The sequence below is a fragment of the Zeus faber genome (assembly GCF_960531495.2).
Source record: "Zeus faber genome assembly, chromosome: 14".
Taxonomy (NCBI): Eukaryota; Metazoa; Chordata; class Actinopteri; order Zeiformes; family Zeidae; genus Zeus; species Zeus faber.
The window spans coordinates 26,566,308-26,697,661 of NC_137200.1; the positions used below are offsets into that span (position 1 = coordinate 26,566,308).

General features: G+C 46.8%; 4 protein-coding genes across 8 annotated transcripts; 2 read left to right on the forward strand and 2 right to left on the reverse strand.

Annotated features, from left to right (window-relative positions):
• Positions 1–3,253: 3,253 nt before the first annotated feature.
• sipa1 (signal-induced proliferation-associated 1) lies at positions 3,254–18,868 on the forward strand (the record flags this gene model as incomplete). Its single annotated transcript, XM_080013573.1, has 15 exons — positions 3,254–4,364; positions 4,485–4,609; positions 4,775–4,963; positions 5,132–5,306; positions 5,577–5,680; positions 7,511–7,668; positions 8,526–9,132; positions 10,348–10,622; positions 11,347–11,763; positions 13,264–13,390; positions 13,563–13,695; positions 15,008–15,106; positions 15,198–15,258; positions 17,065–17,143; positions 18,719–18,868. The coding sequence occupies 15 exons, from the start codon at positions 3,254–3,256 to the stop codon at positions 18,860–18,862; spliced, it is 3,804 nt and encodes a 1,267-aa protein (XP_079869699.1). The 3' UTR covers positions 18,863–18,868.
• An 8,618-nt stretch (positions 18,869–27,486) lies between these two features.
• On the forward strand, positions 27,487–54,627 carry LOC307239998 (sodium/potassium/calcium exchanger 3; the record flags this gene model as incomplete). The annotated part of the gene is made up of 17 exons (XM_080013574.1): positions 27,487–27,592; positions 32,917–33,021; positions 38,164–38,240; positions 39,715–39,789; positions 39,878–39,962; positions 40,646–40,749; positions 41,330–41,404; positions 41,532–41,557; positions 46,535–46,588; positions 46,674–46,813; positions 47,693–47,853; positions 49,284–49,581; positions 50,649–50,815; positions 51,128–51,242; positions 51,710–51,822; positions 52,288–52,353; positions 52,503–54,627. 17 exons carry the CDS (start codon positions 27,487–27,489, stop codon positions 52,611–52,613), a joined length of 1,878 nt encoding a protein of 625 aa, XP_079869700.1. The 3' UTR covers positions 52,614–54,627.
• A 1,586-nt stretch (positions 54,628–56,213) lies between these two features.
• Positions 56,214–69,871, reverse strand: dpf2 (double PHD fingers 2). Of its 2 annotated transcripts, XM_080013878.1 has the most exons (12): positions 69,819–69,871; positions 68,121–68,281; positions 65,637–65,744; positions 64,905–65,083; positions 64,548–64,643; positions 64,374–64,452; positions 62,655–62,696; positions 60,615–60,752; positions 60,154–60,285; positions 59,922–60,034; positions 59,749–59,830; positions 56,214–59,108 (listed from the first exon to the last, which is right to left on the reverse strand). In XM_080013878.1, the coding sequence occupies exons 1-12, from the start codon at positions 69,848–69,850 to the stop codon at positions 59,026–59,028; spliced, it is 1,245 nt and encodes a 414-aa protein (XP_079870004.1). In that variant the 5' UTR covers positions 69,851–69,871; the 3' UTR covers positions 56,214–59,025. The 2 variants fall into 2 exon arrangements, with proteins under 2 accessions (XP_079870004.1, XP_079870005.1); XM_080013879.1 differs by lacking the exon at positions 62,655–62,696.
• Positions 69,872–74,919: 5,048 nt separating this feature from the next.
• sptbn2 (spectrin, beta, non-erythrocytic 2) lies at positions 74,920–116,382 on the reverse strand (the record flags this gene model as incomplete). 4 transcript variants are annotated; one of them, XM_080013092.1, is made up of 39 exons in its annotated part: positions 74,920–75,138; positions 75,239–75,281; positions 75,384–75,557; positions 76,037–76,215; positions 77,951–78,025; positions 78,643–78,718; positions 78,821–78,948; positions 79,054–79,250; positions 79,347–79,431; positions 79,533–79,671; positions 80,158–80,402; positions 81,624–81,998; positions 82,210–82,414; positions 84,038–84,168; positions 84,523–84,801; positions 85,003–85,092; positions 85,313–85,537; positions 85,864–86,127; positions 86,236–86,382; positions 86,849–86,939; positions 87,025–87,227; positions 87,556–88,092; positions 88,250–88,469; positions 88,561–88,698; positions 89,171–89,382; positions 89,470–89,733; positions 89,820–90,214; positions 90,302–90,455; positions 91,074–91,376; positions 91,871–92,029; positions 92,549–92,666; positions 92,817–93,004; positions 93,333–93,445; positions 93,756–93,871; positions 95,186–95,266; positions 95,691–95,782; positions 96,097–96,270; positions 97,051–97,202; positions 116,226–116,382. In XM_080013092.1, 39 exons carry the CDS (start codon positions 116,380–116,382, stop codon positions 74,920–74,922), a joined length of 7,143 nt encoding a protein of 2,380 aa, XP_079869218.1. The 4 variants fall into 4 exon arrangements, with proteins under 4 accessions (XP_079869218.1, XP_079869217.1, XP_079869216.1 ...); XM_080013091.1 differs by having other exon boundaries at positions 77,951–78,028; XM_080013090.1 differs by lacking the exon at positions 77,951–78,025 and adding an exon at positions 110,137–110,253.
• Between the last annotated feature and the right edge of the window lie 14,972 nt (positions 116,383–131,354).

Consider the following 131,354-nt stretch of genomic DNA (forward strand, 5'->3'; position numbering starts at 1 on the left):
ATGGTGGATGGATGGATGGATGGATGGGTGGGTGGATGGATGGGTGGATGGATGGATGGTGGATGGATGGGTGGGTGAATAGGTGGATGGATGGGTGGGGGGATGGGTGGATGGATGGGCAAAAAAGAGAAACCAACCAACCAATGAATGAGCGGGTCAGCTGACTTAAATCCCTGAATATATAAAATATCTGATGAAACAGTTTTGGGTGTCGATGGTGTGGAGTCCATCAGGAGGGTTAGGGGAGAACCCTTTGACGCAGCGGTTCCCCTCCACCTCATAACGTTCTCCCCTGTGCCGTGCCGCGTACTGTGTTACGCCGGGGCTCGAGAGAACCGAAAAAACAGGCAGGTGAGCGTCAAACCACCTCCACGTCGACGACCGTCAGCGGATCTGCGATCACCTCGTTCCTAAAGGGCGAGAACCCCCTCTCGGGTTGGTTCTGGGGTTTTTGGAAGTCGTCCGATTATTGACATATTTAAAAACGTATATGAATGCGGTAATTATATTTGTGGACAGATTTTTGACAGGATGTGCCTGCTTTAAATACTTCAAAATGTCACCACATGCGAGGAGGACGAACGTCCTCCGGTTATTAACATTTAACGCGCAAAGGACCTGAAAACGTGCGCTCCTGCAAACATGGATTGCTCATTGGCGTCGGATAAACGGATGTACCACAGCGTGATTTAAAAGTCCGCCGCGATTTCAGGGACACAAGAGTCGCGCTCCCTCCGCCGCGGTTGGGGGCCAATCGTGAACGTGTCCGTCAAAGGGAGGAGTTCCAAACGAGTGCGGAGCCGCGAGGCTCGGCCGGACCCGAATAAGGGAAGTGAAGCCGCAGCACCTGCCGTGTTCTGGTGGACTGGAGACCGCACCGTGAAAGGGTAGCGCGAAGCAAGTTGCCATGGCAACAGGGAATAGCTCCCCGGATGGGGGGGGTTCAAGGCTGTTCCAAGAGGCTCGTCTGCATCCCGGGCCCCCGGGGGCCGACGCGGCCAAAATGGACGCCAAGTGCGTTTCTTAAAGGATCTCGCTTCCTTTGATAAGCGCCGGGCCGATGAGGGGGATTTAACGCGGGCGGTTTGAGGGCCCCCCCCCGTCGGCGCTGAGCTACAGGAGAGAAGCGGCGCGGACATGTGCGGCGCGAGGAGCATGATGACTCGTGGCGGCGGGTACGCTACCCCCAAAGCCTGGCAGGGAGCACAGAGTGCATTACACAACACGTTTCATTTATTCATTCCACGCCGTTCGGAGGCAACGCGTGTCCCGTCCCAGAGCGAGGAGAGAGGCTGCTTCCCAGGTGCTTTTTAAATTTTTTTTTTTTTTTTTTTGAGGTTTTTAGTTTTCCAGAGTATCTTAAAGGTGCAGTAAGGTTGTGTGCGTTGGGTGGAATACCCCACAGGCCTCGGAACATCCATTCAAAAATTTTATTTTTTCTCACTCCTTTTTGTCCAGAGACGGTCTTTTTCCTTTCCCGAAAGTTGGACGTCTTCTGAACTGATAAGAGCTTTTTTATTGGGGGGGGGGGGGGGTGTTCTTGGTCACTTGTTTTTCTCATCCGAGCGTACCGTTGATTTCTGTGAACGTTCCTCCGTATCGACGGGTCACTCAGCAGCTGCGCTGCTCTGTCGGATTCACAGTGGCTGCCTTTCCCTTTCCTTTTTTTGCGCGTGCCCGGCGTTTGCAGCCTCGCCTCGGATGGTGCGGCGGACCCCGCCACCAACCATGGAAAAGCCGTATAGGAGGAGCACATGCAGAACACAAATGCACCGAATGGCTGCTCCGTAAAACATGCCACCTGAAGAAACTCTTGAACGTGGCATTTTTTTTCAACAAAATAACCTCATGGATTACCACTTTAAGGGTATCACCAAGACGTTTCCCAAATAAGGGAGAGATCTTCAATTTGGTCCAATTTGTTGTTTTTTTTTTAGCATAAAATAGGCCTCGCGAACATGAAGTAAGGCGACAGGAAGCGCACGTCGCATATATGTTGAAGTCAGCAACACTGTCAGTCCACAGCGCTGCCACGCTGGCGTTCCTTTTTGTCGGGGGGCGGAGGGCAGTGCGAGCGCCGCCGCTGGGGACGGCGAGGTCCGGGGTTCAAACGTCATACGTGTCAGAAGCTACGTTGGCGTTTGGAGCGTCGTTGTGTTGAAGGCTGCCTGGGAGTCACATCTGACCTCCATGTATTTGTGGTCGACTGTAGCTGAACGGATTTCTATTTTGTTTTATTGTCGTATCGTAAAATGCAATACTTAATCACTCATATTATTATGTGTGTGTGTGTGTGCGTGCGTGCGCAGCACTACAGCACCTGCACTCGCTGCAACAAAAAGGAGAGAGGATGTGCATGAGAGCTAGCGAGACCCCTCACTTTCCTGGTGCCTTCCAGATGCCAACAAAGAGGCTTTGCCGTGGGTTTGTTCGCCTCAATTTGGCCCAAAAAGAACCGGCATAAACACTGCGGAGGAAACTGCACCTCGGCGAACTTATGAGTTCCCACATAAACCTGTGGGTTTTGCGCAAGACTTATTTTTTTTTTTTACTCCTTCTTTTGATGAAACCTCTACATTCAATATCCTGGTTTTACTCTTTTTTTTCCTTGAGAAACAGAGAGAAGAATTTGAAAGAGAGAGAGAGTTAAGATGCCCGTGTAATACCTGACGTGATGACGTCACAGAAACAGTAGGCAATGACAAAATAAAAGGAGACAAAATTGAAATTTGAACAACGCGTTATCCTCGCCACGTCGCGGGAATTTCGGCACCCACGACCTTTCGAACGTTTTCGCCGTCCGTGGCGTTTTGTTGTTTTTTTTTTTACCGCGCCCGCTCCTCATGTCGTCCGTGTCCTGCTCTTCTCTCCAGGTTTCCAGTGGATGAGACCGGGCAAGCGCACGCTGACGGACGGCAGGGCGGAGAGAATGGTGCCGGCGGATCCTCCACTACCCGGGCAGCAGCAATCCAAGCTTCGGTGATGACCCCGCCCCCTCCACCTTCACCCCACAGGACGGAGCACCCCACGACTGGAACGCCACCCCCACGCGCACGCACACACCCGGAGGGACTAGCGGCACCCTTCCCCGACCCCGATCCCTGACCCCCGTTCCGTTTCCTATGCCGGGACGCCTCGGGACTTGTTGACGCGTCGTACCTGCTGCGCTGGGGTCTTTCCTTACTTGGCGGGCCGAGCGGAGGTTTCGGATCCGGACAGAGCCTCTGGCGTTTGGTCCAGCATCTCAGGCACCATGCAATCTGATGACCTTTTCATCCGCAAATTTCGGCGTCAAAGCGTGCGGCCGCCCGTTGCCACCGTGAACTTTGACAGCAAGCGGGATGGAGGCGTAGTGGAGTGGCCCCCCAGGAGGGACAGCGAAGGGGCCGACAGAGAGAGCCTCACTCCGAGCCTCGTCGGGCTGAGCCTGCGGTCGGTGGGTCGGGGCCACATCATGCAGAGGAGCAACAGCGATGTGACCTTGGGGGACCTGGACTCCTCTGGGAAGGCCGGAGGGAAGGCGGCTCGGGCCAGCGGTGAGAAGGCAGGGCCGGGGGCGCAGGGGGACCTGGGTCTGCTGCTGCACAGGGAGTACGGGAGCCTCTCCTCGCTGGAGAGACAGACTCAAGCCCAGGAGGCAAACGCAGACAGGGGACCCCTGAGTCCCAATGCGCTCCGTTTCAAAGACCCTTTCCTGCTTTTAGGCCTGCAAGGCAACCCCCCGGAGCCCGATGGATTCTTCCGGGCTCTGTCTGTGCCCGCGGCTGACTCCCCAAAGCCTGCCAAGCCTCCGAAGCCCGAGGGCCTTAGTAAGAAGGCCAAAACCTTACCCCCTCAGATCCCCCAACCGGGGCCCTTCGACAACCTAGGGGGCGGAGCCTGGGTTAGGAACTTTGCCCACTACGACATTCAAAGCATCCTGTTTGACCTTACCGAGGCGGCCACAAACAGAGACAGCATCGGACGGAAAAAGAACATCACCTCAGGGGCGTCGGCCGCCTCGCAGCTGCGCCCCCTGTCCCAGGTCATGCCCTCGTCTCCCGCACAGGGCGGGGGAGGCAACGGGGGGAACGCCGACGACCCAGAGCAGTCGTTGCTCCTGGACGAGGGCGACGGCAACGATAACGAGCTCCTGCTCAGCTGCCCCCACTTCCGCAACGAGGTGGGCGGGGAGGAGCGGGTCGGCCTGGGCCGACCCCAAGGCCGACAGGGCCTCTGGCTGAGCCTGAGGAGCCCCAACGACGCCGTGTCGGTCCTGGAGGAGCCGAGGGAGAGTCATGTCCAACAGCAGGGCAAAAGCAACTACTTCATAGAGCATGCGGATCTGGGAGCCCACTACTACCGCAAGTATTTCTACATGAAAGGTGAGAGCGCAAAAAAGCCTTGTTTTTTTCTGACGCAGGCGGGCCTGTTCCTGCCTACTTTATTGTGAGCAAATCCGATTCAAAATTTTGTAACCAAATGTTCTCACGGTGTCGTTGCAGAACATCAGAACTTCTTCGGCATAGACGACCGTCTGGGTCCAGTCGCCATTAGTTTCCGTAGAGAGGAGAAGGAGGGATCCAGCGGCGCTCAGTATAATTACAGGATAATCTTCCGTACAACGGAGGTAAATTAGCCTTTTTATTTTTTTTTAATTTATTCGGCAACTGTCCTTTAGAGCCGGGAAGTCCGACGCTTTGGGTGCAGGGCTGCGAACATGGCGGGGCCCTCTCGCCAACTCTCTCTTATCTTTCCGATTCCGTGACACCCCCCCCCCCCCCCCCCCGTGCAGCTGAAGACGCTTCGGGGGTCCATCCTGGAGGAGTCGGTGCCCTCGGCGGCGCGCCACGCCACCCCCCGGGGGCTCTCACCGAAGAGGCTGCTGGAGTTCATCATCCCCGAGCTGAACCTGCACTGCCTGCGCCTGGCCTCCAACTCGCCCAAGGTCAGAGACACCCTGCTCAAGCTGGACGAACAAGGGGTGAGTAGGACACCGGCCTTTCCCTGAGTGGTTGACGGCGGAGAGCCGAGTGTCATATTTTGAAAATGTCCTCGGGCGCTGTTTTCCAAAAACGTAACGGTACATGCGCTACACTGTCGTGAAAATTATAAATATTAATTTCCCCGCTTCTCCGCCCTCCTTGTCCAGCTGAATTTCCAGCGTAAGGTCGGGGTGATGTACTGCCGGGCGGGCCAGAGCTCCGAGGAGGACATGTACAACAACGAAAGCTCTGGGCCGGCGTTTGAGAAGTTCTTGGATCTGCTGGGCGAGCGAGTGCGTCTGAAGGGCTGGGAGAAATACCGCGCTCAGCTGGACAACAAGAGTGAGCTCGAAAACACGCACTCCCACCGCCGCTCCCATCACAGGGCCGTTATCCAAAAGGGCATCAGCAGAGCGCTGAAAGCTTAAGATAAAAGCCCACCCGGAAAAGTGTGGCCTCAGTGTCGTCGCTTGCTCATTATCTCAGAGCTGTCAGTGTCGCAGCAGGGTAGCGGGAGATACCAAATGATGAAAACTGCTTTTCTGTTTGTGTATTTTGTGTTAAATGTTTTGTGTGTGAATGTGTTGTCTGTGTGTGTGTGTGTATTCACAGCCGACTCAACGGGGACGCACTCCCTTTACACACGCTACCAGGACTATGAGATCATGTTCCATGTATCCACCATGCTTCCCTACACGGCCAACAACACACAACAGGTAAAGAGAATATACACCGATCAGCCACAACATTAAAACCAGTGACCGGCGAAGTGAATAACATGCATCGTCTGGTTCCAATGGCACCTGTTCAAGTGGTGGGATGTATGAGGCAGCAAGTGAACAGTCAGTTGTTGAAGTTGATGTGTTGAAGCAGCGTAAGGATCTGAGCCACTTTGACAAGGAGCACATTGTGATACTGGACGACTGGGTCAGAGCATCTCCACAACCAAAGGTCTTGTGGGCTGTTCCCGCCATGCAGTGGTTACTACCTACCAAAAGTGCTCCAAGGAAGGACGACCGGTGAACCGGCGACAGGGTCATTGATGCCCATGGCTCATCGGTGCGCGTGGGGAGCGAAGGCTAGCCCGTCTGGTTTGATCCCACAGAAGAGCTACTGTAGCATAAATTGGTGAAAAAGTGAATGTTGCTATGATAGAAAGGTGTCAGAACACACAGTGCATAACAGCTTGCTGTGTATGGGGCTGTGTAGCTGCAGACCGTTCAAAGTGCCCATGCTGATGAATCATGTTTGTTCTACATCATGTGGAGTGATGGGTGCGTGTGCGTTGTTTACCTGGGGAAGAGATGGCACCAGGATGCACTATGGGAAGAAGTCAAGCCAGCGGAGGCAGTGTGATGCTCTGGACAATGTTCTGCTCGGAAACCTTGGATCCTGGCATTCATGTAGATGTTACTTTGACACGTACCACCTACCTGAACATTGTTGCATCTCTGTCGCAATGTAGCTTGAATGTTATTCTCCCTTGTAAGTCGCTTTGGATAAAAGCGTCTGCTAAATGACTAAATGTAATGTAATGTAATGTTGCAGACCAAGTCCACCCCTTCATGGCAACAGCATTCATGCTGCTCTTCATGGCCACTGCCTAATGGCAGTGGCCTCCTCAGCAGGATAATGCTCCCTGCCACACTGCAAACATTGTTCAGAAATGGTTTGAGGAACATGAAAAAGAGTTCAAGGCGTTGACTTGGCCTAAGAATTCCCCAGATCTCAATCCGATGGAGCATCTGTGGGATGTGATGGAACAACAAGCCTGATCCATGGGGGCCCCACCCTGCAACTTCCAGGACTTAGAGGATCTGCTGCTGACGCCTTGGTGCCAGATACCACAGGACACCTTCAGAGGTCTTGTGGCGTCCATGCCTCCACGGGTCACAGCTGTTTTGGCAGCACGAGGGGGAGCTCCACAGTATTAGACAGATGGTTTTAATGTTGTGGCTGGCTCGGTGTATGTGTTTCAGCCACGGACCTAACAAAGAGAATGTGAAATCCCATCTTCGAGAAATCAATTTCCCCCACCTTTGAAAGGCCCAGATGCTTGACAAAAGCTAAATCCAACCCTTCGGCTTCACAGGCTGAAACATTACATTTTTTGCACTACCCTTACATTCTCAGTCGAGACCACTCAGAACATTGCTGGTGAGACTGTCATGCTTTCGGTGAAAGCCTCTGTATCGCACATTGGGCGTGACGAAAGCAATCCTGCCCCCCAGTGTTCACTCCCACCGGGGAGATGTGGATGCCGTCTGCCTGGCTGTCCCAGAGCTCTTCCTCTTTTGGCAGCGAGGGAGACTGCAGCAGCCTGCGCGATTTGACTTTGTATCAAGATCAATAACTGTGCATTAAATATCAATCCCCAACATGGTCATCAGCTTGGCCAAAGATAGCGATCTCTCTGTCTCTACCCTGCCCACTTGTTTAAATGAATCATCTCTCTCTCTCTCTCTCTCTCTCTCTCTCTATCTTTCTCCCTCTCCCTCTCCCTCTCTCTCTCTCTCCCTCCCCCCCCCCCCCCCCCCTCTCTGCAGTTGCTGAGGAAGAGACACATTGGGAATGACATAGTGACGATAGTGTTCCAGGAGCCGGGTGCTTTGCCCTTCACTCCCAAGTCCATCCGCTCCCATTTCCAGCATGTCTTCATCATTGTCCAGGTCCACGAGCCCTGCACCGACAACACCTACTACAGGTCTGAGCGCCACGCGCATGCCAAGATGTCTTTTAAATACTACATCCGTAAGCGAAATACAAGGAATGTGGTGGAGCGGCGATATCGGATCGTCATCGCGCGATGTAAGAAGCGTGCCGGTTTCCGCGCCCCCCTCCCTCCCGGGGGTAGTTCTGCCAATCAGCGGAATCAGCTTGTGTTTGGTTTGATTAGGAGAGCCTCCACCGCACGCTCCCGGCTGCTGCGGCACAAGGATGATGAACACAAAGCTGCTCACGCGCCTCCACCTTATTTCCCCAGTGTATCGCTTTGCAAAAACAAAAGTCGTAATCAAACTCGATTGGAATGAAGATGTGTTTCCAATCTATTGCACACATTTTGGGGTTTTGCCGAACAGTGTATTTACCTTAATAATTTACTTATTGTCACATTAATATTTACATTTCCGTCATGAACTTATAAAACTGGTGTAAGTTGCACAGGAGTGGATATTTTATTATTTACAATCTACCACAAGAGGAGGATTCTGAGAATTTTGCCTCACAATTGACAATTCCTTTTGAAACAAACATGTTCGTGATGTGCATATACGCTAATAACTGTCGTGACGTTTACGATGATGATGCCAGTTTTATGTATATTCATATAAATGTGCATGGCTAGTATATCAGTAGGCCATTGCTGAAGAAACTGTCCCAGCAGTTTGTTCAATGCAAGTTAACCATTATTAACCATAACCATAACCATAACCATTACAATTTGTGCAACAGACGTAACAAAGGTCACGTGATCCAAGTTTGACTTAAATATCCATATCCTGCTCCTGGCACTGGCATCACTTGTACTCCTTTCGTGACCCGCTCCTCTCTCCCTCTCAGGGTGGCTGTGACGCGCTCTAAAGACATCCCATTATTTGGCCCGCTGTTCCCCAAGGGCGCCCGATTCCCTCGCTCCCCCGCCTTCCGAGACTTCCTGCTGGCAAAGGCCGTGAACGCGGAGAACGCCGCCGAGAAGTCGGAGAAGTTCCGCTCCATGGCCACGCGCACGCGGCAGGAGTACCTGAAGGACCTGGCCGAGAACTACGTGACCACCACCCCCATCGACTCCTCCACCAAGTTCCCGCTGCTCTCCCTGGGGGGGAAGCGCAAAGACAAGCTGAAGGGGGCGAAGGGGGCGGAGCTGCACAGCGCCGGCGCCCTGGTGTGGGCGGTGGCGGTCAACATCGGGGACGAGGGCGAGGCGGCGGAGCACAGGCTGCCCTGCCTGCTGGGCGTGTCGGCCGAGTCGGTGGTGCTCATCGAGAGGTACACGCGGAGGGTGGTGTTCAACTGCTCGTGCCGCGACGTCATCGGCTGGAAGGCGCTGACGGAGAGCAAGGAGGGCGGGCCGCGCCTGGACATCTTCTACGAGCGCGGGGAGTCGGTGTCCATCGGCATGGCGGAGAGCCAAGCCGACGACATACGCGAGGTGGTGCAGAGACTGGAGGTGAGGGGCTTTTTTCGGGGTTTGGCTTTTCTTTCCTGCCGTGACATCCTGCTGGCCGCTGAAGACGCCACAGAAACATCAGGTCTTACATGTAGAGCTGTGCTCATTTTTATGGCCGACTAAGACCCGCGCAGTTTTGACAGCTTCGTCGAGTTCTCTTTGATCAAATTGATTTTTTAAATGTGCGGGCGAATCTCGTCCATATGTGACGAACACCAACGCCAATAGAATCGCGAGGGGGGTCAGTGCACGGCAGCTGCGGGGCGGCGCTGCGAAAAAAAGCACTTTCGGTCAGCCGTCGCTTTCAGTGAAAGGGAAACCTTTTTGGAATGCCCCCGCCCACTGAAATCGAAACACGGACCGATCTGAAAACGTTTAATGAGACGGTGAAACACTGGCTGAAACAAAACCGAACCCCGCCGTCACTGATCACCGATCACATACACCTACGTAGCACATGTAAATGATTGTAATGTGATGTAATAGCTGCACGATCACGTAAAGAATGTCACGACTTACTCTGTGCTTATTTTGACTTAGGTATCTCTGGTAATGATGACGTTCTTTTGAGTAGAAAGGCCCAAACCGGGGAGAGGGGTCGCAAATTAGCCTCGCCTAGAAGTCCTACATGCAACGCACCTGTTTTATGTTTTTGTTACCCGTCACAATGTTTTTGTTGCGTTGTCCCCGACAAAAAAAATTTATGAATAAAGAAATTAAATAACAGTTAGTGATGCAAGACTCGCAAACTGTTTGTTTGCGGCGAACAAATCTATTGAACGAGTCAGGAGTCCCTGCAAAAGCGTGGACGGGCGAGTCAGCGTTCCACCCACAAACTGAAACAGTCGCTGAGGGACTGAACTTCAAGACCCAAAGGTCCAAGACAACAAAAGGTCCAGGGCATTCGGCTTAACTGGTACCGCATGTGAGCGATTTACATCAAAACGATGACGATATAGACAAAACGAAATTACTCTTGTAAGAATTCCCTTCATAACTCAACAGTCGGAAGAGTCGCCGGACTTGCTCTTTCTGACTCGTCTGGGGGAGTCCTCCCTGGCGTTTACGTTACGCCGGCCAAAGCTTGGTCAGACGCACACGGAGCCGCTTCTCCGGCTGGAGCCGACCGATGAGTGCGGCCTCGAGAGCCGGCTTTCCCTCGCCCCCTTCGGGCGGGATTTGACGTTTCCCCATGTCCCGTTTGTCCCCCCGCAGCTGGTGACGCGGGGCTGCGAGGCGCTGGAGGTGACGCCCCTGCGCGATGGGGTGGGCCAGCCGGGCTTCCTGATGAGCGAGGAGGGCTTCGTGACGGAGCTGCAGCGGTTCTGCTACGCCGAGAGCGGCGGGCTGCAGCTGTGGGCCCGCGTGGTCCGGCTGTGCGGGCACTCCCTGGTCCACCTGGGCCCCGAGGAGAGGACCCGGCTGCTGCGCATGGCCCACAAGATCCACATCACGGTCATCCCGCCGGACGAGAACGGCAAGCCTCGCAGGTGGGGCGGGGCGGCCGGAGGGGGGGGGGTGTGGGGTTTCGAGAGACAGCGTCTGCAGGGGAGAACGGCTGCTGCTGGGTGGGTGAGGGGGGAGCGGACTGAGAAAAAGGGGGAGGAGGGGGGTGGTGAGAGACGCGAAGAAAACAAGGGCTGTGCCGGGAAACAGGGGAGGGTCGCGGCTCAATCCATTGTTTATCAAATGCGACAATGCCACACCAGCTGGCTATCGGCCAATCAATCCCTCTAATAACCACTCACCAGACCCACTGGGCTCCCGGCTGTTGCCATGGCGGTTTCCTTTCTCCCGATGTCAGTGCGATGAAAAGGGAAGCGGGGTCCTTGTCGACAGTCGTAAAATGGTAAATGCGGAGCTACGGCACCCGCACAACACCCGCAATGCTTTTAGCGCCGGTTTTGGTGTCGGCGGCGTCCTCGGAGAGATCTTCCCTCGTTTATTGGGGTTTCGGTCTCGATCTGACAAATAGAGATGCGGTTACGGTCGCAAAGACGTCGTATCTCATGATGGGCCGCGATGGTTCCCAGCTTCACGACACATACGAAGCTTTTCTTTCCGTGCCGTCTTTGTTGTGCTGTTCCCTTTCACCGGAATTCTTGACTCAACGGCGTGATGATTCACCCGGAAGCCAACACCGCGGAGCGTCTCGGCATGACTGGTTTTGCCCTCCGCATTGATTTTTCCCTTTCCCGTTTTGCTCCCCTCCAGAAGCTTCTCGGAGCTGTACCAGAAAGCCATCAAGGACGCCGAGTGTAAGCCCGGCGAGGGTCAGTCCGGGGAGGCCTGGATCCTGGACGAGAAGGAGGAAGAGGAGGAGGAGGAGGAGGAGGAGGAGACCAAGGAGGCGGAGGAAGACGAGGCGGCGGCGGAGGAGGAGGAGGTCGTCGACTCGGGAGTCCCCGAGGCGCGGGGCGGCGGGGGAGAGGGCCCGGACCGGTCGGCGGACCCGGCGGCGCAGGGGGAGCGCGGCCCGGCCTCCCTCCTCTCGCCCCCCGGCCTGCGCCTGCTGCGGGCCACCTCCCTGCAGGAGCACCCGCACGGGCAGACCCGGGAGGGCGGCCCCTCGCAGCTCGCGCGCAGCCACTCCCTGGAGAGGCAGCTCCCCTTCCAGGAGCCCTGTGACGGGTACGCGGCCTCTCTTTCTTTAAGATCTCACTACCCCGCCCGTTTCAAAAGGGGGTAAAAAACGTGTTCCCCTTTTTTTAGTTATTTATTTGTTTATTTAAAAAAAATGTACATACACATCGACGACAGAAAAGAGGAAAGAAAAAAAAAAAAAACATAAAACCGAGCGACCCTGCCCGGAACCAACAACAGACGCTGCAGCATATAAAAATTTGATTACACGTACATAAATTGGACGGAATACAACAGGGAAAAAAAGTACGAGGCACACACAGATGAAGCAATCGGCCTTTGCCTTCCAGGGACAAGCGAGTCAGAGTCTGTTGTCGGAAAGAATGCGAGGGTTCCCAGAGTCCCCAGAATTTGTCCAAATCACGATCGAGATCGGAAGTCAGTTTCTCCGGCGGGAGAAGAGCCGACGTCCGTGACCGCTTTTTGCGCTTTTTAAAGGCGGAGATAAAAAGGCGTTTCTCAACGGCCGGTTTGGCGTCTCCGCATCGGCGAGATTTTCCCAACGGGAAAAACGCGGCGCGGTAACCGCCTGGATCACAGGATGCAGGTGGATCAGCGCGCCTCTGGGTGCTGTGCATTCGTAACGGAGGTCCGAGCTGTTTGGAGACCGTTCTCCGGAGGCGAATGGGCGTAAAATCTGAAAAAAAAAGGGAATTTTTTTTTTTTCGTGTCTAGAAATTGGAGAACGAACCGGAAAAGATCCCATTTGCCAATCTCGATCCAATCTGCAGAAACTAAGCGCTTTGGGAGATATTTTAGCTTTGTTTTAGATCTTTTTTTATCGTATTTTTGCTTTTCAGGGCCGCAAAAGAATACTTCAAAAGAAACACGACAAGAGAAGGAACGATCAGGACAGGAATCCATGGAAATGGAATTCCCTTCATAGAAACAGAGTAGGAATCTCCGTTAATGACTACCCCTTTTGAAAAGGTACACCGCAGAGCCTCAAAATAGCGTCCCGCATTAAAGTCCTTAAAAAGACTTGAACACCCACTTGCGCATGCCGTTCACTATCGGAGCCGACTTTTGATTTGGCCCTGGGGAAAAAAAAGTTAAAAAAAAAAAAAGGGGGAAGTGATTTCTGGTCGGCGAAGGGATGTAACGGAGCTGGAGGCGAACTGACGAGTGAAGACCCGAGTGGAAACGGAGCTTGAAGTTCATATTCAGTGAGCTCGATATTCAAACACCCCACACAAAGATGAGCTCGGCAGGGCTTCGTTTTGGGGTCAAGGCCAAGCGGGGCCTGATTTTCCACCATCCCCCCCCCCCCCCCCCCCAGCTGTGTCGGATCGGCTCCGACGGATATTTGGGTCCGCCGAGGCTATCAAACTTCAATCAGCTCAGCTGAGAAAAAAGCGGAGATTACTCCACTCGGTGCTCCAGTTCACGGTTGACCTCTTGAGGGGATATAAAAAAACTACCAAAAAAAAACAAAACGCCATTAAGCATAAACAGCAGGATTTGTGCATTCTGTCCCCCCGTCGGCAGCCACGTGTACGACAACGTGGGGGTGAAGGTGGAATGCCACATCTACGAGAACCCCGGGGAGCTGCGCGACGCCACGCCCGACCTCATCCTGGCCATGAAGCCCAAGGTCACCCTGGAGGACGAGCAGGTAACGCGCCTCCCACTGGGCTCGGCCTTCTTTCGGGCGCCGCGCCCTTGTTCTCTCTCTACCTCTCTCTATCTCTATCTCTCTCTCTCTCTCTCTCCCTCTCCCTCTCCCTCTCCCTCACCTGGCCGCATCCGCTCTTCCACCCCCTTTTTTTCTCCCTGTCCTCCGTCAGTTCGTGGGGGCCGGCTTTGGGGGGGACCGGGCCTCGGCGAGCGACGCGGTGCTGTCCGCCGCCAGGTTGTCGTGTCTGGACCGCGCCGAGAGGAATTCGAGGGCCCTCAGCCTCCACAACTCCATCACCAAGAGTGAGTATGTAAGCGGCACGGCAACAATTTTTTTATTTTTTGATCCAAAACAACGTATTTTTGGGGGGGGGGGGCAATTTGGCTCTCCCTGCCGGATGCAGCTGCTCAACCGCTGCTGAAACAATTACAAAACGTTTTCAAATTGTCCGCCATATTTGAGCCGTAAATCCCCTCTTGGCTCGGAGACCCTTTCTCCCCTAAACCCCCCTCTGCTCATTATCTTCTTTTGGGCCTCCCTCCCGACCCCTTTGTCCCTCTTCTTTCATCTGTTCTGCCCCCTATTCCGCTAATCTAATATCGGCGGACGCCCCCCGCCGGCGCCGGGATAAAGGGGGGACAGATGGGCGGTGGGAGGCGCCGAGGTTAGGCGGCCCCCCACCCCCCCCCCCAAATCGGAGACCTCTTTAGGGCCATCTGCTCGCTCCCTCCTCGCCGTCGGAGCGCGGAGCGGCTCATTGAATTCCACCTCTTCACGCCCGAGACCTCAAGCACGTCTCCCACGCCCGAAATGCGGTCGGTTGTCCCCTTAAACCCCCGGGCGCCGGCGTAAAAAAAAGGCGGATCCAACGGATCGGTCCATTTTAAGGTTGTTCGTGGGGGAAAAAAAAAAGGACAGGGCTCTTTTGTCATCGCCCGGGCCGGGTTTTTGAGAAATAGTCATTCGTGGTGTTCGTTCACGTCTCTCTCTCTAGTTGAACTCAAACCTGGAACAACTTGCTCATACGGCTACAGTCCCGAGGCTCTTTTTCCCCGGCCAGCGCATCAACGGCGCCATCTATTGACGGCGCTTTGCCATCGCTGAAGCAGAGTCTGTGTTGAGAGCAGTGGCCCCAAAACCTCCCTGTTGGACTTCAACTTTATTTTTGTTTTTGTTTTGTTTTGTTTTGTTTTGTTTTGTTTTGTTTCCCCCGCACATTCGTGAATTGCCTCGTAATGTGGTTAGAGATAGATCCTTTGTGAGCTGTTTAGTTCTGTTTTAATATTTTCAAAGACATGGAGTAAAGTTGTGATTTGAAAAAAATTATCGCGGGGCCAGATTTATTAATACGGGCCGGATGAGGCCCCCGGGCCTGCAGTTTGAGACCCCCGACTTGGAGTCAACGTGCCCGTCGCGTCCGCGCGGTCACAGCGTTGCCGATTCCCCACAAATCCTTTATTTATCTATTTATTTATTTATTTATCCATCTTTTTATTTATCTATTTATTTATTTATTTATTTATTTATCCATCTATTTATTTATTTATTTATTTATCTCCCGTCGCCGTAATACTAACTCTGCTGCGGCACCCGGCTCCCCCTCTTGTCTTCCAGTTCTCTCGGAGACGACGGACTCCTCCGAGGAGGAGTGGCAGTCCATCGCCGATCTGGCCGCCGCCTGCCGCAGTATTCTCGAGGCGCTGTCGCGAGAGGGTGAGACGTCGAAACCGAGCGCACACAGAACGCCGCGCGCGGCCGCTTTCGAAAAACGTCGCGATAACGAAGGAATTGTGTCTCGCTGCAGACCGCAAGGCCGGGGACCCTCCCGACCAGACGGACGGCAAGCTGAGGGACGTGAAGGACAGGTGGGTCGGGGGGACCGTGGACGCACGTTACGGCGGGGGTCTCGAACCCCAGGCTCGGGGGCCGCGTCCCGCCCGCGCGGCAACTGAACGCGGCCCGCCGCAGGTTTGTCGTCGCGTGCGTTTATAAGGTCGGTGGCCTTGTCTGCTGCTTTCTCGGCCGGGTCTCATGCATCTCAACAAGACCACCCTGGTGAAAGATTCATGATTCAAGAGGTTTATTCGTCACACGCATATACTGTACATACTTCCATACATATATGCAGTGAAATGTCATTGCAACGCACCCGGTGATTATGCACAATATGTTCTAGACGGAACACAATAGCTTCCTAATTCCTACTTGACTAACTAACTGAAACCCACTGATTCCTAAAACGTGATGCAGTAAAATAAAGGTTAAATGATAATAAAATGAAAATGTATAATATATACTGTACGTCCGCGTCTCCTTCCTACATCACTTGGAGACTCGTTAGAATTAGAACCGCCGCCCCATCTGAGTATCTCCACCCACGGCCGGAGAGATACCTTTGCGAAGGTGCGCCATTTTTTTTTTTTTCTCCTTATGTGCCGGAGCCATTATGTCGAAGCTCGTCATGGGAAGTGCTCTGTCGTTGGCTGCACGGACCAGCACAAATCTTTTAAAAGAAAGAGGAATCAGTGCCGACTGTCCGTGCCAAAACGGCAGACCAGGGAAAGTTAAGTATTTAGAAAGTAACTGTGCCCGTCGACCCTCCTGTTTTCCCCGTGATTCTCGCGTATTTTTACCCTTTAACCTTTATGGGAAAAAAAAAAAAAAAAAGTTGCCGGTGCACCGCGAGACCGGAGCGATCTCCGCTCTGCTGCACGATCCACTCCAAACAAAACCAGTAAAAACAGCGCGTTTTTATTGTAGATGTATTTACACTTGTAACACTACACTTGTAACTACATTGCACAGTGTTCATTTAAAGCGATACACAGAAACAGCCCGTTCAGCACAAAAAAAACAGAAAAAAAAATCCAAAGCCATGTTTTGGGGACCTCAGAGGCCTCCAGTATATTAACTTGTTCAAAAGGAGAATAATATGGGACCTTTAAAACTGGCCCCCCCCCAAAAAAAAATATTTAAAAATCACAATGCTCACAATCTCAATAAATCAAATATTGCTTAATGTTTTCAGAATACAATATAATAGAATTCTAATGTCATTATACATTTTGTTTTTTTTATGATTACGTGTCCCAACGTATTATTACGTATGCCTGGTTCCCGACTGTGGGGCCCGAGTCCGCTAGGGGGCGCCAAAGATTTTGAGGCGTAAAAATCGAAATAGTTCACACGTTAAAATATAGCAGCCTGACAGGGGGGCTTAAAATTGATTATAAGTTAGAGGATAAATTACGAAGCTTCACAAAAGCATTGGGAAAAAAAGGCTGATCACAGTTAAGGAGTCAAAACAAACATTAGTATGGTCAGAACTTGAAAATCAAGCATAATTGTCTGCATTTAAAAAAATGTGTGTTCATTGTTAATATTTATTCAGGAGTTAATTTCCCTACACACCACAATTTAATTAAAGACACATTTTAGTGTTTTACAAAATAACTTGTTATTTTGTCACTCAAGACTTTTCCATAATTCTACGGTTTGTTTCTAGGGTCCCTGTTTATTAATTATGTAAGATACGATAACAACATTTTATGAATGAATGTGATTGTTGATTGATAGTGTTATTGATTTATTAATAGCGTTTATCAATTCATATTCATATCAATTATTATCGTTGCTTATTATTGTTTAATCTGTGTTTTTCCCCGGTGCAGTGACTCCCCGGGACACCTGGAGGAGAAGGTGTGCCAGCTGGAAGCCATGCTCAAGAGGCTGCAGGACGACCTCCAGAAGGTACTTTACATTCATACATGGATTTACTCGTTTTTTTTTCTCCCTTAACATTGTTAGCACTTAAACGAATGAGTGAATCTGTCTATTAATCGGAGGCGCCGCCGCTGGAGTTTGACAGATGTTCGGGTGGATTCAGAAATGTTAAACGCCTCACATTGCTTTGCTCAGTTTGACTGTTGTTTATTCGCAGCTGAAACAAAACAATATTTAGTCTGGTGATTTTCTTCGCTGATTGTCACCCCAGGCCTTATCAAAAGTGTTGGTTCTCATCATTTAGAGCTGTTCATAGCGCCAACTCACAGAACAGAAAAAAAAAACAACAACCCCAAAACACTAAATCTCCTTTTTGAAAACGGGAAACTCACACCATAGTCACACGTGTCATAGTGTATGTTTTGAACGTGTTTTAAATATCAGTAATATCACATTTTATTTATAAATACATCCGAAGCTACAGCACGTTCTAGGTAGGAAGCGACGGAACTTTCTGTTTTTAGTCTCTTATCTTCGTGCGGATGTAGCCAAAAGAGCTGATTTGACTCGTGCAAAAAAAAAAATTTATTTTTTTATTCTCGGCATAAAGTATAAAAACTGTCTGACTATATTGTGAGCTTCTCGTTTTGGAAAAGGAGTTTTAACGCTTTTTTTTTACGGCTTCAGACGTTGCCCCGTTGGACTACGTTTAATCACAGTGAGAAGCTGCAGCAGAGTGGTAAGTTTTTCGATAGTAACACGCTCGGCGGGTTTGTGCGATGAACAGTTGTGAATGATGGGAACCAACATCTGAATCAGGCCTGTGCCGAAAAAAAAGAGCATTTGTGTTGTTTTACTGTTCATAGACCATGGTCCATGGAGGATTTATTGTGTGCTTTATTGAAGCAGATATGACGGATCAGTCTACACACCTTCAATTCAGTACAGTCATGTAACAGAGCGCAGTTCCAAAACATCAAGTGTGTCTTTAAAATACTAATATAGCTCAATGTATATCAATAAGACGAGGAAAAAAAAAAAAAGTATAAATCCCAGGAAATTCAGTTACAAACATTTTTCTTTAAACTAAAGTTCAAAATGACTGGAGATGGTGTGACGAGTGGGACTCTAGGACCCAGCCACAGCCCAGCGTCGAACGAGCTAGAGTCGTCTGCGATGTCACAACGACGCCAATCACGAGGTTGTGTTTTGTATTTCGTTTAAGCACAAACGAAACTGAAAAATCCTCCGAGGTAGAGCCAGAGGCCATGTTAGTTTCCCCATTTTGACGTGAGAAAGAAAACTTCTGTATGTTTCGGGCCAGAAACGTGGCGGCTCACCTGTTTTGCCTTCTCATCATGTCATGGATTGTGTCTTTTATTCTCCCTCAGTGCTGCGTGATGTACTGCTCTACAGTATGTGCGCCGCTTTATTTCCAACCCCCCGTCCCCCCCGTCCCCCGTCCCCCGTCCGTGTCACTTTGTGCCCGCCGGCTTGCCTCCTGAAATACCCCACTTTACCCCCTCACCCTCGCCAGCATTCCGCCGGCTCTCGCGCCGCGATCTCAGGGAACGCCCGTTGTCTTGTGCCTGTGTGTTGCAGGAGAAGGAGGACAAGGCCGTGCTGCAGGCCGAGGTGCAGAGCCTGAGGCAGAACAACCAGCGGCTGCAGGAGGAATCGCAGAGCACTGTGGCCCGCCTCATCAAAGTCACTGAGCTGCTGTGCAACGTCAACAAACCCTGCTAATAAACACGCGCGCGCACATGCGCACACGCACACACATTCTCATACACACACACAGACAATTTGCAGAAACTCGTTGTCTCGGTCCGCCCGCCCTGCAGTTTAATCGCGAGAGAGAACGGAAGGGAAAAAGATTCGGGAGTTCTTCCTCAGTTGCTATCGCCCTCGCATACAAGACGGCGAGACACGCGACTGCGCGCCACGTGTTTTCCCACGACCCGCGTGCGACGTGGAAACAACGATACTGTATCCTGGACCTGCCCTTCGTGGGGGAAGTAGTATGCAATTCAACGACACAAAGGGACAAAACCCAAACAGACTTTTTCGACGCCACATTTACCTGGTGTGACGCACCAACGTGGGGGCACAAGCTCCCGCGTTGGTGTGCGTTCGTATGCTTGTTTGTGTGTGTGCGTGCGCGCGTGTTTAAGAATGTGAAATGCACATGCTGGCGTGAATACGCGTGCATCTCTTACCTTGCTTCAAATACTTGACGAGCTGGGCTAAAAAGCACTTGCATTGAAAAAAAAAAAAAAGTGGCAATGAAGATTGAGAGACACTGTAGAGCATGTTTGGTGGCGTATGATTTGACATGCCCAAATCTGTAAATATTTCACCTATAATGTATGTGAATAGTAGTATTCTTATCCTCTCTAATTACTCCTTAGGTGCAACACAACTCTGTACGTGGTTCTGCCTCGGACCATGAAGCCCGCTTCACACCTAGTCCGTAGTCGCATCCAACGCTCGGATCCTCGCCCCCCCCCCCCCCTGGTGGCCGTCGGATCAACTGCGTCTGGGTTTTGCGTCCCAAAATATGTCAGGGAAAACAGATCAGCTGGACATTTAACCATTTTCCATCGATGACCGTTTAAAACTCCCTTCATATGCAAAGTGCAAAAAAATATTTAATAATAATAATACACACAATCCACTTGTACAAAAAGATTTATTGACAGTGACTATGGTGACATCCAAGGTCAACACCCATGACGTCGCTGCTTTGAAACACGAGACTTACTTACGCCGTTTTAAGCCCAAACCCTGACGGATGCAGCTTCCGACGCCGCCGTCGCACGGAGACCCGGCCCCGCGGGGGTCGCCCCGCCCCGCCCCGCCCCGCCCCGCCGCGGGGACCAGCGGGCGTCCGGGTTGGCCCGCGTCGTTTGTCGCCTTAGGTGTGAAGCGGGCTTTAGCTCGGGAGGCCGCGACGCGCCCGAGCAGGGGGGGGGATGCCCACCGAGCGGCGGCAGAGAGAGATTCGCCGCTCTCCCTTCTCCGCCCTCCCCCCACTTCTCGGCAAAAACAAACAAAACAAACAAAAAAAAAAAACGGACGTAGACGACCACTGGAGGAAAACGGAAACGACTGACAAATGATTTTTAACCGAGCGGGAAACCGAGTGTTTTCCCGCGAGTGTTTAAGGGTATTACCTCTCCTGGGGACCGCAGGCAATGGCGGGGGAAGGGGGCGACCGAGCTCCTTCCCACGATTTGCCTGTCGCCGTTCTTAACCTCACTACTGTAGCAGCCATACTGTAGACGCCCTCCCTCCCTCCCTCCCTCCCTCCCCCCGCCGCCGCCGCCGCCCGGCCGAACCACGCGTCGGCCGGAAAAACAAGCTTTTTAGGCACCTGGAAGCGCAACGCACAGGCTATAATGTATTTCCGTATGTTTTCTATGTGTCGGCTGGTGTTCAATGGCTGCTTGGAGTAACGTTATTATGGATGGCTTACGGGTGGTAGCTAGAGTCGGGGACGACGGGTGAGCGCTCATCCCTCCCTGTCGCGTGTTTTGTTTTGCCTACGTTCCCGTGTTCTTGCACTTTTTAAAATTTAATTTAACTTATTATTATTATTTTTTTTTTCCAATTTCTGTACAACCTTCCTCTCGGACGAGGCGCCGTACTTTACCACGGGGGAGTGGAGGGGCGGGTCGGAGCTCCTCACCTCTTATCTTTATCGTCACTTTAACTGTACCTCGCTCTCGTGTCCAGATAATAGGAGAAGGGGGAGGGGGTCGCTTTCCCTCCTCTGGTTCTGACGATGACAGTGCCAACCATGACCCCGCCCCCGCCCCGACACCGGCAGCTCGCCCCGCTTCGGGCTCCCGGCGACAAAAATAAGGGGGATTGCCAAACGCAGGCCTACGACCGCCGCGCCCGGCCGCTCGCTCACACTCCGAAAGCTCTCGTTTGCTCATAGTTTTATTTTTTATGTTATTATTATTTTTTTATTGTTATTATTTTAGAGTCACTGTGAATACCTGGTACCAGCATATTAAGATACAGTATATTCAGATTAAATTATAGAAAAAAAAAAAGAGGGAAAAAAAATAATTCTAAACTTTATCACGGTGTGGATATAATGTACAGCTGAATGGTCCCGTGTTACTTAGCGCACCGGGTCGCCGGACGGCGACGCGGATGAGCGGGGCGGCGGGCGACGGGCGTCGCGTCGCCGGAGCCGTTCGGGTCGTCGCGCCAGAGCCTCGGGAGACGCGCGACGGAGACGACCTGTTTGACCGTGTCTCGTATAATTATTTAGATTGTCGGGAGGTCGATCAAGCATGACAAACATGTGCCGGGCAACCTCCAAGCTCCCTTCTGTGTGTGTGTGTGTGTGTGTGTGTGCGTGTGTGTGTGTGTGTGTGCGTGAGTGTGTGTATGTGTGTTTATAAAGATGCAACTTATTAATCATGCAAAACATTGTGAACATTTCTTGTAGCTGTTTTAATTTTGAGGGGGGGGGGGGAACCGTATGGAAAAGAAAAAAACGTGAAATAGAAGAGGAAAAACAAAACAAAGCACCGTACGGTTGGGGTTTGGTTTGGGGGGGGTTTGGTTCTGCTTTTTTTTTCTTTTCTTCCCGGGCGGCGGGGCGGCCGCTCCACCCGCCGGAGGGAACACGAGATGACCGTTGGACGAACGCGGAATGGAAATAGATCTTTCTCGGGCGACGAAGTGACTGTGGCTGTCGCCGCCATCCCGAGTCACGCCGGATTATCCCGCCCGGAGCGGCGTTTGACGGCGTGTCCGTGACGACCGCCACCCCACCCCGCGACCCTGGCGACCGCGGCGTCCCCACGGAGGACGGCGGAGGCTGGCGGAGGCTGGCGGAGGCTAGCGGAGGCTGGCCGCGCCGGTGTGACGGTGTGCCCACCTGGACATGTCGCGTGCGTGCTGCCCAAATCTCCACCTGAGTGACCTCGTCCCACGTGTCTCCGTCCGCGCTGAGCGTGTTCTCTTTTCTATTTTGGGTTTTTATTTTATTTTTATTTTTTTTATTTTTTTTTAAATGCGTGGCAGTGACGGTGCTGGGGTTCGTGTGGGGCCCAAATGGGAATAATTATAGCCTTCCGTCCCAGTTGTGTGCGGAGCGACTGTTGCATGACCTACGACCCCGAAGAACCGTTCCGATGGGGTGCGTTTTTGGGGAAGGGGGGTCGCGACAATAATCAAGGTGAACAGCTGATAGCCGCCGTTAAAAGAAGAAAACAAATCATCCAGCAAAATTTTTTTTTTTTTTTTCTAATTAAAGGGAAAATGTATAAGATGACTTGAATTGAATGCACATGATTGATTGAATATGTATATATTAAAAAAAAGATGAAATGAAGCAGTCGAATGGGATAAGATCTCACATCAGACATTTTGGTATTTCGGGGGTTTAAAGATGAAGGTATTTAAAAAAATGTCACAATATGAAAATGAGTTGATTGAGCGATTGATTTTGGCAACACAATTTCCAAAGCAGGGGTATTCAAACTTTTTTTTTTTTTTGTCGAGCCCCCTATATATGGCAAGCCTTTAAAAAAATATTTATTTTTATTATTTTTAAGCGGTGTATCTAAGACCTGGTGTTATAGTAATAGTTTGAATGACTGACAGGTCACAACAAACCTTTTTTGGACTTGACACCAGAAAGTGCAAATAGAAAATGTGTCAAACTGACGTCATTTCATAGTAAAGCAGGTCGAGCAGCCACGTGCATTTGTGGCTTTTGTTGCTTATTCACACAGGGCGACGGTGGAAATTTGATCAGGCGGAATTAATCAACTAGTATTAGATTTAGAAACTTTAAATAAACATTTCATGAAATGTAATTTGTCATGTTAAAATTCGTGCTTAAAATATATAGGTGTATATATATATATATATATATATTATTATTATTATTTTTTTTTTTTCATTTTTTTAAGTGGTGTATCTAAGATCTGGTGTTATAGTAATAGTTGGAGTGACTGATAGGTCACAACAAACCTCATTTTTTGAGCACATATTAACTGTAATGGTAACATAAGGATTTACATACTTATATTTATATACTTATATATCACACACTGTCCTATCACTAACAAAAAAATATATATTCAGAAATGTGTAATTTGTTTAACTTTTGGGTTACAGGCTATTAAAATCCTGAATTTGAGGTTGTCAATTCATCAGGGGTAAGATTATAAGCCCCCTGGAAATACTCCATATCTATGATGACCTCAAATGTAAGCAAGTTTTGCTCTTCTATGTTTGTTTGTTTATGTATTTATTCATTTATTACCAATTCCATACCATAATATCCACACCAAGGCTGAGGGCAGAAATATAGATATACAGTCAATAATGTTTACGAAGTCGCAAGATTTCTAAATTAAAATGTAGAAACACATCAAAAATTTTACATTTTTTATTTATACTTTTCTGTAGAGAAAATAAATATTTCAGTTGTAGATCTAAGACGATTTGGACGATTACATCCAATGCATTCAAAACTGATTGTCGTCAATGAGACAATTGGGGCACATTTCATACACACAGAAAAAGGTTCTTTACGTTTAAGGTTCTAAACATAAGACATGAAAGGCATTGTAGGGTGTACCCTATAAGCGAAGGAGATTAAAAGCGTATGAATTAAAAAGCCCAAAACAATTTTAATAATCAGCTTTGATTTGAATAAAATCACAGAAATAAAAGGTCAAAGTGCAATTTGGAACAGGCCTACACACTTTACACACGGCAGGACCCGAACCCACAACACACACGTACGGGCACACGCCTGCGTCACGGATTTAAAGTCCCCGGAAAGCGACTACAAATATGATGCTCTGAGGCGGGGGTCCGCCGGAGGCGCTGGCGGAGAGTTGCAGCCTCTCTCCCAAGTGTCAAATCCAAAATCACAAAACCAACGGCGTGTTGTTTTTTGGGGGTTTTTTTTCTCCCTTGTTTTGATTTTGTTCTGTGCTCCAAAACAGAACATGAGTAAAATGGGATGTTTTTTTCACGGGGGAGCGTGGTGGGGAGAGGGCCTCTGTTCCGGCTCCTTGCGCTTGTGCACCCGGGGAGAGCCCCGCCCGGACCCCCGCCCGGAGGGGAAGCCGGGGGGAGCCGCCACGCTCGGGAGCGGAAAGGAATTATAAATACGGAGGCCGAGCTGTAATTTACATTCTGACATCCCGGGGAAGATCGCATTCGTGGGGACGGAGGCGCCGCAGCTAGAGGGCAAACTGGTGTCGTAGTGTGGCAACTGGGGATCGAGCGGCAGAGCCGGCGCTTGACTCTCGCACGGTGTGAGGGGAGGGCCTCGCCAGGGAGCAACGCCTCACGTCACGCCTCCCCCATGTAGGCCCACCCCCCAAAAAAATCAAAGAGCTCAGTCTTTTTCACATGTCCTCAGCGGTGACGTTCGAACGCGCATGGTGTGTTCGGAAGCAAATCACGCCACCGACTTTACGGGGGCCTTCGATTTGATTTACCGCGCCGAAAAGAAAAGGCCTCCTATGTCGGGATAAACAGGATAAAAACGCTCGCGTAAACACAGCCTGAACACATCTCGAGATATAGAGTGAGATAAGGTGACGGAGAGCTGTATCATTTTAGGATGTATACTCCCGTCCCCCTGGGATTCGTACGGCTCTAAGCGAGATTGATGCCTTTTTCCGAGCCGTGTTCCACAGCCGCGGCACGCGGCACGGCAACATAATACAAACACTTTCCAGGACCCTGTCTGGAGAAGCTTTCCTAAACACCGGGGCGCAGAAAATCTCTCCATCTTCCTGGCTCTGACACCTGGAGGAGACCCGATGACAACAATGCACTGGAGCGATGTCTTTATTTGGGGTTGGAGTGCACGGTGAGGCCTGTATGTCACACATAGCTCCGGGGCTCACCGCCAGGCTGACTCATCCCTGCTCTGTAAATATAGTCTGTGTGCGTGTGTGCGTGCGTGTGTGTGTGTGTGCGTGTGTGTGTGTGTGCGTGTGTGTGTGCGTGCGTGTGTGTGCATCCGTGTGTGTGTGCGTGTGTGTGTGTGTGTGTGCGTGTGTGTGTGTGCGTGCGTGTGTGCGTGTGTGTGTGTGTGTGCGTGTGTGTGCATCCGTGTGTGTGTGTGTGTGTGTGCGTGTGTGTGTGCGTGCGTGTGTGTGCATCCGTGTGTGTGTGTGCGTGTGTGTGTGTGTGTGTGGCTTTCTTTAGACCCAGGGCCACATTTTGCACTTTAAATGGACAGGTCATTGTTTTTCCCGCGGGACAAATAAGCCGTGCCTCTAATGTGTTTCTGGTGCCGGGGCCAGCGGCTCCCGTCACTCTCCAGTCGCACTGCTATGTTCACTTAGTTACTTGGTCGTCTGAGTCGTGTTTACAGAAAAGATGTAGACCTCCAGATCTGGTCAAAGTCAAAGGGAGCTCCGTCAGGAAGCTCCTTTGACTACCGGGATCTACTTGTACTTTATAATTTTATTTCGCTATATTATGGTGTGTTGGTGCTGAGGCAAAAAGTGTTGAACCTGTGTTTACATCGTCCTTCTGGAGAATGTGCAATGTTTACCTTGTGATATCCATTTACATTACATAACAATACATTACATTACATTATATAATACTACATTACATTACATTACATAACACAGCATTATATTACATTACATTACATAACACTACATTACATTACATTACATAACACAGCATTATATTACATTACATTACACTACATTACACAACATTACATAACATTACTTTACACTACATTACATAACATTACATTACACTACATTATATGACATCACATTACATTACATAACGTTACATTACATTACATTAAATTACAAAACACTACATTACATAAAATTACATTACATTACCTTATGTAATTTAGCGGATTTGTCCAAAGCAAGTTCATGTAGTTGTACATGTACATGCACAAGTAAAGTTTTTCGTAGTATAAAACCATGGTATATCATAGTCAGGGCGAAAGATTGTTTTGTAAAAAAAACGACAAAAAACCCACCGAAGAAAAACAAATAAAAATACACAATTTGGCACATTTTTCCTTTGCTTTTCTGGGCCTTTCCAAGCCTGGGAGCCAGGCCAACCTGCAGCTCATGTTCCATTTGCTCTGCACAATACGTCTAGCCACCCTCCCATTCACACAGGTTTCCACCCGGCCTGGCCAGGGTCAGGCCAATCACAAGCGTTTATCTAACATGGTCAACCTGATTGGTCGTAGGTCCATCCAATGCTCTGATTGCTTGTATATCTATCCAATGCTGTGATTGCTTGTAGGTCTATCCAATGCTGTGATTGGTCGTAGGTCTACGCAAAGCTCTGATTAGTTGTAGGTCTTTCAAATGCTGCGATCGTTTGTAGGCCTATCCAATGAACTGATTGGTCGTAGATCTTTCCAATGAACTGATTGGTCGTGGGTCTATCCAATGCTGTAATTGGTCGTAGGTCTATCCAATGCTCTGATTGGTTGTAGGTCTTTCCAATGCTGTGATTGGTTGTAGGTCCATCCAATGTTCTGATTGGTCATAGGTCTATCCAGTGCTCCGATTGGTTGTAGGTCTATCCAATGCTGTGATTGGTTGTAGGTCTATCCAATGCTGTGATTGGTTGTAGGTCCATCCAATGATCTGATTGGTTGTAGGTCTATCCAGTGCTCTGATTGGTTGTAGGATTGGTCCGTGCCCGTTGGTATCGCCCCTTGGAAATTGAATAGATTCCAGACTATTTGCGTTTACGAATTGCTCTAACGGTGTGAGGCTAGGTTTTTTTTTACAATGTTTGGGATTTGAATGATTTGAACTTTGTTTTTGCTTGCCAAATTCCAAATCAGGATGCGTTTTTGGTTTTTTTTGTTGTTATTTTTCTTGCTTTGCAGGGCATCCGTAGAGTCCCCGGCATAAAATATGATATATTGTGATAAATAAATGGTAAAAAGCTGGTACGAGCACGACCACGATCAGAATCCCCACCGGCGCCCCCTGGTGGCCACGCCCAGCGACACGCTACGTCACGCGGATCCTGGCGGCGGCGGAGCCATCCAGTCCGTGCAGGCAGAGGGTGCGGGCGCACGCACCATGTCGCCGCAGTCTGGGCTCCGTCGCCGACCCCTCCGCCCACGGACTCGCTCGGCCAGGTCTCCGGGCGGGCATTGAAGCAACCAGGCGCTCCGCCCTTCTGCCGTGGGCGGCGCACGGAGCGCACGCTGCTCGGCAACTTGGAGCCGAGTCGGGTCAGAGGAGGATCCTTCCGTGTTGCGTGGAGTGGAAGTGGAAACAAGTGTCAGGGAGGGAGGAGAGGGAGGGAGAGCGAGCGAGCAACAGATGTGTTTTCATGGCTGTTCTGCCGTCTGAGGAATGAGCGTACAACCGAGGAGGCGGCGGCCCTTCCAGCGGCTCTGCTGCGGCTGCGGAGCCGGGCTGCTGGCTGTCACCTGGCTGGCCCTGGCGCTCCAAGCTCCAGGTGAGACCTCTCCCTCTCCCTCTCCCTCTCTCTCTCTCTCTCTCTCTCCGTGGGGGGGGGAGCATCGAAATAAAAAAATAAATATATATAAAACTACATAACAAAATGCAAGGTTTGGCGATATCCGTTGCATTAAAAGCACCGACCGAATAAAATAACCATTGAGGCAAATAAGGTAAGTTTGTTCGGATGATACGTTTCACCTGCACCGCCCGCTCCGGTCACGGGTACAACACACGCACTTGCCAATGCGGATACTCAAAAGTCATGAAATATTTATTTGTTTGAATTAGAATTGATGACGTCTTAATTTCAAGAAACGTATTATCTTATGTAAATGTATTTGTCCAGATTTCTCTTTTTGTCAAAATGAGTCAACCTAATACTAGATCCTTAATACTTCATTATTAAGTTATTATTAATCATTTAGTTCCAATTTGTCTTTTAAGAAGTCTTCAATGTAATTAAGTGTCTGTTTGTCTGTCTGTCTCTCTGTCTGTCTGTCTGTCTTTTGGCACCAGCCCCTCATGAGACAAAGGTGGTGGGGGGGGGGGGGAGTCATTGGATCAACTAAAAAAGATTGGGGAAATGTGTGAAATCTCAATTTCATAGATGATCTCAACGTCAATTTTTAAATGTATTTTATTTTTTAAAGTTGATCCAATGGCTCCAATCCAATAATTCATTTTCAGTGAAGACCCCACATGGAGCCCTAATCACACGTAACAGCGACTCAAATAAATCCTTATTATTATTGTTATTATTAATAAGGATGCAAATTTGCTTTAAAGCGTGTTTGGTTAATTTCCTCTGTTTGCTCCTCTAAGGTAGCCCTGGGCCATTTATTTTATTATTTTTTATTTTAAACAATTATGCTGCCTTTATTATACACAATTTCCTCAGCAAAAACCTTGAAATGAATAAGAAACACATTAAATACATCTGAATAAAATGTATTGAATTCAAACATTTTCTTCCTGAATGCGGTGTGAAAAAATAAGGATTTCCCCTGTGAAACGTGTCAAGGGGGTGAACGTCATGTTCCAGTGAGATAATATTCAATTCCCAGCTCAGTAATATGCTCATCCATTACGCCGTTATTGTCCCTAGCGGCACTAATACGCATATATTTACGCATATATTTACAATTAAGAAGTAAAACATGGCAGAAGGAGCAGGGAGAACGGGGGAGAGATGATGAAGTGTCTTCTAACCAGGTTCGACCTTCACATTATTCATTATCTGCATTCCGGGAAGCAGCGTCGGGAGTCAAATGATTGACGCCTGTAAGCAGCTCCAGGGGGCGGGGGCGAGGCCTTCAAACTCTGCTCGCTTCCCATTTTGCTCCTCATCTCTGCCCGTCGTTTCTGAGCGATGACCCCCGGCGCACGGCTCACGTCTTGGGGTATTTACATTTCGCCTTCAAGTGACCCGTTTGGGCTGCCGTTTCTGGAGCGGCAGCCCAAATACCCGGCAATCGAACCGACTAAGAGCGGGCGGCAAAGATTAGAGTCTCCGACGCTCGCCGACTCAGGATAACCGGGAAGTCGTGGCGTGGTTGAAAAGCAAAAATTAATAAATAAATAAATAAATAAAAAGCCCCAAAACATAGTTAAAATATCCCATGTGGTCGTCTCTGACTCGGCTTCAGTTATTGAGCTAGATCTCGAAATCCCCCAAAATTCAACGTTCGTCATCGTCCTTCACACACACACATTTGGCAGAGCATTCATCTTGCCGCGGATTCCTTCGAAATCTCAACCTCGGACTAAAACCGGTCGTCGATGAGACTAAAACAACCCAAACCCGTGCGCGATTGTTTGCGTGAAGTATCTAACTATTTATTTATTTAATCGAGGTGGCAATGGACTTGGCGAAGGCGCTGCCGAAGACTTATGTTTTTGGGGAGTAACGAGCCAAAAACTATCGAGTCGAACGTCTCGAATCGGTCAAGAAACGCCGCGTTGCTCTCATTGAGGAAACACGCGACTTTTCCGCCACGTCCAAAATACGTCCGTACGCAAAAGAAGAGCAGGAAAGACCACTCACCTCTTTCTGATGTTGTTACGATATAACTTATTGATTTCAACACTTGGAAGCCTTTCTTCTGTGCTTGGCACAGGGGCGGGCGGGTTGTTCCCATAACAAACCGTTTTCTCAGAGTCTGTGTTTAATAATTGTAAAATCAATAAACAAACGCCCCAATAAATGTTTACGCCGGCGTTAAGCGTTGAGGAATATTGGCTGTTGCGCCGGGCCGTCTCGTTTGGGCGGTAGGACGCCGAGGCGTCCCCCGGGTGACCCCGAAAAAACACCACCGCCCCATGGTCCTCCCTCCTCCCTCCCACCCTCCACCTTCCTTTCGCCTCCACTCCCACTTGTCCTTTTTCTCCAGAGCTGGGATGTGCCTGGACAGCGAGCGCCTCTGCTTCGCCGTCGTGGGCTGGGCGATGTTGACAAAATCAAATATGCAAATATTGTTTCTACAAGTACCCCCACATTGGATCGTTCGACGATATTATATAATACACACACACACACTCACTCACACACACGATTTCAAACAATCATTAGTACGCTGATACTGATGAGAACAGCTTACAAGAGTTCAGAAAGCTGCATTACCTCACTGTACTGCAGCCTGAAAGCAGCACTATGTAACTTTGGGGATTTGGCGCCCCTCCAGTCTCTTGGGTGTCGGAAAATAATTGGTTTTACCGGACCGTTTTGAACCCTTGTCGGTCACGTTTCAATAACAGTCCATGCCACAAGCGCAAATATACCGTAATGTTCACCTACAGTAGGTCACGTCGCCCCCTCGCCGCGGACCTCACCGCTTCAGCGAGCGCTAAGTCCACGGCTCCCCCAGAGCCTCTCTCTCTCTCCACGGCCTGGGGATCGGCCCCCTGCTGCTGGTGTAGGTACCGGATGTGCTCGGCCTGACAGATCGGCTCGCACGCGCGAGTCAGAGAGTGCAACACGGGCAAGTTTATGATTTCTCGTTTTTTTTATAGACTAAGGGTTGCCGCGGTTATAGGTGTTACCGGTGTTCGGGCATACTGTTGTTTTTGCTTCCTTTTTATTCATTTTTTTCTTTTTATAGTCATGAAACCCATTTATTAAATGTTTGCGTATTAGCGCCAATGTTTATCGCTGCATGGCGCCGCGGTACGCTGTGCTAGCCCTTTCGGTCCAGGCTCACCGAGGTTCACCGGTCGCTCCGCAATGGGCCGACTCTGTGTCCAGAAAAAGAGCCCCCAGGCCATCATGCTTCCCCCTCCATGGTTCACAGTTGGTTTCACACACTGAGGAAGCGTCCCGGCACCGTCTCGACGGCGTACAAAAACCCTGCCTGATGAACCCGATATTTCAAATCACTATATTTGGATTCATCGGTCCGTAGAACCGCCTCTTCGGCAGGCGGTGCTTCATGGCCCAGGCAAGAATCTTTGGCAATGGCTTTCTGATCTGACCTGCCCCTCCACCCGTCCAACCTGCGGCTCCACGTCTTCTCTTCACAGTTGAAGCTCAGACTTACTTGGACCAGTGTCAGAAGCCGGTGGCTCTCAGAAACCTCAGTCTTCTGATGCTGTCGCGGCGCTGGCTCTGCCTCCTCCTCTCAGCCTCCTTCCAAGTGCCTTTTGACGGTGGAGGAAACTCTACTGACTGACACCTTTGACTGCTTTGCAATTTCTCTAAAGTTAAAGCCAGACACTTATAAGGGATATAATGGCCTGTCTGTCTTCCTTCATTGATTGCCTTTCTCTCACCATTATGATAGCAATGTACTGCTTCCTGCAGTGCGATATTGTCCAAATAATGCTTCAGAGGGTAACCTAAACTTTTATTCACAGGACTTAAGCTGCTTAAATTTCAATAAAAACTGGAAAATGGGTGTTTTTAATCTTTTTAGTGGTAGTGTATTTATTTATTATTAATAATAATATTACTATTATAATATTTTTTATGCTAGTGTGTGTGTGTGTGTGTGTGTGTGTGTGATACATATATGTGAATGTATGTATACTATATATGTGTGTATGTATGTATATCTATATATAGGTGTGTGTGTGTGTGTGTGTGTGTGTGTGTGTGTGTGTGTGTGTGTGTGTGTGTGTGTGTGTGTGTGTGTGTGTGTGTGTGTGTGTGTGTGTGTGTGTGTGTGTGTGTGTGTATATCTAATTTTTTTTTTCAGAAATATTAAAATTAAGCTGCACCAGTGCTTTAGCGCAACGACCACCTCGGCCCACCCTCCCCTCACCCGGCTCTGAGTGCGACGCAGTACTTCCAGAGCTACAGTACCTGTGACATCCAGTAATTAGAATTTCACACCTACACGACCCCCCCCCCCTTGATGCTCCGACATGAAAGCCAACACGCTGACCCTCTGCGCCACGACCGGCGCTCTGATCAAATGGCTTTATTGAGCTGTACGGTACAAAGGGACGCCACACTGCTGGGCGGCCATGCAGCACACGAGACGCACAGACGCGAGCTGCCTTTGAAATAGCAACATTTTTCGTGATGGAGTATAATGGCCGCCCCGCTGTCGTCCTGATGGAGAGTGGGCAGAGCTCGGTGTGTGGCGGTGGAGGATATATGTATTTAATTCCCCCCCCCCCCCCCCCCCCCGCACACACACATAGGAGAGAGAGGGTTGGATGAATCTACCCGTCAGGGGTCTCTCTTGTTAAGTGCTGAAACGCACGGAGAGAAGGTATATGGCGGGGGGGAGCAGAGGCTGGAATTAACCCCGTGAAGATTTGCAAATCTGAAACGGGGAGAGGACGGAGGACAGTGACATGCACTCAACCCTGCTCCGCTGTCCCCCGCACCCGGCAAACGGAAAACAAAGCAGGTTTCCAATTCCAAAACTTTTGGAATCGACGGCCGGGAAGCACAAATACAAATTCAAACGCCAGTTCATTAGAGATTGTCAGTTCAAATGACAATCTCTAATACAGGTTTGCGGGCGGCACATGAAGGTGTATGTATAAGACGCAGGCTCTGAGAATCCCGTGGTTAGTTCTCCTCTCGTCGCCGATGGAGAGGCTCCGATGGGTGCGCCACACGCGACACCTCCAGCAGTCTGCTTTCCTCGCGCTGTGCGCAGGGTGGCTGTTGGAACCGGTTCCAAATTGCGTTTGAAATGTGAGTTGTACGATGCGTTCACGCCATGGTCAAAATGTTGCTCCTGCCCAAAACTCGGCTAAAAACAACTTAAAATAAATAATAAATAAAAAATAAAAAAAATGTAAGCGCGACTGTCATTTCAGAGCGTTGTCCCTCCTTGACGTGCCTCTTCCTGTGTTGTTGCGTAACAGAGTCCTCGGGCCTTCAGCCGGGCGCGAGCGGCGGAGCGGCGCGCACCGTGCGCAGGCTGCTGCAGGACCGGCCCGGCAACCAGACCCCGGACCACCCCAGAGCAGGTGAGTCCCCCCCTTCCGGACCGAGCGGCCCGCGGCGGTTTTCCCCCGTTGTCGGGGGAACTGAACCCGCCCCGACGGCAGGCCTCCACCCGCAGAGCTGCCCTGGACGTACGCGTGCACGGCCCCGGTGGAGGGAGCGAGTGGCGTCACCCTGTGTAAACACGGGACCCTGAGTAGCTCTGCATTCTGCTGCAGGGATTGAAGGTCTGCAGGACACATGGCACGGTTCCCATCCGGTGCATGCCTTCCCCCCTCGGGCCTGCCGTTGTTGTCTTCCAGACCTCCGCCGAGGAGGTTATTGTGTGTGTGTGTGTGTGTGTGTGTGTGCGTGTGCGCTGCAGTGTCGAGGATGGCGGGGGCGGAGGAGGGATCTCCGCCTCTCCCCTGCAGGTGAACTGAAAGGTCATTGAGTATTGAGCAGGGATACTGGGAGAGCCAGGGTGCAATGCGCCTCAAGATGAATGGCATGACATGGTTTAAAACAGATGTGCGCTTTTTAAAATCACTCAAGTGCCATTTTTATTTGTGCGAGAAAACAGCGCCCGCCTGCATGCATAGCACCAATGTAATATTACTCTGTTTCAGTGCGACTTGGATGCCGTTTCTTATTTGTTTCTTTATCTCACCCTCCTTCACAGTAGACGGCGGTGCTGTGTGATGTAATGACGACATGATGTGTAGTGTAATTAAAAATCCAGGCTTGGACCTGGAGGAATAGCGTGCAGGGAGCTGCAGAGTCCCCTCCAGCGCCAGTCTCTCTCTCTCCCTCCCCCCCCCCACCCTCGCTTTGTCTCTCTCTCCATCCCTTTGTTGTTTAACAAGATGGAGACGGCATGATCTGCCTCTCCGCCGACCAGCCGCGGGACCGCTGTTGCCAAGCAACTGAATGCTAAAATCTGGAGTCCCAGACAATTCTGTCTCCAACCCGTCAGAACTGGGGAGAGGGAAGAGCTAAAAATAGGCTGCGAGTGGGGGTGGGGGGGTGTGAGGATCCATTTTTTATTTGTGTAGATTACGAAGCCAGCCCGCGCTCCACGCTGTGCGCCGTTTCCAGTTTTGCTTGTTTTGGCATCAGCCGTTGTTTTGATTTCGCGCTTTATGTGGAGGCAAATAAATAAATGTTTCAGGACTATTACCGGAGGATTGATTCTTTTTTAAATTTTATTATTATTATTTTTTATTTATTTAATCCACACCCCCCCCCCCCCCCCCAATGTTGTCAAAAAGAGGAAATAAGATAATAATTGTGTCCGATATTCAGCGGAATCATCTGCTCTGGGACTATAAAGTCCTTCAGGTCTTGTGACAGTTACGGCTCGGCGGCTGGGGGCCGCAGGGCAGGGCTGGGGGCCCGGTCGGTCACAGCGGAGACGGCCGTCCGTGAGCGTCATCGCGACGCCCCTTCGCCACCGTCCTCATCCCCGCGGGTCGCCGTCCTGGGGTCGCCTTGGTTCCCGCGTCGACGTTCCCGCGCCCTCCGCACTGCTCTTTAGTCCTGAGACGGTGAAGGATGTGGTTAAAGATTAAACTATGCCCCCGCGTGAGGCCCTTTTATTTTTATTTCTTTTTACGGCGGCTGTTAAAAGCTGCGGCTCGGTGCTGGTGCTGACAGGGGGGCTCCTTAACACCACGATGCCTCTGTGCTGTTGTCCTCGTGCTCTTGTACCGTGTGCTGCTCATCCTCCGTCATGAAACCCGCACAAACCTCTGTGACGCACCTTCATTTTTCCAGTTTTCAATTATTCTATTTTTCTGTTTTGGTGCCGGATACTACTTTACTCCGTGCTCGAATCGATACGGTAGCTCGACACCCGTGCGCGCCGCGGGGGGCCCCCACATCAATACCATTACACGCTGCCATTCAGTCGCTCCGCCTCGAAGCGGAATAACTCAAATGAAGAGCCGAGCCCGGTCTCATGTCGTGGGACGAAGATGGCGTGTCACACACTGTTCCAATGTAAAATTCTACCGCAAGCATTCTTGGGAGTGTATTTAATTATGTTTAATTACAATTTATTTGGTATAGATTAGAGTGATGGGTGGGAAAATGTTTTTTGTGTAGCATTTTTTTTTGTTTTCCCCCAGACAAAAGTACCGTTGGCCCCCGTGCCCTAAACCGCCGATGGCTCTGTGGCCACAGGGGTGGGCCCCCCGGCAGCACCGCGGGGGAGCCTGGCCCCCCCGGGGAGCGTATTTAAAACCGTTCCGTGCTGTTCCATTAGGTCGTCTCCGTGTTTTTGCGTCGTGTTCTGATTGCATTGTTTATTTAATGAACCATTGCGGTGTTGTCTTATCAAACCCGCCTGACACTTAAAACACACGTATCGACGACGCGGCGCCTCCCCGGGGGGCCTCCAGGCGCATCCTCCCTCCGCCGTGTAGCCCGCGTGGAAGTTGCTCCTCTCCAGGCCCCGACCCCTCCAGTCCGCTTCAGCTCGATGGGGTTCTCTGGAAAGGGCGGCTTTGAACCTTGGAGATGGATATAGGCAGTTTTGGAAAAAGGCCTACAGCGGGACGCCAACTTCAACAGTGGCTCCATGAACGCCACGTGGCCCCTCGGCCCTGCCACGTGGCCCCTCCCCCGGTCGCCGTCACAAGCTCTGCTCTATTCGCATTTCCATGAGAGTTTTGTAAGAGTGGCTTCATTATTCACCTCCTGTCTGTGTGAAGGGTGCTGCAAATACGGTTGCATGGGTTGTATTGTTCGATTGAGACATTAGACCACGCTGAAAGAGTTTGAGCCGCAGAAGCTTTTCTGTCCCAAAGGCCCGGAACGTTTGGGGAAAGGGCAACAGTTGCGACGGGATGTGCGTGTGAAACGGACCCGATCATTTCACCGAATCGCGGCGCTAATGACTAAAATTAGATTCCCGAAAAAAAAAAAAAAAAAAACTGGTCACAGCCAGAGCAGTGCAGCGGTAAAATGCGCCGTCTTTTTTTTTTCCGGTGCTATTTATAGAGCTATAACTTTAGAGACGCTTGTCGGCTGTGTTTAGTCGTCGTGGGGAACGGCCCTCGACCTGCAACGTGGCTCCCGGGGGGTCCGCGTCAGTTTCCCCTCGCGGCCCCCGGCGCGGCGCCTCGCTCGCCGTACCTCCGTGACGTCCTTGGCCCTCCGACCCGGGCTCCCTCCAAGAAGGGTGTCGCTCGAGGACAGCCCAGGCTTTCACCTCCACCTCCTGGACCGGGGGAGGCGGGCGGGGGGAACTTCCAACGCGGAGGAGGTGGTGGTGGGGAGCGCAAACCGCTCCGGCGGGCCCGCCGGACTTTTCCTCGGGGTGAGAGGACAGCGCGCCACAACAGAGCGAATGGAAACTCTGGCACAAATGCCCGGATCGGGAGGTCAGCTGCAAATATGCGACCGCGGTGAAAACCCGGCTCGTCCACTTTGTGGCCGCTCTGTCGTTAGGAACACGCACGAAAAAAAAAAAAAAAAAAAAAAGATAAAGCGTCTGGTCGAAGCACATTCCCGAGCGGCCGGCCTCCAGTCAAATGTCTCTCTTTCTCCCTTCTTCTCCTTCCTCCTCCTCCTCCTCTCACTTCCTTCACCGTGTCCCTCCGTCCCCTCCTCGATCCCAGGCCTCTCCTGAGGATTTGTGAGGAAAAATAAATATTTTTAGACGTTACGGGCCAGAGCTGCTGTCACTTCTCTTTTTTTTTTTTTCCCATTTTTCATGAACCAAGACCATGGGAAACACGTATTCACCCCCCCCCCCCCCCCCCCCCCCACCCCCTTTCTCACTGTTCATGCGGTTGCCTTTGGCTTCCTGCTGCCACCCATCAAAAAAAAAAAAAAAAAAAAAACGCTGCCCCCAGGGGGAACGTCTCCATGGCAACTGCCTTCATCAGAGCAACTCCTCGAAGCATTCATCTGAGCCGCGCGTTACAGCGCCGCATTTCCATGGCAGCCCAACCTGAGAATTATATGTATTTTCCCCCCACGTCTCCACATCGCACGAGAGGAGGGGGTAAAGGTGCGAAAGAAAAACCCCAAAAAAACCCGTCGGTGTCGTCTGGCGGATCAGTGGCAGGCGCGTCGAGAGGAGGCGCGTCTGTACGTCCGAGGAGCGTTGGGAGGGGGCAGGTCGCCGCGCACGCAGGCGCAGACCTTCCCCACTTCCCCAGAGCCTACGTCTGTATTTGGGGAAGCGCTTCCTCCGCCCGGCACCGCAGACACATGGCGCGCTGGCGTTCCCATAATCCACACAACACTTGTTGCCCAGACACGTGGTCTCTCTCTCCCCCCCCTCGCTCTCTCTCTCTTGCTCTCTCTCCCCCTCTCTCTCCCCCCCTCACGCTCTCTCTCTTGCGCTCTCTCCCTCTCTCTCACTTGGTCCCCCCCCTCCCTCTCTCCTCCCCCACCTCCCTCTCTCTCCCTCTCTCTCTCTCTGTCTCCCCTCTCTCTCCCTCCCTCCCTCTCCCTCCCCATGTATAGCTTTTGGGCTCCCCAGTAGTTTTAAATCCTCCCCGACCTCTGTGGAGTTGTAAATTGGCGGCGGGGTCCGGCGGTGGACGAGGCTTTCATGAATGCTTCTCTCTCACCCGGGGGGGGGGGGGGGGGGGGACGCCGAGTCGCTGGCTGCCACGTCCGTTTCCGAGTTCTCTTCCCATTCCCATCACGCACTGCAGCCGACGGATCCCCCGTCGCCGCCTCCGTCAAAGTCCTCCGTTGGGCTCGGCCTCAGCTGCCGCTTTCGAAGAGACGCATGTGCTCCCCTGTGCCGTGCCGGGTGGAGCAGGCGTAGGGGGGTGGAGGAGGCGGCCGTGAGTGAGTTTGACTCTCCCGGCGTCGCCTGTTGAAAGGACGGACGTTGTGACGTGGGACCCCAAAAAAAAACAAAAAGAAGGGCTCCCTGGGATGGGGGTGGATGGAGTTCCGGGACGTCTTATGCCGCGTTCCAGTTGATCCCATGAGGGGTTGACTGAAGCTGAGGGGGGACGTCATCGCCTGTTTGTACGGTGTGGGGCAAGACGTCATGGTGATGACGGCGTCCTCACGCTTGACACGACACCTGCGATGTTCATGACATCGCGGTTATATGTTAAATCAGAGAGAGAGAGAGAGATTTAGTCTCAGGGCACGGTAGGGTCGATATATTAAAAATATATAAATATAAATCCTGTCGCATTCCGCTTTTCCAGCCATCCACGAGTTTCCAGAGGACCTCTTCACCAAGGAGCAGCGCCGGACGGGCGCCGTGCTGCTGCACGTGCTCTGTGTGAGTATGAACAAGTGTGGTCAGAGACGTAGCCCTGCTCCCCCTGCTCCCCCTGCTCCCCCTGCTCCCCCTGCTCCCCCTGCTCCCCCTGCTCCTCCTGCTCCCCCTGCTCCCCCTGCTCCCCCTGCTCCTCCTGCTCCCCCTGCTCCCCCTGCTCCCCCTGCTCCCCCTGCTCCCCCTGCTCCCCCTGCTCCTCCTGCTCCCCCTGCTCCCCCTGCTCCTCCTGCTCCCCCTGCTCCCCCTGCTCCCCCTGCTCCTCCTGCTCCCCCTGCTCCCCCTGCTCCTCCTGCTCCCCCTGCTCCCCCTGCTCCTCCTGCTCCTCCTGCTTCTCCTGCTTCTCCTGCTCGATGAACTTTGTCTTCAGATCCATTAAACATTGTCGAGGAGGTAGTAAAAACAAGCATTTAAGGTGAAAAAGAGTGTGCGCGTGTGCGTGTGCGTGTGTGCGTGTGTGTGTGTGCGTGTGTGTGTGTGTGTGTGCGCGCGCTTTTTTTTTTCTTTGTTTTTTTTTTTGTTTCGTTCAATTAGGGAAAAGGAGTAAAACAAATGCATCGAAAATAATAAAAACATACTGTTTTTATTTGGATAAAGGGGGGCTGGTGGAGCATGAATGCGTATTGTGGTGATTATATTGTCTTAAAATAATAACTACAGGACGGTGGTTGTTTTTATTTAAAGCGTGAGTGAAAATGTCCAATTGTAAGGAAATCCTCGGGTGGTGCTCTGCAAAACCCTGACAGGGCTGTAGCACCGGCAAGCCCCCCCCCCATCCCACCCAAGCGTTGAATCATCCCATCTCTAACCCCCCATCCCCGGTCTATTTTGTACCCCCACTTTGTTTTATCTTTTTGAGTCCTATTTTATTTTTATTTTATTTATATTATTCTATTCACTAAATGCATTACGTTTTAGGAATCAGTTAGTTTCAGTTAGTTGCTAGGTAGGAATTAGGTTAGCTACTATGTTCGGTTTAGTAACTATTGTGCGTAATCTCTGGGTGCGTTGCAAAGACATTTCACTGCATGTATGTATGAAAGTATGTACATGTATGTGACGAATAAACCTTGAATAAAAAAACCCCCCAAAAAAAACAAACCCTTGAATCATCCCAATGTGGACAGGTAGCTCTGATCGCTGAGGAACTGAAGGCGCTTTCCCTTTATTTTGTCCATGCAGCTGCCACCAGGTCGCTGCAGACGGTAATAATTTCACTCTAACCGCGTGTGGCTGTTTAGCGCCGGTGTTCGTCAGTTGGACATTGCCGAGACGCTGTTCACGTGGCGGCGCGGTCCGGGTGCGATTGGCCGCCCGCGGGTGCCTTATGGGTCGGACAGCTGCTTCTCGTGTTACCTGCGCAGGTTTAGAGCCGGCGAAAGCGTGACCCCCCCCCCCCGGTTGTGTGAATCTGTTGCTCCGCTCTCTCTCTCTCTCTCTCTCTCTCCCTCCCTCCTCGCTGAACCTCGGCGTCCTCCAGGCGATCTACATGTTCTACGCCCTGGCCATCGTCTGCGACGACTACTTCGTCCCGTCCCTGGAGAAAATATCTCAGGTGAGGTTTTTTGTTTTTTTTGGGTCACCGGGCTCAGTGCCCGCCCGCCCGCCCGTCTGTTCCGCTGAGGTTGTTCTCCGTCCGACAGAACCTGCAGCTGAGTGAGGATGTGGCCGGAGCGACGTTCATGGCCGCCGGAAGCTCGGCGCCCGAGCTCTTCACCTCCCTCATCGGTCTGAAAACCTACAATTAACCCTGTATTACTGAACTACTTGTTGTGCGCTTGTTTTAACTCGGGTATTTCTGGGAGTGATGATGTGTAATTGGCCATTTTTTGAGTAGAAAAGCCCAACCCTAAATGTGCAACACACCAGTTTTATGTTTTTGTAAAAGCTGTTACAATGTTTTTTTTTTGCGTTGTCCCCGACAAATAAATTAATAATAAAAAATAAATCATAATAATAATTCAATAGAAATAAATAAAATCAGTGTCTGGCGACCAACCTCAATGTGAAGAATGGTTCCAGTGCCGTCACATACTGTCGCCCTCGTTCAAAATGCAGTGTTTTTACAGTTGTTTGCGAGCTGCACCAAATTGTATTCTGTAAAAAGTTGTGAAGACAGAATCAAGCGATTAAAAAATAAAAAACATTATAATAATAATTAAAAAATATAATAATAATAATAATAATACAAATAAATAAATAATAATATAAAAAAAAAAAACAAGAGTTTGTACATTTTTTGACATGTTTGTCTAGCTCTGTGCGATCTGACCAAATGCCTCGAAATGATCAAATTGATTTCCTTAATTGGTTGTATTAATTGGTTTCCTTAATTGGTTTCCTTAATTGGTTGCCTCGGCCCAGAGGAGGGGAACTGATGATGGCTCTCGTCCTTCTCCCGCCCCCCACAGGCGTGTTCATCACCAAAGGCGACGTGGGCGTGGGCACCATCGTGGGCTCGGCCGTCTTCAACATCCTGGTCATCATCGGACTGAGCGGCATCTTCGCCGGGCAGGTGCGTGGGGGGGTGGCGCCTCACAGCAAGAAGGTCCTGGGTTCGATTCCCGCCTGGGGGCGCTGTTGGCACCGTGCTCCGGCGGGTTATCTCCCAAATAGGAGCCTTTCTGTGTGGAGTTTGCATGTTCTCCCCGTGCTCACATGGGGTTTCCTCCACCTCACCTCAGTAAGGACCCCCACCAAAAAACATGCACCCATCATCGTCTGACCAGCGATGGGCACTCGTCACCAGGTCCCCGGGCGCGTCCACGTATGCTGCCCACTGCTCCTGGCTGTGGCCCCGGAGGAAGGACAAGCCAGGATGGGTTAAACGCAGAGGCCTCACTTCACCCGCCACCATCCGAAGCATGTGCATGTGTGTGTGTGTGTGTGTGTGCGTGCATGTGTTGTAGTGTGGTGTGCTGTGTGACGATTAAAGATTCTCCTTAAAAAAAAAAAAAATTAAACGCAATATTTGCTCCCAAGGTATTTGTTGTAAAGGTGAGTCCCGGCCGTCATTTGGGGGTTAGGGTACCTGCGGGTGGGGGGGACGTTAGGCTGTCAGCTCCACCTCCAGACCTGCGTCTGCTCTGCCGCAGGAGGTGACGCTGACGTGGTGGTCGCTGTTCAGGGACTCGTCCTACTACATCCTGTCGGTGCTCGCGCTCATCCTGGTGAGATGGGAGCCGTCCCCAAACGGAAACGCCCTTCCAGCCGCCTCGCCGCTCCTTTTTGCATTGTTCTCCAAAAAACAATTAAAAAAAAAAAAAAAAAACGATCTCTTCCATCCCCCCCCCCCAGGTCATCTACGATGCCCAAGTCGTGTGGTAAGTCCGGGTGAAATCGCCGTCTATGTGGAGTCCCATCGTTGACGTGACGCAAACATTATGGTCTGTGTCCCGGGGTTTTTGCGCACCTGTCACTCAGCTCTTTTACCCTTGAGGTGCTTTCGTTTATTTTCGATTCATTCCTGGTTGTGATCAAACGCAGTCCGACGGGGACCACGTCGAAGGCTTGGTGGCGAAGTGGCGGCGACGTGGTTTTGTCGGAAAACATTTTTTTTTTTTCGTCCGAGACGGAGACGCAGCTTCCTGTTGCTAGTCTCTTACGTTACGGCGCAAAAGTAAATAAAACCCTGATCAAATGCACAACAAAAGACTGTATTGTCGAGTTCCCGCTCAGAACAGTCGAAACCGGACGGAACCCACGCTTTGACGTGTTTGTTTTATTTTTGTTGTTTTTTTAGTTTTTTTGGCTTCTTTGGGGCGAGTCGCAATTTTAAAGCGTTGAGATATTCCCTAAAATGCAGCAGAGAAGCACTAAAATGCGTCGACACTATTGAAATCGTTCAGTAATGCAGAGGTACATCCAGGGAACTGTTGATTCCATTGTGATTATAATATACAGCATAGTTCATCAAATCATCCTTTTGGGTAGGACCTCATTTGGATGCCACCTGCGTGCACAGCAGCGCGACGTCGTTTGAGTTTAATGTTGTTGTTTTTTTTTTTGATCTTATATTTTCCTTCCTGACGTGGAGCTCCCTTTCATAGCAGGTGTTGAAAAGCTTTCATTATAATCGTGAAAATCACCTTGTTATTGTTGTGGGATGCGCCACAATTCAAAACCTCCGGCAACATTATTATTATTATCATATATATATATATATATATATATATATTTTTTTTTTTTTCCAATGCTTTCCTTTCATTTAGGCTTCTCGGTGTAGTTTGAAAAGCGGTGTTCTGGGCTCGAAGTCCTTTTTTCTTTTCTTTTTTTTTTCCTGTGCTCTCTGTGCCATTGATATCATTCAAATCAGTTTCCTTTTGAAACCACGGACCGCCATTAGTGTATTTGCCAATGTTTTTTTTATTGTTTTTTTTTTTTTTTTTAATTGAAATGCAGATTTATTCATGGGGTTTGATGGAGGAGATGGCAGCGCGCAGGTTTATCGCTGTTATGCGAAGCTGCGTTGATTTACCTTGAGGCCTTTTGAGGCGAGCTTGCCGTAGAATCTCCTTTTGGGCCGTCGCTCGCGTGAATGAACATTGATTTCTTCCCGTTAATGAGATGAATTTGAGTTTCCCTGATGGTCGCACGCTCGCAGAGGTGTGTGTCTGATGATGCGTTCGAACAAGGACGGTAGAAGGCAAACCCAGAGGCACGTCATGCAGTGTTATTTCAATATTTATATCGTGAAAGCTTATCATAAAAGTGTATTTCTAAAATGTATAAAAAAAACATGTATAAATACTTACAAATATCCATAATGAAAATATAAACATACACAGATACATACATATTAATGAACAAATAATATCGAAATTGCTCAAAATGAATTGAATTTAATTAACTGCCTTTACAAAATTGGTGAAATAATAATAATATTAATAACATTAATAACAATAATGACAATAATTATTTATTAAAGAAACAAACACAGAGTGGGTTCATTACAATAGACGCATATATGATCACTTAATATTCAATACTTAAATTGCTCTACATTCATCCACAACAGTTGCTTAAATGACCTCCATGGCAGAGGGGGTCATCATCCTTCCCCGGATTCGTCCAACATATGAGATAAATCCTTGTCCCTCAGATCGTTTCATTAATGGGCCCCAGATACTTCGACACCTTTCTTGTTTGTCTGTGTGTGTCATTTTTTCCCAAAGGTAAACAGACATTTCCTTAAGCCACCGCCCAAATACTTGGTCTACCGGTACATTTCCGTGTTAATGCCGTCGATGTCTCTTGGCGTGTAAAAGGCACATAGATCTGTTCTCTGCGTTTTATATGACGTCCCTCCGGATAGATGCCAAGAACGGGGGGAAACCCACCCCCCCCCCCCCAAAAAACTGTAGGTTCCGTGGTTATTTTCGTTCCGCGTACGATGGAAGCAGGTTGCTTGCTCCTCCCTACACCTGTTAGATCTGGGATGCTCTCCTGGTGTAAGGTGCAGCCGCAGGAGTCTGAACACATGCTCGCGGTTTGGAATGGAGCGTTATCGCATGCCCCATCCCATTCTTCAATCGGTATTTCCTCTTGTAGGTCGTCCTTCCACGCTTCCAATTTAGATTCTGAGGATCTAGTGATCTAGCGGATCAACGAGTTATACACTTCCGATGTAACTCCCAACCCGAAGGGATCTTTAATTCAAACTTTCTCCAGCGAGGAGTGTGAGTGTGAGTGTGAGTGTGAGTGTGAGTGTGAGTGTGTGTGTGAGTGTGTGTGTGTGTGTGTGTGTGTGTGTGTACTGGTTCTGTTTACTGTTGTCTGGTCCCCCACCCACTCCAAAAAAGAAAAGTAGAAAACAAAAACTTAACTGCAGAGAAGAAATGAACGAGACCAGAATGTTCTAAAAGATGAAACTAAGTGATTAACTGTGTTAGGGGGCTTAAAATAGTCCTTCCAGGACCAGTGAGTATGAAAACAGCAATAAACAAATTTTAGGGTCTATGATAGTATTTCTCCCGGTATCTCCCCCCGGTCAAAGATAGTTTGTTTTTATTTTGGCGGATCCTTTTTCAACCCTGGATCTACGTCACAAAAGCTATTTGTGGCGTGATCTGACATCAAGATACTTTCATGACTACGTTGATTGGTTGATTCCAGTCATCAGACCTGCGGAGACTAAAAAAGTCGTCAGTTTGGGAGTACCAAATATGTGTATTAGAAAAACATGAACAGAATAATACTTCAGGGCTTTTCTCTCTCTCTCTCTCTCTCTCCATACATCCCTTAGATTTAATGTATTGATACGTTGTTAATAATAATAATAACTGGGATTCATATAGCGCCTTTCACAAACCCAAGGACGCTTTAAAAAAAACAACAAAAAAACAAAGAACAAGACAGGGTAGATTAATCATAATAAAAAAAGAACAAAGAAAAACAAAACAAAACGGGTCAGGGGCTGTTGGCCTTTTGAAGGTGGCCAGCGATGGAGCATTCTGAATGTCCGTGGGGAGAGAGCTCCAGAGGGTGGGGGCCGACCCGGGACCGGGGGCCGCAGCTTCCGGGGTGGAGGAGGCCTGTTAGGTACTGCGGGGCGGGGGCGTGGAGGGATTTGTAGGCTAGTAGCAGGGTTTTGTAGGAAAATACAGGATTTGGCAGGGAGCCAGCGGAGATGGATGAGGGCGGGGGTGATGTGCTGCCAGGGCTTGGTGCGGGTGAGAACTCCTGGCAGCAGAGTTTTTTGAACGTACCGGAGCCTGTCCAGGGCTTTGCTTGGAACCCCGGACAGGACTCCATTGCAGTAGTCCAGACGCTGATGTTTAATTCCTCTGCTTTTATTATGGGGCATATCTAAATGCGATGATCTATCTTTACTGGGGTCTGATGTGCAGTCGAAATCTCCTGCTATTATCTTTGAGGGATGATAGATTGATAAAGAAATTGCTGAAGATTATTTGGCGCATAGATGTTAGCGTGCCTTGAATTATTTGGTTAATTATTAGGTATTGACCTGCCTTATCGGCAGGTACCTTTTGTAATATTTAAAGGAATAGATTTTTGGATGAGTCGTGACCCCTCTTGCTTGAGTATTGAAGGGTGCTGACAATCCCTTACCTTGACGCCTCCTCCTGATCCCAATGTCCAATGTCCTAATCCAATTAAGGGTGGGTCTCGTAAATAAAAATAATTTGGGGATTAATACTAAAATATATTGATATATTAAAATATAGTAATACTTTTTAACCTCCTTAAATGTATTTCCGACGGACAACTCTCCAATCCACTCTGAAATGATCATTATCTATTTAGCATAGTTTGAGTTTGGGCATCCGAACTCTATTGCTCATCTCTCCCGGTGACAGCAAACAGTCACTCAGTGAGATAGAAATATAGGAGCGATGAGCTCGAATCGCCGACTGGATAGGAGAGCAGAGCCCAACAGGTGGATGCACGGGAGGTGGAGGGAGCACAGCAAAGCAGGCAGGGCAGGAGAGATTGGCTGCTTAAATAGGTCAGCCAAATAGGGGCGTGGAAGCATGTGGCGCCGGCAAGTTGTCTGACAGAGCTAGCTCCGCAAGCTATGCCTCATTTAAGACAAAAAATGTATTTCATCGGCTTTTCTTTGTGCTCCACTTTTTTGCGTAAAGTGTCCTTGGGTTTCATGAGGTTACTATTATTAAAGCATTTTTATGATGACTTGTTGGAAGACCTACCGGCACCCGTCAGCCCAACAATCAGCGATTGCCGATATATTTGTGTCCTTTTGTGAACCATTCTCACTGATCGGACTCGGAGAAATCTCCTGCTCCTCGTCGCCTCTGTCTGCAAATATAATTTCCAACACTGGTGTAGAAAGTCTCTAATCTGCATCTCCACTTGGCAACCATCATGCAGAAAAAAAAACTGGCAAAACCTACGCTGGTCATAAGAGTCAACACAATCCAAAAGCTGCACATGGCTTGAAGCTGATTGGATCTGTCCAAGACTCTCTCCTCTGGTTGGTGGACTGTGGTGGACAGTAATCCACCTTCAGATTGGCTGAGTGTGACATCACTCATGGGGATATCAAAGCCACGTTTGCCAAAAGCGCACACTATTAAATAAAATAAACAACACAACTCATTTCCCCAGGAAGTAAGTGACACAGAGAAGCGACGCGTATCATTGTCGGTGGCGGCACAAGAGGTTTGAAGACAGCTAATTATTTGCAGATTAATTCTCGAGGACACAGACCATTAAATTAGCTCTCTCTCTCCATATATATGTGTGTGTGTGTGTGTGTGTGTGTGTGTGTGAGACACGTTTTCCGGTTTGACATAATAAAAGGCTCCTTGTGTTTCCAGGTGGGAGTCCCTGATGCTCATGTCCATGTACGGGCTGTACATCATCATCATGAAGTGAGTGGGACAAAGACCGCCACTATCACACATCACCACCTCCACAGTGGAAGGGAGACGGAAAGTAATTTGGTTTTGGTCGCAGGTTCAACACCCAGATTATGGGTTTCGTGATGCGCCGCCTGAGGGGCCGCGAGCCGTGCTGCCTCGGCTCCGAGGACCACCGGGACGAGAAGATGGGGGAGGACGCCGCTGGGTGCAACACCTCCATGGTTCTCAGTAAAGGTTCGGTCTGAGCTCTGTACCTCCCTCAGGGTCAATAACCCCCGATGGGTGATATTAATATTGAGGTCTGTATGTCACGTTGTTTGCGCTTTGGGTTTCACAGCCTTTTTTTTTTTTTACACGACAGTTTTTGTGTCCGTTCAGAGCTTTATTTATTTTCCATTGCCACTGCCATGGGTAGTTTCAGCTCAGCAAGCTCACCTGCCTTCAGTGCGATATTAGGGACCTGGAAAGAAATCTGTCCTTCTACGCCTGTGTAAACTTGACTGGCCCTGCTGCTGGAGCCTGTTTGTCTGGTACAGACCAAACCTACGACGGGTGGTTCGGGAGAATGTTATTGTGTTTTGAATTGAAACAGTAGATACTGACACGAGGCTTTGATAAAGTTAGAACATACCGTTAGATTTTAGATTTATAAGGTAAATCTATAAATGGTGAATCCGCATCAAACAATAGCAAAAACCTAGCCTGATAACCAGCCTGAATTTCTATTTCGTTTCACTTCCCAATTCCCGAATCCCAGACACATTTTTAAAAGTGGGCGTGGCTGGCGATGCAGGTGCTGGAACCAGGCGAGAAAAAACTCTTCTTCTGAATTAAATCTGTCTTCTGGTCTTTGTACATTTTTCTATTAACTAACATTTACAGTCAGTTTAGATTGTCCAACACTCGAGGCAGATTTATTTCCAGCGGCCACCGACGCTTAAAGTGCACATCCTCGTAGTTTAATAGTAACGTTTGTGGTAGTGATCCAAATAGTGAAACACCTCCGCGCTCGCGGAATGCCTTTTGTCCGGTCAAACGACCGGTGCCGTGCGAACCGCGGTGTAGCGGTTTTTTTCCGTCTTTTGTTGCCACTCTGCTTCCTCCTCGGTGCAGGTCTGGGTCCGGAGCCGCGGCCGGTCGTGATGGTGGACGAGCTGCTGATCCTCAACCCCCACAAGCTCTCCCTCTCCGAGGCCAGCCTGCGCATCATGATCACCCCGCACTTCTCCCCACGCACCCGGCTCTCCATGGCGGGGCGCATGCTCATCAGCGAGGTATGCGGAAGGAGGAATAAATACAACCTTTATATATATTTAACTATTTCTGTTTTATATGTTTTGGTTATTTATGTGTATTTGGCAATGTTTAGTTTTATTTTTACTTTAATAATAACAACAGATATTACAGAACAGATATTCGTGAAAAACCATACGACTTTGAACATAAATGTTCAGTTGGTCTTGGTTAACTGACACGTCACACGTGTCGTTCTAAAATGAACGAGATGAGATTTACAGTAAGACGCTTTATGATGTCATCATATTATTTACTATAAATGTACAGGTTCTGATTGAGGATGTCCTGTTAGACCTTGTCCATTGGCAAGCATGGACTCGGTCACTTTGTAGTCTTTACCAAACTATCGATTTAACAAATATATTTATATCGCTTCTTACCTGGTAGATGTCAGTAGAGCTGTTTTATTGATATTTTGAATCCGTGGTCCACATGACTTTGCCGGATTAAAGGAAAAATAAAAAATAAAAACGAATCTTTAAAATGCTGTCAAATGTGCGTCCCTCAAACACTGAAATGTGCGTGTTCAAGATCCAGCGAGGCGTCGGAAAAATAAAAGCTGTGCAGTGGTTATTACACATAGAAATACCACAACATTTTTCGTATTTCATTGAAATATAACTTACTGAAAATGTAATCCAAGGAAAAAAACTCAACAAATAAATGACGTGCTCGACACGGCACCAAACGGCCACCCGTCACTGAGAGCGCAGCTCTACTTCAACAGACGACACTTTGAGTCGTCACGATGAGTTCCGGTTTACAGGCAAACATGGACGGTTGTTTTAAAGACAGGAGGGTTGTTGTGCTGTGTAGATCCCATAGTGGTTGCTCCGCGAGGTGAGCAACCAGGAGACGACAGACCGGGGGGAGGCTGCATTCAAGAAAACTTTGGAAATTGTGCTGCATTTCAGAGAACCCGGTAGAACTGTAAAACGCACCCAACGTGACTAAATTGGATCCCGTGTATTGCTGCCTGCAGCTATATTTATTATTATTATATATTGTTTTTACCACTTATCTGTAGAAACACCAATCCTCTATGGTACATGACAAATTCCTTGTACATGGAAATGCACCTGGTGGAAAATGTTCCTTCAATTTTATCTTGTCATTGCTGCTTACCTTTTTTTTTTTGTAGTTCTTTTTATTCAATATCAAAAATATTCTTCTTCTTTTAATTACAGCAACATTGGCTTAAATTACAGCTGCACGCTTTCGTAATAATACCTTTTAACTTTTTTCTCCTTTCATTGCTGAGGTCCAGTGCTATGTCGTGACAAATCAAACTTTGAAGCCTTGAGCCCTTTTGACTTTGACAGCACGTGATGGAGACACGGCAGCTGAAACACGGCGGAAATCGTTTATCCTAAAAATCTGTCTTATATTCCCGTGATCCTCCACTCAGCGACAAAGGCTGATCAGGAGCCCCAACAACCAGCTGGGCGGCGAGGCTGGCCACAGGTCGAGGGTGGGATCGAGCAGCAACTCATTGAAGGCGAGCGGCTCGTGCAGCCTGGAGAACGGGGGCAGAGCGGAGAAGCGCTCTGACGGGAGCGGCGCGGTGGACTCGGAGAGACTCGCAGAGAAGCCCGGGGAAGGGGGCGGCCAGCCCGACAAAGAGGACAATGACGACGGGGCTTTCAGTCCCCTGCGGATACCAGGCAAGGGCTCCCAACCAGTTTGTTGGTTCCAGCGCCTCCGAGGTTAACACTATGAGAAGCGGGGGCCATGTTGTTTTAAAAAAAAAAACAACCAAAAAAACATTTTCGGATTAGGGTTAAAAAAACAAAACAAAAAAAAACAAAAACAGTTTTCCATTAACAAATCTGTTGCTGAGAAACCCAAACAGCGGTATCGTCCGCAGGAGAGCTAGCGACTACAGAAACCTTTCAAGCAGAGTAATCTAGAGGAAAATCTGTCGGTACTGTTAATTTTCTGTGCCCGTTCAAAACAACCCTGTTCAGCTGCGTTGTGCAGGGGTGGGCAACAGTATCGATACTATTACTTCCCATACTGCGACTCGTTTTGAATATTGTTTCCAGCGTCAACACGGCCACGTGTCAGGTCGCCGTATCGCCAAACAAAACCAACAATAACCGTGTGTTTTGGCCTATTCTGGCCCTGGTTTCACTTGGTATCGAAACCAAATCTTGCGTTATCCGCTGCGGACGTGAGTGACTCGGTCACAGAGCCCTGAAGCCCCACCCCGCTGCTGCACAGAGCGGAGCGGCTCGCTGTTCGCTCGTTCATTCAACGTTTATTAATATTAAACAGGAGGCGTGTCCAAATTGCACCAAATTTGACACTGCACGTCCAACGACACACCCGCCAAGTGTTAAGTAGATCACATGAACGTTTGTCGAGATAATCGAAGGAAATATATATACATAGGTCTCCTTTATTAGCTAAATACTCATCAAATGTGTTGTATTCAGTTAAGTTCCTTGACAGAAATAAAAGGTGTACTATATGAAAACAGACTTAGAAGACTGACATCTTTCTCTCTTCAACCACAGAAAGTCTATTTGAACATCTGGAGGAGAAGCAGTCCGAGTTTTAAGACTAGGGGCTGGCCGATATATCTTATTGACTATATCTAGTCTCGGTTATAGTACTATCGTGATAGTTTAATGTTCTCTTGCTGTTCTGATAAACGGCTCTCCCTGCTTGGTCATAATGAGAATTGGTATTAAAAAACGGTTGTTTCTCAAATATTTCCATGAAGCACCAAGAGTCCTCCCCAAAGTATTGTCACATTATGGATCCTCAGGTGGGTGCGGTGCGCGGGTCAAGTGGCTGATCTCGTGGCCGCTCAGCATCCTGCTCTACTGCACCATCCCCAACTGCATGCTGCCACGGTGGCACCGCTGGTTCATGGTCACCTTCGTGGCCTCCACCTTGTGGATCGCCATGTTCTCCTACCTCATGGTGTGGATGGTGAGTGCACGCCGGTGATTCGAGGGTGTCCGTCTCCAGTATGACGAGTGTGCACGACAAAGTCCGATAAGTCAATCTGAGGCCCTGTCATAATGTGTAACTGAAGTCATTTTGGAAAATATAACTTGATAAAAGTAAAGCTTTATTGATACATTGATGACTGTTTAACATGCTTTTGTCTACTTTGCATGTTAAACTCTTTTGTTGTGTTAGTCGGTTTAATAATCCATCAGTTACACCATCGATAGATGCAACACTATATTTTCCCATGATAGCAGTGTGATCCTTTTGGAATTTTCCGTGTGTTCTCAGGTAACCATCATAAGCTTCACGCTCGGCATCCCAGATTACATCATGGGCATAACGTTCCTGGCAGCCGGCACCAGCGTACCGGACTGCATGGCAAGCCTTATTGTAGCCCGACAAGGTAACAACTGGAATGTTCAATTATTGTTAATGTATGATCCATAACATTATCTGAACTGCAGGTTGTTGGTTCCCCCCCCCAACATTAAAAAAAAACAACAAAAAAAAAAAACGCCCTCATCTTCGCTCTAAGATGTTTTTGGTTTTTTTTGGTCGTTTGAGGTGGTGGGGTTCTTTGCTTTTCTGTGAAAGTTCAGTTTACGGACCACAACTCATGCTGCTTTATTCAATTCATTAAATTGTGGTGAGCCCCGCCACCAACCATGGAAACAGGATACAGAGGAGCACATAAATAACTCATACATTGAAGCGCCAGCTTAAACAAAGTATCAAATATGGTCTTTTTTTTTTTTCTCTTCACTCTTTCACTTTTACGGATTACCACTTTGGTCTTGAGGAGTGTGAATACTTGCCGAGGCAGCGTCGCTCTGGTTGTTTCTCTGGACGTTTCCTCTTGTCTCCTCCCAGGCATGGGCGACATGGCGGTGTCCAACTCGATCGGCAGTAATATCTTTGACATCCTGCTGGGCCTCGGATTCCCCTGGGCCCTGCGCACTCTAGTTGTGGACCACGGGTCGTTGGTAGGCAGACTACCACGCACAACACTTTGTCATCTTCCATTAGGTTGGATTCAACTTTGATCATGCCCTGCAGGGAAACCAGGTCATTGCTCCAGCAGAGAACAGGCTTTAGTGACTGTAGGAATAGAGCAAGAGGCTCTATTAGGGGTCGCTGTTGATGGATGGTACAGTGCACATTTCTAAGTTTGTAGGTGTTTTTCAGTCTACAAACGAATTATTTTTTTACTTTTATCAGTCCCACAACAGGGAAGTTTGCAATTTCTCTGCATTTACCAGCCTAGTATCTGATGTATCTAGGAGCAGTGGGCTGCCATGTAGAGGCGCCCGGGGAGCAGCTAGGGGGTAAGCGTCCTGCTCAAGGACCGGGGGGAGGGCTCCGTGAGGTAGGACCGAGGGGAGGTTTCGAGGGTTCTCGGGGCTTATTTTGCGCTTCTTAACTTCTGACACCGACTCCTTTTTCAACAGGTCTCCATAAATAACAAGGGACTGGTGTATTCAGTGATTCTACTGTTGGCTTCGGTTTTCCTGACGGTGAGAGAGACCGGCCGACGAGCGCGAGAGATGGAGGAGAAAAAAATTATATATATTCTCAACTCGATACAACAAGAGTCTCGCAAATGCTTCACTAAATATCAGCTGAAGTCAATAACCTTTGACCCCGTCGCCCTCCTCACTCCCAGGTGACGAGCGTCCACCTGAACCACTGGAGGCTGGATCGCCGCCTGGGCCTGGGGCTGCTCTTTCTCTACGCCATATTCCTGCTCTGCTCCATCCTCTTCGGGCAGATGTGAGGCCCGTAGGGTCAAAGGTCAAACCCGAAGCTCCGAGGTCAGCCCCGCTGGGTCTTCCTGTGAATCACTGTAGCGAGGTACCTGCCTCCCACTCCCTTCGATCGAAGCCAAAACAAAAAAATAAAAAAATAAAATAGGGACGGCTACATTTCAAAACAAGTGATTCGTCGAGTTCACCGCTGTAGTCAGATGTTGTACAAATGCAGACGTGCATACCTTAAAGTATTTAATTTAAGTGTTTTTTATTTGTACGGGTGGTAGAATAGAACTAGGGTGGCTTATCCAATAAATCCTGACATAACACATTTGAAGTGTCTCCCACGGTTTCCCTGCCAGCTTTTAAGTTCTTTTAATGAAGCCTCTCTGTACGGTAGCATGACGATCGCGCGTCACAGGCAGACGAGTCCTGCGTCCAAAATGGCGTTATCACATGCACGCTCGTCCAGTGTTCCCCGACTTCGGTATGAAAACTACGTCTTTTCGGACAGACTACGTCAACACAAGTTTGATTCATAAATAGTAGATGAATGTTAAACCGTGGAGTCGAACAGCGCTGAACAACGCCCATCGATAGTTATCTTTAAAGCGAGCGTCCGGGTGAAGATCATTCCTCCATGTTCCATGTGATGTCAAGTCACAAAGTGAAACCCTTTTGATCGAGTTCAACCTATGAATCTTACGTCTTTCATACACACGCCTGGATTCGTCGACGCGTAGGCGGCGTAGCCCGCGAAGAAGAAAAGCTGACGTCACTTCCGTAAACAAGACGCGGAGTCCTCGCAAAACTCAGCAACGCAGTTTGCCGCAACCTCGTCATTAACAACGTTATATAACAACACCCTCGTCATTAACAAGCCAAAGCTTTAAAACATATTTGAAGTCAAACGGCACCAAAAGTACCTAAAATCTGCGGTGGGTCACATATGCCACCTTATTAATTCACCTTTTTTCCCTTCCAGGATAAGCCGCCATTAAAGTATCAGTTTAATGATTTTGCCTCACGTTCCACTACCTTCGTCTGTGTTGAATGTAAAGCCTTATCAAAATATTTAGATGCACTCGCAGGTAGCAGCTGTGTGGTAGCAGAGTTCTGACGTGTCGTACGAGAACCGAACACCTAGAGAGTGTCTGCATATCCTAAGCCAATGAAATGACAATAAGGTATAACAACAATAACAAATGCACATTGTGACAATATTTTCATAATTATGCCTCATCGCTTATGAGCAAGTATTGTTAAGAATAAAAAAATGACTCTATATTAAGGATCAACACGGTGTAACAGCATTTTTAGTAGCATTTAGATGACTATAAAATGTGTTTCTATGCTTGTCACAAACTTTGACAACATGAGTGCGGGTCTGTTGTGACAGTTCACTACATTAGGTATGACAAAAGTGACGTTTGTATGGATCCTCGTCTATTTAATGGGAAATTTCACTTTGGTTTGAACCTTTTCACTTTTTAGTATTCGCAACCCATGGGACAAGACCGCATTGTTCCTTTTTTCCCCACAAAATGATAATGTCACAACTGCAGAAAAATGACATTAATATTTGTTTGCCTCGACACATAATGCATTGGTATCGATACCTTTTTTTTTTTTACCTTAAGTAATTAAAATAATTTGTAACGTCTACAAAACTGAGAGGTTTCTGCCCTGAAACCACTTCCGCTCGGGCTGTGTGCACCAAAAAGAGGAAAAGTTCCACTAATTGTTTTCCTGAAATTTACTGTATGGTTGTCCACCAGGCAATACTTTTTACTGTTTTTAAATGTTGAATATTTTACATAGTTTTACAAAAATGACTGTCAGAGACTAGTTTTGTGTGGGTTTTAATATTTATACTGTACGATTAAAATAAAGCAGGCCTACTTGTGATGTTTCAGAAAGAAGACTTTTGCCAAACTGCAAAGCGCTCCGTAACCAGGGTATCAGCGTTTTTGATTCATCCATTTGAAATAATAAACAAGTTATTAAATATAATATAAAGTTTCTGTCCCCCGTGGTAGAAAGCAGACGCAGCATCGTGTTGGATGGAAAGATAAAAGATCAGAGAAGCAGATATTATCTGATGCTTTGACATTAAGTGACAGGGTGGTTTTATTTCTTTTTAGGAGGCATTAAAAGGTATGCTCTCTATGCCATCTGTTTGTGAGGATGGCTCTTATTCAACTACTTGGATGTCTGTTTGGTTTTTTTTTTCCTCCGTCGATAAGGCACAGCTGTGATCAGTGTTCAGGGATTAGTACGTTGAGTTCATCCCCCGTGCCACCCGAGAAGAGGAAACAACAGAACAGCGATGCCGCTTAAGCTTTTGTTTGACTGACCCTCAAGCAACCGAGTCGGGTCAAATCTTACCTGACCAGGCACAAATCTATTATTTTAACGCTTTTTTGCCAAATCCTTAAATCCGTGCCATTTTTATTTATTTTATTTTTTTCAGAGTAAATCTTTAAGAATTCAGATTTCGGTTATGAAAAGATCATGTCCTGCATCGAATGATCCCTGAAGCTGCTGCGTTTGTATCTTTATTTGTAAAAAATAAAGTTTTTGATTGCCAAGGGTTAAAAAACCCCAAAAAAACCCCAGCGTATTTTCCCCGTCGGTTTTAAGATTTGGTCGTCGCTGGATGCGAAATAGGTTGAGTACTTCCGAGGGTTAAGACGGGTGTGGACATTTAAGACTGTTGGTCAAGATTTCTTCTCTGTGTTGCCACAGCACCAATCAAACGGCCTTGATCAAGCTGCTGATGTTTTACCCAGAAAAACTGGTTTCTTTTGCTTTAAGCGCTTGTCGGCCGACCAACGTTGTGCACTAATTAAGTCTGTTTGGAGGCGTGACGGCATCAAGCCAGACGGCTCAAACTACAAATAAGCACATTCAAAGAATGTTCTTCCTTCTACGTGTTTAAGATATTGTGATATTTGATATTTTATAGTTGAAATTTGTTGCTTTAGAGAGTCTTTCATGATAGAAGATTATTGTATCTTGAGTGCAATAAAAAGAAACCTGTGCAATAAGAATCGATCTTACTTCTTTATTTCCTAAATGGATGTGTGGAAGGGACAGCAGTTTTGAACAAACCCAGTAGTGCCATCTAATGGTGCAGAGCCGATGCCTGAACTGTCTATCTGCCATTGTCTAACCACATACCAACATTGTCTCGATCAAAAAATAAATAAAAATACATTTTGTACATCAGTACATCATTTTGTCAAGGACCAGGGGTGCGAGAGGGTCGAAAACTTTCCAATAGATTTCCCTGGAGAGTCAAGCACAGGAATTTTGGAAATATTTCCATTTTATTGATAATTCCCAGGGTAAGTTTTCAGCTTTGAATATTGACCAAACCTACCAAGAACGATATCAAAGCACCGTACTTTGATAATACCTGGGGGTTAAAATTGGAATCAAAGGTCCCGTCCCCCCCCACCTCTCTCCAAATGGGCAATTTCGCTTGCGCTTCCATCATGTTTCCATTTTTCTTAACATAATTCTAAACCAACCAACAATAAACGTTAAGTATCTTATACTACTGCATGTGCTGTAAATTTATTTTTTTTATTAAAAAAAAACAAAAAAAAAAAAACACCAGCTTAGTCCTAATATTTTATTTTATTTACAGTAAACATTCCACCACAGTCCAAATGAAAGTGAAAAATCCACCCCACGACATTATAGGCGTTTTCAGACCAAACCGTTCCGGGGGGCTCTGAGATGAAGCGCTCAGTGGGGAGTTCCCCCAACAACCACCTGCAGTCAGGGTACGTTTTGTTTTTTTTCCCCTCCCCGTTTAGTCACAGCGCCGACAGGAACGACGAAGTGACGTAAGCCGGTGGTTGGTACAGCAAAGCCCATTCCGCGCGACACACAACAAGATGCAGGACGCCGTGGTCCGGGCTGTGTTTTTGTTGCGAGTCGTGGGTTTTGGTGATTTAACGGGGATGGAAAGGCGACACGCCAGTTTATTATATTATAATTTTTTTGTTGTTAAATAGAGTGGTTGCCGGTGCTACATTGGCTCACGTGTTTGACCCATCAACGTACACTTATGCCACTCAAGGTTCCTCTTGTGCCGGTCAGTACCCTTCCTGAAGTAGGAGCTAAAAAAGACCCCCAAAACGGCATCCTAAGGACTACGATCGTTCCCGGTTCCTGCAGTGCGGACACAATAGAAGAGGAGGGGTGGGCCCTTCCACTGTTCTTAGAACTATGAAAAGGTTCCTCCGGGTCCGAAAACACCTATTGTCATCGATCGATCGCGTGTCAATCCACGTGTGTTTGCATGAAAAAATGATCTTCGAAGGCCGATCTTCAGAGCCGAGACGTAAATGACGAACATGGTTCTTAATACTCGGCGCCAGTTTTGGTTCTGGTCCGAGCGTTTGGCCTCGTTCGGGCTCGTTTGAGTAGAAAACGACGTCGCTTTGAATCCAAAATATTTTCCACCTCGGTTGACGTAAATATTATCGAATATTTATGCATAAAAAAAACAAAAACAACCAAAACAGTAAACTACTCCAATAGCGACTGCTCTTTTTAAAAACTGCAAGCTTAAAACATGACGAAAATAAACCTTTAGCTTTAGTATCTGTTAGTTGGCTATTGAAATACGATTGCACAGCTAATATTACACAACTTCCCGACGCCTTCGTAAATCTACTGACGAGAAAAATCAATGAGCAATCGAGGGTGCAGACGATTACTGGGCATGCACGTGTTTGGTTGTAGTTCACAGCAGACACCTCCGTCCGTTCCTTCCCAGTTTGCTTCCATCCAGCTACAAGACGCTTTAACCCTTTAAATACTGTCGTCGTTTGAGGTAAAGTCACTGCTTCGCAGCCCACACAGAGAGAAACCCGCTGGATAGTAGAAAGCAGTGACGGAAAAATAAAGCTGCAGTTCTGTGAAATAATATTCGTTAACACAATATAAACTTTCTAAAATATCGAGAGTCAAAAATCCGTCCGCAAAATGTACAATGTAGGGAAGCACAGATTTGTGAGTATCTGGGCCGACACCAACGCTTAAAATAACAATTTGGCCGACGGCCGATGTTTCCACGGTTCCCACGAATGCGCCGTCACTTCCTGCTTGGAGCGCTGCGAAGAGCCGTGCCGGCGTCTCCTAAAATCCATCGCAGATGGCGTCCTTCTCTCGGCCGGATAAAAAATAAAAATATATTTTTTTAAAAGCTAAAATGGGTCGCCAAATATACTTTGGCGGCTGTTAATATATCCGGGCTGCCCCTGCCCAAGTAAAGTCTGTGTGTGTGGGGAACCCTGGGTAAACATCGGTGAATGTCATCTTATTTGCCGATGGCAGTAAACAAGGCCAATATCTGTCGTACAGCCCATAAATCGGCGCATCCACAGGACCAGCGTTTACCTGGCAGACAGTCCTCAACCGGAGCACTTCTATTGCTATGTCGCTGAAACAGTACAGAGTCCACACACGAGAAACCAACCAGCTGGAATCACAAGGTCACCAGGAGAGAAAACTGCTAGAACACAGTTATGGAAGTGTGTTTTCGGTTTTTTTTTTTGTTTCTTCTTTAAATCTTTATTACAATTATCTTTATAATTATTATTGATTTAATAGGGCGCTTTGATATCAGTGACCGTGTCATGGTCCAGATCTCCGCTTCTGGCCTTTGATTTCAATCCTTAAAGGTGTGTAAATGTTTAATAATGAAAGTCATAAATAAAAGTGATCCGTTCAGAGCGGTGGGGTCGCCCGGTCGTGGACTAACTTTTCTTCTCTTGCTCCTTTCTTCACAGCTCTGAACCACCTGCAGACGCGTCATTTTCATTCTAGTTGTTGTGGTTTTTTTCCGGATGTCAGCGGTGCTACAAAAGCCAACGTGTCGGGAGATTCCACCGCTGCCGGACACGGGCGGACACCCATGAACAGCCCAGGACCAAATGTCTTCCCAGCTTTCACATATTTCACACAGTTATATGCCATACAAATATATAAATATATAGATATTAAAAAAAAAAGGAAAGGTTTGACAATGAACGAGCGCTGGCATGCTACTTGAGTTGAGACAAGCTGAAATTCTTCTCTAGTGGTAGAATGGATCCGTAGCAGGGTCGAGGCAGGAGTTCAGCGGGTATGTGCAGTGAGTAATGTGTGACAAGACAAAACAAAGTCATGGTAATTTGGCTATTTCTGCTGCATACACGGGTCTAATTCGGTACAGGTTTCAAGTCGGTGTTACGGCGAGAAGGCTGAAGATAAAAGAGTCTAAAAGGGGCAGAGTAACTGTGTAACAGTCGTATACGAAGAACAACGAGGCTTTTTTGGTAGGATTCACTTCCCTTTTCACAACTCAAAAAGTGTCTAGGGCACCGCTCCCACCTCGGTCGGCTGCGGGCGGGTGCGGCGCGGCGGCGGCGGCGGCCATCACGACGTGGGGGCGTTCTGGTTCTGGTAGATGGACGCCTTGTCTTTCAAAAGGTCCAGACATAGATGGCAGCTCCAGCTTCCTGCGACACACAGGGGTCGAGACGCCGTCACCACAGCCGCTCAGGCTACAGGCACACGAGCCACGTTTGACAACCTCAGACTAAAGCATTATATGGGCGATGAATATCAGAAACGCCTCCCCCGTCTTAAAACTGAGAAGACTTTCAACGGTACGTTCCGCCATCACTTCATCCATCCATAAGAAATCCGCACAGAAGAACACCTTGGAGCGTTTCATCGAAGCATTTTTAGTAACTAAACATTTTCATAAAACAAAAATAATATAATAACGACAGCATCAATATTGTATCTAAAATGGAAAAGCCATCTCTCTGAGGCAGTGGCCTCGGTGCATTCAAAGACGGAAATATATATATATATATAAAAAGAAAACCCGAAAAAGGAGGTTGAAGTCAGCCCCCTGCCACGACGCGAGGGCACCGCTTGTGACGAGGGGAGCTCTCAGGGCGAGGAAAGGCGTGTCCTTTTGTTCTTCCGTCGTTCGGAACACTCATTTTTGGTCAAAAAGTTCCACTTCTCTCTAAACACGTCTCCGCCCTTTCATCTTTCACGACCCCATGGGAACTTGGAAGATCTCACAAGGAACACTTTGTCAAAAAGAAATTGCAAAAAAATAAAAAATAAATAAAAATAGCTTACCCTCTGGAGGTTCGGACATGGGGGGGCTGAGGCAGTACATGTGATAACCTCTGTCACAGTCGTCACAGAACAGGAGCTGATCCTGGAAAAGGGGACAACAGCGTCGGTTACACCGGAATCAGACCAGAGTACTCGGGAGACGTCGGCATCACCAGACCTCCCAGGGAACTCACATCGTTCTCCGAGGTGCCGCACATGTTGCAGCATTTGCACTCGATGCACTGCCAGCGGTAGGTCTTCACGGCGGCCATCATCACCGGGGTGAACTGCAGGCAGGAGGGATGGCCTGCGACGGAGAGAGCGGAGGGGGGAACGCAATTACTCAAATAGACTGAAGTCAAGCAGGTTTCTATTCCCCGTCTGGCCAGCGTGCGAGGTGTTGAACGGCTGGGGGGCCGCACCCACCTGAGCGCCCGCAGTCGGAGCAGGACACCAGCTCCTCAGACTGGCCCGTCTTGTGGTTGGTTTTGGAGTCTCCCAGGCAGAAATCACAATAATTGTTAGGCAGCGCCAGGCCGTCGGGGCCTTTCTTGGCAGCTGAATGGAACAGGAAGAGGCGGTTAGCGTCGGGACTGAGAAGAACCCCCCAGTCAGGTGCAGGAGAGTCGCGCTGATTGTTTCACGCAATCCTGACCGGGGAAGGCAGTTTGAGGTCATTTCAAGATGCTAAATTCTAAACACTATTAGGTGAATGGATCTATCTACATATTCAAATGAAACTGCAAATACATTAAAAAGAAAAGTGTTTACACACACACACTTTTTTTTTTTTTTATTAGTTTGCAATTTAACTTGAATATGTAATCTAACATGCAAATATTCACATGTTAACGGATATCCGAATACTGCAACGGCGCCGCCCTTACTTTTGGGTTCTTCCGGCGGGGGTGGGGCCGGCTCGCTGACCTCCATCTCCTCCTTCTCCTCCCCTTCCTCCTCCGCCAGGTGCGAGTGGGTGTAGTGGTAGCTGAGGCCGGGACGGTTCTTGTAGCGCTTCCCACAGACTGTCACCAAAACCAGGCATGAGAACGGGGCTTACGTGAGTAATCCTGTTTGGCCAACAGTCCACGTGGAGAAGGCACCGAGTGCCGAGCGATCACCCGCTCCTCGCGGACGTGTGCTGATACGAGGGGCATTTCTGGCCCAAGGACATTAGCGACACTCGGGCACAATCTCACAATGACAATTTTAGTTTCAGGTTTTACTGTCATACAAAAAAATTGCAATTACTAAATTAATTTCTAGTTATTTTCATGACGGTAGGCCATTGCTACAGAAGTTATAATAACAAAAAATATGACAAAAACAGGGTGGAGAAACTGTCATGGTCTTCCTTTACTAATGGCTAATAGTAGTGTTTTGTAAAATTTACCAATATAAAAAGGGGAGTTTCAAATGGGTCAGATTACCGATGGCATTTTTGATACGGCGAAAAATGCTCCGTCAAAATGGCCGAGTTATATTTGGATGTTAAATCGGGCGATGAGATCATTTTTGAATCCACTATTTTAGATTTTGTCACGCCAGTAGTTTGCTTGATGTGGTGGACCTGTACGCGATGAGGGACTGGATCCGCGAAGGATGTTGTGGTAACTCGCATTAATGACAGAGGGAGGAAGAACATATAATACAGTACAGTAAAAAATAATTAAACCTGGCGAAATTTAAAAGGGAGAAGCGACTACTGTTTCAGTGTTGACACCGTGGTAGCTGGAGAGGGACTTCCTCCAGCCCTGCCTCCTTATCGCGCGAGAATCAACCATTACTTCGTTAAACCGACAAGGACGTGCTTATTTTATCCAATATAAGTCTTACGCAATTACAAAACACCAGGGAAATAAGGATTTGTGTTTCTCCTTCTTTAAAGGGACACAAGATAAACAGCACTATTTCCCATCACTTAACTTCCTCAGAGACATAACTATAGTATTCATATGTATTCAGTCCAGTTTAGTATTACAGTACAGCTTAGTACATATAGATTAAAATAAGCCTATCTCCACGTCACCACACTTCCAGCTGTCTGCTTTACTTGTTGCTGTCATAATCTTTGCTCTGCACGATTTAGAACCAAGCCTGACGTCAGAGGTTGTGGTAAGCGTGGAGGGTTTTGATTTTTGAACCTCGGAGAGGACAAACATCCCGCTGTCTTTGCTCTTGCCCCGTCGCCTCAGGACGGGTGTGATGTTTGTCATGAGGCACGGCACCGGCCATGCCTCTCCCGCTCCGTCTCTCTCGCCCGTTCAACGGAGACACACAATCCTCCGCGCTCATCGTAAATGTTTCCCCAAAAGGCCAAAAGGCGCTCCCCCCCCCCCCCCCCCCCTTTTTCAAACATTACGTAAAACAATTACTCATTAAGTGAGCATTGACGCTAAACTATGGCCTGCGCAGAGAGCGAAGAGACTGCCGGTCACATGCTGAACGGGTCCAGTCACAGGTTCATGTTTTCACACTCGCACACAGCAGCGTTCCCCCAGCCACAGAAATCACCGAAAACACAAATGTACAGTAAAACTTCACTCTGTTGTAATCTCAGAGGTTCCAAGAGAATAATCTGAAACTCCCCGATTGCTTATTATTTTGTCTACAACGTGCGACTTTATAGCGTACATATATCATGAATGCATCCGGGGGGGTGGGGGGGGCAGCTTATAACATAGTGAATTAGAAAATGTAAAGTTTCTAATTCTCTGAAGATTGCTTTGTATCCCATTTTTTCCAATTCCAACAACAATATTGGAACGAATATAAGAATATTTGATAGTGAATATCGGCCGGCCCTACTGTAGACTATGCATCTAGCTAAAGCGCGCTGGGGGAATGGGGGGAGGCAATGAGCAGAACAAGCAGGGGGGACAAAGCAGGCAGGCAGGCTGAAGTAAAAGGGAATGAGAAAAGTATACCTCTTTCAGAAGGTTTTGAAATATGCTTTTGTTTGATAGCGTCTGAAAGAGAGCAGAGAGAGAAAGCAGAGGAAGAGTGTCAGGGCTCGGACGCCGACAGGGGGTCAAGCCTGTCAGTGCTGCCCCGCCGAGAGAACGCAGCTGAAAGTGAAACCGGTTCACAGAGATGGAAACGACGTTAAGCCCTGGGTACGCAGCTCGGCAATACCGAGGCGACGGAGGAGACGTTCCTCCCGTTCTTGGAAAAGCTACGAGATGTACATCGCAGTTGAAGTAACATACGACAGTAGAGTGTGATAAATCTAGCGCACTATAGAAGAAACACACGAGCCAGGATGTAGGCTTGTAAACGACTACAAGAGTCACAAATAAGCACAGAAGAAGATAAGGAAGCAGGAATAGCACAAGAAGAAGGGTCGCCGGAAACTATGAAGTGAACTACTCTTTTCACGTCCCCGTTGGTCTTTTACTTGTTTAGAGTACTGAGCTTTTGGGAATTCTAGTGCAGCGGTGGCCTACAACGGCAGGCTGCCCTATACCTGCAGGCTGCCCAGCAAATACTAGTGCAAAGTATCCCAAAATGGTACAAAAGCTTAATATTGAAACATATTTTACAAATATGATAAAAGGAAATCAAAAATAAGGTTTAATTTAAGAAAATACATTAAAAAAAAAAGTGTTTACAGTATATATTTACAATGATCAGCCACAACATTAAAACCAGTGACAGGTGAAGTGAATAAACTGGATCGTCTGGTTTCAATGGCACCTGTCAAGGGGTGGGATGTATGAGGCAGCAAGTGAACAGTCAGTTGTTGAAGTTGATGTGTTGAAGCAGCGTAAGGAGCTGAGCCACTTTGACAAGGAGCACATTGTGATGCTGGACGACTGGGTCAGAGCATCTCCAAATGACTGTTCCTGCCATGCAGTGGTTACTACCGACCAAAAGTGCTCCAAGGAAGGACGACCGGTGAACCGGCGACAGGGTCATGGACGCCCAAGGCTCATTGATGCACGTGGGGAGCAAAGGCTAGCCTGTCTGGTTCGATCCCACAGAAGAGCTCCTGTACAACAAATTACTGAATAAGTGAATGCTTCTATGATTGAAAAGTGTCAGAAAACACAGTGCATCACAGCTTGCTGCGTATGGGGCTGTGTAGCTGGAGATCGGTCAGTGTCCACGCTGACCCCTGTCCACCGGCCAAAGCACCTACAATGAGTGTCAGAACTGGACCATGGGGCAATGGAAGAAGGTGGCCCGGTCTGAGGAATCACGTTTTCTTCTACATTGTGCGGATGGGCGGGGTTAGGGTCCGAGCCGATGGAGCATCTGTGGGATGTGATGGAACAACAAGCTCGATCCATGGGGGCCCCACCTCCCAACTTCCAGGACTTAAAGGATCTGCTGCTGACGTCTTGGTGCCAGATACCACAGGACACCTTCAGAGTCTGGTGGAGTCCATGCCTCCACGGGTCACAGCTGTTTTGGCGGCACGAGGGGGAGCTGCACAGTATTAGGCAGGTGGTTTTAATGTTGTGGCTTATCGGTGTATTTTGCAATGAATTAATTTTGAATGAATCTTAATCATCAGTTGGTTGGCGGCCGCGCAGGGGTTCTAGGGCAGCAGGTTGGCCACCACTGCCCTAGTGGTTTCAGGGGGAAGTGTGACCTGGCCAGCATCAATGATACCGTACGTCACACATGCTGTGCTGACTCACTGTCACAGGCGTACGGCTTCTCGCGGTCCTCCTGCGCCGCCATGTCCAGCTTCTTCCGGCTGCTGCTCACCCCTCGACCCTGGAGTCACAGATCAGAGGATTACAGACCCGCTCAAGTGGCGCTCAGACATGTCCCCCCCCCATACGCCGCGGTTTAATGTGCATCCTCCCCACCTTTCCCTTCCCTTTGCCTCTTCGTTTAGGTTGAGTGTCTTCCTCGTAGTCTTCGTCGTCCAGGTCGTCCAGGAAGTCATCTGGTTCAAGAATTCTCTGTTTAACAGATAAGAGGAGAAAACTAGAGAATTCAAAAAAATTGACATGTACCGCTGGAAAATTCGATATTCAATTCTTGATTCGTCTGACTTGTCAAACTTTTTCTTCTAACATTTTCCAATTTTCAACGTTCTCAACCGTGTCAGACGACAGGACATCAGGGTTCTCCGCCCACAAACCCTCCATCTCGACAAAACCACCGAAACCATCCTCCCCGGGACAGTGCACGTGTTATTTGCATGATGTAAAATGGCCGACCTTCCTGACACGGGACGCAGGGTTCAGGCTCGGGGTGTAGTCGCTCAGGCTGGGCTCCTCCTCGGACCCCCGGACCTCTGCGGCGCCTCGCTTGTCCAGGGAGTCGCCCTTCAGCAGCGCCTCCAGGCTGCTGCCGTCCGATGACAGCACCGGGTCTTTCTTTAACCCCACCTCTGGTTCTGAGAAATTAAACGCCAAACAGAAATGAGACTTGTGCCACAAGAACATATACAGATGTAATAATACCACTTTGTAGCAGAGGTGTGTACCAAGATGTGACACAGGCTACACGTTAAATTTTTGACAATGCAAATTTTTATAATTTTTTTTAAACCTAATGTATTTTGCATCAATATCGAAAGGCTAGCCCAGTCTTAAATGTTATGTGATGTAATGTTTTTACAATTTTTCTTTTCTTTTTTTTAAGTTTAAGATAGACGCCACAGCTATCATGTCTAAAGTCATGAAAATTGCAATTTGCTTTGGGAACAATAATCTCACTCAACCACGCTGACAGGCACAGTCAAATTTAGATAGCATCATTTCAAATTGAGCAAATTATATATAAAATTTAGCTCATATCCATTGAAGGGTGAATTCATGTGAAAATCATATTTACTGTTTGACAACATCCCGGTCAAAAGGAGACAATGAGCATAAACAATCGGTATCAGTACTCCAGTGTCCAGTGAAGGACACTGGAGTACATTCCAATCTGAATCCCTGTGGCACCTGACTTCAGAGGAGGGAAAATGAGCCGGGGGTCCTCCGGGGGATGAGCTCTGCGCTTCTTCCTCCACCTCCGGGACGGGTAGGTGTAGAGCTGCCCCGGAGCCACACCTGCAGGTGGTCAAGACGGAGAACTTCAAACATGGCTCACCTGACCAGGATCTCTAGATCGGGGCTGCCGCGATCGTGAAGTTTTAGTTGACAAATAATTGGGATTATTAATTTAAACTTCTTTTTTTCTTCACTTTGCACCACTATCAATGTATAATACACATCCACTGATGGAGAAGGGACATTTATTGACATTGAATATTGGAGGATGAACATTTGGGTACATAGACAACTTGCCTCAACCCAACCGATGCAAATGAACGTATTTTAGAATCTTTTAAGTGCGACATACACCGATCAGCCACAACATTAAAACCACCTGCCTGATATTGTGTATGTCCCCCTTGTGCTACAAAAACAGCTCTGACCCGCCGAGGCATGAACGCCACAAGGCCTCCGAAGGGTCCTGTGGTATCTAGCACCAAGACTGCTCGCAAAGCGCTTGTCGTTGGCTCGCACACACCGGCGAGATATCAAGCTTTTTTAATATCCGGTCGTGTCGGACTCGACGCAACAAGCTACAGCCAATGACAGCAGACACAGAGTGGGGGGGGGGGGGGGGACGGGGACGGAACAATCAGAAAAACAAACAGAAAACACACATATCTATTTCACTTTTGTTCTCTCGGTTTTTATTTTTAGACCCCCTGACGCCGCTCAGTCGTGGAGTGTGAAATCACTACGACTTCAAGATTCCCCCATCCCAAGACAAAGTTTTGAAGTGTGAAGTGTACAGCGATCTCACAACTTTTAAAATCATGCAGTGTGGCCATGGCATAAGTTGCAGGGTGGGGCCCCCATGGACAGGCTGTCCCAGCACATCCCACAGATGCTCCATCGGATTGAGATCTGGGGAATTTGGAGGCCAAGTCAACACCTTGAACTCTTTGTCATGTTCCTCAAACCATTCCTGAACAAAAGTGCGGCAGAGCACATTATCCTGCTGAAAGAGGCCACTGCCATCAGGGAATACTGTTGCCATGAAGGGGTGGACTTGGTCTGCAACAATGTTCAGGTAGGTGGTACATGTCAAAGTAACATCTACATGAATGCCAGGATCCAAGGTTTCCCAGCAGAACATTGTCCAGAGCATCACACTGCCTCAGCCGGCTTGCCTTCTTCCCTTAGTGCATCCTGGTGCCATCTCTTCCCCAGGTAAACCACACACACCCACCCAGCCATCTACATAATGTAAAAGAAAACATGATTCATCAGACCAGGCCACCTTCTTCCATTGCTCCATGGTCCAGTTCTGATGCTCACATGCCCATAGTAGGTACTTTCAGGGGTGGACAGGGGTCAGCATGGACACTCTGACCAGTCTGCAGCTACACAGCCCCATACACCGCAAGCTGTGATGCACTGTGTGGTCTGACGCCTTTCAATCACAGCAGCATTCAATTTTTTAGCAATTTGTGCTACAGTAGCTCTTCTGTGGGATCGAACCAGACGGGCTAGCCTCCGCTCCCCACGTGCATCAATGAGACTTGGGCGCCCATGACTCTGTCGTAGGTTCAACGGTTGTCCTTCCTTCGACCGCTTTTGGTAGCTTAAATGCCTGGGCAGATTGACGATTTAATTGTGTTCTGAAACTGATCCCCCACTCTGAATCGATCAGAGCAGAGAGGGAGAAAGAGGGCGAGGCTCTCCGCTCTCTCCCTCTTGCCCGACCACATACTTGTTTACAATGACTCTAGTCGTAAACAACTACGTCTGTTCACACCTGGCATTAGAATTAGTCTCCGCCTTGAATGCGCCTTGAGTAACCACTGATCGGATCTCACTTCCCTGATCTATATGCAAATCGAATATATATTGTTATTATAATGTAGCAATATATAATAATCTCAAAGAGAAAGATTTATTTTGTTCCCTTACTGTCTTCCTTGTATGGAAAAACAAAAACAAAAAAACCCCAACATAACTCAAGAGAATTGGAGCGGAATTTTTCCCAATTTATACCATCTTCCGTGCCGGTTTTCCTGTGTTTTTATTTTAGATCTATTAATTTTAGTTTGCTTCCAGTGTCCCCACTGCCCTGTACCTCATCACCCATGTCTCCCAGTTGCTATGGGACTTAATTTAGTAAAATCTAGATGTTTTAACGACACCACATTTGCCGTATTACATTACGTTCTATGCACCCCCTGCCCCCCTTCTCGATAGAATCATCAATCGGCGATTGCTATTCGTATTAAAGTGTTTCTCTGGCTCAATTGTTTTACCATTTTTTATTTTTTATTTTTTTTACCCCACTTCCCGAATGCAGTGGGAAACTGGGCATGGAGAGCCACGGGATGTAGCGCATCAGAAATTCCACTTTGTAATTGATGGTATAAAGTGTGTATTTGTATGGTGGGTGGTTGGGGTCCGCACCTGGTCCCCGGTGTCTCTTCTCCATCCAGATGTAGCAGTTGCTCTGAGCGACACCCGTCTGAGAGTCCAGGAAGGGCATTCGGACGCTCCTCTCAGCACACAGCCTGGCGTTGTAGTTGTGACACTGCTCCATCGCGTCTCTGTAGTACTGTTCTCCCAACCTGAGTGGAGACCAATCTGATTAAACTACTTGTTCACAAAAAAACCTTTCCTAGTTCCAGGAAAGCTGCCTCATGTGAAGGGCGGCCAGTAGGGAAAAACGAATGCCATTTTTGGAGAGGGGGTACAAGTACCAAGTACTCACTCAGCGGAAATGACTAACACTGAATTCTGATGCAAAGACTGAACTCTCCTGTTACATTAATTTAGAGATTACTGTGTGTGCATTACTCAAGTACAGCACTATTATTTTATCACAAGCTACATATCCAAGTTGGGCAGCGTCTCCTTTGTTAATATAAAAAAAAGTGTTGTTCACATTTCCTTATGTGTCGTCATTAGCAGACATCAGTAACGTGACTGCTGGACATGTTTTGGGCTTTCTTACAGTTACCCACCCCAATTTTGAAGTGATGTGGGACACAAAACAGACTGCCCTCACTGACATACCAGGCGCATGTCTGCACCCTGTGAGTCAGTGTTTCCCAGAAAGTTCAGACTTTAGAACTGGGTCAGAGTCTCACATCTTTGTGGCAAGAAAAGGAATATACTGTCAAGACAATCTGTAATCCTTTCACAGGTTGCAGGGCACAAGTTTTACTGTTGCTGTAAACACGTTAAAGTGGGATAAGAAGGAAGCGGGACCAATAGCGGATGAACTGCTATGTGGCTATCAGAGTCACTAGATTAACACCTCAATATTAAAGTACACACCCAGAGATTTCCGTTCTACATTATACCCTGAATTACCTGTATCGATGTATCACCTCTATACACACATACCTGGAACAAGGCATATATACCTACAGCCTGAAGTGACAAACAGCTATCAAATGTTGAATTCATAATGTAATTTAAACATCAGCAACCAAGTAACCCAAATCGTGGCAATGGCCTATATAACTTAGTCGATTCATTCTAAACAAGTATTCAAATCAAATTCTATTCATAAGAGAACTCAAAAAAAATAAAATAAAATAAAACCAGTTCATCCCAAGTGATTCACAGAGGGCCGGAATAAACGAAAACGTCCAATCAAAAATAGAAAAAAGGATTCAACGTGGAAGGAACGGGGCGGGGAACGAAACAAACAAATCACAAATAGGAAACGTTCAACACACGCGTCCACCGAAGGGCAGCGATCTCCATTGCGCCAACGTAAAGCGGACTTCAAATGTCGTAAAAAAACATTTAATGTAAACTACCTAGCATGGCGGCTAGCTGTCCAGAGAGAAAGCCGCAAGTTAACGGTACAATAATTCGGATCGCACGTTTGGAATCCACGGGCGTTTTCCTCATAAAAGGGATCATTTGAAGGGAACATACGTCACCCCCCCCGAGCTGCTGCCACACTTCCATTGCGGGGCGCGGACGGAGACGCCAACCCACCGCTAGCGCTTTTGCTAACGCCACCGCAACTTAGTGGCGAGGCGAGCTGCGCTAGCCGGAGCGACACGCCGCGTTCCTTCGCCGGCCGCCTCGGGCGCGACGCGGGGCGGCGCGCTGTGCGAGGCGGGGAGGAAAAGGTGGAATACTCACAGTTTGACAACATTCTCAACAACCGCTGCCATCTTGCCCGTAACCCTGCGAAAGCTGCGAAAGTCGCCGACGGGTGTCGAGGAGGAGGAGGAGGAGGAGGAGGAGGGTGTCGGGGACGCAAAGCGGCCAGCAGCGCCCCCTCTCGCCAGACCGCGGCGCTGCAGTGGGCTTGAACCAGCGCTTTAATGCTGCGTTCCGCCGAACCACCGGATTCGGGAAATTCGTGCTTCCGTACTTCGGTGGTTCGCACTTCCGCGCCGAACGCGCGGCGTGGCTTTTTCCCGTTCGCGGTGGGAAACATAAAAAACAAAAAAAACAAGACCGTGGACGCCCACCGTAAACGTGTGTGTGTTCGGCGGGCGCTTTATTTTTTTTTTTTTTTTTTTTTTTTTTTTGGGGGGGGGGGCAACATGGCACCAGAACGTCCACGGGGCGGTTCGGATCCGCTTCGCGTTCTCAAAATAACAACCCGCGCAACTGGAACCCCACTCGCCGTTAGTGGCGGGTGTCGCAACGCCGTGGTGATGTCAGAGCTGTTATCTCGGTAGACTCGGTTCCGAGTGCCCTCCCCACCTCCACGGAAACGAATGGCCGTTCCTTTTCGCTTTTCCAGGCGGGCGGCCGGGGTTTGTTTTTTTTCTTCCGAGTTTCGTGTTCAGTGGAACGCAGCAGCTGTCCCCGCTGCCGGACACGCTTTTTCTAATCCTCTTAATTTAATTGTTTAACGCGAGGTTTGTGGACGCGGACTTTCTTTTTGTACCGATTACACAATTGTATTACCCCTATAGGTACTGTCCAGTATTGTACTCTATTTTATTTAAATAATTATGTAAAATGTGACTGATTTGAAGCCGGGTCTTCGGTCTGGGTCCACGAACTTGGCACATTAACCCTTGACGTGCCGGACGCCTCCACGTGGATCCACTTTCTTCTCAAGTTTTGAGTTTTATCAATTAAAACCAAAAAAAACCCCCAATAAACAAATGATTGTATTTTATCCTACGTCACGGCTTTCCTTGACGTAGGATTCCGGACACTGTCGGGGCCGTCGACGGGTCCGCATCAAAAAAAAAAAGATATATAAATATATATTGAATGTTTTAATTGTATATTATTCCACCATGTATATTGAGACAAACACCTGAAACAGCAAACTAATATGTTGTGTACATATTTACTATTTTTAATTATTATTATTATTATTTTTTGCACCGGTTTCACCTCCGGACATCACGCAAAGATGATAAGAGGCGGCACAGTGACAAAATCACATTGGAGTTATTTTTGAATAAACCATGTTTTATTATTCCTAATATTAGATGTAGATACACAAGTCAACAAACATTATTTTCGATCTGTAATGAAAATGCTCCACAGCACACTGACATCGTGTGGAAAGGTCCGGTATTACAGACACATACCTGAAATGGACAGCAGTTATACTTGTTGCAATAAGCTGCATTAGTAACAGTAGTAGTAGTAATAACAGTAGTAATAATAATAATAATAGTAATTAATAATAGTAGTGGTATCGACAACTCTGAATCACTCAGAGGAAGAAACAGACACTCATCAAAAGTAATGAGAGATGAAGGAAGGTGGATAGGCTTCTCAAACGCCCCACGACAGACCACTAGATGATCCAGCACAAGCTCCCCGCTTCTTCTACCAAAAAGAAGAAGGGAAAAAAAAATAAAAAAAGAAGCTCAAATGTTCACCAGTCCTTTTCACGTTCCACTCAAAATACCCAGCAAGTGAAATCCTATTAAGTTTTTTGTTGTTTTGTTTTTCATTTTCTTGAGAGCATCCCATCGTCACAAGCAGGCCTACTCTCACCAAAAGAACACAACTCGGCGTGCCGCTCGCCCCCCTCCGACACCGTATCGCATCGAGCTGAATTCCCGTCACACTGGGTCGAGCAGGGTCAACTTGCATGGCGTTCGTTTCTTTCCGCGCGGGCGCGCGTGTGTGTGTGTGTGTGTGTGTGTGTGTGTGTGTGTGTGTGTGTGTGTGTGTGTCAGGCGAGAGAGAGAGAGAGAGAGCGAGCTTGTATACAGTGTCTCATACAGTGCGTCAGGTTTGTCGTGATTCTGCTTTAGCCGACCAGTTTGGCCACGTTGATCGGGGGTACCAACATTCAAATCGGCTGCTAGGAAAACACATTTTTAGACATTTCAACTTCATTTCACTTTCACTTAATGGCTTTCCGTGTCTGATGGCCGGGTCGAGGATAGGGTGGCGTTTGTCACTGGAGCAATTCATTTTGTAATGGGGGGGGGGGGGGGGCAGGGGACCTCCATTGGGGGCCTGTGCACGGTGAACACTGCCAAAGTTCAAAATGTGGCGACCGATCTCACAGTTAAAGCAGCCGGGAGTCTGCTGAAGCTCTGTCTCGTGCGGGGTCCTGGGGAGGGAGGGAGGGGGAGAGGGGGAGAAAAAGGGGGGGAGGGGGAAACCAAAAAAAACACCCCCGGAACAAAGGCAAGCCAATCAACTTCTTCAAGGATAAGCTCGATAGACTTCACTGAAACGTACCCGAAACGCAGTCAAACCCCTCGCCCGTCACGTCGGGTGGTCCACTTTCTTTTCTGCTCTCTCCTCGAGCGATCCTTTTAAAAATGGTGGTTCAAAGTCTATTTCTGACAAGGAATGATTGCCCACTGGGTTTTTCTTTTTTGTTTTTTTTTTGTTTTTAAACATAACCCGCCGGCGTAGGAAAATTCTTTTAACTTCCGCTCTCCCAAGAATGGTCTGCCATCACATCCCTGTGTACTAACCCGCCCTTGGCTGCACGGATCGCTCTGGGAAAGCCGCCAATGCCGTCACCGGGGTTGGAACGATTTACATTAAAAATCGAACCAATCGTGAACCAATCGTAACCAGTAAATCTGACGCTTGCTTATCGTTCATCCTTCCCTGAATCCATACATTTCCGGTTTCTTTTCCAAATTGGGATTCACTGTAACCCAAATGCAAATGATCGGTTACTACCCAGCCCCGCTGTGGAATGATCTCTCGCTCGGAGACCCTTGACACTGAGAGGAATTGGCAACCACTATGGGACATATACAATTATAAACCTACGTGAAGTCATGCCACATATGCAAGAGCACATTGAAATATCATTTACGACGCCGCCCTGGGTCGCAGTAAATGAGCGGAGGCCTCTGTGAACACTCTTGTTCAAATTCTAATGCATGTCCACTGGCACGTTATACACTAGGTCACCGCCACGGGGGCACGTTGTTAAAACATTCATATTATATTTGTTCCATGAATAATTGTTTATTAAAAAAAAACAAAAAAAAAAACGGTGGCTTCTCGGTAAAACATCGTCGGGCTCAGTTCTCCTGTATCCCCTCAGGTAGCAATTACAAAAAAACATTCTTTGGCAACTTGTCCCATTCACTCTCACTTCCACTAACATCGTCTTACTTGTTTTGAGACCTTCCGACCCCCTGACAGCTCTACTGTCCTGCCGCCGCGGGTGTGCTTCAGCTGCGGGATCCAAAACCCGCCCCGCGTCCTTCCAGCACTACAGGTACTTCAAGCGTGAACACGTATGCTGAAAGTAATCTCGGATTTGCTGTGGTTTGCTGGTCATGCCATATTATTTAAAAAAAAGTGCAAACCAGGTACAAACATAGGAGAGGGGAGAAAAAAAAACAACAACAAAAAGACAGAAAAAAAAAAAAAAAAAAAAACCTTCCAAATTTGATTCCACTGAACCTTGGTCTTTTTATGTGCATGTGTTTGGTAGGAAAGCAGCGTCCCCGCCGGCCACCTCTGATCAGGAGTAACAAACGTGCAAAATCCACGGCACCACAACTCTCACACACACACACACACACACACACACGCACACTTACTAAAAAAAACTAATCTTCTCCGCTTTATACATCAACAAAGAAAACCAAAAATCAAGCAGAAAAGACCACACAAAAGAAACAACCAAATGCAGGCAAAATTAAGAGATCAAATAAAAATAAAAACCACTTTATATATATATATATATATATATATATATATATATATATATATATATATATATATATATATATATATATATAATTATAATTTCCCAATGGTGAAACTCATGATCACTTACTGCACACAGCTAAAAGTTATTGAGCTTTATTTATTTTTTCTCGAAAAAACACCTCATGAACTGTCATTCCTAAAATTGAAAAACAAAAATACAGAGGCAAGCCCAACATTTTCCACTATTTAAACCAAATTCTCGTTTTGTTCCACAACATGAATTAAGATAATCTACCGTCATAATCATTAGCTTCCTTCTCTCAAACCTGCAAAAGATAAATAATAATAATTATAACAGTAATAGCATTATCGGTTATGTCAATAACATCAACACCAGAAGCGGGGAAAAAAAAATAATAATAATGAACCGACGTCACCCCTCCCCCGAAAGCGGGGAGCCGGGGAGGAGAAACCGTGAGAGGAGAGAGAAAAAAAAAAAAAAAAAAAAAAAAAAAAAAAGTCTGCACTGCAGCCGCCGTCCCGTCTCGTTAGTGAACCAGCGTCCCCCCGCCACGGGTCCGGAGCCGCCCTCCCCCCGAACGGGAAACGTGGTAGTCCTGTCCTGGGAGAGAATCATCCGGAGCGGAGCCGAGGTGACTTCGGTCGCTCCGGGAAAAAAAAACAAAAAACGTCCGGCTTTCCAGGAAGTGACTCACAAACAAAAACAAAAAGGCCGAACCTGCTGCGCGTGCGGGTGGGGGGGGGGGGGGGGGCAATGACGTTCGTTTCTCGGAGCGCAGCAAAAATGTGAATTATGGGATGGGGGGGGGGGTGACCGAACACATGGGGAAAAAAAAAAAAAAAGCCAGAGAGAGAACACTTAAGAGGAGACAACGAAGAAAGAAAGGTGTAAGACACAGCCATCCACACTCTCCTCTGAACCGCTGCTGAGAACCGCGCGTTCGTGGCGACCAGGGAACCTTCCCGTTCCCGCTCGTTACGCGTCGCCACCGCCGCCGTGGTGACGGACGCCGTTTCCGTCCAATTTTTTTCCTTTAACCCCCCCCCCCCCCCCCCGCGCTGCAGCCGCCGCCACCGCCGCTTTCCATTTCCGTACATTCTATTTCTTCTTGCCGAAGAAGCTGAACCTCTTCTCGCGCTCCTTCTCCTTCCCGTCTTTGTTGCGCAGGGTCACCCCCGCCGTCTCGCCGCCCGAGCCGGGGGAGATGGGGGGCATAGTCATGGCTCGGCTGGGTGCCCGCTGGCCCCCCGGGGAGTCGCCCGAGCCCGCTGCCGGGATGGAGCAGTGGATGGAGCGGATCCACGAGCTCATCTCCGCCTGGGGGGGGGGGGGGGAGACGTCCTCCGTTAAGATTCATTTCCCAACAAAAGATTCACATTGTTTTTTTCCCCCCCAAGCGACGGACCCGCGCACTGACCTCGTCCTTCGCTTGGAACAGGTACTCCTTACCGTCCCCCAGCCTGCAGGCACACGGGAGCAGAGGAGACGTTAGACAGCGGCCATCACCCCCCGCCCCCCCTTCGTCAGTGGGCGTCCGTTCGATTCCCCCCGCCCCCGCTCACCTGAGCTTGAAGACATTTTTCCTCTTCTTGTAGTCGTTGGCCACCTCGCACACCGCCTCCCCCAGGCTGATGGGGATCTCCCCGTGGTACGGGATGCCGTTGCCGGCGCTCTTGTTGTCCTTGTAGAAGCCGAGGCTTCCTTTCCTGAGCACGCAGTAAACGTTCTGCCAGGACCTTGGGGGAGGAGGGGGGAAGGTGTCACTCAGCCGTCAGTCAAGTCGACAGCTGTGGAGCCATCTTCCCAAATGTTCACGTCGACGAGGTGAGGCGGGTCGGTCCCACCCGTAACTTCCCCCTAATTCCCACCGCTAGGGCTCATCGAACCATGAAGTTTTGGCTCACGAGCAATTGGGATGAACAACTGAATTGCCCTTTGTTCCGTTTTAAGCCGCTATCACGAGCTTCTAAGGTTAATAATACGTCTCCGCCCGTTTCAGAGGAGTCACTTATCTATCGTCAAAATTCGGGTGGAGTGTCAATTGGCTTCGACCCGACCGACGGAAACCAAACCCTATTCACGTTCCATTCCCTTCGGACGCCGGCTCGAAGCCTCCCACGACACCTCGGACGGAAAACAGCGACAGGCGATGCTGGAATGTGCCTTTTCTCCGCCCGGTTCTCCGCCCACAAACCCCCACCCCAACCGCGCTCACCTGCTAGCCGCCTTTTTGCTGTGGGACTCCATCTCCTGCTTCCTGCACAGCACCCCCTCCATGGCTTCCGGCTCCGACTCGGCGGCGCCCCGGCTGGGGAGCGTGGCGGACGGATCCAGGCGAGAAGAAGCCAGCCCGCTGTCCCGACCCGGTCCGTTCACAGACTCCGTCTCCGAGCCCTGGGGGGATGGGGACGGCAGTCAGCGCAGACGGGGGGGGACGCGTGGTGGTCGGCCGTCGGCGAGGCGGCGAGGCGGCCATTGGCATTCGAGGATGAGAGAAGCCAGGGTGACTCTTGCTCTGACAGCAGCTCACAACCAGCCGGGAGGGAACGGCGGCGCATCTAGTTTTAACGGGCGGCGGTGCGTTACCGCAACTAAAGAAAAGACCGGTGCACTCGCTCAAATGGGGAATCCCGGCTCATCCTTGGTTCTCGCTGATGTGTGAACATTAAACAGACGTATCCTAGCCGCCTTTTAAAAATGATTGAAAAAATTGACGAAGGATGAAAAGTGGCTCAAAAGCTAGTTTGTCTAGAAATGACACACACACACACACACACACACACACACACACACACACACACACACACACACACACACACACACACACACACACACACACACACACACACACACACACACACACACACACACAGTGAGTGTCGTACTGAGCGAATGCAGGTGAAGACAGGACCGTGACAGAAAACACACACAGAAACTAAAAGCCACACGGACGCAAATGACAGACACATTTCAGCCTTCCAGAGCCTTTCTGAGCCACGACGAAAAAAACCAAAACTCATCCCGATATCAACCTTAACAGAACACAGACACTTTGCAACGGAAAAATCAAATAAATAAATAAATAAATAAACAAACACGCACACACAGCGAAACCCTGTTTGGGCGTCTTCACGGCGTAGGAAAGCGTGTCCCGCTCTCGGAACCTTTCGTCGCTAAACAGCACGGGCAAAATGTCCCCGGCGAATGCGGCTGGACTGCGGGGGGAGGCCACATCAAGGGAAGCACTGAGGTCAACGACGTACGACAACGGGTCAGCTAAAGGATACCGACAACACCACCACACGGACATCAGCTGGCTATGATTGCAAAGGCTCCTTTCCTGGTCAATACAGCACCCAGAGAAGCAGCAACACCGTCGATCCATGTCCACGGACCATGAATCTGTGTTTGGCCTCGACGCGGTGATACGACTGGGTGACGGCACAGTGTGACGCATGCCTGCAAGTCCAAGTGAAATCGGCAGCAAAGCCACTTTCAATGTAAATCGGGTTAATCAAAATGAAGTAATTGGGTGGCGTCCTTTTCGTATTTCAAAAAAGGTAAAAAAACAAACAAAAAAAAAAAAAGTATTTTTTTTTTTTGGGGGGGGGGGGACATGAAAGCGGGGGCTCTTGTCTCGTGTCGCCGAAGGAGGGTTTCGTCCGCTCGCCATCACTGAGTTTTACTTAAAAGGCGCCGTTGCTAGGAGACGCACTGTCAACTATGTTCCCCGCTGGGATGCTAATTGATAAATACTATTTGCTCACACGCTAAGTATAAGGTGATAGATTTAAAATATATATATATATATATATATATATATATATATATATATATATATATATATATATATAGATAGATATAGATATATATATATATGTTTATTTTTTATTTTTTTTTCTCCCCCTGCTGAAAAAAAAAAAAAAAAAAAAAAAGCATTTTCATTTCACTTGGACTTTAAAAATGAAGCGATGATGCATCCGTGACAGAGAGCAGTGTCGTCTACTTCTCAGTAGGCGACAAGCGGTCGGGTCCCAGTTGACCAGGAGCTGAGCGAAGGCAACGGCACGGGGGGGGGGGGGGGGGGGATGGAGGAGAAGCTACAGAGCAGCCGTGGCTTGGTACTCACGCGCTCCGTCTGCTTTGGTTTACACACACGCTTAGGCTCTGATTTCTTTCCCACTGACAACGATAGCGATAACAACTGCTGGCAGAAACGCAACAAGAGATTGTTAAGGGATACTTGGACCTTTGCAGGGATTTCAGTGTCCCAGGAATTGTTTTGAGCCACGTTTACCAAACAGACATATAGAAATGCAGGGTTTCTCTGGGATATTTGACGGACACTGATATTCGTGGGTAAACAAGAGAAGGACAACATTCAAAGTGGGCTTTTAGTGGCTGGCCCCGATCTGAGGCACTTCGAGCCGAGTTTTGTGGCTCTTTTAGGCTGTTTAAAAAGGCCTAATACACAGCAAAAACAAAATGTAAAAAAAATAATAATAATAACTTTGACGACCGTGAATGACGCTGTCACATGAGAAAGAGGAAATAATAACATTTCAGCCCCGTCAGCTGGAAAAATACAGACAGAATATGGGAAGAGTTTATCAAACAAACAAAAAAACTGGTTCAATACAATGAAGGCATGGTTCACAAAAACACAGTGACGTATTTGGACTCAATTTATTTTACTCTGTTTAATGCAATTCCATCGAAAAAATAAATAAAATAAAAAATTCAAAGTGCCTCACTCAAATATTTTAATCGTCAAACATACCAAAAAAAAAAAAATGCCACAATTTAACCGTCATGCCTCACCTGCGATGTGTCATTGTCGCTATGGACTCCGTTGACCGACACCGACTGGTTCAGCGTGGTCTGGTCCAGGCTGGTCCTGGGTGCCAGAGAGACAGAGCCCGGGTCATGATCCAGGAGCACGCCTGCACCCCCCCCCCCCCCCCCCCCCCCGCCTCCGGAGGCTCCTCCTCCAGCTCACCTGGCCGCCGACTCATGCAGCTGACTCTCCATCTCCGACAGGGGCACATCTTCCGTCGGGACGGGGGTCGGGGGTCTTCGCGCCCTCTCCTCCTCCTCTCGGAGCCTCTGGTTCTCCTGCTCCTCCAGCTGAAACCGCAACGCAACAACCGCTCAACGCCGGCTGCCGTGTTTCTTTTAACGGAAATCCGCTCCCTGGCCACGCCGGGCAATCGGATCTCTCCCCGAGCTTACCGTGGTGAGCTTCTCCAGCAGGACAAAGCGCTCCTCCCAGCCGGCGGCCAGCTTCTCAAACTCCTCGTGGCGCTTGATCAGGCTCTCCACCTCGTCCACGTTGGCGCCCAGCTCCGCCGCTCGCACCAGGGGCTCCTGCCCCGCCAGCCACGACTCTGCGACGTAGGCGTCCCGGCCGAACTGCAGCACCTCCCGCACTGAGAGACGCAACGCGAGAGACAGGAAACCACTTATACACACACACACACACACGCACTGAACGGATCTGGAGTGGATACACTCAGTGTACGCACCAATTTGTAAATGGTCCATCTTGTATTGCCACTTCTTGTTGATCTTGTCCCTCTTTTCTCTGAGCTGGGCTAGTTTTTCACGGATCTGGGATCAGCGTGAATATCGACAGAAACAACGGCGGATAAAACACGTCAGGAGGATGCAACGCAAGCTGTGGAATAAGCAGCGGTCGAGCTGAAACACACCTCATCGGTCGCGTAGTGATTGTTGTTGATCAGAGTGTTGCCCATCTCGATGCAGGCGGTGAAGCTGTCCGCCCTCGTCTCGATCTCTGACTTGATGTCCTGGTGGTTGGCGATGACCAGCCCCGCAGAGGACACGTCCCTGCAACACAACAAAACAGAGTTGGGGGGGGATCCCAGACAAACGTACGATTGACCCATTCTCAACCTTGGGGTCGTTGACATTTCTGAGATTGGTTTTCTATGGATAAGAAAATTGGTTTAAAATAATATATTTTCTGCGAAATGCATTCGGAACTCCCTCCACGCTCCATGATAAAATAAAAGCAGCCCCAGTTTCATAATATGCAGACTATCCGTATAGTAACATCAATTATTATTTAGCCTCAATATGCCTAAATATGAACTGTAAGGCTTAAAGACAAGATAATTATTTATTAATCCCCGGCGGGAAAATCAGAAAAACACCATTTCTCATAAAATTAGTAACTCGCTCCAACATAATAATTAAAGGGATGAAAAAGAAAGAAAATGCACCATTTGGTCAGAAAGGGTTTAGATAACTTCAGACCCGGCCACTTTTAAGTGTCGCCCGTTTCCTTGAAACGCATCAGAAGAGCGCGCTCACCTGGGGCTGTCGTGGGCGTCGATCTGCAGGTTGACTCCGTCCATCCAGAGCATGAGGTCGCGCACCATGTTGAAGAAGCGGAACTTCTCCACGGTGTCCAGCAGGAGGATGCGGCGGGCCTGGCCGGCCTCCAGCAGGCCCTGCCAGGCCGCCGTCACGGCGTGCTCGCTCTTCTGGATCTCCTCGGCCTTCTCCCCGGCGTAGGCCTTCTGTAGCCGGGCGGCGTCGTCCTGGACCTGGTTCACCTGATGGAGGGAGGGAGAAGGGACACCCAATAAAAAAAAATATATAAATAAAAATATACAAACCAGACCAGCAGTGTGGGTTTCCACCAATGCACAAAATAAGGTGGTGGTATTCAAACTTGTTTTTCCCCGTTCAGCATGATTTCGAAACTGTGTTAGTGCTTCAAAGCGAAGATTTAAACATACTAAAAAAATGTACGTGTACATTGAAATACTGAAATGTGTGTGTGTATACATATATACAGTATATCAAGCAATCTATCATCTATCTATATATATATAAACTCCCCACAGTTTGAATACCACTATTTCCAAACAGTGCTCTCTCTTTTGGATACTGACTGAAAATTGTAGTTGAAAAATTGTCCTCAAGTGTATTGCAAGGGCTTAATTTGACCCCCAGCCGGGCCTAAGCATCAGCAATCATCATTTTTTATTTTAATGTATTTTTGAGTTTTTTTGTTTTTTTAATGAAAATATCAACATTGACCAGCATATATTGATTTTGTGTTTGTTTTTACTATTTAAAATGGGTAAAATCTTTTTTTAATTTTAGTGTGCAGTACATTAATTCACCCTCTCTCACTTACTCAAACATTATCACACGCGGGATGTTTTAATCATCCCATTGGGTTGGGCACCCGGTACCACTTTAGCACCGGTTCCTATACGATTGGTATCTACCGGACTGAACCGACCAAACCGCGCCTTCACCAAACATTATCATATGGAGTGCGCCGCTTGAAATCCTCTGTATTCTGCATGACGCGCGGCCGCTTTCCTCTCCCGCGCAATTTAAGCCAAACAGCAGCGGCACTCATCAATGTCACATGATGGTCACTTAGCCAATCAGATAAAAGAGGAGGGTCGTAAAAATTTTCACGACGGATAACATGTTTTATACAAACAGTTATTTGTCAACCTGTGAAAAGAATATAAAACCGAATTAAGGATAAATGGGGATAGTTAATTAAAAAAATATATGCATATAAAACATTCTTATTTATTTATTTATTTTTTAAACAAAAATAAGTATTATTATACTAAATTTACAGCATTTACAGCATCACCCATCCCCCCCGGCCCACACCTGCCAACGGGCCTAACAACTTTTCTGGGGGAGATCTCGCTTCTATTAACGTAAAGCACTTTGAGTTACACGGTGTGTATAGACGCTACACAAGTAAAGACTACGATCATCTTCATCTAAATAGACTGTACCTGACCGCTGAGGGCCTGGATGTCGTGCTCGAAGGTGTTGTGCTGCCGGTGCAGGTGCTGCACGGTGTTGAGGTCTCGGCCGAGGTCGGAGGACAGCGCCTCCCTCTTCTCCCTGACGCGGCCCAGCGCCTCCATGGCGTCCTGGTGGAAGCGGTGCAGCTCGTACGACGCCGCCAGCATCTGCGTGCGCGTGTCGATGAGCTCCAGCAGGTCGGCCCACGCCTCGTTCAGCCCGTCCTTCCACTCCGCCACGCTGGCGTTCTCCGGGTGACCCGACTCGATCAGATCGTCCGCCAGGCCGTTCACGGCGTCCACGCGCTCCTGGCCGATGGTGCTGGTGTCGCGGGCGAACTCGCGGAATTTGTCCCTCAGCATCTGGGGACGAAGGGGGTGCGATAAGCTCGACAAAAAGGGGCTTTTACATCCTGGAGCTGAGCGGGGTGAGAGTTATATTTGACACTTTTTCCCCAGACCTTTTTAAAGGCAATTGTTTTATTTTAAGACTGGACTGGATTTCTGGACAAATTTTCTCTCTCTTATTCAATAAGCTGCTTCAGAAACTATATTCGGTGGAGACGGGACTCACCGTGACGTGCTCGTAGTCCTGTCCCAGCTCATGGGAGCCGGCGACCACCTCCCTCTCGGCAATCCACTGCTCCAGGTCGTCCACCTCCCTCTTCAGCTGCGTGAGCCGCAGCCGCTCCTGCAGCCGCCCCCGACGCTCCTCCGCCAGGTCCTTCAGCCCTGCGTACAACTTGTCCACTTGGGCTTGCCGTAGGTTGATTCTCTCACTGTCAAGGTGGAATGCAATTACCGTTTATTGTTTTGTGAAACAGTAGTTGGAGAAATAATTGCGAATAATAAACAATTTAATTATATGCATGTATTTTTTTTGTTCATTTCCACTATCATAAAATAAGCTTAGAGCAGTGTAATACTACACATCCACCTTAGGAAGAATTTACATTATTGACATTTAACATTGTAACATAAAAAATTGGAAAGATTTACCCAACCGATGGAAATGTGACAAATTCACACTCATACGCACTATTCATTGCATTGGCTCAAAATTCCCCTAAAATTTTGATAAAAACCTTAATTTGTGGAATCCAAAGATTTTACAAAATTATGGCAATCAGCTCAAATAATTGCAATCATGAGTTGAATAATTGCGACAGCTCGAGTGAATTCGGAAACATTCAGGGGCAAATTCAAAAAGAATGGATCGCAACCATTTTCAAGGTTCAAGGTCCAAGGTCTCAAGGTCCGATTCACAAAAGATATTGTGCTAATGATCGCACAGTGCAAACACCGGCATAAAGTTTTTCCGCTGAGTGCACCTTGTTTTGCGTCTCATTGCGGATCCGTGGAGTTCCCGGGCCGAACACCGCAGACTTTGATCTGGTGCAGCAGCGTGGCTCCGGGAACAGCCCGGCTCAGGGCGTGTGATGGACCCCTGTCCTCCCCTCACATCGGAATTCCGTCTTTATTCTCGAATCTTTATTTAGACTTTAAAGTGGAAATTCCTTTATTCTTGAAAGGTTATTTCAACTTTATTTAAACTCGGAATTCAGGGGTTTGTCGGAATTCCGAGTTTATTCTCGTAAACCGGTAATTTCTTTTTTTTGTGTGGCCCAAATACTCTTCAGTATAAAATAACCTTAATTTTCATTCTATTTTTCCTCGTTTTTGCATGTATTTTTCTCATGTACAAAAATGGGTTTGAGCAGAGCTGTCCATGGTCCTGAATCTTTAGGCCAAACTAAGGCCCAGTGCAGTAGTAGCAGTGTCAGACGGGTTTAGGCTGTGGCTCAATGCCAATTTTGACCACTTTATCGCTATTCCCTATAACTTTTAGTTGTTTTTTTCCGCTATCTTTTGAGCTTAACAGGAATTATGGAAGAGTATTCAGAGTTTCAACTAGATGCTTTTGGAGTGCCTTTTGAAAACCACCACCACATCGCTACCTTCAGATGCCGTGACAGTAATAATAATGTCAAAATATTATTTACAGCATACCTACATTTACATGATCACTGGAAAGCCTGGGCGTGAGACCTCTTATAAATGCCCATCAGTTACCACAAACTCTCTGAAATTGCTAATAATTTAGACTAACTGCATGTGGCTATTGGTGCTGGTGTTTTTGAATTGGACTGTTTTTGCAATTAGGTTCATTTGGATATAAAGGGGCCAATATTGCACCAAATGTATGCATATTACCTAATTTAAATACGTGCAAATAGCACCGGAGCACTGAGATGCTATTTGCTTGGCAGCGCAGATAGGGGTGCCTTTCACACTTTGCAGGTGCTTTGAGAACACCACTTTTCTTTTTGTCTTAATTGCGCAGGTTTGGCGGCCGCAAAAGCCACACAAATCCTTTTGTGAATTCGTCTCTCGGTTCTTACCTCTCTGGGTGTTCACTGGTGACCATGAGGCGGCTGCTGTTTGCGAGCTGGTGAATGGTCTGTGCATAGTCTTCCAGCGCCTGTTCCAGAATTTGGTGCTTCTTCACCATTACCAGCGCGCTCTGTTCGTCCTGGACGGGGTGTCACAAAAACAGGCTTTCAATTGAATTGTTCGATTCCAAGTTTATTTCACAGATTGGAACTCTTTTTTGTAGCTTTGAGCCCATGCCGCTTCTTTACTGTTTAGATTTTTTTTTTTAATGTAGACTTACAGTTGTTTTTGTGACATGCAGAGCCTGTATTATTATAGTTATGTATAGTAATATCATATTGCAACTTAAATTGCATCGCAACCTTTCAGAAAAGCTGCTGCAAAATCAAGCACTTTTGTTTGCAACACTCTCCAAAAAAGTGTCGGGAGTGATGGTCATGAAAGACCATGTGCGGTTCCTTTGGGAACCCCTACTTGGGTTCTCAGCGCCCACCTTGGCTTTTTCCTCTGACATCATGTGCAGCTCTTGCTCTCCCATCCAGGCCTCGGCCTCGGCAGCATCCGTATAGAACTGCTGCGCACGGTTGGCCTCCACCAAGCGGGCGTGGCGCTCGTCCGTTTCGGCGATGAGCTGAGCCCACAGGTCCCTGAGCTCCACCAGGCGGCCCTCCAAGGCCGACTGCCGCTCCCCGTCCACCTGGCTCTGGGTCTGGCCTCGCCTGTGGATGTCGTCAATGCGAGGCTGGTGGCCCTGGATCTCTTTCTGCAACGTCTGCGGAGGAAAGGGAAGGTCACACACACTTACATAAATGAGGTCAGGGGAGATAAGATACTTTATTCATTGCCGGAGAGATATAGTGATGTTACAGCAGCACAGATCAAAACAAATGACACACTAAATGTCTTTCTCGCAGCATCTCAAAAGCAATAAGTTGGTTATCCAAATTAATTTTTTTCTTGCTTCAGTCCGTACCTGATTCTTCTTGATCAAGAGCTGCACGGTTGGCAGGTCTTTTCCGTGGTCTGTGGATGTGGCCAAGGGCATCCTCTCCTTCACCCAGAGCTGGGGCAAGGACGACAGATTGTGCTTTAAAAACACTGAACTACAGTAGTTTCAATGAGACCGGTTAAGTGGAAATATCGGACGGCGTCACACTTTGTCTAAAGCACCCTTCATTAACTTTGACTTGAAACCCTCAAAATAAAAAAAAAATAAAAAAAATAAAATTAAAAAAACACACCAAGATCCGTAAAGCACTTTTGACTCCGGCGGTCGCACTTACAATCTCATCCTCCAGATCTCTGTTGAACTGATGGGACTCCTTGGAGGTGAGCAGCTTCTGCCTCCTCAGCTCCAGAGGGTCCTGGAGTTTAGAGAAATTGTCCGTGACGCGCCGCTGCTGTCCGTCCACCTCGGCCAGCCCGGCGTCCTCCTGGGACAGAGCCAGGGCCTGGGACTGTAGGGACTGCACCTCCTTCTCCCGCACCTCCATCTGGTGCTCCAGCATCTGCAGAGGGCATCAGAGAGGTCAGAGAGCCCCGAGCAGCGAGGAGAGGCTCCGGCCGCCGCCGCCGCAAACCCTGACGTGCTCGTGGGTGCTCAGTGGCACAGTGGACACTTAAAGGGTTCAGTGTTGAGCTCCAGATGTTTTCTTTAGCACCGAGACCGTTGATCTTTAACACCACATTTTGTAACAATTTCCCGCATTTTGGACTTACCATATTGATCGCAATACGCATGTTTTACCAGCAAGTGATAAAATATATAATAATTATGTGATGATAGCATTATTTGGTATTCTTGAAGTTGCCCTGTCATGCCTGCCATAATCACCTGGTGCTTCTTCAGCAGGATGTTGACGCTGGTCAGATCTTTGCCGTAGTCGTCGCTTTGCAGCTGCCCCTCCAGGTTCTTCAGCCAGCCGTCCAGAGCCGAGCAGCTCTGGGTGAAGAGCTCTGCCCGGTTGGCGTCAAACAAGCACTGGGCCTTGGTGCGGGTGGTTCCCTCCAGCTCCTCCCACTGGCGCTGCAGGTCCTCTAGTGTCTGCTCCACCACGGGCTGGAGCTCCGGCTTCTCAATGACCAGCGCCTGGCCCTCCTGGTGACCAAAGAAAAACACGGTAGCATGGGGGGAAAAAGGGCGAGCGTTTTTCTTTTGCTTTCAACGGACTCATTAAGTGCTGCAGATGTTGATATATAGTCACACCTTGTCAATTTTGTCCAGCCAGTCTTTGTTAGAGGCCAGCTCAGCCATGAAGGCCTGGTGCTTTTGCCACTTGCTGTGGAGGTTCCTGGCCTCGTCATACGACATGTCCTGAGCCGTCAGCATCTTCTCGTTAATCCACAGCGTCAGCTGTGAGGAATGAAAACCGCCAGCCACCGTGAGAAGAGTGTATAACTAAAGTATAACTAGATGCTATTCTAATTAAGGGACATATTTATTTCATATTTGCTAAACATGACAAGTTGCTTTTTTCCTGTGAGATCTGTGAAAATTATTACATAATCACCTGATCTAAATCATTTGAGTTGACTAGCTGACTAGTTTATAAAATCGCCAAATTCAAGTCATGTTTCCACACAAATGTGAAGAGGAGTTTTAAAAGTTGGCGTCAGCAAATTAACTATCTACTGTACCTGATTTTTTATGTTCCAATGTTCAATGTCAATAGATAGCTGTATTATCACTATTATTAACTTTTACGATAGTGGCATAAAATGAAATTGTTAATCATCAACTAAACGACAGAATTCTATTTTTAGCCATCACGTTTTTATGTTAATCACACTAGTTTATTTGCATTTTAGGTTGTTTTAACCTCCTGTCCGTCCTGAAGGAAGTGCTGAAGCTCTTGGTTGTCCTTCAGCTTTGTCAGCAATTCGTTGGCAGCCTGCTTGTTCTTCTGGTGCCTGGAAATTAAAAAAAAAAATAAAGGATATTAGACACTCTTACCATAGCAAAGGTCACAGTTATTTTCTTCGCTGCTTTGCCTACCTCTCCTGGATGGAGTCCACTTTCTCCTGGATTTTATCAGCATTTGCGTTGCCGTCGTTGATGAGGCGGCGTCCAGCTTCCACCACACCAGCGATCTTCTCCTCGCTTGCCTCCATGGTCGTCAGGAAGTCCTCATGTTTCTTAATGGCCTCCTCTGCTCCCTGGAGGCTGGTGGGCATCTCTGTGTGGGACAGCACATACTCCTGGACAAAATGGGGAAAATGTAAAAACAACAGTTTTAACCATAGTAATACACATTCATATCAACATGCATATGCATTAATATCAATAATCTTGAAAAATGTATCATTTATCACTTGATGAAAAGTAGGAGGCATCTGCATAAATGCAGGAAAAGGCTGCCATAGAGTTAGACAAAAATTCTTCATCACTAATGCCGTACAGCTGGATCTGGTCATCTGACTTTTAATGCTGCGTGGAGCTGAAGCTAAGAGAAAGAGGGGATAGGTGGGCAAACGTTTTTCACAAGTTTTTAATTTCACAGGTCGACCGCGACGCACGTCTTCTTACCTGGCTGTTGAGGGAGGCTTCCGCCTGCTTAGCGTCTCTGAGGAAGGTCTGGAAGTCGAAGGCTTGGGCCAGCAGGCTGTGGCGGTTTTCCCACATGCGGCGCAGCTCGTGCCAGCCGGTGTCCAGCGCCTGCAGCCTCTGGGCCAAGAACATGTGCTGGGCGTCCGTCTGACCCTGGGTCACCTCCTCCCCGACGGCCCTCATCTTCTCGTAGTCCTCCTTGTAGTTGTCCACCTCGTTCTTAATGTTTTCGTGCTGGGCGAGCAGGCTCTCCGACTCGGGGAGCGAGGTGGGGATGTCCTCCGAGGCCACGGCCGTCTGGGTGCGAGACAGCCAGGACTGGAAGTCATCCAGATCCCTGAGGAAACCCTGGAGCTTGCTGGCTTCGCCCAGCGACTCCTCACGGTGCTTCATGGTGGTGTTCAGCTCCTCCCACACCTCCTGGATCTCCGCCAGGCGAGCGTGGATCTCCTCGGCCTGGTCGGGGTGCTCCTCGGCCAACTTCTCCACCTCCTTGTTCAGGTCGTCCAGCTTGCCCTGAAAAATATTTGAGAAATTCTTTGGGTAATGTAAAAATGTCCACGACGTCCAAAATATTCCCGCACCTCAGTATCAAACAAAACTCAGAATTCATAGATTAATGAGTCCATCTAATGCCTAGGTTCTTCTGTCGGGCTGTCCGCCCTCTGCGTACCTGAATGGCTTCCAGGTCCCGCTCCATGCCGGTGAGTTTGCGCTGAAGGGCCATCACCCCAGCGAGGTCGTTGCCCAAGCTCTGAGTGGACTCGATCACCTTGGTCTTCTCCCGCATCCAGGACTGAATCTCGTTACACTCCAAGTGGTAGTTCTGGATGTTCAGGGCCGACTCCAGGGCCTGCTTCTTCTGACTGGCCAGCCGTTCAAACTCCTTCCACCTGAGGGATCACACACCGAACCGTCACCGGACCGTTCGCAGAGCGTCCGCGGCAGACAAACAGATTTTGACGTGACAAAATCAGCGCCGACCTGCCGTTCAGCCGGTCTTGCGTCTGGTTGATCTGGTCCACGCTGCAGTTGTCGGAGCTCAGCAGCTGCTGGGCCACCTGATTCACGTCAGTGACGCGAGTGCCCAGACTGTTCATCTCGGGTTCCAGGGTTTCAAACCTTTATACGAGTATGAAATACAAATTAAGACTTCCAGTTTCCCTTTTATCCATCCGCAAGGTTTCACACCTGTAATATTTCTTTACTTTAAAAAGAGGGTTGATATATAAAAATACTGAGAAAACAATCTTATCTAATTGAATTAGCTTGAAAACTAATTCTCAAGATTTTAGAGAGGACATTTCTGAGTCATTCACGGGATTCCATGCCTTTTCCGCATTGTAATTTTGGTTGCCTTTGAACGATAACAAGCCTTTTGTCTACCAAAGATTACCAGAATTTGCCCCTTCGGGAATCAATGAACGTTATCTTATATTTAAAAAAGGTATTCTATTTGTGACAAAAGATCATATCTCAATCCGAGAGTGAATGAGACCTACGTGGCCCTCCTGAAATGTACACTACATACTATATACTATTTACTCAGCCTCTCCCACATCAAACGAAACATCGCTCGTTGTTCCAGACCGACCTCTGCTGCACCACCTCCAGGTCTTCCAGCTTGGTGGGGATCTCCATGCTGTCCAGCCACTGCTCCTTCTCTTCCACCCACAGCAGGCAGGCCCCGGACTCACTGAACATGCGATAAAGAGCCAGCGCTCCTTCCAGTGCCTGTTGCCGCGCCACAGAGAGGGTCTCCAGCTCCTCGTAGCGTTGTTCGATAGCAGGCAGACGACCGTCCACCTACAGGCCGCCGAGGACGACACGTATGTGACGAAGAGCGCGACACCAGGGAAGGAAAACTCAAGGACATATCGGACGCGTACAAACCTGAGGGAAGCTCGCGTAGGCCGGCGGCAGCGCCAGCACCTGCTCATGCAGAGAGTCGATGAGAGGGCGGTGGCTCTGGATCTCCTCCTCCACCTCTCGCTGCTTGCGAGCCAATGTCTGGGTGGAGAACTCATCGTGGCCAACCTCCTGGCTGGACACCTGTCTGAGAGTGTCCATGATCCAGGCCTCCATGTCGTTGGCGTCCGTCTGAAACTGGTGCAGGCCCACGGCTTCTTTAAGCCTCTGTTCTCTCAGCTGGGACGTCTGGCGAGGGGCGTGAGTATGCAGTGTTTAGGAAAAGGGATTTTTCACACTCAGTTCTTTACTATCAGACAATCCATGCTACTGACCTCCTCCAGATGCGCCCACTGTGCACGGATATCTGTGATCCTCTCTGCGACCTCGGGAGCTCCAAAATGGCCCTCATTCACCAGAGCCTCCCCCGCAGCGATGCTGTTGCCCAGAGGGCCGTAGCGGGCGGCCATCTCGTCCCTGAAAGCTTCGTGCTTGCTCAGCAGGTGCAGGGCGGAGGTGAGGTCGCGGCCACAGTCTCCTCCGGCCAGGATCTGCTCCTGCTCCCGGATCCAGGCCGACTCCTCTCCGATCTCCCAAAGGAACTGCCAGAGGCGCTGCGAGTCCTCCAGGCGCTCCCTCCGCTTGCCGGCGAGCTGGCCGAGCTCCTCGTAAGCTCGACCCAGCAGGTCTATTTTCTCACTCACCAGCGCCGGCTCGCAGGGTTTGTAGACTGGCAAAGAGAGAAAATATCTCAAGATGAATAATTCTTCAACCTCTGCTCTAAAGGTTTGCAGAGCAAAATGTAAACTAGCGTCACCTTGTTCATAGGAGGTGAAGCGATGCGCCGCTCCTTGCACGGCTTTGATCCTCTCGGCTTGGGCAGAGATGTCGGCCTCCACTAGTGTGTGTGTCTGCAGCAGGTCCAGGACATCGTGCAGATGCTTCCCGCTGTCCTGGGACTGGAGTCGGACCTGCGAAAGGCACTGGAGGTTAGCGTCCCTGGTCTGGTACGGATCCATTGTGTTTATGCTTTTGCAAATTTTAGATTTTGTTGATACTTGCTCTGTTGGTAATTAATCATGCTTTAGTTCAAGCTATTTTGCTGCAAGTGCCAAACTGTGGAAGCGCTGCAGCGTGTTCAGTGGATATTTTGCATTTGTCAATGAGTGAGTCAGATCAACCTCAGCATTTAGGAAATGGGGTGAGTAAGAGGGTGAGTCATGTGGGTCATCCTCTGTAGAGGGTAGATGCTTGAAAGTCGGAAAGTCGCGGTTCGGAGGATTATTAACCTCTCATTTGCTGAATGCAAACTACATCTGTTCAAGATAAAGTTTAGCAACGTTATCAAATAGAACGACAAAAAAAAAAAACACGTGAAACCTCAAAATCTGAAACATCAAGGTTTGTGGGAGCCGTTTCCACCGCTTCAGTGAATACCATCAATGAATGGTCCGAGAAAGGAACACCATCACATTGCGTTGATCCTTACAATCCGCGGTGCGTTCATAGCATCTCGACCCGAAGAGGAGGCGGGACAAACCGAACCTTCCAGCTCTTTAAAAGTGAGAGTGGAGCGCGGTGGCGGGTACCTTCATATCTCCCATCCAGTCCATGATGTAGCGCATCTCCTGCAGCAGCCTCTGCAGGTCGCGGTGGGCGTTGAGCCGCTCCCTGCGAGCGGCCAGTAGCTCCTTGAGGTACTCCCAGAGTCGCAGCACGTTGTCCCGCCGCGCGATGATGCGGCGCACGTCGTGGTATCGCTCCGCCTCCAGCTCTCTGGCCACGGCCTCCACAGCGGCCACGCGCTCCCCGTACGCCCCGATGTCCGTCTCGATGGCCTCGTGTTTCCGGGTTGCGGCCTCGACTGCTCCGAGGTCGGTTCCAAAATTGTCCTGGTGACAGTGAAATATAAAGTAAAATATGAGGAATCTTGTCAATTAAAATGTTTAAAATTACTTAATTTTTCAATATTTGTATTTACTTAAGCAATGGTGCTTCCACCTATTCAAATGAAATTGACAAATACAAAATGCAGCTAAATTAAGTACCTTTGACATACACCTGTCTGTTAATGTAGGTGTCTCACCATATTGTATCGTTAAAATTCTCCAAAACCCGAAAATCGAATTAAAAATCAAGAATTTTGAGCTATGATCAGAATAATTGTCAGGTGTAATGTAAAATGTGTGTACTGACTAGTACATAGGCCAAAACTCCAATTGAAAATATTTTAAAATTATACCATGATCTTTTTAAAACGAAAAAACAGTCATTATATTTATTTTCCCACTCTCAACTTCCAATCCCGCTGCTGTGATGGCGAATCTACTAATTTGTTTATATTCGGCAGGACTCCGTAGTTTGTGTGTGTGATGAAGTGGCCTACCTGAGACACCAGTCTCTGGTTTTCGCTGAGCCACGTCTCCCTCATTGCAGCTTTGCGATCGAAACGGGCTGCGAGCATCTCCAGCTTCTCTTGGCGAATCAGCTCGTTCCTCAGTGCCAGCTCGCGTTCGTGCTCCGCCTTCTCCAGGCGCTCCCACGCCTGGAAAGACAACCAGGATACAAGAGGTTAGCAAGATCCTGCAGCCACGGTGCCTTTGCTTCCACTGACTTTATTTTTAGCCCCTAGCCTTATTTATTTTCGACCAGAGAGAGTCAACCCAAGTGCACCTGAATATTTTCCATTTTACATCGACTGATGTATTCATTATTGGTATTTCCAATTAAGACCAGTCAAGACCAGTCGTCTGAGCAGTAAAATAAAGACTTGTTATGTGATCATGACGTCGTTTTGATGAGAATATAACAAGGAATAATATTTGTAATTACACATTTTTTGTACACCTTTAAATTCTGTTAAAAAAAAAAAAAAAAAAAAAAAAAAAAATCACAACGCTCACTCTCCCAACCCATCCCCACATTAAAACAACCGTTCTGATTCAGCATTTTCTGGATTTGATGGTTTTTACACGGAATTCACAACGATAAATCCCTCATTAAAATGTGTGATACGCGAATCTGGTACAGTATAAGTTTGTGTAATCCGTCTAAAAGGTGTGACCTTGTTGATGTCGGAGATGAGCTTGCCCTCCCGCGGCATGTACACTTTCTGGTTGTTGGCTCTCATTTTGCTTTGGATGGTGAAGAGCAAAATCTCCAGGTTGCCTTTCTCCGTAAATCTGCGGAAAAGCAATAATTGAAGACATTAATGTCGGTGCACAATATGTTCAACGAGTTTCATTTCATTGGGGATATTCCGCAGCGTATACATGTACATTTATTTTGTCCCTTCGGTCGGACCTCAAGTCGCTGACGGCACTTTGACTCACTTGGGGGGTTTCTCCACAGTGCGGTAGGAGTTGAACGCCTGGAGCTGGTTCTGCACGGCGCTGAGGGAGTTGGCCAGCTGCCGATCGTTCAGAGTCAGGATGGTCTGCTCGATCCACTGCAGCAGCTCGGAGGCCAGCGTCTCGTACTTGTCAATCAGCTGGTCGGCCTCGATGGCGTAGTCAAGCACCTGCACGGGGAGGGGAGGGGAGGAGAGGAGGCAAGGCGATGTCAAGGACCTCTATCAAGTCCGACGAGATTTCCTTGTTAAACGATAAAATCCAAACTTCCATACCTGCATGCACTATAGTTAGAGAGATAACTGTGATCAAATCAGTCATTATTGTGCATTCTCCGACGGCGCCAATATCTCGCAAAATAAATTAAGTTCAAATTCAACTGTTAACCGTTTTGCTGGGGAGTCTCCCAAAGGACCCTGGGGGCTTTCCAGGACCCCTCGTTGGCAAACACTGTACGAGACAGTACAAAAACAAACGAGCGCATAAACAAACACGCACCTTGCCAATCCTCTTGCCCTCCACCGCCAGGGCCTTCATCTTGGAGAAGTAGTGATAGTAGGTCGCCACATACGTAATGATGGACTTTTCATCTGGCTGGTCAACGTTGACATCTGGACAGAGAGAGCAACAATCATCCGACCGTTTCTTCATTTACGAGCCACAATCCCGAGCGTGCGCGCGCGTGACCAAAGGCTTGGATTTGACCTTTGGCCCTTTGCCATGTGCCGAGCTGTCTACGTGATGTCACTCCGGCCGACATGCAACGGGAGTCTCGTCTAAGATGTCATTAATTCCTTTAATCCTCTGTAGCTCACGCCCCCAGCGAGATATCGCAGGGCACGGGTGCAAGTTTAGTCTACAGTACGGCCAAGCGACACCCAAAGGTCGCCCCATGACTCCCCGGGGACCCGCCCTGCTCACCCTCTGGGTCCAGCAGCTTGGTGAGCCCCAGCTCCTTCTCCGCCACATTGAAGGCATTCTGGAGGTTGTAGTGGGCATTGGACCGTTTCAGGGTGTCAAACTCAATGAGGTCCGATCTGCAGCGGGAAGAGTTGGATCAGAAAAGGCGGGAAGGCACGAGACAACGCCGAGTACTCGATGACAGATAACGTCAATCATTCGTCGTTAACGTGCGAACTGAATATCATCATCATCATCGTCTGCAATTCAGATAAAAAACAGTGTTGTCAGTGTTTCGGTGATCACAGTCAGTCTTTCTTACCAAAGGCTTGCAGTTTCCTCATAATTATAGTATAAATGACAAGCTACCAGAGCATGTTTCTTCCTACTTTTCTTAGCATTTTTTTATTTTATATTTTTTATTTTTTTTAAGCAGTTGTTGTGAAAAAAAGCCTCTCATTTGAGGAATGTTGTGCTACTCATCGACGTCGGTACAGTCAGCTCTGCTTTTTATTCGCGTGTTTTTTCCAACGTATATTCAGTCTTGGGTTTTCAGTGTGACTACGTCTCGTGTTTGGGGAGGCATTTGGGGCCGTTGAACTCGGCGGCCAGAAGAATTGTGCAATTGTTTGATAGAAATAAAGGAACATACATGAAGGACTTTTTGCTTCATATTCACGTTCATGATTCATGATTCACCGTCGCCGCTGTAAATTAATGTACATTAAAATAAAGAGGAACATCTTTTCGCAACAGGAGTGATATAAAACTGGAAAATGACAAGGACAGCCAAACAGCACAGTCCCCGCTTCTGTAATTGTCTGCTCTAGTTTGAATAGGAAATTAACACGCAAATTGGGGGTGTCACAATTTGCGTGACTATCCTGTGGATCAGTTACTCCGTTTAAAGCTCCACAAACGTCCCAAGGCTCTAATTTTACTGTGAGTGACGGGGGAAGGCTTTCCACTTTGACTCGGGCGTCTCGAGCCACGGGTATCGCCAGCAGAGTGCGCTAGTGAGTGAGAAGTAGGCTGTTATTTCTGTGATCTAGGTCAACCTACTCCCAATTTTACTTCAATTCATCGTTTAGGCTCAAACCGCACAGTTTGAGTTAAGGGAGGAGCTGGAGACCCAAATAGAAAAGGGGGATAAAAACACCCAAGAGAAGTGTGATGCTGCTGCAACAGGTGCCACGCACGCGCACGCGCACGCACACACGCACACACACACACACACACACACACACACACACACACACACACACAAACACGAACACATGAACAAAAGGCCACGATACTGGATCTCTCTACAGTTAGCAGCAACATTATCTGAAAACCTCAAGCCCAGAAAGGAGATTGTGTTACAACACATAATATCAGGACACATATTACAGCGGGGCTGGTTCCACAGCAGAGTGTGGTAACGCGAGGAATGTGAAGAAGTCAATAACCTGTGTTTGTGCACAATGGCATTGAACGCCAGTCCATCCCTCCAGCTGTTGGTGAAGTTGTGGACGTTGACATTTGGGTATCTGTGGAGGCCAGATAAAATCTCATTAATCATAAACTACTCACAGCCAGATTAAACGGCCACTGCTCTTAATGATCTACCACAGAGCCGATCAGAGAATGTCCACATTGTGTGTATACTGTATACATACACACACACACACACACACACACACACACACACACACACACACACACACACACACACACACACACACACACATACATACATACATACATACATACATACATACATACATACATACATACATACATACATACATACACACATACATACATACATACATACATACATACATACATACACACACACACACACACACACACACACACACACACACACACACACACACACACATACAGTATATATATAAATAACATAATTAATCTTATCCCCTGACACACCACCCTGGCCGCCTTTCTCACCCAGCAGTTTTCATCTGGCACCAGAGAAGTAGGGCGTCTTTGGCAGACTTTTTCTCCTTGTTGTCCTCCGTCTCAACACTGATGTCCTGGATCTGTTGGGAAAGCGTTATCTCCGTGAGACCGTTTGCCTACTGACCGCACAACACTGTCCTTGTGCAAGGTCAGCGTTGAAATGATGAATAATTAATCACTATCTGACGATGCAACCATCAACGCACACCGGCATGTGAGGCAACTTTATTTATACGAGCGTATAACAAAACACGGGGAATGCCCCCCGAGCTTTACAAGGAAGCCGACCGTGAGATGGAATTTATTTTAGCTCATGTCCGCCGATTATCAGTAACTTCCCGGTGCGACACAAGCCAACAGCCTCGCTTCCCGCCGTTCCGCTTCGCTCCTGTACCTGGAAACGCAGGATGATGGTCCAGATGAGGCCCAGGGTGAGACGGTGGTTTCCGTCCACAATGTCATGGGAGCCCATGTTCTCCAGGTGGACCTTCTGCTCCTTGAGGAACTGCAGCGCTTTGTCCACATTCTCCAGGCAGTGGATTCGCATGCGTCCCTTCGTGGGCTTTGGCTGGAAAGGTGCGAGACAATACAGGAGGCTTTGTGTTTTTTTGTCTCGATGGGTCGTTTGTCTGCAGGTCAGCCCCCCCCCGGAAATTCCACAATGGCAGAATCTGGAGAAAAGTGAAGCGTAACGGCTCTGTGCTTACATGACTGTGTACCCCAGCACTTGCCGTAGTTGAATGTTTTCCTAAGCTATTATTTAAAAGATCGCAGCGCAAGCATGCAATTAGTCGCTGCTGCAACAATTTTGCACAAATGTGTTGAGTGTATTTTTCAACTTCAAGACCGGTAGTTACATTTTAAAAAGCACTTTTGTCCATTCATTTTATTAAAAAAGAAGTTCTTCAAAGGGTCTCATTTTCACTACCTTCTCACTAAAAACGGCTTTACTTTTATGATTATTTAACAGAATTTTCACAGAATATTGCCCAATTGTAAAATAGTAATTTAAACATTTTGATTCATTTTGTTTATGCCGTCTAGGTTTGTGTAAACACAAAACCAAAAGAAAATCTCAGCGTGTACGCATGTGATATATTTGGTACGTGTGTGTGTGTGTGTGTGTGTTTTTGTGTGTATGTGTGTGTGTGTGCGTAAAAGTAAGTCATAAATGAACAAAAGAATAGTGAGTTGTCAGTGTGGCATCAGTTCATATCAGAGGTGAGAATTCCAAGAATGAAGCAGTGTTTCAGAAAAGGGCAAAGTGCATGACTTGTATCGCAGCGTCACGGCAGGTGCCGGGGTCAGCACTAGGGACACCGATGAATCATTTCCGTGGGATACTAACCAGCTGTTCCCCTGAGAGCACTTCCAGCAAGCGGATTAGCATGCGACCGTCGCGCAGGTCGGTGTACAGGTCTCCGATGCGACAGGTCACACGGCCGAGGTGGGAGTTCACCCACTTGGTGAAGGTCTTCTTCTGCACCGCCTCACGCTCATCTGGAAAAGGCCGCAGAGGGAGGAGTGGATTTAGCTACGCGAGGCGAGAACAAACCCAGCCCCAGAGAGAAAAGCATCTACGGGGGGGGGGTTTGAATTCTCCCCAAAACAAACACTACTTCACCAGGACTTAAACCAAGGATTCTTAACCTTTTTTGGCCCGTGGCTTCATTTTTAGGTCCCAAAATCAATCAATCAATTAGAATGACAAATGTTCTTCCTTCCATCCATTACAATAATTGTTCTCCCTGCACTTGTGAAAACTGACAGTGGATGTTCTAGATTGCATATTAGGAAACTGTTTCATGCGAATTTGAGTATCCGTTGGCTACTATTATTGTATCATAGAGCCACCTCTAAAATCTTTTTTCAGTTGAGTACCCACTTCTTGGCATTGGGAGAAAAAAAAGATGAACACAAATGATGTTTTTTAAAGTATTCCTGTATATATAAAATTAATATTTTTAACACACTTAAAAAAAAAATCAGAATACCCCCTGTAGTACCCCGAGGGGCATGAATAGCCCCATTTGAGAATAGAGGATGGAGGGAGCTCCAAATGGAGTATATAGAAATGATCATACATTTCAGTCCTATTTAACAATTTAGTTTAAAAATATACCAATCACATCTTCGAAATGTCCCGCGATCCCGTGCGCAGATCGAGTGAGCCAAGGTTGATAATGTCTGACTTAAGCCCTTGTCCCGAGCAGTCAATTTCATAGACGAGCTCGGCTCTGAAACTGACAGCTCGACGTGGGTTCGTCGCTCTTTCGCCGTCCACAGATCTGGGGCCGCGTAGCCGACGTGGACGGCGCCGCCGTTTTAAGCGAGCGGGAAAACCAGCGGTGACAAACACGGCGTCGCAGGTGAAGACAGTGCGTTTAGTTAAACTTTATAGTAATGGGGTCTATAAAAGGATCACAATAAATTAAGCTGTGGCAGAAGCTCAGACATATGGAGCAGGGAAGTAAGAAGCTAATCCCGCTCTGCCACCTAACAAGGTGACCTCATTTCAAGGACACATGCTCTTTCTCTCCCTCTTCTCCCTCATCTCTTTCCATCTTTCCGAGCTGCATTGTCTCAATAGGTCAGAAAGCATTTTTGTAGCGCAATGATTAATCCACCGCACCGGGCGCGAGTCCACAGGCAGAAAAACCCTCAAGCAGGGAGGAAACGGATCAAGTGCTCGGCCCTGTGCTAATTAGTTTTGGTGAGGATGAAACAACTACCTTAATAGACTTGACGTCACAGAAACCAGGGAGAGGCTTCAAATTGTACAAACGATAAAAGAAAACCGGCTCCAAATAAGACGTTGAATTTGTTCATCTGAGTTCTAGATAGTTTTCAGTTCTGGGAATAACACCACCCCCACAACATCACATTGTTTTCGAGCGGGTAAAACAGATCCACACCGGTTAGTGTTTTAACCTAATAAACTCCCAATTTATACATCTCAGGGATGTAAATTAAATCAAGCCATAAGCAGCCATGCTGCCATAAAGGCAGGGATCCACCTGGACAGGCTATCACCTTCACCTTCTATGCATTTTTTTTGGTTGGTTGATTTTTAATAATTGGATCATATAGGATCATACTGTAATGTATTGCCTTGCCTGTGATTCCATTCACTTAAGACTCCAGATAGAAGTAATGTACAGAGTACTCTTCCCACCTCTCTGGATTCTGGAATGGCAGTAATGCTTTATTGCAGTCCGTCTTCATTTGCTGAGGAATACTGTCACGCACACCCTATCGACTCAAGAATGGCAATTTTGAGTACTGTATATGAAAGACTGACATCTCATAGTTACTATACTGAAATAGCAGATCTGCCTCATGCCACACGCTATAGCCCGATACTCTTACAATTCTTTCCCACAATATGGAAACGTAACTTTGTTTTTATATTCCTGTATGGAAAAGCTTCCACACTGTGTGTTCTGACACCTTTCTATCATAGCAGCATTAACTTTTTCACTAATTTGTGCTACGGTATCTCTTCTGTGGGATCGAACCAGACGGGCTGGGCTGGGCCTCACTCCCCACATGCATCAATGAGCCCATCGGCACCCATCACCTTGTTGCCGGGTCACCAGTTGTCCGTCCTTGGACCACTTTTTGGTAGGTTCTAACCACTGAATAGCGGAAATCCCCCAAAAGACACACACACTAGGGCTGAACAAATTAATCTAATTCAAACTGACATCGCCATTTAACAGAACACAATTTTCAAATCGCAAAGCCTGTGAAAAACAATTGGGGTTTTTTTATGTTACAAAATCTAACCAATAGGGCTGTCCAGGGCTGGTACTTGCTAGAGGCGCGGTAGGCGGCCACCTAGCACACCATCCCAAACAAGAATAATCGCAATTTGATTATTTTCCAAAATCATTCAGCGCACACACACACACACACACACACACACACACACACACACACACACACACACACACACACACACACACACACACACACACACACACACACACACACACACACACACACACACACACACACACACACACACACACACACACAGTATTGGAAGTCCCTCACATTCCTGCCAATTCTGGGAAATGAAAATAAAATCCTTAAAAACAAAATCAGTTTTGAGTCATTTTAATTGGCTGAAGCAGCATCAAACTCAACCCCACTGTGTGATTGTTCAACGGCCTCCTGCAGTTAATCTATCTTAATTATTAGTGAAGGTTTCTTATCGAGGCCATCTGAAAACAGCACCATTTGGCAATTTTAAAATGAGTGTTGCGTTATCAACTGTCAACCCTCTTGGCAGTTAAAAGGAGAACAGAATTTGAGATTTCACACATCTTCTTCTGTCGTGGGGTGGCTGCATATACGAGTACAAAGTGTGACATAAGGAAGGAATTGAGAGAGAGCGAGAAAGAGCGAGTGGCAGTTAAATTGTATGCTGAACACATCGCCATAAAAAGATGGCTACACAATATAATACTTAAAAGACAACACAAATACACAGACAAGACAAATACAATACTAATTGACATTTGACCACTCTGCACTTAAATGCTCCGCCGCTGAAAGACTTGCGTTCTAAGAATGTACCGTCAAACCTCAAGACACACAGAGACATGAAGGTCAGCAACACGAAAACAATGTGGAAGGAAGAGTCATCCGTTGGCACCGCCATTTGATGCGGATCATGCGACGGGGCTTGCGCTCCAAACACATAAACAAGAGAGCCGGGCACACACACCTTCTCCCTCGAGGCTGCGAAACTTATTATCTCAAGGTAACAAAACAAAGCGCTATGATTATCAGCCAACTCAAACCGTGGCGAAGAACCTGTTTTAGGAAGAGACTTCTCCAACCTCAACAGCGTACAGGAGACTGCAGGTGGCTCCTGATAATGTCCCCTTTCAACCATATTACACATATGTAATTGTAATGCATACTTAACATCCTGCGTTTTTGTTTTCCTATTTTGAGTTATTCATGATGCAGAGTCGGTTTGTGTATTTTCTTTATTCATTATTTTGAGCACTATGTAGGTCAAATAAGTTTTAATTTCTGTTGTCTAATATTTGCCAAAATGTTGTGTTGTGAACAGTTTATTAATAAACGGTGCCGGCGTACAATATCACCTGGGTTTCCATAGAAACATACGGTTAGCACTGAGAGTTGTTGGAGCTCATCGATGATGTGGACTACTCCAGAAGGTGGTGGAAAAGGGTGGAGGGAACACATTCCTCCCAATGCTTGGTCATGTTGTGACAGCACCCGGCATCTAGGTGGTGAGGGGGTGGTGCAGCCTCGGCCGGGGTCTGACGGAAACTCTGCCCCGAATGCCGCAAAAGCCCTAATAACCAGGCCACGGAGGAAGGGCGCAAGACGACTAAAGACAAACAGACACCGGTCCCTGCCGTGTTTGCTCGTCATACCAAACAAACATGAAACCTGTCATCAGCAGGGCCCGAGGTAGGAAAGGGCAAAACTGTTTGAACCGCCTCATGTGACAATGGAACTTCTGTCGTTTGTCCTGTCGCAGGGAAAAGTAAAGCATTTACTAAGAATTCTCATGCTGCCAGAAACCTGCAGACAGATGAGTCACATCAGGGCGCCATTGTAGGAGTCGAAGGTTATTACAGATATTGGAGACGAGTAATAAGGGCCACAATCCCAACGAACAAGTTGCGTGAGAGGCAACCAGATGTCTTAACGTAGTAGAGTGTGAATACTTAATTTTGCAGAGAGCTTAACAAACCACAAAATTGTCTTCGATGACAAGCCACTATATTTGCAGAAAGCAAATAGCGGTTGTATGACATTCAAGATCCCCAGGAACTGCCAAATCTACCGATGATAACTATTAACATTGTCTTTATTACTGCAATCAGCAGAACATTATTTTTTATTAAAAATTAGCTTGTTAACAGCATCTGGCTTGTTGACAGTTTGTATTGGCACATTTTTTACTTGGAAGAAATGCTGGGCCTGTTTGTGAAGGTACTGTAGTGCAGGGGGATGAAATGTTTGAATATATCTTTTGATTAATTTCGATTTTGTCATTTCCGATAAATGTGTGTGTGTGTGTGTGTGTGTGTGTGTGTGTGTGTGTTTGTTTGGGTAAAATAAGTCTATGTAAAGCTACACAGATACAAGGCTGGTGACAGTATGATAAAATAAGGTAATCTGCGCAAATATGCAGCCAGACTTAACCCTGTCCATGTGGCTCATACTAGATCTTTGCTGATAAAAGCACTGAAGGGTACACCAAAGATAAGAATGTGTCTCAAACGTCTCTGCTGTATGAGCGCAGGTCAAGGTGTTATTGCCGAAAAATCGGATCTGAAATGTCAAGGTCAATATTTGATTGAAAAAAAATACAAATAAAAAATTTGATTTGGGATTAAACTAGTTAACTAATCGGTCAATTCAGTTAATTCTGTGCCTCTACCTTAAAGAGGTATTTGAGTTAAATCCGATTTTAGAATAGCCAACGAATAAATATTGAAAATAAATAAAAAGACAAAAGGATTTCAGAAAATTAACTGAATATTATAATTACTGTATGTAAACTGAACCAATAAGTAATGTTTGGCCGGACCCGAGAGAGGTCCAACCAAAAAATGCCAAGAACTGCAGCACGGACAAGAAAGAGTTTTAGGGTCTACATTTAAGTGTAGACACAACTTTCGACATTGTTCGATAACTTCTACATTATTTTTTCACAACTATTACATCTACATGTGGACTCTGGTCTACTCTAGAGTGCATTGTAAAATGGTTTCCCTGTGTATATTATTATTGTTGAAGCATTGGCCCAGTGGATTGGAATGTGAGGCAACTATATACATTGGACTTGATTTGACTTGGTTTGACTCATTGCTTTTATTCATAAATATTTTAAATTAATATATTTTGAATGAAACATTACTAATCCTGTTGTGGCAGACGAGGGGGTCTGGAAGAGTCTTCTCATGTGTAGTTTTGTCTTGCGGTGGGGATCGCGTGGTGCAAGACGCTGGAAGCCTGCGGACCGGACCGCCAGCGAGCTTTTCTGTTGATTATTAATAAAAACTCATGCCATGATGGTGCCCCACTGCCAGAAAGACTGTCTCCCTTCCTGAACCACACCTGTGGGTGGAGACTCCCACAGCTGTTTGCTTTAACCTTGTCTTGATGTTTGAAGTGTACTCTGTGAAATACCACTGAACCATCAGTGTGTATTTTCATGTTTTGTGGCGCCTTTTCATAACAGACGGATCCATACTACAGATGAGGGCTTTAACACTTCTCTATGGACAACAGCATGTGAAGCTTAGCTTCCTGGAAGGAGCCTGTCTCAATGATTGCTCCTGGTTCTCTTTTTAAGGCGGTATCTTTGACGGTCAGAAGAGTCAATGTGCCGCTTCACTGTATACACAACACGCTGTGGCCAAGCACAGCATGACGCCAATGCTTCTCATTCTTGGCCCGCATCACTGATCCTGTCCCCTGATCATGGACGTAGATAAGAAGTAAAGACAGTATGAGCGTGACAAACAGACAGACGGCGAGAGAGAGAGAAATGGAGGCAAAGTCACAGTCTCTGTCTCTGTCTCCTCATCACCCGTCTTCAAGTAAAGCGCTGACTCCCTTCCAGTTTGCCAGTTTTCTCTGCTGTTCGATGCTTTCTAAACAAACACTGCATCCATAAGCAGCGATGCACGGCACCGCCCTTATGCAACCACTGGGGTCAGCGTAGCACAGGGGACAGGGGGTGACTCCATCCATAAATAGCATCCTATAGTAAGCACTTTGTGTAGTAAGCACACATACCGCATTTTAATTTCCTTAACATCTCTGTCAAAACGACACCTTGGTTCCGCGTGCAGTCCTTCAAAGTATGTTGGGAAGAAAAACAACATTTGGCCTCCAGCATTGCCTGGTTATCACTGAGTGCGCCCAGGAATTTAACCTCCTTTCATGTCCTGCTCGGGTCATCCCCTGCTCTCCTTTGCTTCCTGGTCCTCTTCCTCTTTAAATGCCCTTGACCCCATAAAGTCCAAAGCTCTATTCCTCACCCCAATCAGCGCTTGTGCAACATCAAGTGCCTCCGGTCGCCTCGTCCTCAGAAAGAATGAGTAAACTTCCACCATCAATCAGTGTTTGTGCACTTGTGACCTTCTATCAGAAACAAGATTGTGGTATCCTGCAGACAGAGGCCCTCCTCAGTGGGAGCCTGACCGTGCCCCTTTGACTCAGCTCTGGTATCATAGCTGGCGAGGGTGAAGCAAGAGCATCATAATCTTTAAGGAATCAGGGAAGTAGCAAGGTATCATGTGATCGGCTTGTTTTCACACTATCACTGTGGCTTCCCGCGGAATGTGCAGAATCTGGAGGAGAAAACTCTTAACAAAAATGTAGTGAGCCCGCTACGTGTGGGTTCTGCAGTATGAAGTTCTTAACAAAACACAAACACTTGAAGCCACACCCATTTCCACAAACACTTAAAGCTACACCCATTTCCAAAGTTGAAAACTCACACTTAAGTGTGCAAAAATAATTACAGGTGGATAGAAAAGAAAAAACAGAATAGATTCAAGATTTCTATGTGAGTAACACTCGTTTGTCGGTTTCACTGTGCACACATATGGAAAACTGCATTTGGATTGTCAATATTCATCCGTGTGGGCCCCTCTAACTCTGTATCAGACGCCCAAAAGCAAGGCTGAAGGATTCATTCTTCAACCTTCCTGCCCCAGCTGTCCTGCAGTCAGTGATTAAAGAGTAAGGTCAGGGTGGTCATTAGAGGGACACAGCAACATCTTGAATTTTAGTCTGTTATTTTTCCTTCGCAGGGTATTTGCCAGAAACAACCTATACTGGCACCTCTGTTAACCCCAGACATCTTGTTAGCATTGTTGTTGGTGTGCATCATTCAAACCCATGCTGCCTGAAGACGGAAGGGAGTTTGCAACTCGTGGGGCCTGCTGCTTTCATTGAGCAATGCTACCAAAGAATGTCAAATCATTTAAGGGAAACTGTGGCCAGTGGTTGGATTTTCTAGTGAAATTAGTTTGGGCTAATAATAAGCTGATAGTTTTAAGTTTAAATTTAAAAAATAAGAAATGATTTTGCCAAGAAAAAAAATGGAATATGTACTTACAGTCCCAAATAGCACTTTACTATGACTCTAAGTCATCATGTCATTGTTTCCTTTCTGTAAGCTTCTAATAAGGTCATTCTCACATTTCACTAATGGCATAAAAGAATATTCTGAATGGGATTTTGCTTCACCTTGTTAAAAAAATGTTTTATAATACCTAAAGGTATTTGTCAACTCAACATTATTGAAGTTACTATACACCATCTCTATACCACACCAAATGTATGTTTGACCACATTTAAAACAATGATTCCTTAAAATCACAAAGCCAAAAAGTGCGTAATGGCTAGGAGATGGTTTTGCAAGCTTGTTTAGGGAGTCACACTGATTTAAAGTGACTATTACTCAATGTGTCATGAACCCTTGAACTCATCACAAACACCAGATCCCAGTTCAAAAAGTTAAAATAATTTACAATATAAAATAATAGTCTAGTCTCATACTGAAAAATCCTATCCTTTCCTCTAAGCAGCTTGCAACAACCGCAGCACAGGATGTTACCAGCGTTGTCAGGCAGAGTTATCTTGGGCATGGAGTGTGAAGCACCGAGAATGCACAAAGACAGATGCGTACACCACAACGCACTTCCTTTACAATGAGGCAGCCCCTCCCCTGCTTTTAACGGTGAAGAGTAAGGCTGCGTTATTACCCGAGCCGCCTTCACGTGAAACCACCGCCTTGCCACATGTGGCAGAAGTTATTTTTACACTTCCAAGCGTTTATGGGCACATGAATTAAAACAAGAGAGTGCTGCCCCACAGCCAGGTTTACCCGCGTGAAGAGGGGAAGCAATTTAACGACAAAGACAGTACAGCAGCGGATGATGGGTCCAATGGCACTGCGCCCTTTTCAGATAGCAGTGAATTTTAGGGACTGTCCCTTTGGGTCAGGGCCCGTCTCCCAGCTGCAGGTCCGACTGATAATGAAGCAGGAGGAGTTGGGAGAGGGACTGGCCAAGGTCAAACCCGTGGGACTGGAAACAGATAAGAGGCACCCCTCAGCCATAACATCTGGACAAGAAATGGTGTGAAATACCAGCGAAGCACTAATTGCCCCGAGGACCCTAAAACCTTGATTTTCTGTTACTTTGGCAAGTAGGAAACGGTCAATATTAGTAAAACTGTGCAAGCAGGGTAAGCCCAGACATTGTGTTTGTATGTGTGTGCCAGTCCTTACATTAGTAATGTGACTCTGTGCTACAGCTGGAGGCCACTAGAGCTTTCACTATGTGCTCGAGGAATATTGAGTTACTACAGACAATTCATAGCCTGTGAATACACCCGAAATTTAACCCATAATGAAACATATCTCATGCGGCTATTCAAATTCTTAAATAGGAGTATTCAAACTAAATTTGATAAGAGCTAAGAACCACACTATGAAGATAGATGATAGTGGAATAGAGTTAATAATGGCATGGGAATTTTAGATCACTAGGGGAACTATAACAACTACAAGACAATACAGCAGCAATGAATGACAATATACTGTATATATTAAATGTCACTAACAACCTTTTGACTGACCTTCTCTTTGGGCCTGCTCTGTTCAATTTTGAATTCGGAAATTTCTTTAGAGGAAATGAGGCATAGGAAGGGTAGGATCATAATTTTAATTACAGATATTAAAACACAGTCCTGCTCAGTTTATGGTAAACACACTCAAGGGGGCAGTCAACTTTTCCTCAAGAAAGCCAATGTCTGAAGAAATTCTATAACTAATGCTGTGATCAACTAAGAGTATTGGTGCATGGAAATCAAAGAAAATAAACCAATGCTATATTTCAAGTTTTACATATTGAGTTTGAAATAAATAAAAACACATTAAACATGTAATGGGAAGGGAAATTAAGGAAATCATATTTGTTGAAGGTCATTTAAACATGTTAACTGTGTTTAAAGGGGACCTATTATGTAAAATTCACTTTTTCAGAGCTTGTGCACTTACATTGGGGTCTCTGATGGGCCGTCGAACAAACAACACACTCAGTTGTTGTGAGCTGTCTATTTCAGAGAACATGTGGTGAAAGACATTCGGATTTATGTCCTAAGTCACATTGAGACTTGGTAGAATTACAACTGCCCGCCATCTGAGTATCTCCACCCACAGCTGGAGAAATAACACAAGAGAATAACAAGTGCCGCAGGGAAGACCAGCACAAATCTTTTTAAAGAAAGAGGAAGTAATACCAACCGTCTGTGAAGAAACCGCAGATGAGGGAAATATAAGTATTTGAAACATAATTCTGTTGTTTCAAAAATTAAAAAAAAAGCTAAAATTTACAGACTGAATACAAGGGGCTCACAGAGCCGAGGCAAACAGTTCCGGAGTGGGCGTAGGGAGCAGCAGCATTTTTAATTTAAAGTGACACACATACTGAAACGGAGTGTCAGGAACAGGAGCGATGAGGGGCATGTTAGAATGCATAATCTGAGTGGTATGTTCAACAATAAACCTCAAAGACATGCTTTGGGGACCTCAGAGACCTATATTAACTTAAGGAGCATAATAGGTCCCCTTTAACCGTTATTGCATGAGCGAACTGAGAACAGGCCTATCGCCCATTGTCTGAGGTATGTAACGGATTTTGATTGATGATTTTTATGAATTCAACCTAAATATATCTAAACTCAACACTTTATTGAAGTAAAAATGTATACCATTTCTATATCATATTAACTTTATGTTTAACCACATTGAAACAATGACTCATTACAATGAAAAGGCAAAAAATAGTGTATGATACCAAGGAGATGGTTTTGCAAGCTTGTTGAGTATTACTCAACATGTCATGAACCCTTGAATTCATGACAACCACCAGATCACAGATTACATTCAAGTAGAAACAGATATAAAAACTTGTATTTTTATGTTAATGTTATGCTATGGTTTTTTTTGTGTATAATAATGAGGGTATTTTCAAGAAGCACTTACTACAACAAAGGAAAAACTACAACTTGATGAACTTTACTTGTTGAATATACTGTATATGTACCAAGAGAGAAAAAGAGCGCTGGCTGCTACAGTCACTGGCAGTGACGAAGGACAATTGGAGCATGTCGACCAGTGAACCTGCATTGTGGAACCACATTTCAAATATCTCCATTTGTGACGTCTGTGATGGCAGGTTTCTGTGGCTGCATGTTCGGGTGTGTGTGCCAGGAGGGTGCGTCCATGTGCTGACATGGTAATTTTTCTCTCAATGGAAAATCATTAGTGCGCTGACTAGAAGAATAACAGAACTTGTTGAATCAATTTTAATGCACCTTGTGAATTTTTTTTTAAATACGAGTTGCAAAATAAGGAACCAATGATGCATCACTGCTGCTGAATTGGAAGACTTTTGTTATGCTTGATGTTTTACAATCAATGCGGTCTTGAAACGAAAACTTCTTTGATCAAACAGCGTGTGGTGTTTCTGGAATCAGCAAAGTCCCTTCACACATGCAATGCAGGACTTGAAATAACTGCAGAGTGCATCGGCGACCAACTGCAATGTATGAGACAGAGGGAGGGAAGGACAGATGGAATGAGCCTCAAGGGTAGTCAGACTTTACAAGTGGGTGTTGCCCAAATGTGAGTATGTGCATCGAGATGAACTGCACTGACAAGCAGACAGGCCAAGCTGACACACACACACACACACACACACACACACACACACACACACACACACACACACACACACACACACACACACACACACACACACACACACACACACACACACACACACACACACACACACACACACACCTGAACGCTATTTTTCTTCGGTCTATATTGTTTGTAGAGTGTGAATGTGTGGATCTCTGTGAAATTATCTCACCCAACAACAATCCCCGGCGGGTCAATGCGTGTTCAGGTGGCCACTCATTTAGCCCCTGAACCCTGATCACAGCATTACCATTCCGATGCTACATTTTGCCAACTTCACAGAGGGAAAACAATACATTTGTGAACCCCTGCCCCCCCCAAGTACAGTCTGTGTTGCTCTCACAAAAGCATTAACTTTACATTCTGTGCACATACATTATAAGTATCATCACATGCCGGTTTTATCTCCGGTCTCAATGATTGCGACCGGAGATATAAAAACAAAACAAAACAAAAAAAACCCACCTGTGGGAGGGTAGGTGTTTCATTTGTTGACACATAAAGAGCACATCGGACAATAGAGCGGCAGGGGAGACTGGGCGATAACACCTAGACGGCGCAAATTCATACAAAAGACTGATATCTCCCTTGGTGGCAGTGGAGATTGCTTAATCTAGGAGGTTAAATATTGTTTGAGCGCCAGAAGAATGCCAAATATGTTAAGTGTGTAAACCTGTCCCTCAAGTAAGCTCTATATTCCAGACAGCCATCAGCAGGGCAGTAGAGACTGGTGTATATGGTGTGATCTTAATGGGCTCCAATGTCTGACAAGTGCACCTTATATATAAAATGGCACACACAGGTCTGCAGCTCACTATCCTACTAGTGTGTGACCAAGTAGGCTGCAGCTCGCTGTCTCCGGGCTATTTAATAATACGATTCACGGACGTGTAGACTGATTAATACACGTAAACTAACGTGACTCCCTGACTCCTATGTACACATTTTTTTTTTTTTCCCCCAGGCACAAAGCTATTACACATAAGACGCTACAAAATTTACTGAAATTTTGTGTAGCGCGATGGGGAGACCATCAGAGATCCCAATCACAGGTCAGCTACAGAAGGCCGTCGTTCTTTGCATACTCATAATCCTACGTGCCGACTTTGGCCGCTGCGATTTCTGCGTCCAGTGCCTCACAGGCTTTGGCAACAGACAGAGACCTCTGTTGTAATAGGATAAGAGAGCACAGGTGGCCTGGTGATCAGGTGCCATACTGCCTGGCTTTCTGCTTTAGAGCTGAGCTAACGCCTACTCTCTGTCCATGGCGCCTGCTCCTTTCGCTGCCGTCAACACTTGGTTTCCGAAACAGCATTACACAGAGAACAGGAATGGCCCACAAGGTGGCCATTCACACTAGAAAAATGTGCAGAAGACCTGGATCTCATGTGTTTAAGGATGATAACTGTCGCTACTCACTACTGTCACAACTGTAGCTCAAAGCATAAAATAACTCGCACAAATGTTTCCGGAAGCCTAATAATTCACCAGCAACAGTTCTTCACATTCGCACCGTCCTAAAACAAAATTCACAAGCTTTACAAGATTCAAGCTGAAGCTAAAACTTAAACTAGGAATTTTCAGATAGAAGGGAATTCCCCTTTCACCCCACGTTCCCTCCGAGGAGCGTCGGCACGGAAGACTTACCTTGCAACTGCTTGAACCTTCCCTCCAGGATGTTGGAGTATTGCACCTGATTTACAAATGCTGCTGGAGACAAACAGGGCTCCCTGTCTCTCTGCTCATACTCCATGGCCTCAGTTTCTGGACCTCTCACTCTCTCGCTGTTGGATATTCCCTTTCAGATAAAGACTAACCAGGAGATTACCTGCATAGCAAAGTAGAGGCAGGCTCCCAGCTATAAAAAAATAAAAATAAAATAAAAACCCCAGTTATATCAAATAGACTCCACAAGAGTTTTCCGGATAGTATCTTGGTTTAATCCAAAAATGTTCCTTCCTCCAGATCCCTTCAACACTAGGCTAAATCAATAAGGCACAAAGTAGAGCGGGAATAGTTTCTTCGTCCAGTTTTCTTCAGCTCGCTTGCACCTTCTCCATTGAAAAGCACCAGTAGGTGCAGGGGTGGAGGAGTCTTTCAACGACTTGTTTAGAAACCAAAGCAAAAGGACAAAATGTTCTCCCGTTTCACCCCCTCTTCTAAAGTCCATGCAACACTCCGGGTCCTTGGAGTAAAAAAGTAAAAAAATAAATAAATAAAAAAAATTGTGAACTTCCTCCTGACTTCAGGCAAAGCACACTGGGGCAGCTTTCCCTCCAAACTTCCAGCACGCATTCAGGCACCCACACACAGAGCTGAGCTGAGCAGGCAAACCGGCTGTAGTCGGATGGCTGTGTAAACAAAGCCTGCTGCCCTCTGAAAGCTGGTGTCATTTGCATAAGGTGTGTTTGAGGGAGGAGCATTAGGGTACATGGCAGGAGGAAGTAGGGAGAGGGAAGGAGGTATAGTAGGTGTGGAGGCGGACTAAACCATTCCAAGAGGTGCATGTACAGTGGGAGCCGGGGGCGGATTACAGAACGACGGACTAATTCCAAGGAGTTAGAGGGCGTGGCCTGCCAAGAAGGTACTTCAGGAGAGGCAGATTGTACTTTCGGATCGGATGGCCTTTTGTTTGTTTGTTTTTTGTGTTCCCTTGTGTTCCTCTTTCTTCTTCCATCTGCATTTCTAACACATGCTCCCACTCCACCTCATTTCTGTTTGGCGGCACAAAAACTTTAACAAGGCGTTAAGACAGGAAGGAAGTTGTTGAGAAAGAGTCAGCAGCAGCAACAATAAGCTCTTTCCTGCTCAAGGCTAGATTCAAAAGTGTGTGTGTGTGTGTGTGTGTGTGTGTGTGTGTGTGTGTGTGTGTGTGTGTGTGTGTGTGTAAGTGCTTCCATGCGCACGTTACGTGCGTCTGTTTTCAGTTTCTGTGTAGTACAATTAAACTATTGCATTAGATATATAGGTCACAGTTGATTTGTTATTGTTGTTAACAGATTTTTACAAAAGTACCTGAGAACCTGGAATCAAGTCAGCAAGACATGAGTCATGCATTGTGGATATTGACACAGGTATTTTTCACATCATTTCTATTTGACTCGCATTGCTAAATTATAGCTTTTTCAACAGCGGCAAAGGCAGGAAAAGGGACATCTCCATGTCAAAGCCAAAGGACGACTTCTGTTCTTCAGAGAGGTCACTCTTTTCCTGCGTGTGTCAACCGAGCACATCCCCCTCGGAACAGAACCTAAATAAAAGCGCATTAACGGATGTGCTTAAATGTTTCTGTGTGCGGGAAGAACACAAGCTTGTAATCACGAAGGGCTCACAAGGTGGTAGAAGTATCCCCAACCAGAGGATGCCTTCTGGCACGGCCAGGGGGCAGCGTTAACCAGGGCAGTCAGGATTTTTTGATCTATGTTTGTCCAGATGAGCACAGAGGGTCTGAATGGATCTCATTAGAGCACTGACACCGCCCAAGGCCCTCAGTGACTGTGGTTTTATGTGGAGGGAGTCAGCTAATGAGGCCACCTCTAGCTGGAGGTGCAGAGGTTCTGCTCTGGTCACAAGAAGTAATGAGAGCAGAGCGGAGTGACCGTACAAACACCACAGTCAACATGAGGGACAACTATGACTGCAGCTCCGTATTCGTGTTAAACTCTGACATGTTACCACTGAAACACTTACTCTTCATGCAAATTCTCAACAGTGTTGATAAGTAGTAAAAAAATGAAAAAAGGGGGAAACAAGTTCAGGTGACTAAACAACCAGATCAAAGTAACTCCAATAAAGTTATGGTAGTAAAAATATACAAGTTCAAGAACAAGACAATTTTACAAAAATGTGGAAAAGCAAGCAGGCACATTTTACAAAATTAGGGTATAGCTTTTTGCGTAGATGTGGGAGGCTAGTTTATGTGCCCACATTGCAAACAATTTGTATTTCCTCAACCATAATCCAACAAGCAGTGAAACAACCAAACATGCATGGTGAGCTTCCCATATTAAGTTAGGTGCGGAGGAAGGAGATGTCAAGGACGTACGTGAGAGAAAAGTGGGTGAGGGGAGATTCATCGCTGAGAATTTTGCGGTAAACCCATCTTAAGCATCCATCCCACGACTCCCCCGCTGGGACCAGAGGCAGAGCGAGAGGCTGGAAAATCTACCAGACACTGACAGCGCACATGTGACCGGGGGGGGGGGGGGGGGGGTTCCTCGTAGTGTGTGTGTGTGTGTGTGGGGGGCTTCATGTCTCTCTGGGGAAGCCAGACAAACCCCCGGCACCCATTCCCAGTGACAGAAACTGGGTAGCACCAGGCAGATTAATGTGGCTGATTAATTACAGTGGACGAGCGCCGAGGCAGTACTTCAAAAACTACAAAGCCCATTGACTTTGCATTTCTCATGGTCGCAGCTGACTAATTGAGTTATTCAGTCGCTGAGTATATTTAAATTCACCAGCACTGAGCAGCATGTTATTGCATTCCTGTGTCAACCACTCACACTTACAACCCCCTCATCAGCATACTGAAACTATATGTTTTCAGAAGGCACTTGTTTTGTTTTCTCAAGTGAATTTTGGATATGATATGCTTTCATAAGAACCTACATCTTCTGAATTGTAATGCGAAGTTTCCTGACCCTAAGACATTCATTAAAGTGTACTTTATATCCATGGATTATTGTTTCCAGCCTTGTTATCTATCTGATCAGTAGTACAGTGTATCTTATCAATTCGTCTGACCAGCGATGGACACTCATCACCTGGTCCCCGGGCGCGTCCACGTACGCTGCCCACTGCTCCTGGCTGTGCCCCCGGAGGAAGGACAAGCCAGGATGGGTTAAACGCAGAGGCCTCATTTCACCGGCCGCCATCCAAAGCATGTGCATGTGTGTGTGTGTGTGTGTGCGTGCATTGTTGTTGTAGTGTGGTGTGCTGTGTGACAAATAAAGATTGTTCTTCTTCTTCTTCTGTTCTTCTTATATTTTCTATATGGGAAGGACAGTCCTACGTTAGGGGAAGAGATCCAGACCAGACTGAAACACTTTCATAAAAAATAACAAAATGAAGCTGTGGGAAGCAGGCTGATTCTGAATCAGCTTAAGGATTTAAACTTTACTGTAATGGCCTGAAAAAAAAGTTTATTTAAAAAGTCATAATCAAAAGTGAATCAACACATAACATAAATTAGGCCTAATTAAAAAACACTTAACAAATTAAAAACAATGACTGCAGGTGGGTAGAGAATATGGAAGGCTAGCCACTGTTGAGCCAAACCAGTTTAAGTAAAGTTTTAAAACGGTGAGAGAAAAAAGAAAGGGAGTTTTAGTAGAGAGATGGAGAGATGGAGAGAGAGAGAGAGAGAGAGAGAGAGAGAGAGAGAGAGAGAGAGAGAGAGAGAGAGAGAGAGAGAGAGAGAGAGAGAGAGAGAGAGAGAGAGAGAGAGAGAGAGAGAGAGAGAGAGAGAGAGAGAGAGAGAGAGAGAGAGAGAGAAACGCAGGAGGTCCTGACATTTCGGGATAAATAGTTAAAAAGAAGTGGGCGGGGGCTAGGCCTGGGGGGAAATAGCTGCAACAGCACGTCAAAGAATGTGCACATCAAGCCCCTGCTTGTCAGACCGAGATGGTATCTCTGTCATTCACAGGGGCACGCACACACACACACACACACACACACACACACACACACACACACACACACACACACACACACACACACACACACACACACACACACACACACACACACACACACACACACACACACACACACAGCAATCTGTAACAGAAGACAAAAGTTCTCGCAAGCTGCTCTGTGTTCTTTTTTATAAGTATTAGATATTGTCGCATCATACGTAAAACAGTGAGGTACCAAAACCTGAAGAAGCTGCGCTGCTACCACTGCAAAGAAAATATTTTTTTTTCAACAGGAAATGAGAATGAGAAAAATGACTTTGAATGTAGCGGTGTTTAAATATCCTCAAGGCTGGTTACGAGGAAGAGCGAGATGAGGATGTGTGAGAGTGAGAAAGAAAAAGTACAGCAAAGGGAAGCGAAAGAAGAGACCAGATGTTGGCCAGACTGCTGCTTCCCTCTGCTGGGGCCCCCGTGATATTACAACATGTTTTGATCGGGACCTTTGGAAAAATTCAGACCCGAAAGTGATCAAAAAGAATGAGCAATTACAAGTGGAAGTAGCTTAGAGGGGATTTTTCACTTATTTGCGTAGCCCAAATATATCACAAACCATCTGAACAAAAGCTTATTGGTTTAATAATGGAACTGATGACAAACAAGGCAAGTTCCCTCTATGGAAAAATATTCCATTTATTGATAATTCATAGCCTATGGATTACATGGTACAGAACTAATAGGAGAGGACCATATACAGCAAAATGTTATACAAAGGTGCTTAAAACTAGAATACATGATTTCTTGATCTTCAGATACACTTGCCACATTACAATAATGTTTTAATATTTATTTTATACACACTTTCCATCGGCATAACATTTATTTTCTTTTTAAGATAAAACCACGGGATTCGGCTAGAACCCAATTCACCCGCCCCAACCCCATTCCATCGTGGCTTATTACGTCATGACCGAAAACGTATTGACTGAAAAGCTGCCCAACTTTGTACTCTTTCTCAAAGTATTTCTATCTCGTCCTCAAAAGGGGGGAGTATTTGTCTTTTGGGTCAAAAGGAAGAAAGCGCAAATCTTCAGCTGACAGTTTTGTCGGCCGTTCTCTTGTTCGATTATTTCTTTATTCATATACGATGCCAAATTGCTACCCGAAACAAAGATATGCAATGCCGTTCATCTCTTCAATATACCTTCTTCACTATAGATTTACTTCATTTTCATCATAATTATTAATTATATAATTTCTATTGATTATTTATAATAAGTATTGATTACTTTTATAGGATTACTTTGGGACACCTTATACTTTATACAGCACTTTACATACGGTAGAAAAATACAGTCGTCAGTCAGACAGTCTGCTGCAGAGTCTCATTAAAGGCAACCAAACTTTTGAGTAAGTGTTCAACGTCAGTCTGTATCCTTTATCATATCCATTCAGCTCTGTCAGTGTTGCACCTCGGAGTGTGTCCTATTGAACACATTTGGAAGTAGGCCAGGAGTGAGTGGCCCTACATTTCTGTGGGACAGCGCTGTGGAACATGGTTGTGAAAACGGCCTATGCCCTGATATCGCTACTAGTTCACAGCCTGGACATTTAATCCATAGAGGATAATTATTTTCCCTTCATTTAAGTAATTGAGGAGTTAATTGCAATTGCCTTTGTCCAACGCAGCTGGAAGACTGTATTGAATATAGGAAAATATCTTAAATTAAATCAACTTTAAGGACAGAATAAAATGAAGGAACTATTTTTAGTTGTTTTATCGGGTAAAATCACCCCTGTGGTAGTCAGCTATACAACAACAACAAAAAAGGAATTTCACAATTCAATTGGGCACACACTTTTTATATTCTTTATTGGAGGATATCAACAGCAGCAGTGATAAAGAAAGAATGCTTCTCAATATTTACTCGCCTATGCATTTAGTACCGGAGTTTTGCAATAGCTCGGGACCAAAGCTACAGATCTCTAGATTCAAGTGCTGTATCCCCATTCTTTGTGAGCTATACTATGTTATTGGCAAAAGCAAATTGGGCATTCTGCAAACACACGCATAAGAGTAGGGTAGGGACCGGATCCTACCTGCCAGAGCTTTGATCCGTGAGCGTTCGAAGAGGCGTGCCGAGCTGTTCTCATTGTCCCAGTCGGTCTCGGCCGCAAGGTCCCAGCGGTTGTTGATGTCGTTGTACTGCTGCTGGATCTCCAGGCTGTCAAAGTCGGTAGGCGAGATGGTGCTCATGGTGCCCAGACAAGGGGAAAAACCATCCAACCTAGGAATAGCAGAGAAAACATAGTGGTCCTCAGTCAGCTATCGGGGTCGCGGGGGGGGGGGGGGGGGGGGGTTAAATGTCACTCAAAGCGTCACAGGACAGACCCTCTCGATTCAGCCGGTTTTCATTTCGGCGTCCATTACAGGTTGAAGAGGATTGCTTCTTTATTGATCCTAGTTCATGGCCGTTCAGAATGTAAGACTTTCCGAGACAGATAAATGACTCGGTCCTGTGTTCCACAGCGGAAGATGAAACTGCCGGTTAAAGTCGGGCCACAGGGGAAAGAAAACTCTTTGTGACTCAGTCGCAGAGCTCTGAGGCCCCACCCACCCGGCTCGCTGTTTATTGAAAGTTATTATAACACGTGTTGCGTGTCCAAATTGCACCAAATACGGCAGTGCAGTTGGACAGGTATGTTACTGATGACAGCTTGTACTGGATTTTATGGGCGTTGTGACATCACAAAGTCAAGAAGAGGAAGAAGAAGAAACAGAGGATGGGGCTATGTAGGGAATTCCCATAATATTTTTACATTTTTTTTTACATGATGACTGGAAATTCTCGCCGCACCCCATTGTCACATAGGGACAATCAGGGAGCAGCCACAAAGACAAGAGACATAATATAGTACATGTGGACACACACAAACTAGGGCTGAACAATTAATCTAATTCAAACTGACATCACCATATAACAGAACGCCAATCAAAAACAATTGGGTTTTTTTTTTTGTTTTTTTTTAATGTTACAAAATCTAACCAATAGGGCTGTCCAGGGTGGTACTTGCTATAGGCGAGGTAGGCGGCCACCTAGCACGCCATCCCAAATAATAATCCCAATTTGATTATTTTGCGAAATCACTGAGCACACACACACACACACACACACACACACACACACACTGGGTGGGGAGGGTATTTAGGTAGGGCATTGCTGACGAGTGCTACCCGCGGGCCTGGTGAGCTTGGCAGCAGGGCAGCCAGGTCTTCTATGTTCTCCCCTCATCTCTGCAGGGGACTGCAGTAATCCAGCATCCACATACCTCCACTGCTGACTAGCATCTCCATATGTCAACACCTATCAGTAAGCATTGCGTTTTAAGGGACTTACAATAAGTATAGTTTTCATTGCAGTTTATGTCTTTAAAGAGGGTAATTGTTGTTGTCAGGGCTTTTTTAACTTGATCCAATGTTCACAAACCAACCTGAGACTGTATATTTAACCGGTCTGCCTTTTTAATGGAGCTTGGCTTGTAATTTGTCGATTTATTTGAATTTTGTTTATAACTTGGAGCTTGCTTCTTGTATCCTTAGATGTATGTAAATCTGAAAACCTGACACTCAGAACAGTAGACCATCTTGATGCATCTTACTATGCAGCCATGTTGCAGTCCACTAATACAGAGGCTCCCAACCTCCAGGCCTCAGACCAGTGCCGGGCCACGGAGCATTTGCCATCTGTCCGGGAGAAGGCGAGCGGGGGTGCACTAACATGGCACCAGGGGCGCCACCAAGGGGTGGCCAGGGCAGGGCCACCCGCACCCTGATACAATCGTTGGCCCCCCTTGTGAGTTGCAATCGAAACTTCAGAAAAAAAAAAAAAAAAAAAAATATATATATATATATATATATATATATATATATATATATATATATATATATATATATATATATATATATATATATATATATATATATATCTTCTTCGAAGTTATCTCCGCACCGCTGCGTGATCAGTGCGATCTCCGCTTGTCGATCAGGGTTGACTCCGCTGCGCGCCCCGTTCCCCATTTCTCCAAACAAAGCAAATAAAAACAGCCTGTTTTTATTGTACAGGTACTCCTCACTTAACGACCAAGTTCCGTTCCTAGGATCTGGTCGATAAGCGAGGAACCGTGATATTTCACGGTAAGGGGTCGTGTCTGGTATATATAGTGCATAGAGTGTTATTTCACGTTAAGGGGGCGTGGCGATTGTGAACGCTAGTGTAGGGAATACTGACAGGCTGCAGGAACGAGACAGAATGAGACCGGTGATGTGATGAGATGTATATAGTGTATATAGTATAAAAAGGGTGATTGCGCGATGAGACGCCGCGGTACTGAGACACCGCAGTATAGTACATAGTACGCGGTACATGAGCACCTGTAGTTGTATTTATTTTCCTCTGTTTCCTGAACCAAAAAGAGCCCCGTGCATAACGGGGAGACTTTCTCAGTCACTCCCTTACCTAAAATACCACCTCTCTTGATTTAAAGAAAAAAAATCATATCTAGATAGCCAATAACTTGTTTGCTACCTGCAAGTCAAGTCACTGTAGTAATTAATATTTTAGTACTTTTAACAAGAGACAATGTTCAAGAGATAACCATGCTCAACAAATGGTAAAACATCACCAATTAATGTTAGTCATTAATAGTCAGTTTGACTATTAATTAAGGTTAGACCCAACACCGAGTGTAAGGTAGTCTGTGATACATCAACCAGAAAGCCCACAGCGCGGCATCTAATTAAAGATCATTGCGTCTTCTAAATCAAACAGCTTACATTTATATCAGCAACTAAGCGGAACACGTACACCTCATCATCAAGCCAAGCCTTGCTCTTACACACACATAACCAATAAAAACAAAACAAAAGCCAGGCAAATCTTATTAAGAGCAGATTAAGAAGTGGCTGGGAATAGCAACTAAGTATGGAGACATTATCCTGGGATTAGGGCAGAAGGCTGGAATGGCCTCAACACTGCCTCCCAGCCATCCCTGTGTGTGTGTGTGTGTGTGTGTGTGTGTGTGTGTGTGTGTGTGTGTGTGTGTGTGTGTGTGTGTGTGTGTGTGTGTGTGTGTGTGTGTGTGTGTGTGTGTGTGTGTGTGTGTGTTAGCAGCCAAGTATTCTTCCGGCTGTCAATTGTTGATTTGACAGATTAGCTTTGTAAAGTATTACGTTAACCAAATCACCTATTCTAGTTTAATGTTGCATTAAGGTTAATTTTCTTTATGATAATAGATGAGCCTGATACAGATAAAAGGCTAAAACCCTAAATTGGAGAACGATGTTCTGGTCTATAAACAAATTATCATCATTACTACTCCAAGAGGGGGAGAATCACCACAGGTGAGACGGATATACATAGAAACAAACAACAACATGTACCTGGAATAAGATGAACAAAGAAACATCAGACGACAACGTGTATAGACAAAAGAGAGTTGATTTAGTCCAGGAAAACTGGAAGAGCAATTGGGCACGTGGCCTCTTCCTGTCATAGTTATGGCAGTAAACGAGGAAGAGAAGGAGAGGGATGTAATCAGGAGGGTGTTCAGGGTGAGTTCAAAGCAGTTGGACCCTGCACCCCCGAGGTTCACACATACAACCCAACCCCGCGTGCAGGCATAGGACGCACCCCCCCCCCCCCCCCCACCCACCCACACCCATCAACTCCCTGCGCAAAGGCGAGGCCGCCCAGCTGAGGCCCGCCATACCGCAAGCAGCGGTATGGCGGGCCTCAGCTGGGCGTCCGCACCCCAACCCACACCCATGACGGCGGGCAGCCTCCAGGGGGCCCTGGAAAGTACCCAGCGGCGCTCTTCCCCTAGCCCCGCCGGATGGAAGACAGTCAGTGATGATAACTTGAAAAACGTTTGTTGTGTTTATATTTCATATCACACAACATATTCACTCCTGTAACTTTCACCAGCAAAAAATACCGAAATACAAAAAAATACATATTTTATTATTAGCAGTGATCATGGTAATGAGCTCAACCCCGCAGTTATATCAAGTGACCACGGTAATGGGGTTATCGTCACAGCCCGTCAATATTGTCTGTTGTATATCATCCCTTATTCAGTGGATCCCTATTATAAACCATCCCTTATCTCCAGACTTCTGAAACACAGCTATGTGGTGAGCAGCAAGTCCACAAGAATTGCTTGTAGGTGTTGGATATTGAGCTTTTGGGCCGTATCATGACCTATGCGCAGCTGTGCTTTAGTCAATACAAGTCATGCGATCAATCAATAAATTGGGTGTATAAGTGTTTGTTTCTGCAGCTGTAGTGGCAACTTCACATGAAATAAAAGGACATGACTGACTGTCAACATCATGAAATCTAAGTATCCAATTAATTATCATAGAAATGATTGCAATTAACAATTACATTGTATAATAATAAATTATTAATATTATTATTATTATTATATTAATAATATAGCTGCAGGCAGCAATACACAGGGTCCAGTTTTAGGTACCTATTACAGGTTTCCGAGGTTGTGTAAAACATGGTTTTATATCAATACCAATTCCAAATTTCCCAATTCTTCATTCTCAAATGTTAGACCAGTTTAACATAATTGATTTATAACCAAATTAATTGTCTTCAAGATTATATTTTTCCGAGTTTCCGTTAAACACAGCATCGGCTCAGGTTGCCTGTCGTAACAAATGCTATGCAGTCCACAGCAAATGCGAATGACTTCCGAGAGATGAAGCTTGGACGTCGGATGATGATGTCACAAAGCACCCACTCTTGAAACTAATTAAGTCGCGCCAACGTTCTTCAACTTCCGGTAAATTTGTAACAGTTTTTCACTCATTTCTGCGCCAAATAACAATAATGACCAAACTCAAATGACAAGACATCAGAAACGTCCTGGTTCTAACAAGGCCATGACCATGTCTGTGCGTACTGCGTTTGCCATGTTTCAGATACTTTTAGCCCGAAAAATGCCAAGAGGATTAGCAATAATAAGGAGCAAAAACAGTGGGGTTCAAGCCTGCATTATTTGTAGAGCACCTTTCATATACCACATGTAACTCAAAGTGCTTTACATCCACGCGACAGCGTCTAACGTCAGTGCTTGTTCTGACAATGTTACTGCTTGTAATGTTACAGCAGCCATTCCAGCATTTTCCTAGAAATGTTACGAGGTCCTGAGGGGGGAAATTGCCAGGAAAAGATTTCCCGGAATATCGATCCCTGCTTCCATTCATACAAGACCCCATGCAGGAATGGTTCCAGAACATTGCTGGGAAAGACTGCGTGTGGAATGTGTGAAAGGGGCTTTATACTCGGGGAGTGTTATCATTTCGGCCCTGTGTTTTAATTTGAGCCTTGTTCCCGGACGCATTAACCCTAACCCCAAAGTTATTAAATCAGCGTGGTCATTTACAACCTGTCCTACACTCTCAGCCTCCGGAGAAGGAACCTTCTCCTCCCGTTCCACCTCTCCCTGTCCCTCGTTCCCCCCAGCTCTGTGCTCCGGTGCACCCGTTGGGGACCTCGGGCACAAGCACGGAGCATCCCTAACTGTAAAGACACCCTTTTTTTTTTTTTTTTCCATCCAGGAAACATAATTTTTTAGCTATTTGTTCTAAATAAATATTCGTAAAAAAAAACCCACTATTTGTGCTTTAGTTGGATTCAGCTCCACCCCTACCTTACTGCAATGTGTGTGCTTCCATTCCCACACACTTCCAATTCACAGCTGTACCAGCAATTTCCCAGACGTTATAGTACAGGTTCTCCTCACTTAACGACCTACCTGTTTAACGACCGGTCAGACAAGCTCTCCAGCTCTCCTACCTGTCGGAGTTCGCATCCTATGTGCTTTTTACAGCTGCTTTGGGTTGTATAGGTTAGATAGTGAAAACAGAATAAAGACTGTGGTGCCGATCCTTGCGGCCGCCTGCGCAAGTAATAAATAATAATACACATCCCCCTTGGGAAGAATTATAAAGTGTAAGAGCAAAAATGTTGGTAAGAAGTTTAATTTGCCATTATTACAATGGTTCATGACTCAAAATTCCTTTGAAATTTGAATGAAAACATGACTGGATATGATTGCAATTAGCTCAAATAATTGCGATCAGGCCATTTTATAATCATTGTGACAGCACTAAATGTAATTTAACAGGTTTAGTGTATAGTTGGAGCGGCACATGGAGCAAGGAGCCACCAAGAGGACGCTGTTGTCCATCACAGCCTGAGCAGCCGAGGACGACAGCGATGTGACTGAATGTGGAGCAGGGGGCGGGGGAGGGGGAGATGGCAGTAGCCGAGGCAAATGAAGGCCAATCCCCTCCTCGTTGTGGCTAGGAAGAGCTACGGCCCAGTGTGCTAATCACTCCTCAATGGATCAGACAAACAATCCCCTGAACCACTATGATACACGCAGACCCAAAACTGTACTCCGCCCCCTACACACCACGCTGTGGCACAGAAACACACTTGCTGCACCAGCTCCGTCCACCCACACACATGCACGCTTCCAGTGCTTACATACACACTCTCGCTGTGTTGTGTACCACTACCAACGCACAATCTGGGTTCAGTCAACGCCTACTCATACTTGCACGTCATCTGCAAAAGCCTCAACAAGTCGATATAATTCAGCAAGGAACCAAACTGAGAGAAAATACTAAAAACCAGCTTGCTCTGCAGAGCTATACGGGGGAAAAAAAGAAAGGCCTAATAACTAAATTACAGATTGATTTATGATTCTATGTTCTTTTCAATGCTTTCATTTTGGCATTGCGAATTTTCTTGTATACATTACATGTGCCCATACGTTAACCTGTATCCATCCTCTTCCCTTCAATACTTAACGGCTATTATGTCACTACTAAGGACGAGAGGATTTAGGGAACCCTGTCCCTCGCCAACCCTGCAATCAGATAGGCTTAATATAACCCACCAGCCCTTCTTCTGCACTTGTATTGAGCGCCATAATCAGGCTTTCATGCAAGAAAACTCATTAACAGCCAAAGCACCCCTAGATTATTAACACATAAATCAAAAACTAAATGAAGACCAAGGCAAGAATTGAAATGGGGTCCAACCGACTGGACACCATGCTGGACTGCAGTCACTGGTTTGAATGCTGCTGGTATCCTAAGGGCCGCTACAACAAAGCATGGCCTACATTAAACCTAACCTCTCACTATGCTTTCTCCTCACATATCATGTAAGAGTGAGATTCATGAAAAAATAAAATGAAGGAGGGGCTCTCCTCAAAGACACGAGGGGGGGGAAAGTGGGGCATCGGGGGAATGCCTCGGAGCTAAAGCCCAACCCAGACACACATCAGTCTATCACTCACAGGGGAATGACTGGAGCTTAAAAAGCAGGGCAGGCACAGCAAAATCAGATGCAACGCTGCCACCGCCATCCAGCCCCCCTCGTTCATCTCTACACCCCCTCTGACTGCTTTCCTATTGCACAGCTGGTCTATTTTTCACTGCACCAGTTAATCAGGGGTGGGAGAAACGGAGCCCAGCACAATCAGTCGCCTGCAGGGAATTAGCCCAGTGCACACGCCAGACAACCACGTGGGCCAATTGGGGCGCGCGAGCACACACACACACACACACACACACACACACACACACACACACACACACACACACACACACACACACACACACACACACACACACACACACACACACACACACACACACACACACACGCTTATTTTTCTCTCAGATAACAATTATGATTCTAAGAAGGCTAAAAAATGCACTTTCCTCACTGTGAATTCACAAAGTTATGCCTCTGAAGACGATCAATAGATGATAATTGGGACAGAAGAGAAATTTGCTTAGGTAGTGTAAATATTTATTTCATTTCAGACAAAGTTATGTTTCTTAATATGAAAGTTATCTGTGACTATAAGGCATGTAGAGCTGTTATATTGTAATCTATTAGTATCATTCATAATGAGCGTAGCCAGCTCTCCATTGCCCTCTCTGCAGGGGGGGAGCCTCTCTCGTGCCCTGTGTCAGCCTGTCCAGTACTATGATGAGCCAGGGATTGGGAGTGGGGGGAGTCAGATCCCAAAAAGCAGTACACAAAGCCTGTCCTGCCGATATCCCCCCACACAATGGAGCAGTCAGCAGAGAGTCGGAGCGAGCAGCTCGGGCCTTTCCTGTTTGTAGAAATTAGTTAGAGGCACCCTCCGCAGGCCACTGATCCCATCCCGAATGCCCTGCTGAATAGGACAGCAGCAGTCCATTGTTGACCTGTAGCATCACATTTGTCAAACGCTCGAGCAGCCAGTATGCTCCACACACGCAGGCCTCAACCAGTGTACTGGTTTAAAGGCACCAACTTGCTATGTGCTCAGTGCGGCCAACAGCATTAAAAAATAAATAAATAAATAGTTAGTTAGTTTGTTAGTTCCTCCCGTTCCTTCTGGAACATTGGGCGACGAGCCCCCACCATTTGCTCCTTACCAGAATGGCTTCTTCACGTTGTTTCGGTAACATGCTTTTTTTTTTAAACGGGGTGAGGTTGTTAACCCCACGCCCAACCCCCAATACTGAACTTAAAGTCTACCAATTGAATAGGAAAACACTGTCTTCCTCTAAATTCCTTCTAGAATAAATACAGGATTATCTGAACCAACCTTCCAAGTAATAAATTGTTCTTTTCTTTCTTTTTCTTTTTTCTTTTTATTTTTTTTTTTTTTTTTTTAGCTAATCATTCATTCATCAACACAATACATCCAAAAAATAATAAAGATACACACAATGTATGTGCTTCTGCTACAGCTAAAGCATGTGTGGACCTACAGTACAGCTGCATGCAGGATCTCTCGATTTGTTTTCAATATACAGTAAAGGGTCACAATACTATTTTTGCACTGTGACTATGATCACGGTGCACAAATAATAATCAAAAATGTTCAAACTGAGTATTTGTTTTCCCATAGACTAGCTTGACTTTCCACGTAGCTGCAAGTTCAAATTGTTTTAAAAGGTGACTTATCACAGGTACACACACCCCCCCCAAAAAAAGTACAGGATACAACATTTCCAAACCCACAATATCATGGCGACTATAAATCAAAGGGCTTCAGCTCAGATTTTCAAGTCCCAGAAAAATGCCGCAGCAAATTGTAGCAAATGTGTCAATCCAAATCAATTCTGGAGAAAGAGGATTAACGTGCGTTTTTTTTGCTGAACATTAATGTATTATTATAGTACTATTCAATATTCAGTATAACAGAATAAAATACCACAATAGACTGCTTCAAGCCAATATGGCACTGTCAGGCATATCACAAAATGGCATATGTATTATTGAGGACAACATGGAGCAGTTATTATTGTCGATCATTATTGTCGATCATAGATGAAATTGGTATTTGGGCACAGTTGCACATGCATGAGTGAGGCCGATGTTCATGGAGCTGTTGCTGCCTAAAGGCTATAACAAAACTTCTACAGTGAGAGAATTAAAACACTACACTAATATTGTATATCTCCGATTATTACGGAGAAAATAGATTACAGATAAAAGATTCATATCTCCTTATCCTATTCGGAGTTAGAGAATATCCCTAAAGGTATTTTTCCTTTTTGGTATATTCTATAATTCCGAACAGGATGTGAGAGAGGATCCAGAGCCACGTCAATCAGTCCGATATTGGTGAAAAAGCGACTCGGTGTTCTATTTCTGCAAGAAATGGAAATACACGCATTATACGACAATTTGAGTCGTAAACTGATACTCTAGTAAACTGATATGATCGGCACTTGGTTTCAGCCAACATTTCCTATTAAGGACTTAAGAGGCGTGGACAGTGAGGAATCAGTATCGGTGCAGCCCTACAATTAACAAACGCCCTGACAACCCAAAGAACCAAACGACTGATCTGTTCTGATCACATCATCTGCAGCCTGCAGCCTTTAATCTACAGCCTGTTGCTGCACCACGTTAAAACCCTGAGAGAAGAATCTTTAATTGTCATACAGCACACCACACTACAACACATGCACGCACACACACACACACACACACGCTTTGGATGGTGGCCGGTGTACGTTTAAAGCTGAAGAAATACCACTGTGATGTGCACGCTAACGATGCTATCTGCATCTTTCAATTTCATTCTGTGTGAAAGATGTATCGCAGGTGATCAAACCCAAGATCTGTGTCATGTTCAGGCAGTCACAGACTTGCAGAGGACTTGGCGTTTTAAACTGCGACCCAACAAAGCTATTGATAGTATATTTTCCTAAAAATCTGCAACTCTTATATTTTTCAATGGCAGTCCACTGTCTACATAAATAGCTTGTGATTATTATCTATCTCAAGATTCAAGAGGTTTATTCGTCACATACATATACATACTTTCATACATATAGGTCAAATAGCAGAACAACAAATGTACAGTATTAAAATATAAGAACTCTCTGCGAGTGGAAATAAATCAACAATTGGTTACAAAATAGTGCGTTCATCTTCCCGCTGTTGCAATTTTGGCACATCGTGGTATTAGCCTGCAGCTTGTGAGAGCCATTTTTAGATTTGCATTGGCACAGCTTGGATGTGGAAGGGAGTAGAGAGAAAAAAAAAAAAAAAAAAAAGGGGTTGCATGTGCCCTGCCTCTGTTGCTCAGAGTTTAGGTTGCGCTTTAAATCTGGGCTGCCAAACCTCCTGGAATGACTGGGAATTAGGAAACGAGGCATCGACCTCTTGGGCTGCAACAATTTCAGTTTCGAGTAAATAAAAAATGAATGAGAGGTGAAATATTAATTCACATCAATCTTGTCTTTTGGAGAGTGCTGCTCCTGTCACTTTTTAAAGCGGGTCAAACCCATTCCTCCACAAGCACTGTCATTGTCGAGCACTCTTCATACATATACGGAGCTCTCTCTTGCTCGCCGATAATAACGTGCAACATAAAGTCTGCTGGTTTCTTTCTTCGTTTAATACTACAGACGCGTCAGTGCACTTGGCGACCCACGTATAGCTATCTGTGTCCGGTCTAAATGACACCCTGACAATTCTCACATTCATTCCCAATTGCTAGATCATTCTTGCCCCGTGGTCTCCCTCGTATCTCGCAAAAGCAAAGCCAGTGTTTAATTTGCTCTCTTTTATACTACTTTTTAAAATGTTGATCCAAATTTTCTACTTATTCTTGATACTTGATCATTTTTATACGGTAATCCAACCTTCACACGGCAGATCAATCGGCGGATTATTCCATAGTGATCATCTCGTGAAATAGAACTGCTGTGGCTGTATTCTCTTTGGATGGACCCACCAGCGGACACACATGATGAACATGGGAAAAACACAACGATGAACTTCTAAATCGACAAAGAATTTAAAAGACCATCGAGAGAGGTTACAGGAACTGGGACCTATGGATGTAGAACTGCTCAAAGTTTACGCTGAGAGCAAGAAGAACATGAACAGAGAAGAACATGCTTCAGAAGAACACACTGACTAACATCGGGTCTGGCTCGCGGTTGGCGTATTCAGACGCCCCGCACAACAAAAGAACTCGGCTGTCACAAAGATCCAGCGTCTCGTTCCGTGTGACAATTAAAATCTGGAGACGTCGGCCCGCGATAGCACGGTCACAGTTAACACACACACGCTGAGTTACAAGTCACAGTGGCTTCCCAGCCCACTGAAGAGTCTGGGAAACGATTTTACAGTTACGATAATGAGCTGGGGAAAAATGAGACCCGTGTCGTCATGACACAATGGCCATTTACCCAACATGTAAATACCGTAGTCCCAGAATTAGACGAGTAGATCCTGTCAGACCTACGGTATATTGGTGATCATTTCTGACTATTAATTACCGTTCTCTGGACACAAAAGATTCCAGTTTTGTGTGAAATCCATGTTAAATTTCCGTTCATCTCGCCAAGCTGAAGGATATCAGCGAGCGGACAAAAGACCCAGAGCACATGAATCACTTCTGAGCACGGATCTAACACCAATGCGTCTTAATTGTTGTAAGACGACAGGATACAGTGTGTTTTAAAGTAAATTATTTGGAGCTCGTTGGTTGCAACAGAGCTAGAACATGGGTTTGGGTTTGTTAGGACAAGACAGTGCCTTTGAAGCACCACCAGGGAAAGGCATCAAGAGATGCTCGCTCATTTTTTCTCCTGAAAAAAAAACAAAAAAAACGTCACTCTTCGAGACTGGCTTTACTTATTTGTGAGATATCACTACTTAGGCGTGGACAAAAACAAACAAGACCGGATTGCAAAACCCCCAAGGCAGTTTGGGGTGTTGCTAAAATAGATTTAACTCGTTACTCATAGTGTCTGGATAGGATAACTTGGCACATTTGCAGTCCCTCGGGTAATTTGAACTCCAACTATCCCAATGCCCATACAAATTGTCTAAAGCTGGTCAACATGTGTTGATAGCTGTAAAAAAATAAAAAATAAATCGTTCAATCTTCCACTGGTCAAATGTGGCAAAGGCATCTATGTTTTGAAAGCAGCTCATTGGATTCCCTACAAACATTTTTTTAGGAACTGCACAGACAGAACTGTTTGAAGTGTTTGTTTCCATAGCAACTACCTTCCTGATGTTTGAAATACTTCAAGCAGCACTGTGTAACTTTTGGTATTTGGGATTTGGTGCCCTTACCGTTTCTGTGCGCAACTGCACTTTTACACCACCGTCATTAAACTCGGTCTGGTGCCTGAAAATCATTTATTTTACCGGACAATTTTGAACCTTGTTTTAATCCCGTTTCGGTCATGTTTCAATAACAGTCTATGTGACAAACGCAAATACAACGTACGCCCAGGTTACAGCGGACCTCGCCGCGTCAGCGACCACTCGGTCCACAGCTCCCCCAGAGCGGGGATCGGCCCCCTGCTACCAGCGTAGGTACCAGATGTGCTGATGATGTGCTGGGGAAAGAGGTGCAGTTCTCCATATTACAAGTCAGTGTACCATTAAAATGATTCTGAAGCTGTTATTTTAGAAAGGTACAAAAGTTACATAGTGATGCTTTAAACAACTTCCAGTGTAGCAGTTATATTTTCCACCACTGTGTTACTCAAAGTCAAGGGACGTCGCTGTCATGTTATGTTGATTGTTTCCTTGAGGCTTGGTATGGCATGGTCAAACCAAACTGATAGTTCATATTTCACCACAAAAAAAAAAAAAAAAAGTAATCAAATCTAGCTTTAAATGACAATAATGTTCAAAGACCAACTTTCATCTTGACCAAGGTCATCTAAGAATTATGATAATTTTAATATCCAAAGTATTATGTTTTTGCATTGTGGCTCGGGAAGACTCAAATGACTTACAACAATGCACCTATTCACTGTCAGAACTGTTCAATTTGCAATCTGCACATTGATATCCAGACTACAAGACTGCTGAGGAAACGAAAACTACCTACGTACAACATGACGGTACATGAACTTTTCCTTTAAAGGGGTGGCAGCAAGACAACAGAGTCCTAAAACCCGGAAATTTGTTAGCATTTTCACACTTCCAGTTCCCTCGTCCCGAAGCCAACAGGTTTTTGAACACTACCGTTCGCAATCGCTACGCCCCCTTGCCCTGAAATAACACGGGTCCTCGCTTATCGACCTGGTCCTAGGGAACAGAACTCGGTCGTTAAGTGAGGAGTGCCTGTATATTGAGACAGCAAGAATTCTCGACAAAATTGACTGTGACTCACTTAATTCTGTGCCAATTTTCATGAAATGTAGTTTGTTATAAATGTGATAAATTGAACATGATACTGGAATTAAATTCATTTTTTCCCCCACTGACTACCATGTTTAAAGGAAGAAGGTATCATGCGTGCCTCATAATGCACTTTAGTTTAACAATTGAGTATTGAAAATGTTGTATATTTTAAGATTTTATTGACATTGGACATCTTGAATGTTGTTTTCATTTAAGACCATGGTCCCTTGCTTTATGGAAAGCAAAGTTATATTTGTCTCCCTATTTTTTGCTGATCCGAACAATGATCTGATCTGTGACTCAAAACTGTGATACAATCCAAACCGAGAATTTTGTGATCCGTTGCACCCCTCGTAAATACTCACTTGTGAATTTTGAAGCTTTTAAGCTTCTTGGAAAAGGCGGTTGCTAACAAGCGGCTAAATAAGACTCCAGAGGGACTCCAGGGTCGGGGACGTTAAACGTCATCAGGCAGAACACAGAAAGTCATCTCGTCACTAGTCCGCCTTTACAGCCTCTAGTGTTTACACTTGCGCTCTTTGCAAACTATTTCAACTCAAACTTTCCAGGCTTTCATAGAGGAGGTAAGCGCACAAAAGCTAATTCCAAGTGGGAAGCTTCGTGGTGGTGACGTGGTCACGGTGGTGGTGACGGTCGCATGACGAAGTCATGCGACCGTAGTGTGGTTTGTTTATGACCTAATGTTAGCTTATTACTTCTGGCGATTGCATTAACATTCGTGAAGATTATCTTGCTGAACAAAATGTGTAAGTATCGTAAACTTTTGTTTACTGCTAATTTTCTAATTAGCTAACTTATGTTCTGCAAGAATCCAAAATGGAAAATCCATTGGATTTTCGTCAACCAGAAGGTGGACCATAGGAACCAGGGGGATGCTAACTTCCAGGTTGGCCTACAAAAATACGTCATGCCTGCAGCACTTTATATAAAACATTTAAATATTCTTTTTTTTTTTCCCAGCTTAAATACAATTGAGCACCTCGTTTATACTAATAAACTATGAATAAATCATCAATTTACTCAAATAAACACATACATTTGCATCTAATGCCATTCCTTTTGCCTCCATCAAGTTTCAACAAGATGCAAAGGTAAAACCATAGAAATTCAGAGATGAAGCTGTGTGGTCCCCAGTAGATTACTTGCTCCACCATGAAACTTTGGTAGAGTGGCCAAATGTTTCAGGAAAAAGAAAACGTCAAAAAAAAAAAAAGCAAAGCTGTGAATACATCTAAATGTGCCTTTCTGACAGTTTGAACAAATTTTCTAAGAGAACAAGCTCAACCTTAAACAGTTCTTGCATTAACATACAAATGCAGCGATAGAGCATAAAATCCAGTCAAAGCACACACTGACTGCCCTGCAGCAAATAAATAAATAAGTGTAAGCAAGGTACATGTAGTTTGGAATTTGAAATAGTATGGCTATATAACGAAGACTAAAT

Bases quoted from the DNA above. Each gene is read 5' to 3' on its own strand.
- dpf2 (XM_080013878.1), bottom strand. From the start codon at position 69,850: ATGGCAGCGGTTGTTGAGAATGTTGTCAAACT. The intron at 68,282-69,818 runs GTGAGTATTCCA...GTCTCCACTCAG, and splicing joins GTTGAGAATGTTGTCAAACT to GTTGGGAGAACAGTACTACA. The intron at 60,753-62,654 runs GTATACTTTTCT...TTTTGGTGACAG, and splicing joins TTCAAAACCTTCTGAAAGAG to TCTGTGGGAAGCGCTACAAG.